Source organism: Haliotis asinina, chromosome 14 (assembly GCF_037392515.1).
Source record: "Haliotis asinina isolate JCU_RB_2024 chromosome 14, JCU_Hal_asi_v2, whole genome shotgun sequence".
NCBI lineage: Eukaryota > Metazoa > Mollusca > Gastropoda > Lepetellida > Haliotidae > Haliotis > Haliotis asinina.
The window spans coordinates 41,837,006-41,957,019 of record NC_090293.1 but is presented as its reverse complement, the minus strand read 5'-3'; the positions used below and the strand labels follow the sequence as shown (position 1 = coordinate 41,957,019).

The window sequence follows — 120,014 nt, the reverse complement described above, 5'->3', positions numbered from 1 at the left end:
TTTACAATCAACAATAAAATTATAATCAACACTATGAAAAAAATCCTTCAATGTTTATCCCTTATGATGGAAAAAGCAACACAGTCAAGCAGACAGCATACAGCCACGAACAATCCCAGGTACTAATGTAAACTTTCAAACATAAAGAAAAAACATCTACATGTATATACAATCAAAAATAAAATTACAATCAACATTATGAAAAAGATCCTTCAATATTTATCCCTTATGATGGAAAAAGCATCACAGTCAAGCAGGTCATGCTTGACCACTGATGTTGTGAGCCTCTCACATAATGTCCATACTGAAGTCTATAAGCGTATGACTCTTGAAGATCAGAACTGGTCGTCAATAATCCTGTAAGGGGCAGCGGGATCAGATGGTCAGACTCGCTGTCTTGGTCCTATTCCTGCATCATCGTATCGGAGTTACGCAGACCTGTATCAGTGATATCAATCGCTGGATCATCGTATCGGAGTTACGTAGACCTATATCAGTGATATCAATCGCTGGATCATCGTATCGGAGTTACGTAGACCTATATCAGTGATATCAATCGCTGGATCATCGTATCGGAGTTACGTAGACCTGTATCAGTGATATCAATCGCTGTATCATCGTATCGGAGTTACGTAGACCTGTATCAGTGATATCAATCGCTGGATCATCGTATCGGAGTTACGTAGACCTGTATCAGTGATATCAATCGCTGGATCATCGTATCGGAGTTACGTAGACCTGTATCAGTGATATCAATCGCTGTATCATCGTATCGGAGTTACGTAGACCTGTATCAGTGATATCAATCGCTGGAATGTCTTGTCCAGTCCTGACTGTTTACACCAACACATAGCTGGGACATCTCGAGCGACACACTTGGGCCTTCATACGACTATTCAGCAAACTGTACTCTTCAAATAATGTCATATTCCTTTCAATAGCTTACGGAATCACCCATCCCAAACCCGGTCGTCACAGCTGAAAATGAAAATCAGGACGTGTGTACCAAACCTACCACTTCAACGACATTTCGTCACTCAACTAGAGCTACTCAACTAATCACTCAACGAATCGCTGAACCAACTACCCAGCCAATCACTCAAACGGTCGACAAAAATCATCCACAAGACTACTCGAACACACTTTCAATCACTCAAATACTGTTTCAGCTCACTCATACGAACACACATTCATCCCATATTAAAAAATCAAACGCTCACCCAGCCATTCAACCAGTAAAACAATCGTTCACTCTAACTCTCATTCAGCCATTCAGCGAATTCATTCAACCGTTCAACAAAAGATCAAACATTCAAACATTCATCCAGTCATACTGACGTGACAATTCAGTCACCGTGATGCCTCTTAAAACAAAGACTGTCATTGCATGAGCATTTCGACTCTATTTACCAAGCACTATTGCCTTGATACCGTCCGTTACACGGAGAAATTCGCCTGGCACGTTACAGATGTCTAAAAATACAACAGTAATGAGACCTGCACGTTTCGGTCAGACAGCATGGTCAACGAAACGTCCTGTGGTGTTCACCAGTTCCGGGGAACCAGGGAACATCTGAGAACTCTTGATATGAGCATGACGATTAATTGAGCAAAATTGAATCCACGGTGTTTTTTATACACTTTTGGTCCAAACAAGCAATCTGTCCTATATATGTGTATACACATGCACAATATGTGCTTCAGTTTTCTCAACTGATTTAAAAGTCGACAGTGCTAAAAATAAACCTTTTATGACACGGCAAACTAAAGACTTTCATTACTTACACGATACCAAGTTACTGGCATGGATGACAAAATGATATACTGTTGCAACACCCATGTTGTAACAACAACCAGCTGCTTCTTGGTCGAATTGTGAGCACGTGCCCACCTGTAACATAAAGGTTCCTCCAAGACCTACAAGGAAGACCAAACGACAGGGATGACTGAATCTTAACTCGTCTGGCAAGAGGCAATCCCATGACTGACTGTCCTTGCAGTGGAGAGTGGATGTCATCAACCACAAGTCAAAACCACAGGCGCCCACCGCGGGTCCGAAAAATCGATAAACTAAGTCCCAGCCCCATACTATGTAGCCTGTAAAGTTGCATCACCAAATCATGGTCGAAAACAGGACAATTACGCACTCGTCATTGAATATATCGTGTTTTAAAAGTCTCACGAGTATCAGAATATTCTGTGCTTACTTCCGGTGTGTGGGGGTGGCATGTACACAGGCCTTTCGATGGGATGCACTTGTTGTTTTTTATTAAATCGCCAGAGACCGAGTTGCTGTGGCGGAAGTATACAAAACTAGATCGTCAGCGACAGGCTTTACGACCTCCGGGATTCTGATTGGTTAATAATGCAAACTACAGTTTCACGTGGGTGAAAAAACTGGAGCGTGTTTTGTTCACAAAAGTGTTAGCCAATCAGATTCCCGGACCTAGTTTTGACGACCTAGTTTTGTGTTATATATACACGAAATGACTCCAATGTTTATATTAGTTGTGTGGGTGATGTCGAAAAGTGTTACGACTGTGTGCGTATGACGTGGAACGTGGGGACGAAAAAAAAATAAAAACATGGCCGTTGGACCAGCGCTTCGTTTTTGTTTGTGAAAACACGGGTGTGGGGCAGGGCCCGATGTCTCTGAAGGTTGCTAACGTTTGTAGCGCGAAAATCCTACATGGTGGAGATGCAAAGGTAAATCTTACAGTCAGAAAAGTCGTTCCAAATGTGAAACACCACGTCATTGTATCGTGACCTTGACTGTCCTTGTCGTTTCGGCGTGTCACTAAATCAACAGCCACGTGGATTCGTGATAAAACTGACCAGTTTCAAGAGCTTAACTAATACTTGGGTCCTAGATTGGTTACATTCCTCCGCGGCAAAATGCACCTGTGAATTTAATTTCCTTGGAATTTCTGTAACAGCGATGTAACATCCCATGGTCTCCACAACCCACAGCTCACCCTGTACCGCATGCGTCCTATACAACAATTCTGAGAAACAACTATTCATCATAGTCTTATGAAGATGTCCGACACAATGGCAGTTGAGTATAAACATTATCAGTTGAGGAAGTTCACTGGTCTATCTTCTGAGGATGGCGAAAAGTATCTAAATGACTTTGAAGCTTACGCTACTTTAGCACAACTGCAGGGCCCAGCGAATGATGCTCGGAAAGTTGCAGCATTTCAGCTCCATTTAGACGGTCCTGCTGCCACATGGTTTATGTCCCTATCGCACACACGCAGGGGCAACTGGTACAGTGTTTGCTCTGCTTTTCACACAAGTATATTGACTTTGACATGAATGACAACCCAGCCATCATTGCTAAGGCCGAACGTTTTGCAAACATGAAACTGAAAGAAGGACAGCCTATTGAAGTTTTCCATTCAGAAATTCTGGAAAAGGGAAGGAAATTAAACAAATCTAACAGGGACATCTTGGCCAAGTTTGTGGAGGGCCTACCAGAAAGATTAGCTTTTATGTACGAGCTGGACACCCTATCAGTCACCAGGCAGCTCTCAATTCAGCCAAAATGGGAGAGGTTTACGGTTGTCGTTCTGATTCAACCATCTTTCCTAGCCTGAATAAACATCTGACCAATGCAGGTGATAGCTATCATGCTATGCTTTTCAGCCAACCATACCATATGTTGCTTCAGTTGGAAGATCAGAAATGGATACACTAAGGGGAGAGATACAGAAGCTGTCAGAGACTGTGCATGAACTCCAAGTTAGTACACAATGGCAACCAAACACAGCTCATCACTATCGGCTAAGTCATAGATATCAAGGATCAAGAAGTGGATCAACAAATCAACCACCCAGTGCTGATACTTGTTTCAAGAGTCAAGGAACCGGTCGCACTAAATCACAGTGTAATTCACCAGACAATCTCAGGGGACGCCTGGATCTCTATTGCCAGGTTTGTCATCAAAATGGTCACTCGACAAGGAAGTGCGGACTTGTGACTTTCAAAGACATGGGACAGGGAAACTAGACAGTCCCAAACAAGCAACTCAGGCGCACAGCGTTGGTATTTGCGAAAGCGCCAGTTTTTATCATATTCAATCAGACTCTAATTTGTTTACAAGTGGCAACAATCAGAATTCAGATAATTGTATTGTCCAAGGATCAGCCAACAGCTCAGAAAAAGACAATTGCTATTCTCAGTTAGAGCCATATGAGAATGATGCAGAAGATAATGAATCTCTCCAAAAGACTTTCATGTTTATGCCTGTTCATTTTTCCTCCTTCGAAGTCTCAGCTTTGCTTGACTCCGGAAGTGATATTAACATTGTGTCAAAGGAGTTTTATGATCTCATCCCTGAGTGTGACAAGAAACCAATAATCCCAGTTGGGTTTGAATCAGTAGTTCTTGCCAGCAACCAGATGGTTCAAGTTTTGGGGAAATCTAGACTGAAGATTTCAGCTCCTCATGGCAAACATTTTGTAACAGTTCATGTGTTATTACAGACTTCTCATCCAGTTATATTGGGAACAGGCTATCTCATATCAAAGAGCATTGTACTTGACTTCAGCCAATGCAAAGTGAGGAAATCAAGTGCCAAGATCAGATGTAGGAAGTCATTTCATTTACAGTTCCAGCAAACAAAGAAATTGTGACCTATGGTAGGAAAGGACCTTCTAGTTGCAAAGGCAGTTGTTTTTGTCCACAGAACCGCAAGGTACCTGTGAAGTTGATTAATGTCACAGATAGTGCTATTTCTGTTAGCAAAGGACAGATTCTAGCAATATTTACAGCTTTTGACAGTACATTTGAAATCCAATGCACTGAAGAGGAAAACCCTTCTTGTGCCCATGCTACTTAAAGCAGTCCACCAGAGCAGACACAAACTGAAATGAACGAACGAATACAGTCAAAGGGAAGTTCCTTATCTGAGTTTGATGACTTTATCTCAAATTTTGAGCTGCCAAAGGACCTTTCTGATAAACAGACAAAACAGCTTGCAGAATGCTTACATGATTTCAAGGACATCTTTGTGACACCTAGCAATCCTGCTTTGGGATTGACTCACCTAGTTGAACATAAAATTCACTTAAAACCTGATTATATTTCAAAGCATCAGCGGCCTTACCGCTTACCGCCAGACAAGAGATCTTCCTTTTACCAATCCAATAGTATTAGTAACCATGAGGAACAATTCTAAGAAAGGACTTTTACCAGGTACAAAGGAAGCAAGTTTAGCTATTTTATGGATTTTGCTGTGACTTCCGCTACTTGAATTCTGAGACACGAGATTTCAGGTATTCAATTCCAGATCTTCAAGTACTGACTGAATCATTTATGGAACGAAAACCAGATTTCATAGCTACCCTGGATATGTCATCTGGATTCTTTCAGATGAAGATTTCTCCTGACTCTGAGAAATACACCGCTTTCCATACTTGTTTTGGTAAATATCAGTTCCAAAGGATACCAATGGGACTTTCTACCGCTCCAAACACTTTCCAGTTACTTATGGACAAAGTTTTGAAAGGCTTAACCTTTAAGTCTGTTCTGTGTTATCTTGATGATACTGTTATCTACTCTGATACTTTTGATAGTCATATATCTGATCTGAAAGAAGTCTTCAGCCGTTTGTGATCAGCAGGACTTAAACTTGGACCCAAAAAGTGTGCCCTTGCTTAGTACAAATGTATATACCTAGGTCATGAGATATCCAATGCTGGAATCCGTTCACCCTAGAAAGACTGAAGGCTGTAGAAAACTATCCTGTTTCCAGAAATGCTAGTGAAGTGAGGCGTGCTCTTGGCCTTTTTAATTGGTTCAGGAAATTCATTCCTAAATACAGTATATTGGCTGCTCCACTTACCAAACTCATGAAGAAGAATATTAAGTTTGAATGGACTGCTCTGCATCAAAGAGCCTTTGATGACATGAAGCAATCACTCTTGAAATCACCGGACATTGCCTTTCCAAGGTTTGACTTACCATTTCAACTTGCTGTCGATACCTCTAGCAAGGGTATAGGCTATGTGTTGTATCAAATTCATCCAGCTAATGAATTTCCAAGTGACGCTTCAGCAAAAGAACGAGTTAAAGCAGTGCGTTTTGGCTCTAAAGCTTTGTCCCCATGGCAGAGTGCATATGGGTCCACCAACCTAGAACCTCTTGGACTTGTCACCAACATTCTCGATTGTGCCTTATATCTCAGAGGTAGAAGATATAAGGGTGAATATGATCCTTGTCACTAGAGACAAGGAAAACCCACTAAAACTTTCACCAGGTGATTATGTGTACTTATCCGAAGACCCAGTGGGCTCTGGTAGGAAACTTCAAGATTGGTTTTCTGGACCATATGTGGTTGATAGTATACCAAGTCTACATTTAGTGAACATTCGTGATCCACAGCCAAAGCACAAGCAATCCCTGCTTGTTCACATCAACAGACTTAAGATGGCCTATGTTCGAGCACCTAATCCATCGCCATACTTTCTTGATGGACTAGTCACTAAGGTTTCAACATATATTGACCCAAATCAACTCCAGACCACGGATACGGACACTCAAGTGTGTAGCAGGGACCTTGTTCAGCAGCAGAGGGAAAACAGCCTTGAGCCTGTTCGTCCCATTCGTGTCAGGCGAAACCCGTCAAAATACAGAGACTCGGATCATGTTGACCCTCTAGAAATCAGTGGCTTTAGTACTGTGGACAGTGACAGTAAAGGCTACCATGAAATCAAAAGAGTATTGGGTCAGAGATTAGTAAACAATCAGAAGCAGTATTTAGTGCATTTAGTTGGAGAGCCAGCCAGCCAGTCCATTTGGGTTTCTGGAGCAAGCCTAAGTGCTAAAGCATTAAAGTCCATCACAGAGAAACCACCCCCTATGATATGATGTAACACAACCAGGAAATGAAGCCAGATATTGCTGATATATTCAGTTATATATATTAGCCTAATGTAATATTCTGTACCATGTGTTAACCTGTTTCATTTCTACCGACAGTTAAACAAAATAAGTCCTGTAGTTGTTGCTGTACTGGAAGTTCAATGTCATACTTCAGGTTAACTTTATAACTGTTACTCATGTTTCACTCTCTCTGTTAGTGTCACATCACCATGTTGATGGTTTGCTTACTTATACTGACAGTCCTTAACTTACTTGATCTAAGTAACTCTGAAGGTGTCCTTTGTACATGATAGAAATGTAACCTAGTTCTATGATGAAGTAGCACAGTGATATATTGTTATATAATGATAAGACTGACATAATGTACATATACCTCACTTATCAATTTGAGTTATTGGAACTGTCAAGTTTGCTCTATTTTTTAAGAACCATGCAGTGTCTTTACTGCACATATATGACAAGCTGTGTGTTGTATTACCATCAGCAAATAATATACCCGGTCAGCTCTTATTACTTTCAGCAAGTAATGTTACATTGTAACTATCTGCTGTTACACTCAGTGTGTGTTCCAGGCAGACATTCAGGCATTGGCCTGCTTTTGGATTTTGATTGTCCATTTTTAATGTTTCTCTTGACAGAAAGCACTGTATTTATCATTATCTGATCAACAGATGTCATACTGGTTAGAGTTATTTCATGATTTGTTCGACCCGTGAAGGTCCCGGGGTAGAATAGGCCTTCAGCAACCCATGCTTGCCATAAAAGGCGACTATGCTTGTTGTAAGAGGCGACTAACGGGATCGGGTGGTCAGACTCGCTGACTTGGTTGACGTATGTTATCGGTTCCCAATTGCGCAGATCGATGCTCATGTTGTTGATCACTGGATTGTCTGGTCCAGACTCGATTATTTACAGACCGCCGCCATATAGCTGGAATATTGCTGAGTGAGGCGTAAAACTAAACTCACTTACTCACTCATGATTTGTTCAGCAAAATCAGTGATTCCAATACAAGGATGTCGCTGAGTAGTCTCAAAGACATGGATCGTAATGAGTAGTCTCCCTTGTGTCAGACTGCGTTGTCAATTTGTCTCAGTGGAGTAGTTTCCTTTGTATCAGTGCTTGACCAGCCTGAATGTGTGTGTTGGTCTCTCAACCAATTTACTAGTTTCATATTTGAATAATGAATTTGTGTTGAATTATGAGTCAGTTTACCAGTTTCAGATTTCCTGTTTGTTGCTTTCTAGATTCAACGTTTCGTCACATTACTACATTGTCCCAGCCATGAACAGTGTTAAGGAAACAGCATATCATCAATTTGTAACAAACTTTGGAGTCAAAATTAAATTGTTGCCAATTTTCTTTCAGCGGCCCCCATGTTATATATACACGAAATGACTCCAATGGTTACATTAGTTGTGTGTATGACGTCAAAAAAGTGTGACGTCACAATTTTGTGTGCATGACGTGGAACGTGGAAACGAAAAAAAATTAAAAGATGGCAAGTGGACCAGCGCTTCGTTTTTGCTTGTGAAAACACCGGTGTGCGGCAGGGTCCGATGTCTTTGAAAGTTGCTAACGTTTGTAAGCTGTTTTTTTGTTTTTTTGTATACTTCCGGCACAGCAACTCGGTGGTCAAAACATTGATTTCAAAACAGGCTTGTTTCCTCTTTACTGGGTTCAGTCCTATTGCGCAGCTTAGTGCGATGACCAGTCCAGAATATTTAGACGAATTCATATAGCTGGATGCCTAAATATTTATCAGTATAATTTGATACGTCTAAGCACTTGTAAACTGCAATCCTACGCTCCTTCTAATCCTTGCAAACACGTTGTACAGCGTGCTATGTCGTGCAGTGAGCTCTGTCGTACAGTGAGCTCTAACAAACGGAAACCTGTAAATCGCGGAAATCTCAAAACGAGGCTCTGCCGCTGGAAAACTTTGGCGGTCTGGTACGGAACTGATATTATATCAGTCTCATTGTGCTTTACTGAGCTACACTGAATAAGCGATAAAACACATAACAGGTGTAACCAGTGAACCAGATGCATTGTGAATCATTTTACGACGTCATCAAACAGGGACAGACTGTGATTTCTTAGTTAAGGTCTGCTGCGTAAACTTCGACATGAAATATGCAATTACGGTATTATTAAGTTTAAACTTAAAATCCATTTGTAAATACCATTTTTTTCTGAAACAAGGAATTGGAATTCAGTGTAACCAGAGTTGTTTGTGATGTCTATTTTCACTTTCACACGCGAAAATTCGGATCGGCGGAATGGTAAGTCATTGTCGGAATAGCTTAATGAGACTCATGTTTTGATATGTACCATGGATCAGAAGGTTGACAGCTGCTGGTATCATCCCTTCCTCACACGCAAGCAAATACATGAACGTCTGGCGTGATGCGGGATCCGAGAAAACCGCAGCTTGAGGACATAGCGTTGGATTTACTGGTCTGAAAGCCTCTATCTTCTACACGTGAACTACGACATTGTGTACAAAACATGTTAGGGCTGCAGTCGCAACACGGCATCTGACCAGGAACCATGAAGCTGAACCTTCTGGTGATGGCTCAGTGATAGTGTGGGGATGCAAGTTGGATCTCATGACAGTACTGACCTGGGACCCTCAATGAACAACGTCATTAACAGGAAGTACTGGATATCTCCGTCGTACCACATTTTGATAACCATTGCCAGTCCTCCGATGTTCAGAAACAACGCTAGACCTTGAATTTCCTTGCCTAGATCGCCAATTTGCAGAAATAAATATCTAAATTATGACATAATATTTGAGAACTGAGTGACAGACTGATGGACGGATAGACAGACAGACATTTATTCATTATCGTGAGACTACATGTCCATACTACATACAATATAACTACTGACAACAATTTCTTACATGCTTTGTACACAAGCAATCTCCACAAGGAGGGTCATTTTTATAGCAGTGGTGTTATTATTACTTTAATGGACACACACATGACAGTTACCGTTTGGATAGCGGAATGTTCTTAGCATATACATCAACAATTTGCGAAAGTATGAAGTACTTATTAAAGTGTAAAGCACAGTATAACTGATGAAATTAGAAGTATAGTATAACTGATTAAAACATAAAGTATAACTGGTGAAAGTGTAAAGTATAGTACACCTGATTAAAGTATAACGTATAGCATAACTAATTAAAGTATAAAGTACGGTGCATGTATAACTGATTAAAGTACAAAGTATAGTATAAGTGATTAAAGTATAAAGTATAATATAACTGATTAAAGTGTAAAGTATAGTATAACTGATCAAAGTGTAAAGTATAGTACACCTGATTAAACTATATAGTGTAGTATAACTGATTAAAGCATAAAGCATTGTATAACTGATTAAAGTGTAAGGTATAGTATAGCTGGTTAAAGTATAAAGTATGGTATAACTGATTTCCTGGCTACAATGGTGTTTACCTTAACATGCTGCACATCACATTCGTCTATTGTTGTACATGCCAGTTTCTATCATGAAATATTTACTGGTTTCATTTATGGACATTCGCTCTACGTAAACATGTGCAAACATTACACATGTGTATATGCCCTATTTTAACGTAATTCTCTTTATTGTAAAAACAGCTCTGTGGCCTCATGTACATACTATCACTAAACGTTGTAAAAGGAACTGTCTCTTCCTGTAAATTCTATGTATACCTTTGTAACTATTTACTCAATCTGTTATTTGAGTGATGAAGGGGCAAGTGTTACTCCAGAAACGTCATGTGTAAATAATAAAGTTGCATATCCTTATCATGTGTATTTTATTAATATGTGAAGTCCACAGACATCTTGTTAGTACGTATCCGTGAAGATCCGGGTTATAATTCATCTTCAGTAACCCAGGCTAATCGTAAGAGGGATCGGCTGACTTGGTTCACACATGCCGTCGGTTCCCATATACGTAAACCGATGCTCATGCTTTTGTTCACTGGATTGTCTGGTCCAGACACGATTATTACAGACCGCCATCATATAACTAGAATATTGCTGAGAGCGGAGGACAACTAAACTCACGCACGCCTTTTGTTCAGCCATAGTTTAAAGAGGCGTACGTAAAATGCAACCAAACACACTGAAACAGATTGGCACTGAGGGTTGAGTGGGTGATTGAAATCGGTTTTACGTCTCTTTAGCAATGTACCAGCAATGTCACGACGGGGGGACACCAGAAACAGCTTCTCATTGTACGCATGTTGGGAATCGAACCCGGGTCTTTGGTGTGACGAGCAAACGCTTTAACCACAAGCTATTCACCACCTTCGCTCCGAGGGTTGTCCTAAGTGCATTGTGCTGTGTAGTGGAAATACTGGCTTGAAAGAGTTGGGCTGGTCGAAAATGTCATGTATCAGTTGTGCATTGTTCGTGTGGTGAACTGGGAGGCCAGGGGTGTGTTCTGTGTGGGCTAGAGTGTAAGTACTGTCATTAGAAGTAGATCTGTAGTAATGAGGCACCAACGACCAGAATGGTAAAATGCCTACTACAAATATCGTGACAATATTTGAACTGCAGTCAAATCTCGTGTTTTGTACGAGAATTACCTTTGTTGTAAGAAAGGAGTTTTTTATCGTTCAGAATTTTCTGTTTGGGTGAGTCAGTCGCTAGAAACCTGAATTCGAGCACCTTCCGTCCTGGCTTGTGTCAAATATGCTTGCCCATTTGTTTTGGAGTAGCCAAATAATTGCTAGCTTCCAAAACTATTCTCTTGTTTAAAGACATTCCATGGTGACAAAATACTGGACAATTTCTAATGCATATAAATATACTGAACAACAAAAGAAACGCAGCTATGGCTTTTTGTCACGTCTTTAAACATAAATATGAACGCTTATTTGTATGAGATTTCAATTTCTCGCACGTTTCTTTTGCAGTTCAGTATATTAATTGTTGCTCCCCACACTTGACACTTCGTGTTACGACTTCTCATTGCAGACATTGTGTTTCCATGCTTAGTGTAGTGAAATGTCACTGAGCCTTTATTGTCACTTACTCATTTCAGGATTTAACACTGTGCAAACCGATTTCACCCCAACCTATCCTCGGTGCCTCAGTTTTGGAAGTGACAACATAACAGGACTGCAGGGTGCATGATCACGCAGGCACACAGTTTGCTTTAGAATGGAAAGGAAGCCAGGCCGATGAACAGCATTGTCCTTTATGTTCCGAGGGTACGCAGGTGTGGTTTTATATCACTTTCAGAAATATTCAGCATTTATCTACTACAGTAAGCCTTTAGCTGTTCAGAGACCTTTCAGAGATTTTTTTTTTCAAGTCGGCGATAGTGTTTTATGTCTAGACAATACCAAATTTGTCCTTCACAGACGTTTTCAATTGGTCAAAGGGGCGGTTGGGTAGCCAAGCGGTTAAAGCCTTCGCTCGTCACGCCGAAGGTCCAGGTTCCATTCCTCAGAGGGATACAAAGTGTGAAGCCCATTTCTGGTGTCCCCCGCAGTGATGTTGCTGGAATATTGCTAAAACATGATATATTCATGGTAAAACATCACATGATCTCCCATCCCAAACTTGCCACTACGAGGGTATCAAATTCAGCCGGTAACAATTCTTTACGCTTATTCATTATACGAAAAGCTCGTATCGGCTTCAATTCATGCACGTGACACGGTATTGGTGAGGACTTGGGAGTCTTTATTCCATTACTAATGCTGCAAACAGAGTGAAGTGGCGAAACACTATATCTGTGACGCCATTACATGCAACAGTGCAGTTATTTCTCTAATTTGTTATATTATATAATCCTATAAACATGAAAAACACGAATTAATGGTGTCCAAACATCACACATGCAAACTCGTGCGAAATTACATTATGTCGATCGTTTAAAATCATACGTGAAGTGCAACATTTTGCTTGTTCATGAAATAATGGAGGTCAGATAAACATCCTCGTAACGTTCAGGCTATGATAGTACCATGGGCGAACTGGTCCCGTCAGTCTTCCCGTGAGGTGGGCTCACAGTTTACTTTTACAGCCAATATAGGAGCGTCGTCACGTACACGAGAACCGACACAGCGATCTTGGGCGATCCGTTTTCTAGGAAAAATAAAAATGTGTTAAGGAATTTTAAAATATGCATGTACATGTGAAGGGAGTTGTCCACATGCATGACCGTGAATACAACTAAACATGACACCCTGGACGTTAAGGTGAGTGAGTTGGGTTGAGAGGGTGAGTTGGGTTGAGAGGGTGAGTTGGGTTCAGCTCTGCTTGGAACAGCGTCTCAGTTTTATCATGTCATGGGATCTCACCTTAACATTTACAGGAACGGGTGAAATGCTTAGAGTAAGTTAAAGTCGGTCGTGATCTAGTGAGTTAGCTACTTAGAACAAATCATCACTTTTATCATGTCGTTACAGCTTCCAGTGACAGCATTGCGGTGTAGCTTGTAGATAGACAGACAGCATTTGAAGAGTTTCTGGTCGTCACAGGATGCTTTAGTGGTGAAGGGACTAGCAGTTTTGACAGAATTAGGTGAAAACGTGGGACACGATCATTTTCAATAGCCTTTGCTCAAAGTGGAATCCATTATGTGATTTTGACAACAGCAAATGTCACTATGTTCCAGGTTTTCGTGGAAAGATGAACGAAGCCTGCTCTACCTGTAGAGCTTACATTAAACAAACACACCAAGCACGTCAGTTCTTCACAAATGGAGAAAACATTTCTGACAGGTCACAAGAAAAAACTGCCCAGGACATGATTTCTGTAGAGGGATTAACCCTAGACAGATTGTCTACTTACCTACCATCATCCTCGATATCTCCGTGGTATACGTTCCGATGAGTCTCCACTATATTCATCGGAACATATACCCTAGAGAAATCGAGGATGATCTACAATATAACATTTAGTAAACCTGACTGAGGCCTGGAATACTGTAACACTGATCAAATATTTTGGACAAGATTCGTAGGGCGGTCTTTGAAATCCACGAGCATACTCTGTTACACAATCAGAAAGGTTATGATGACATTCAGTTATCTATATTGGAGCTGCTTGACTAGAGCCCCTAAGTAGGTCACGGCACTAGGCTAGACGTTAGTACTTCCGGTGACAAACAACGTTTCACACCTTTCTTGGTGGTCAGTTGACAGTAAGTGACCGATAATCCTTCCAAGACTAACACAGTTCCGATCTGACCATCCCCAAATAAGCCGTTACACCTGTCAACCTCTTGATAACCAAGCATGGTAGTACACTAAGTCCGGTCTAGTAACGCCACATACTCGCATATCGCAAGCTGGAGCGCGCAGAGGGAGCTAGTCTGTCGTACACACCCTGAAGTATACATATCCGAGAAAGCCCATGCAAGTGTAGAAAATGTGGCAAGTCTAGATTTCCATAGCTTCTGAAAATGAAGAAAGTCTCAGGGCTCCATTTCATTATATTATATTTTTTCACTATGAACGTTTTTTCAGTAAAATATGTTCATTTCAGAGACTAGCTGTTAGTCTAAGAGGGAACCTGCTTAATATGGGGAGTAGCGCATCGCCTCCGTATAATGACTGACTGTACGTCCTACCCGTACCAAACTGTCTTTGGGGAACTGTATTTCTCACTGTAAGATACGGATGTGCTAGGCGGGCTGAAGGCTTCTGAATATTTATGCATAGATATTTATTAATGTGACACAGATGAGACAGTTTCACTCGACTATTTCGTATCTCGATAGGGAGGCTCAGTCAGTGGAAAGGACTTGTCTACCGGGTATCGCTATATTGAAGCCAAACGTTTTAGCCTGTGTTTGCATTTGCCTAATCAAGATTCATTCGAGTTATGGTTGTATTGCATGAAGAAACAGATAAGCGAGAAGGGAACACTAAATCTGGATTGGACATGGATGTGGCCAATCTTTCACCTTATGGACAAGGCCCAGCTTTCATGGAACGAATACTCATATGAGTCATTTTTTTTTCAAATCAAACAAACGTGTCATACATAGTTGTTTCCCTACTAGTAGAATCTAGATAATCTATCCTTCTTTTATCAGAAAAGGGATATAAGAAAAGTATGATTTCTCATTACCAAAATGTTTAATATTCATTATTGTTTATACCTGGTTGAACATTAGGAATTGAAAGATTCACCTAGGTACAGGTTGCCATCACTTCTTGTACTGCTAACTGTGCTGTACGCCAGTGTAGTGTTCTCGCTGACCCACGTAGTTTCATCAGTACCCGATGTAGTTGTGTCTCTCTCCGATGTAGTTGTGTCTCTCTCCGATGTAGTTGTGTCTCTCTCTGATGTAGTTGCGTCTCTCTCTGATGTAGTTGTGTCTGTCTCTGATGTAGTTGTGGCTCTCTCTGATGTAGTTGTGTCTCTCTCTGATGTAGTTGTGTCTCTCTCCGATGTAGTTGTGTCTGTCTCTGATGTAGTTGTGTCTCTCTCCGATGTAGTTGTGTCTCTCTCTGATGTAGTTGTGTCTCTCTCCGATGTAGTTGTGTCTGTCTTCGGTGTAGTTCTGTCTCTCTCTGATGTAGTTGTATCTCTCTCCGATGTAGTTGTGGCTCTCTCTGATGTAGTTCTGTCTCTCTCTGATGTAGTTGTATCTCTCTCTGATGTAGTTGTGGCTCTCTCTGATGTAGTTGTGGCTCTCTCTGATGTAGTTGTATCTCTCTCTGATGTAGTTCTATCTCTCTCTGATGTAGTTGTATCTCTCTCTGATGTAGTTGTGTCTCTCTCTGATGTAGTTGTATCTCTCTCTGATGTAGTTGTGTCTCTCTCCGATACAGTTGTGTCTCTCTCCGATGCAGTTGTGTCTCCCTCCAGTCTAGTCGTGTCGGTCCCAAGTGTGGTTGCCTCGGTTCCCGATGTAGTCGTGTCGATGTCAGTTGTACTTGAAGCCCCCGCTGTTGTAATGGTGGCTGCAAGTGTGAACACTGTCACCGCTGTTAGCCAAAAGAAAGAGTTCCTATGTATGACACAAATTGAGGGAACAGCAAATATGAGGATAATACATGTAATGATGTATACCAACACAGTATTCATTGTTCAGTTCATACGTGTAATGTAGTCCAAGGTTAACTTCATTCGTACTTTTCTTATATATACACAGGGGCAATTATCTGAACATCTTACATCTTTTTGTTACTGCCACATTTTCAAAAATAATGTTCACATTTTTAATACATGTATGCCTTATTGTATTCAATAAAGGGAATGCTAGAAATTTAATATATACCGGGTTGATTTAAAACTGATTCGAAAACAAGTCGTGAAACAGTGAAAAGGTGGCCAATCCAGGGGGCAGTCAGTGATCATTGTTCAGTCTGTATTCTGGTATGGAAACAGGTGTGTTGTAAGATATGGGTTAGCAGCTGGCAGAAAATAATCGGAGAGAGGGGACATCCAGTAGGGGGGACATTGTTCTGACATTCAGCATAATGTCCCGTCTCACTCCAACATATGGTCTCCAGTAAAGCGTCGTCTATGTAGATTTCAAGTGAACCGCGTGCCCGTCTAAAACGTTTATCACCTATATATCTTCAGTGTAAATGTTACATGCAAGATAGAATCAGTTGGTCACTGTACATCAGAAACACACAGATGTTGATACAGCGTCGTCAAATCAATGTATACAAACGAAACATAATTTGGAATATACGTATCGTTTTATAACAGATTGCAAATAATTCTAGAAAAGATTGTATACATTTGATGTGATAATAAATCAAATACTATACAGCTGTCAGGGTAATTACTCAGACCCAGACAATACATACACCTACCTAACACACCACACATGAGTATCGGTTCTTTCATGCTTGACACTGAGAGTGGACGGATTTGGTCTTCTTGGCCTTGCATTTAACTTATGCAAACAGCCGTTTGTAGTTTGCATTTTAAACACTAGCCTCGTTTTAAACAACTAAAAGGCGACTGGCGAGATATATATAAGGTGATACGATGCCATACATAAGCCAAGTCAGTGAGTCTGACCCAACCATGTGTTACAACATGCTGTTCTTGAAATCATTATAACCCGGATCTTCGCGAATGGTCACGTGATAATGCATGTGCTTTGATTGAAGTGCAAGTCTGACACGTGGGCACGTGATGTGAAACAGTGAGTGTGTAACACTTCTTTAGTTAGGAATTCAGATGTGTCGGGACAGTGTCAGGAAAACTGGAGTCCGGGGTAAGCCCTGAGTTAGTTGTTCAAAGGGGTGAGGTTGTAGACAGACCTGGTCGTGGAAGGCCATAAAACTCTAAGAAAAGATCGCTTTATTTCATTTAAGAACATTACTTTCACAAATTCGGAACGGCTTCTTCAAATGAGAAGTTCGCACAATCACAGGAATTTCAAATTTCAAAAACACCGACGCTGTTTAGCAGTCTGAAAGAGAGGTGTGTGGCAGCTCACTATGTAATAACAACGCCATAAGTAAGTCCAAAACAGTTTCCCACTTTCAAGATTTTATTACATAACGAGTTAATAAAAACTGGGTTACTCTAGTTGCAACACACTATGCAAAAACGAAGCGCTATGTCATAAATAGTTGCCGCAGAGGTAACCAGCGAAGGACGTCACTTGGTGTGCTCATCACAGACGACATAGTTGAAGAAAGACAATGTGGACTGTGGGATTCACCGTGTTTACAGGTTTTGCAAGCTTCCATTTACAGAAGGCCGAAAACGTTAGTAAACTAGCAGCGATCGGTATCCCAAGGCCTCAGTTCTTGTAAGGGTTGTGGTATTTGCAGGTTGAGGGGCGATATAGCAGATTTTTCAGATGGACTAGAGATATGTTGACGAATTCATTCTAGTTGGCATTCCAGTCGCTAGAATTATGTGCAGATATGTTACACGAGAACCTCTCGAAACCGTAAAAATGGTGCACTTCAGATAAAGTCAATTATTTTATGAGCTCGTTCTGAATAATGTGTTCTGTGTTATGCATGTCAACCGATAGTCTAAATATGGATTTACCACACCACCACAGATACTGACCGGTAGCCATCTACCCTCCTGTTGTACCAGCAATGTCCAAGAGGTGTCATTATTTAGGTCCATTCCTGTTATGGACGAACAATGGCATCATAGCATAATACATGACAACAAATAGCAACACGTACTGGGATCTATCACATGAATCCAACTGTGCTGGTATTATGTCACGGTTCTAATGTTGAAAAGCAAACTAGGGAAGGTAGACAGCTCATTCGATACTTGATATATCAATTTCATGCATGTGAGAAGGAATACTGCGAAGCGGGCATGGCTTGTCGGAACATGACATTTATCTGTTGTGGTAACGACAGAATGTATAGTTACCTCATGGAAAAAATAAAATAAATAGCGACGATGGGTGAAACAGATATTCTAATCTGTTGTGATACAATGGTATTACACATGGTTCTGTTGCATACATTCGGCCATATGGTCCGTGTGTAATCACTAACGAACATATCATGTATGCAGGTAAATCACTTGATACAACATGTCGAAATGTTTGTCAGCTTCAAGCAAATGAGGTTGATTAATTTGAAACATGCCCTGCTTTTTTCTATGTGGTATGACGTAAATACGCAAGTAGTTCGACAGTGGTTTTTGAAAAATCTTCACACCATCACCTTTCCAGTTGACCGTATTTACGTGAGGTATTTGCAAAAAGAACACAAAGTCGTTTGTACATTCATAAATTTATTTCATTTCAGTGGTATGTACAATTTGAGCACTAAGTGGCATCAAGTCACGCGAGGAATAGCACAGGGAGATCTTCTGGATACTATCGCATCTTGGATATCTGTAAAACAACAATACAACGGGTTAGACTGTACAAAATATAGGGAAGACTTGTTTACTAAGATGTCCATTATTCATGTCTCATATCTTCTGACAGCTGCTATTCTATTTACTCACCATCTGAAGGAACAGCTTCACTTGTGGCCGTTTCCTGTACATAGCACCAGAATTGAGAAGTTCGGGAATTATGGCGGCTTCCATACATGCGTCCACGAACTGCCAGCAGGCCTTGCGCAAATCGTCCAGATGGAACTCAGTAGCAGCACATATCAAACCTGGAAGGAAAAATTGTTTATACCATCGATGCGATATTCCAATAAAATTGGGTGCATACATCAACGCCTCCAGCAAGTATACACACGTGTTGACCTATATACCAGGCACGCGACATTCAGTTTAGTTCGTTTTTCAAAAAGAAACAGGAGAAAACTTTCTCAAGAACAAAAACATTGGCATTTAACGGGGATGTCGGTTAAAAAAAATTAAATTTTCTATAAACGTTGTATAAGCTACGGGTACGACGGTCCGATGCTATCTATTGGATGCAATAACGTCTTCAGCATCACTCTCGTGTGTCGCAAATTATGAGCATCAGATTATTTTATTCATGGGAATGGGGAGCGCGTCTTGTAGTTATCTCCATACGTATTGAAAAATAGTCTGGAAATTTCTCATACTGAGGTGACCATATCGGACCGTCACACGGCACTTCTGTACTTACCTATCACTGTGTCCGTCGTCACTGTCACGTGACCTAGGTGAACGAATGAGACAACCCTCCTGAGTACCTCGTGATCGTAGTCGGGGATGGCGATGGTGATGTGGTTGTCTCCCATGCTGCAGGCTTGATTTGCAGGCACGGATTCCGTTTTCTTTGTCTTTTTCTTAAAGAAAGAGAAAAAGCCTTTCTTTTCCTCGCTAGATTTTCCCTTGAGCGTTTTCCTCTTTGATAGGAACATCTGATAGAAGTATCTGCAATGAAATACGGTTAGATAAGAAAAGTGACAATATTGATATCATACCCTTCAATTTCAATATTACCTATGTAATGATGACCATGTACTCTCAAATTAACCCATTAACTGTAAATGATATCTTGGCAAGTTGAGATTCACCTTGATCTTGAACCCATGACTGCCTGAAGTCCATAAACGGGTTCCTTCTTTTTGCCTGCAAGGAATGTGACGTCACACATTTCCTGCACACAGAGGATGTACTCGAGTGTGTGGATTAGTGGTTTAGTGCTCTCAAACACCACACCGTCTTCACCGTCGTCGACGTCGCTCAGATCAAGCGGACTGCTAGCTCGGGAACTATAACCAGATGTAGCTGATGACCCTGAAACATAATTATAAAGGACATGTCAAGAACGTATTCACTTAAAGCACATGAAGCAAAGGGGCAAATTTGATCCATTGTTGGGTGGTGGTGTAGTCCAGTGGTTTAAGCGTTCGCTTGTCACACCGAAGACCCGGGTTCGATTCTGTACATGGGTACAATGTGTAAAGCCCATTTCTTGTGTCCCTCGCCGTGGTATTCTGTAATATTACCAAAATGCGACGTAAAAATCTACTCGCTCATTCAGTCACTCATTCTTAAGTACAGATGAATCACGTTGCCAAAATTAAAACATTATATATTGATTCAAGGTATCAGTGATCAGCTTACCGTCAGACTCTGATTCATCGGTGGAGGAGTAAGCGTCGTTCACTCTGTAGGTAATGCAGCGGCGGTTCCGGGAATCTGAGACAGGAAACAAGATATTAGATATAAGACATAATCGAGTCTTAACGTACCACCACACGAGTTCGAATCTGTTTGGACAATAATTTTGAATTTAAGTATCTAGACTTTTTATTTTAGCATATACTTTAAATCCGAACGAGAAATATTTCAGAATACTCTACCGCTATATTCACGACAAGTGTATTTCATGTAAGGAGTGTAGCTATATTAAGTCTTGGTTTGTATTTTCAAAACCTATTGTCAAAACAGTGATTGTACTCTATGTCAACTGTTTTCTGTAGAAATTTTATGAACTGTATATAATAACAAGTATACGATCATGTTGAGACACATTCTTCTCAGAACCATACCGTGCACCACATTTTACGTTAATGGTATTGCATTAAATATTTTTCGTTACTGACTTCAAAACTGTGTTTTTCAAATTCAGCTCGAATCTCATTCAAATAAAGATAAATAAATAACTTACCTCGTGATTCCAAACTATCCAAGGAAAGCACACTCTCGTACTGGGCGTTGTTCGAATTCATACTGAAGGCTTCGACTTTCAGAGTCAACGAAGAGATCAGTCAGAAACGTCTACTAGTGTGATGTCAGTGGAGATATGGCCTCCCAGTCTGAATACAGCATATTTATTACCTCGACCAGCTTCAGCCAACGCGCGTGAGTTCGTTCACTAATCATGAGGCACGCGACATATGACACGCCGTGACATTTGCAATGACGTCACACGCTCGTGAATTCAGTTCACACCTGAGTGCCTCTCAGCGAAGATAAGAGATGATAACAGTCTCTGGCGTTTGTGTATCTATCAGTTTGTCTTTCTGATTTCATCTCATCAGCATGTGTTATGACAGGTAAGTTGTAACGGCGTCTGACGTTGTCCAAGTGACGAGAATTCCGAGGAGCACGTGCCGTGACGTGATGGCAGATAACTGGTAGGATTATTCACACTTGATCAGTGTCCACCTTGATGGCCGCATTAGCAGATTCCGTAGCACCTGTCAATTAACTTTGACCAAACAATTATATGCCCAAGGTCTTTCCCTTTCCGACTTTGCAGTTCAATGATTTCACAACAACGAAGTGAAGCGTTAGGACAGCGACAACTTAAACTTACTCGTTATAACTTACTTTCCGTAAAATGTGTCATGCATGGGACCTTGGGTACACAACACCTTGATAACACAGTGGATCCAACATATTTCCATTATTCAAACTATCATTTTTTATCACATATCTGGCATTATGAATAAAATTACATGTAACTGTATTGTTAATAGTAAGCTGTATCTTGCATAGTTCAAACAAATATGCAAACTACAGGAAACAGATATGCATCTTGGTTTATGTCTAAGTATTAAACATCATCATCTTCAAGTATTAATCACACAGACAATCAGAAATAGTACTGCTTCATGTGAGTATTAACTCTTGCAGATTCCAAATAAATACATGCAAACACAGGAAATGGGTTATCTGAAATAATCAGTTGTATAATAATGTCCAGTTTCAAAAGAAACTGAAATAGTAACAGAGGCATAATCTTTATGAATTTACTCTCTATCAGGTCATAATGTTGGGATATAAGCAGTCTATACTTTCATTTTGGGAAGTAAACTAAGAGGCAAGGAAAGGAAACCGGATTAGTTTATCATGTGTTTGAGTCATCCTTTTGTATAATTGCCACAGCGTTTGTTCTCTTTACGCCTTGCGGGACTTCTTTTTTCAGGATAATCAAGATTCCAGATTTGGCATTCTCCTGCATCGGCGTCCTACATTGATGGCAAGATATCTGGTAAGCCATGACGCGGTGATGTAACGGATGGTATTGAGGTATCTATGGCAGCGTGAATTTGTGAGAGAATAATGTTTTCGCAGTCATGTGAGCGTTTGATGTTTCTGCAAAACACCGTAGATATGGTCAGATATAAGCGTGTTGGATTTCCTCACGTCCGTATATTTTAGACTGAACTTCTCATTTAATTTCAGTTCATACCATAGCCAGTGCCATGCTTTGTCTCTTTGTTATAAAATATTATATCTATTAAGAAGCATACACACCGAAACATTGTGTTCCTCGTGAAGTTGACATCAATAATACTTTCTTTTTCATGTTAATTGAATCTTTGTTTCTGAATTAAAGACCTTTAAACCAGTAACACATATAGATATAAGTGTATGTGACACTCAAAAATGTCTGTGGTCAGTTTATGGACAATAGTTGACGACGTTAATGCATTTCCAGTCGTTACTTAACTCAGTGGTTGAGGTAAACCCAAATGAGACAAAAACAGTCAAATTGTCAAGCATACTAGAGAGCGAATGGTGTACCGTCCATTGAGACAATCAACTCAGGCAACATACTTGTTATATTCCAGTGGATAGTGCATTTAGTGTCGGGTAGCAATCTACTTGTTATATTCCAGTGGAAAGTGCATTTAGTGTCGGGTAGCAATCTACTTGTTATATTCCAGTGGAAAGTGCATTTAGTGCCGGGTAGCAATCTACTTGTTATATTCCAGTGGATAGTGCATTTAGTGTTGGGTAGCAATCTACTTGTTATATTCCAGTGGATAGTGCATTTAGTGTTGGGTAGCAATCTGCTTGTTATATTCCAGTGGATAGTGCATTTAGTGTTGGGTAGCAATCTACTTGTTATATTCCAGTGGATAGTGCATTTAGTGTTGGGTAGCAATCTGCTTGTTATATTCCAGTGGATAGTGCATTTAGTGTCGGGTAGCAATCTGCTTGTTATATTCCAGTGGATAGTGCATTTAGTGTCGGGTAGCAATCTGCTTGTTATATTCCAGTGGATAGTGCATTTAGTGTTGGGTAGCAATCTACTTGTTATATTCCAGTGGATAGTGCATTTAGTGTTGGGTAGCAATCTGCTTGTTATATTCCAGTGGATAGTGCATTTAGTGTTGGGTAGCAATCTGCTTGTTATATTCCAGTGGATAGTGCATTTAGTGTCGGGTAGCAATCTATTTGTTATATTCCAGTGGATAGTGCATTTAGTGTTGGGTAGCAATCTACTTGTATCCACTGTCCCTTCAAGCTCGGCTGTTGTGACCTAAACGCGGACAGATATAAGCGGCACATATCAGAAACATCCAAGTGTTCATGCGGTCATGATAACGAAGACTTTCTCCACTTAATTTTCAGAACTATACGAATATAAGGTCAACTATGTATTTTTACACTCAAGGATATGATGGTAAAACAAATTTATACGGCAATGGCAAAGAACGTATTAAATAATGATATTCTCAACTCATTACACCACTTCATTTAGAAAAGTAACCGTTTTCAGTGGTTATGATCTGAATGTATGAGACGCTAGATTTAACACGATCTTCTGCAGCAACTTCCGTGGTTACTAAGCACAACCAAAACCTAGCAACAGGTATATTTTATTTGGTCCTACTATTGATCTTTGTCGTCGAACTACCTCAACTATATGTCCACCTATTGGAACACGTTAATGTACCGGAGCGGCGTTAATATAAGCTTCTTGGTTTGTTCGCCTATCCAGATTTCAGCATTTTGAAATACAAATACGTTTAAACCACTTGTATGCGACAATTCCCTTGAAGCGCATGTACAATATCCTAAGCATATTTCGAAAATTTGGGCCTAACTCTGGAACCAGTGTACCAGCCAGGGATTGCGGCTTCTTGAGAAGGCAGGGGTCGCTACACTTATACCAAAAGCCAGGTCTTACCCATGAACGTGTCTAAAATGATTGCACTACTGTCTAAATGCAAATCTTTGCAACAAGCGGGCTTATACGAGAAAAATGACTTGATAAGTGCTTGGAAGGAACACCAGAAGGTTGCCGTGTACATGCTGACGATGTTTCTGTTGTCCTTGGACAAATCCACCAAGGTGCATGTCCTCTTTGGTATACCCCTAAAACGACCGGTCAGCAATAGAAATCTCAAAAGGTACCATACACATCACATCTGTGACGTTACATGACGTATGCTATGGATGTATATGATTCATCAGATATAGTAGAGATGTAGGGCCAGTTACACAGCAATACACTGTGATTATGACATGAAACGCGTGTTTGGGCCTGGTTTTACGGTTTTAACGAATTTAAAAGGGTATTGATTTGAATTAATTACACGCCTTTCGACTAAAATAAACAGCAAGTGACAAGGAACATACATGCATGCATACATACATACATGCATACATACATACATACATACATACATACATACATACATACATACATACATACATACATACATACATACATACATACATACATACATACATACATACATACATACATACATACATACATACATACATACATACATACATACATACATACATACATACACGCGCGAGCACGCGTGCGCCCCCAACCCCGCATAGTCCATCGCCCGTCAGAGCTAATAAAGGTAAACACTGCGCCAACACAAGCTTGTACACAACCGTATTAACACAACATACTGACGATAAATTATGGCAAGTACATGTAGATATTATTTCTGCAAGTGGCCACCCCTTACATCTGGTTATTAATGAATCAGCTCGGCGAAATTTTCTCCCTTTAATATATGTGTACTAAACACGGGTGTTCAACCCCTGAAACATTAAAGTAAATAAACATTTGACTAAATATTGGCGTCGGTTTCTATACAGCCACAGTAAGGTCATAATCTCTCGTATAGAGGTGTGAGGAACGTGTTATACCTACCTGTCTAAACAGAGAACTTAACATTACACCATCATAGTTTACATGTGGGTATTATCGCCACCTTGTAACCCGTTAATTGACTTTCTCGGATCCTAGACGTAGTGTTGGACGACTCAAGCTGAGATTATTACATGTATTGGCTAATTCCATTGTCTGCGATGTGGCTTATATCCAGTATCGACGTTCACAGTTCAGTGGACTAAAGACTAAGCAAAAGAAATGGCAGGAAAGCCAAGAGATCGATAAGGAACTGATCAATGCATATTTCAAAGATCGTTCGACTAATTAGGATTTGAAACGTAACAATATAGTTCAAATGTCTGAAAGCATGAGCCCAGCAAATGTGTTGTGTTGTACCTGCGGCGTCATTTACTCGACCTCCCAGTGTCCGGACAGGCCAACACACCTTCCACTTCACTCAAAAACAGTAAAGATTATAAACAAACATTGTTGATACCAATATCCACACAACTGAACCATTTCTTGGAGCAGACTATACGCTTCTAATCAGTCATGACGTAGTTCGATGAGTCATGTATCGTGTTTTCACACTACAAAACCCTTCCTTCACATTACGTTGCAGTGGTGGAGGTAGAACACATGTTTCCAGAAGGTTTGCAATCACAGTCTCCTGTCTGACCATGAAACGTATCAAACATGTCTTGTTCAGTATTTTAAAGTACAGTCGTCCTTGATATCATTTAATGTGGATAGATGTTAAATAACAATCTCTTTCTAAGCGTCCTAAACAATGCTACTGCCTAGAGATACACAAACAGAACATAAAGCTGTCATCAGTTACCTACATTTACAATAATACGCCCTGGTGCAATTTCATAAAGACATGACACAGACATTAAAGGATACTACTCTGATCCAAGGATTGTCTGGTCCAGGTTCGATTATTTACAGACCGTTGCCACACAGCTGGGATATTGCTAAGTGCGGCGTAAAACTAAACTCACTCACTCACTGATAGAATACTGTCAAGCAGTGGGACGGGAGAGCACTGAAGGCGGACCTTGTGAGTCATCAGAGAGGAAAACGTCAATGCTCTCCTTACCATCATGCAAGACAGGTGCGCGACTATTATACGTGTACACCACATCAGCAGACATCAATGGTATTCACCAACATAATAATTCATTATTCAGAAAATATTCCTTCACATTGCACATGTGAACAGACAGGTATTTTACTTGTGTCTTACCGTTGTACATCTTAAAAAGAATGCGTGTACTTAGTACAAAGTTAGTACAGTAAGAATTTAGTACAGTGCTACACACATTAAGTTATAAGAGGCGGTAAAACATGCACAGCAGGTATCGATCGTTAATTCATATAAAATATAATTTCTTCTTTGAAATATTAAAAAGCAGGTTTGGACAGTAAGATAGACATCTTGTCTTCTTAAAAAGAAGACATAACCCGTGTTTAAAAAGGACACATTTCATGGTTTGACAAAGTTAAAAACGTTGGACACTTCAGTTGTAACATGTAATCACACCTTTCTAAAATCTCCATATTTAAGAGACAATGTAAAAAACATGCTCTTTATCTTCAATAAATCCGTTACCGTTGAAGTCAACATTTAAATTTGTACATCGGTCCGTTTCTATTCTTAAAGATACAATTCGCATTTAAATTTTGCAAAGGCGGACGGTAGTTCCGAGACCTAAAAGTGCTGACATAACTCTCACGACAATAAAACTGTTTAACACATCTGTACGTATGAATCTACTTCTACTGTTCATATCATTATCTTTTCATTATGGGAGAGTACTGTCTCACTTGGGTCGTCATAACTTTAGGGAACTTCTGGCAAAGTCCACAATCCTTTAACGACACCACGGTGGCCTCGATATTATCAGTCGGAGATATATAAAAAAATATATCTTCATTTACCTGTACATGTGTACACTTGACATATACCCCTATCTTGCGTGTTCTTACTTCGGGAGGGAAAATTGTGGCACACCTGATAACTTTTCCGTTTTGTATATCTAACCTGCGGCAAGTCCCAAGTAGAAGATTCCTTGATGGTGTCCGCATCTGACTACATATAGCTATCATGCCAGTAAAGGGCGGTGGGTAGCCCAGTGGTTAAGCGTTCTCTCGTCAAGTCGAACACCCAGGTTCCATCCCTCACATGGCTACAATGTGAGAAGCCCAATTCTAGTAATAATGTTGGAAAATTGCGGAAAACGACGTAAGGCCATTCTGTACTCACTCATGTTGATAAAATAGATTGAAACATCCATGACCTTTAATCATTGGCAGTGACTGTTTGTGAGTGACAGTATATGGTTGTACAATGCCAATTTACAAGTTTGTTCGTTGGAAGTTGTTCTCCCACTGGCCTGTAAATTATTCGTGAGGTTAAACAATGCCGACTAAATGTGCTAATTGGGAAAAAACACCTTACCAATGATTGAAATGCAATGTAGCTACATTCCTTGGGTCACACATCAAGTATTCATGGCCATTAGTGTCTTTGTTGTCGCGTACTACGTGCAGCGGACCGAGGAGACCACTAATTGCCGTTACTCGCACATAACACCGACAGCGCTGAGAGCCTGGAGCCAGTCGTAGGCTTACTGCTGTGGTTTACCATAACTGACAAGGTATGTGTTTCCCAAACAAATTTACCTCTCTCTCTACATATTGGTGTGTTTATACCACCGTTCTTCCTATACCTGTACATATCGGTATGTGTTTATACCACCGTTCGTCCTATACTTGTACATATCGGTATGTGTTTGTACCACCGCTCTTCCTATATTTGTATTACAGTGCTTATATTTCCTCATATATTTTTATATTTTTCCAAAATTATTCTTAACTAAGGAAATCCGTATAGGAGCAAGTTGCTATGCACAGTGTATCTTGCTTATGACACAACTTGTTCCTATATGGATTTCCTTAGTTAAGAATAATTTTGGAAAAATATAAAAATATACGAGGAAATATATGCACTGTAATATTTGTACATATCGGTATGTGTATATACCACCGCTCTTCCTCAACCTGTATATATCGGTATGTGTTTATACCACCGTTCTTCCTATACTTGTACATATCGGTATGTGTATATACCACCCTCTTCCTCAACCTGTACATATCGGTATGTGTTTATACCACCGTTCTTCCTATACTTGTACATATCGGTATGTGTATATACCACCCTCTTCCTCAACCTGTATATATCGGTATGTGTTTATACCACCGTTCTTCCTATACTTGTACATATCGGTATGTGTATATACCACCCTCTTCCTCAAACCTGTATATATCGGTATGTGTTTATACCACCGTTCTTCCTATACTTGTACATACCGGTATGTGTATATACCACCCTCTTCCTCAACCTGTATATATCGGTATGTGTTTATACCACCGTTCTTCCTATACTTGTACATATCGGTATGTGTATATACCACCCTCTTCCTCAAACCTGTATATATCGATATGTGTTTATACCACCGTTCTTCCTATACCTGTACATACCGGTATGTGTATATACCACCCTCTTCCTCAACCTGTATATATCGGTATGTGTTTATACCACCGTTCTTCCTATACTTGTACATATCGGTATGTGTATATACCACCCTCTTCCTCAACCTGTATATATCGGTATGTGTTTATACCACCGTTCTTCCTATACTTGTACATACCGGTATGTGTATATACCACCCTCTTCCTCAACCTGTATATATCGGTATGTGTTTATACCACCGTTCTTCCTATACTTGTACATACCGGTATGTGTATATACCACCCTCTTCCTCAACCTGTATATATCGGTATGTGTATATACCACCCTCTTCCTCAAACCTGTATATATCGGTATGTGTTTATACCACCGTTCTTCCTATACTTGTACATATCGGTATGTGTATATACCACCCTCTTCCTCAACCTGTATATATCGGTATGTGTTTATACCACCGTTCTTCCTATATTTGTACATACCGGTATGTGTATATACCACCCTCTTCCTCAACCTGTATATATCGGTATGTGTATATACCACGCTCTTCCTCAAACCTGTATATATCGGTATGTGTTTATACCACCGTTCTTCCTATACTTGTACATATCGGTATGTGTATATACCACCCTCTTCCTCAACCTGTATATATCGGTATGTGTTTATACCACCGTTCTTCCTATACTTGTACATACCGGTATGTGTATATACCACCCTCTTCCTCAACCTGTATATATCGGTATGTGTTTATACCACCGTTCTTCCTATACTTGTACATACCGGTATGTGTATATACCACCCTCTTCCTCAACCTGTACATATCGGTATGTGTTTATACCACCGTTCTTCCTATACTTGTACATATCGGTATGTGTATATACCACCCTCTTCCTCAACCTGTACATATCGGTATGTGTTTATACCACCGTTCTTCCTATACTTGTACATATCGGTATGTGTATATACCACCCTCTTCCTCAACCTGTACATATCGGTATGTGTTTATACCACCGTTCTTCCTATACTTGTACATATCGGTATGTGTATATACCACCCTCTTCCTCAACCTGTATATATCGGTATGTGTTTATACCACCGTTCTTCCTATACTTGTACATATCGGTATGTGTATATACCACCCTCTTCCTCAACCTGTACATATCGGTATGTGTTTATACCACCGTTCTTCCTATACTTGTACATATCGGTATGTGTATATACCACCCTCTTCCTCAACCTGTATATATCGGTATGTGTTTATACCACCGTTCTTCCTATACTTGTACATATCGGTATGTGTATATACCACCCTCTTCCTCAACCTGTACATATCGGTATGTGTTTATACCACCGTTCTTCCTATACTTGTACATATCGGTATGTGTATATACCACCCTCTTCCTCAAACCTGTATATATCGGTATGTGTTTATACCACCGTTCTTCCTATACTTGTACATACCGGTATGTGTATATACCACCCTCTTCCTCAACCTGTATATATCGGTATGTGTTTATACCACCGTTCTTCCTATACTTGTACATATCGGTATGTGTATATACCACCCTCTTCCTCAAACCTGTATATATCGGTATGTGTTTATACCACCGTTCTTCCTATACCTGTACATACCGGTATGTGTATATACCACCCTCTTCCTCAACCTGTATATATCGGTATGTGTTTATACCACCGTTCTTCCTATACTTGTACATACCGGTATGTGTATATACCACCCTCTTCTTCAAACTGTACATATCGGTATGTGTTTATACCACCGCTCTTGCTCTGCCTGAACAGCTGTGTTGCATAAGTGTGTATAATATCTGTACATATCTACAGGTGAAAAACTCCGTACATATGTTTACCTCTTCTTATCTACAGGTGAGAGACCCCGTATCTGCATTAACCTGTACATACCTACAAGTGATAGACCCCGTATCTTCATTTACCTGTCCATATCTACAAGAAATATACCCCGTATCTTCATTTACTTTTACATATCTACACATGCCACATGCTGCACCCAGCATCTTCATTTGCCTGTCTATATCTACATGAGATAAACCCTTATCTTCATCTTCACAGATATGCATGTATTTGTTTTATCACAACGTTATCTTGAGTTGTTCAGACAACGGATTAGCCAACGTTGCACTTCCATAACGGCATAACATAAATATTTGAATATTTATGACTTGCAGTGATATTGAGAAGACCGGGTTAAGATATCGTCCTGCTGACGCTCAGAAGTGAAATTTTATCCACCTGTACCACGACAAAATATCGCATGTACTGTAATATCTCCCTCGGTTTAAAGTATTGGTTGTTATGTTACTCGAACGACAAATATGTCCTGGACTAGACGTCACATCGATGTGGGTGGGTGCAGATAGTGGAATGAGATATCAGAAAATTAACCTTCCGCGTTCTCTTTCCTCGTTACGTTAACGTCATTCTACAATACAGGTAATACCCCAGACACAAGGAAGAAATAGACACTGCGGTACTTTAATGATTAGTTAATCTATCACATACACCCTCAAACACTGGATATCTAAGAGAGCCCATACAAGTCTATAATATGTGACTGAAGTCTACCGGCTCCTTTTCACGTGCTTTAATCAGATTAATGTATTAACTGTTTTTCTGTGAGATATAATCATAGTCTAATGTTCAAGTTGAACTCTGTATAATCTAGATATATCCCCTCGTCATGTAGACCAAGCTGGGTGCTGGCTTATTAATGCGTTCTACATGAGTTTAGTATAAAAGGCGCGAGACGAAACTGTTATTACCTCTTCCGTTTGCACTATTCACAAGGTGTGTTGTACAGACGCGAGATTAAAGTGACCAGCAAACCATCATAAGCGTCAAAAGTGGCATCTGTTGCAGCGATTGCATCTCTGGCTGATTAGGAATACTGCCTTGAATGTTAATCATCCAATATTGGAATTTAAGGTTCGCGCCAGCTGCAAGAATCCATAGAACACCACGTGACTGCTGCAACCAATCGCCGCATAGCATGTCGGCCAGCGTCTGACAGAAGACGAGCTACTCATACAGTGAAGCTGTTATTCACATCAAGGATTTTTACTGAACTTTATTTTGTGTAGAGTTTTGGGATATATTTAACTTAGGTGAGTACATTAACTCTTTTTATGATAGTTTTAGTTTTCCAATGTGCAAAATGTTTACACCCAGCCTTGATCTGAGATTTTATTCCCTGTGAAAACGCTGACTGTCATTTCTGAATATTGTTTCTCAGCCCACACCAGTGTCGAATTGTGTTAGCTAAATCCGTTACCGATGGCTGTTTATCAGCAAACAGAATGGAAAAATCACAAGAGGAAACTGTTTATACAACGAAATATTTATCGAAATGCTGTTTCTTGGCATTTTATGCGATCATCTTTAAGGGATTATATTGAAACATGGCTGCCGACAATGGGGTCCCAGGGCGTTTCCTACACACATATTCACGTGACATTTATTTACCTATACCTATCACTATTTAGAGAGCTACAAAGAAACCTTTGGCATGCGTTCTCGGGTTTAAAACGCGACTCTGGTTCGACGTGAAGGTGATGGGGCAAACGGCAAGCTAACCCGTTCTTAAAGCGGTATCAACGTGTAATAACAAATTATGTGTCAAAATTTGATGAAATTCCAAATGTATTACCTCGCTTAATCATATTTGCAAACCCCGGGAGAGATTGGTTTGTCATGTGTTACATTCACAAAGCGTTATAGAATTTCATCCATGAGTAATGGTTGGAGCGATGATTGTGTTTCCTCTATATAAGAGCAAAGGAAGGAAATGAGATGTGATCTCTCCGTTCTAACATTAGATTCAAAGACGAGAGCTGACAGCTGGGTGCTTTCTATCAGATAAAATAAAGAAATCCGATAATTTCATCTGTAAGCAATCCCTACTTGAAGCATCCTCCAACCTGTGCTATCTTGTCACTGAAGCCGCCGCCATGATGACTTGCCCACTCATTTGGCAGCGCTCAATCTGTGTGAATGTGTGCGTTGAGGAAACGGAACGTAAGTTTCATATGGATGTCTTTCGAAGACTACCACCTTGAAATTATCACAGTTAGTGTTATTCATATAACGACAATAGAGTATTGATTATTTTCCTGAACATTTATTAGAAAACATTTATAATTATTCACACAACAGCTGCAATGCATGGATGCATGCACCGTATATTACGTTCCTATACAGAGATGTTTGTACAATTAACTCCGTGCCTGTATTTTAACATAATACCTTGTTATCATGTGTTCCTGTGTTGTACAAGGATACAGGCGTCATGTACTAAGTGTCTATCCATAGATGCGTGCCTGTATTTAGCATAATGCCTTGTAATATATAGTGTACCTGTGCTTTCCGACTGTATCTCGTCATCGTCAGAATTAACCCGAATAAATCTCCGAATTCGGGCTTTTCTCTTGAAAATTGTCTGAGTGCCTGCAGTAAATCGTGTTTAAGAAAGCAGAGACAGCGTTAGCCGTTGACAGAGACCTGAGGTGTGTCGTACGTCGCGCGTTATCCCTGTCAGGATTATTTATCATAACGCTGGACTTCATCCCGCCCCCTGAGTAAATCGCCACACTGGTTTTAGATCCTGCATAAACTCCTACACTACACGCATCGACCTACTTCCATTGTTTCATCTGCTGATATGACATACCAGGAAACAGGCCTTGATAACGATCATTATTTTCCGGGTTGTTTCACTAATCACTTATTTGTTGGGCTTTACACTTCCCTAATGCTAATGACCATGTACTTTAAATGCACATACTCTTAAAGTAACTGGTACCGTGTGCGTGGTGTCTTCATTATTTCAAAGTCAACTGTATCTTAGAATGGAATTAATATTCAGTCTTAGCGGTGTTAGCATTTATTTCATATCGGTGTCACATTTTCAGCAACCAGTAACACACACACACACACACACACACACACACACACACACACACACACACACACACACACACACACACACACCACCCCTCAAGACGTTTGTCCCCTAACACTAGTTCTCCCACAGTTGACGAGTTATCACTTCACGCTGGGCTGCATAGATAATGCTTCCATTATGATAGATTAACCTCTATGAATTTGTCGCATCGGTTCACGGTCGAGTTGTAAAATCTAATACTGCGATGAAAAGATTATGGATGAAATCCCGCTTTAACGTGAGAGTGACATGGTCCCACAAGCATGCTTCCACGCGTGAACCGGTCCTGCCTTATAAACCCGTGGATGACTAATAACGAAAAATTGATAGAGACACTGACAGAACCGTGTCACTCGGCGTCCCGGCATCTCTGTCCAGTGTTATTAGCACTGTGCTGACGTTCATTAACGCTTACTGGTGATGCAGTTTTAATTTTACGCCGCTGTTAGCAATATTTCAGAAATATTACCGCGGGGGATACCGGAAATGGGCTTCACACATTGTACCCTTGTGTGGAATCGTACCTGGGTCTTCCCAACGAACGCCTTAACCACTACCCCACCTGTAGATGGTCAGTGGGGTATATATGGAACTCTCTTCCACACTTATGGCTAGTTGTAGAGCGGCCTCAACACACTTAAAACTCAATAAACAAGTTTCGATTTTAAGAAAGGTGTAAAGATTAATGTGACGCGAAAGAAGATTGTCATCTTTCAGTTTAAAGTACACCATGACATTGGTAATGTTGATGCTGCAGTACTGTCTAATATATGTGTATCATGTGAAACCGATTTACCCCTGAGGCAAGCATATTTATATAGTATTAAAGTACATCGACTGTACCTAACATCTCATATCTTGTCCAATTATCGCTGAAGTTGGTAAGTTCCCACGTTCTGTAGAGTCTACATACAGGTCCACCAACCCTCGATGTCCGTCCCAGTAACAGACAATGCACAGAACCGCCCTTACGGACAATCCTTAAAGTCCCGGTTGAGGTGTACAGTTATACTGCTTCATTGCATTGTTATCACCTGTACCGACACCTGTGGCTGACAGTAGGCACAATTAGATTTATAGACGTGGTTTATAGACATGCTCGCCCCAGTCGAGTTTGTATGGCTATAATATGAAACAGGTACAATGGTACTACCCCTGTGTCAGTGTGTGTTGACTGTGTGTCATATATGACGCTGTCAAACTGGGCCTGTAGACATCGATACAGCTACACAAGTGTTTCAGTGACTCAGTGACAGACACAACGATTGATGGCTCAGGTATATTCGTATCATCATCCCGTACAAAGGTGACATGACTACGTGAAGCAACGTCTAACTTACATTTCTGTGTAGGTTTATAATATGCAGGATATGCTCATGCTCTTCACAGGGGTGGTGTAGCCTAGAGGTTAAAGCGTCTGCTCGTCACGCCGAAACTCCCCACATGGTTTCACTGTGTGAAACCCATTTTTGGTGCCGTGACATTGCTAAAGGCGGCGTAAAACCCGACTCACTCACTCACTCACTCATGCCCTTCACGTGTACAACTCCTGAGTGACACTGATATATACTGAACAGCAAAAGAAAGGCAGCCGTTTGCCGTTTTGTTTTGGTTTGCTTTTTTTGTCAAGTTTTTAAATAGAAGATAGAACAGGAACAGTTACTGTTATGAGATTTCATTTTTTCGAAACTTGCGTTTCTTTTGCTGCTCAGTATATATCGAGAATTGGGTATATGTATAAGCTTACATGAGGAAAGGTTGGACTTTTGGTACATTTTTATCAGTGTTCAATCACATGATCAGAATACCTGATACAAATTACAGAAAGACAGTGAGCAAAGTGCAGGATCAACACAGCAAGCAGAACACACTTATGGACAGAGGAATCTGAAAAACGCTGAATGGACACAGTAATTACATCTGAACATTCCAGTACCTCCTTACGTACTATTTGTCGCTGTAGTACTACAGTATAGTGTTAGAAATCAACAGCAAATTGTCATAGAAAACCTTGTGCAACTGAACACATATTTGTTTCGTTAATGAATCACCTACTCTAGACGTTGCGACACCACCTTGCCAGTACATAAATCTCTATGACTGATAACCCTAGAACGTGTAATTGATTTCGCAAGTCGGTTTAGAGCGTAATTAATAACCTTTCTTAGTTGTATATACATGTTATGACATAAACGTCCACATCCTGATGAAATGACGTGTCAGAAGTATGTGGAATCCCCTGAGGGATACGTTACTACAATTCATATCATTCCGCTCGTGTTCAAGTCGTACTAAGAAGTCTGCCAGGACGGTCTCCGCGAAACTACGCCTAAAATCAAGATGATATACACACACAGGGTATGGCAAGGGGTAATTATAACACTCGATAAAGTAGTAATTGCAGCAGTGATAGGAACAGCAGTAGTAGTTGTGGCAGCAGCTGAAGCGGTGGTTCTAGTAAAGGAATAATGGACCTGGTGTCTATAGCAGGAGCAGCAGCAGCAGCAGCAGTAGTAGTAGTAGTAGTTGTTGTTGTTGAATTCGTCTTTGTTCGATCCATGCTAAATACACTAAAACAATCCCGGAAATAACAACTGTCATTAACAAGCCGCATCCCAGATCAATGTGGTGTTGAAATTAAAAATGTGATTTATGTATCTCTACAGCGGCAGCTCGTTTCAGGCGATTCTATTTCGAATTTCGTCTCGTCAAACGCATTTCGTCTCATTAATAAATTAGGTGACCAATATTCCGAATCATGTGCGTGGAAGGCACGAGGCCTTAAAATAAGCAATCAATTGGAGACGTTTGTAATTAGTTCGCCACTGACAGAACTTCATAGAATAATGAGAAACCGATGCACGCATGCCGGGACGATATGGACCAATGTCTCGTCAAGATCAGCCGAGTCCATGCACTCGGTCACCGACGTTCTGTCGCGTGGCACGCGATGTCGGCCGGACAGATTGGGCTAAATTGATTTGATATGCATTACATAATTTAAGCACATTGGCACATGTTGGAGCGGTATGCATTAATATCCTCTATCATCATAAAGCAGCCTAGGACACACTTGTATGTCTGTTTACTCTGCACCAAGGGCCATTGTTCAAGATTCATCTAAAAACCCACGTACCACCGTTGGACGGGTTTGTGAAATAGGCCTATAATCAATTGTTTGATGGTTTTTCAGAAGTTGGTTGAATTACTTTAAAAAATGAGGCATTTGTTTGAAAGATTTTTATAGTCAAGCAAACGGTATGCCCAAAAACCTCCACAATACATAATGTCTGGTAATGCAGTTATCATCAACATGCATGTCGTATAAATTCTATATGAGCATGTCCAGTAATCCATCTATTGAAAATGAGGGTTGCTCGCACATCCATTGTTATACATACTAAAACCATGAATTATATATGGCCTCCGTTGCTGATCATATATTTGTAACAAACATTACAAGGGTACAATAAACAATTTGTTCCAGTAATATATGTACCCGTCTTGTGCATTAGACGTTCATTGCAGATATCTGATCCGGGTCAGATTGGAAGAACAATTTTGTGCTTATATAACTTTCTTTCACTATGATGCAAATTCCTTATTTCACAAGAATGTACATTAATATGTTAATGGTCGTAAACAATAAAAGATGTAGTGTTCACAGTTTTATCAATATTCACGTTTCTCAGTTCACTTCAAGGGTGATTTACAAAGTTGTTGATATCAAGTCATTCTAGAGGTGGCTGCGGTAACACTTATCGCTATGATAACTGGATATACAGACCAGTTCAATAAGAGCCTCACTTATACTTTGGGAAATAACAATATTTCGTCCAGCACTTTGCCTGTCACACTCGTTTGAGTCTTGCAAGTTCATATTTTTATAGAATGTACAAATGCATCCATTCTCTTCCTACAGAGGTTACTTGTCATATCTTCCTACGAACCTCTGTTCTAATACGGCAATATTTCGCAGGTCTCACAAAATCCCCTAGCGGCAAAAAATGGCAGCAGATTTATCTCCCTTTTTTCTGTCCAATCAGAACACGTATTACATCGCTCTAGATTCAACTTGTCAAATGCAAGCAATGTGGAGAAACAAATACGACATGACTGAGTTCTGTCCAGAAGAAACATTTGAGTATCGCGCTCGGGAAGAGGTTCTAGTGTTTACGATGCATCCGGAAATTACCGAGATCTTGCGAACGATCACTTTTGAAACAAGGTCGCTGATTGCACAACTAAATCTGATTGCCTCCAATCACGAGTCTTGAACACTCGCACCATGCAAGGATCGTATTAGAACAGAGGTTATGTAGGAAGATATGACAAGTAACTTCTGTGGGAAGAGAATGATATGTATCATGGCAGTGTCTCCTAACTTGCCGAGTTTTGACACGGGTTTTGCCATATTTTCTTCTGCAGTAGAGGAAAGTTTGATTTCTACACATGCAGACCTTGATCACCATTCAGACCTTGATCTGAAAAGAATGTATCTACTACCCAAAGACTATGAAGTAGTTAATCGTTCATGGCTCTAAGCCAGAAGTGAGCTTCTCGAGTTGTCGGCAGCTCATCTCAATAAAAGCCTTACTTTCGTTATTTAGTTGATGTCAGACTGGTGACACAGGGGAATAACTGTTGCCTGCCTTATCAATGCCGGGATGTAATAACTTTCCCTGTCCTACCAACACTGGCCCTACTGCGGAGATCTACAAAATCATGGCCTGCATGTTAGTCCTAGGATGTGGAACTCTGTCAGTTAGAATGAGTATGTTTGTGACTTTTTTTGCGGGTATGTGTACGTCCGCTGTGTATATGTTATAGTCAGATTGAAAAACCAGTAATTTCGTGAAATGACTGTATGAGGATCAGCCATTCTGCGTCATATTGTGTAACAAAAATCTGTGTACTTCTGTCATTGCAGGAAATTTTATTTAGTTACTTAATTTACAAAAGTGGATCACAATTTCAACATCACCTGTTGTCACCAAGTGTTACAACTATTATAGCAGCGACTGTTGGACTTCAGCTTGTTTTGAAGCATTTACACCTGTTTGTTTGACACTTGCTGTGTCCAGAGTAGCCACACCTCACACACAACTATCTCCCACATATAGATGAAATGAACTTTCATGATATGACTGAAGTTATTGCTGTTACACATAAAGACTCGAAATGTCTGACCCTCTTAGCCAAAATGACTGAATTTGTAGTCATTTCACGAAATGACTGATTTCACAATCTGACTGTAACATATATACGGGTACATGGTGTGACCCTGGTAAATGAGGGTGTGTGTTACCACGTGTCTTCCTGTAGTTCCAGGATGCCGTCCGACATGGTCGATATAGAGGAGAAGGTGAAGATCTGGGGCTGGGAGACCTTCATGAAGACCCGGTCTAAGGACCACGCTAAGTTGAAATATGAGGACGTGCAGCTAGAGGTCAACTGGAACAGGGTGAGGTTCGTGTCGTCTACGCCGGAGTTCACCGACAAGGTGTCGTTGGAGAAACCTAACAGTCAGATCGTCTTTAGGTAAGTTAACACAAAGTCGTACTGTCACAGTCGGGGCCCAGTTCCACAAAGCAACCGTAGCGCAAAAACCTGATCGTAAATCACAAGACTGTAACTGCAGCTGTATAATGGTTGTCTTCTTTCATATGACTACGTACTTCAGGTTTCAACCTAAGTTACGATCAAAACGTATTTACTCAAGCATTTAGTCATAATAGCGTATCTCTAATCAGTTTCAATATCAGTTCCTCACTGAAGTTGCTACAATATACAGACAAACATTCAAAAATATGCCAAAAAAACCCATCTATATTTGTAAATAATCTGTCTTGGATATTTGTCTTTTCTTGTCAGATATATTAAATATCATTAAGTGACCTATGTATTAATTTTGGGTGTGGTTTATATGTTGTCATAGCAACTTCAGTTGATGAAGTGACACTGAACATGATTATTTACGTAGGCTACAGCTCTTATTCATGGACAAAATGGATATCACCACGAATGAATTGATGCAGTGTTATCATTTCATTAGCAGTCAAGGAATCTCAACCATTTGGCATAGAATTTGTATGGTAACGTCTTTAGTTTTAAACGTCATTTGGGAGCGTTTTCTTTACTCTTAATCGAATTAACAAGAATTGGTCCCAAAACTGAAACAATACAGAAATTGCCACCCATGGATTCTATTGCATCGTGGATTCGAAGATTTAGATTTCAGTACAGATTTCGTTAATGTACATAGCGAGCAACTTCGGCATCATAATGTCCGTCCATCGTACCCAGTACACATGAATCCATAATCTTTCAGATCCAAGTACGAAAACTGGACGTCGCAAGAACAGGAACATTCCTTCAACACCGAGCGCACCACCGTGTCCTGCTGCACCACGGAAGTCTCCAAGGGATTCACCAAAGGATTCAGCCTCGAGGTCAAACTGGGTTTGCCGGAAGAGGTCGCTTCTGCCACGGCAGGATTTGGTCGCGAGGTGAACATGCAGACGACCGAGGAGAGCGTGCAGGAGGAGGCCATGACCTGGTCCATCAACAGCAGTATCAAAGTCCCACCCAGACACAGGACCATTGCCGAGCTGGTGATCAAGGAACAGGAGTTCAACGCGTCCTTCAAGATGCACGTCAAGATCAAAGGTCGTGTTTTGGTCGTTGTGACAAATCTGAGAGAAAACAACTGTTTTGTCCAATCAATTGAAGGAGACTTTGCGGACATTATGAAACGAGAAAACGAAAGGAAGGGGTTCGTGATAGAGAAAAGATTGGTAACCTTTGACCTCTCTGGTACCTGTAAGTTTCGGTTTGGGGTTGAACAGCACGTGCAGCTTCACGAAGAAGAGCTGCAGGAAGAAGAAAGCTGATTTTTTTTTATATTTGTGTGATAAAGAATGGTGTATTTGTGCGAGGAAGTACGGCCATCGGAAAAAGAAACATTATTCAGAGAAGAAAAGGAATAGTTAGAGATCTGGACACCTGTGTGTTGATCAACATCAAAGTGTTTAGTCGTGGATTACGTTTCCAGGACTGCAACAATCATGTGAAGGTCAGAGAAAGGTTTTGATTAATGTATTTTTTTATTATTTTTTTTTTCTTGTGCTAACTGTGGTGTGGTCGAACTCTGGGTCATGCAGAGGTCACTTTACAAACTCTGAGTCTTGATTGAAACATCATCATGAGTACACGCATTGGTGATATTGAATTCGGCACCAACTCAACTAGCTTCCGTAGCCTTATAGTCTTACAAATAGCCTTGGGTGATTGGTGCTAGAATAATTACTGTCATGAAATGTCACAAAAGCCTACCTGTGATTATTTTAATCTTATATGTCAACTACGTTTACTCGACAATACCTCAATTCTATCATGATATGTATACCACGACACAGTCACTAAAACACCGCCATTTTCAGCCACACCTGAATGATTCCACCTGATCCCAAATATTATACGTATGTGTCGGGTCGGGTATTGCCCAAATTGTCGTATTGCAATATATTGTGAAATAATATCGGCGTAATGCAGTATGTGTAGCGATATATTGTGAAATTGTAACAGGTGGTTTAAGGTAATGAAATTATTGTTCTTTTGAAACAACGCCACTGGCCACTGGCAACTGGCCACTGGCCACTGTCATAACTCAGATGTGTTTGTACAAGAGATCAAATGAAAATGTTTCTAAATCGAAGACTTCGCGCTAAACTCTTGAACTGGAAAAAAGCGTCTGCAGAGGGATCTGCCATTTATCTACCAGCGATGTTATTAGTATATTTTACTACATCGCGAACATTACCGATCATGATCACGGAAATTGCCGATCGTATTTGGTGAACCGGTTCGCGGAAAGTGTACCGCTGTATATCATATCAGTTCGAATTGCAATATTACAGTTAACCGGTATCATCGCCCTCCCTTATTTGCTGCAATGGCCATGAGACAATGCGTGTGTAGGGTAGTGTATCATAACAGAATTGAGACAACATACAACATATATTTACAGCTGTCTTAAATGTATATGTCAAACTTCAAATCGTATGCTCTTAGTCGACTGATGTGCAACTGCTGAATGACAGTGACTCATTGAACAATATCCTCAGAATATGGTCTCTTAATACCTACACTTAGTTCCAGTAGTTATTTCCGTGGGCATTCAACATTTAACAATAGTTCACTTGGATGGCTACATTTTATAGTTGCTATGGTTTTATATATAACGCATCTGCAATCTTATTAAAGTAATATTTGCATTCCAACCTGGCATTTATTATATTTGATCGTTATGTCCCTTCGGATGTTCGTTGTTTTTCGTGTGGAGCCCGTTTCTGCTATTCCAGCATTGCTGGAATATTGCTAATGGCAGCGTAAAACCACTCACTCACTCACGCACTCACTCGCACTTTTTCAGTTTTGCATCTTACTCCCACCCTGAATTTTAATTCTCACTTGAAACAAATGAAAAAACATCTAATCTCAATCAACATAGTTGTATACTCCTACCCTTGCACATCCATTAAAACAGATCGACGTTGTGTTTCTTCATCCACATTTAACAAAAAATGTTTCCGAAGCAAAGTTTCATATCTACATCATAAACGTCCATGTTCACGATCGATTTTGTGATACTTCAAACGGCGACTGATCTTATAGTATGTTATACTATTCTGAATTTAATTCAAGACGCCACGTACGCTCAGTGTTTACGAGGAGAAAAAGACGTCTTCTTTTCCATCTCTGGCTTCTACCATAGTCCTCAACCTGTCCTCGACCATAACTGACAGACCTTGGCCAAACGTTAGTTTTAGCCATCCTTCCCAGAGAACCTACCTTACCCACACCACTATCAGACCATTGGTCTTACTATAACACCTGACAATCACCCCGAACTAATTTTTTAAGGGTAGCCTAGTCAAGGTTCTACTTTCGTCTCTATCAACCACTGTCTGGTACCAATCCCAGTCCCTTACTTATCTTCTTACCTTAACAAAACAATTATCCCAACTTTAGCCTCTCTTCAGATTCTGGAGCAGAACACAATATGTCACAATATGTGGTACTGCTGGATTTGTCCACAGAACCTGGGATTGTTGCAGAGGCTTTCTAAAACAAGAGTCATCGGAAGAGTCATCCCCACCCCTCCTCCCCTCCACACACACACCCACCCACACACACCCACCCACACCCCCATCCCAGCCCCCACGTTTGAAAGGACTAATCATCCTGACAGTTACTTGATATTTTCTTAGATTAAGTCTGAATCGTTTACATGGAAGTCATGAAAAATAAAAATGCCATATATCTGTCAACAGCAAAAGGCACCACTTCAACATCTGTCTCATATATCTGCCAAGATCTGTTGAAAGATATCAAATGGTTTTCCAGTTGTGCTCTGGAAACGAAGCCTATCCCTCCATTTTGAGACTAAGTCAGAATTGTTTCCATGGAAACCAGGAAATATAAAAATTCCAAAACATTGTAAATAGCCAAAGGCACCACTTTGGCGTACAATATTGAACGGTTTTTGAGTTCTGCTCCAGAAACGAAGCCCACCCCACTATTAGACTAACATCGAAATGTTCCATGGAAAAACAAAAAAAATAAAAATTTCCAAACTCAGTAAATAGCAAAAGGCACAACTATAGGTTGAGATTATTATATCTAAAAATATTGAACAGTTTCTGATTTATGCTCCAGAAACAAAATTACGGACGGACGGACGGACACACAGACGAGGTGTCGAATATATCCCCACGCAATACATGCCAGGGGGGATAAGAATTGATAGAGTTTTGGTTTGAATAACAACAGGGGAGGCAATTGGGCTGTAAACTGTAGACCGTAAACACACCTTACCTTGTTCCATTCCACATTCTGAATCCATGCAAGCCAGCCTATTGAAGTCCACACTCTTTACAATGTCAGCCTAGAATCTAGCCAGCCCAAACCTGAGAAATTGGTCATGTCCCTATTCTAGATCAAACCTCTCTCACTTAGGCCTTACTGCTGCAAGTCATAGTTTAAACCCCAAACTAAGAACTTAACATAGCTCAAATTATGGACCCAACCTGAGATATGACCAAAGTCACAGTTAACCCCAATCTAAGAACTTAACATAGCTCACATCCCAGATCAAGCCTGAGATCTTAACCTTAGTGACATAACCCCAATCTAAGAACTTATCCAGCTCAAATCCTGGACCCAACTTGAGATCTTAACCTTAGTCATAGTTCAAACACAATCGAAGAATTTAACATAGCTCACATCCTGGATCCAACCTGAGATCTTAACCTTAGCCACAGTGAAAACCCAGCCTGAGAACTTAGAAATGTTAACCTGGGCTCTACTACAGCCCCATCCAGAATTAAATATTGCTCACACACATAACCCATCACTAGTACCAGCTTCCACCCATTCCCTATGGTTGCCATTTTCCATGAGGCTGCCATGTCTCTCACCACTGCCATATTGTTTAAGTGGCTGGATAATACTCCTTTCCAAAAACTATTTTAATAAACAGTTATACAAAAAAAATGAACAAACTCTACCAAGAAAATCAGTTTTACTCACTGTTCTTAACATACATGAAATACTAATGACAAAAGTCAAACTGCATATACTGTAGGACAAAATATGGCCACATTTCAATTTGTTCCACCCAGTTTATTCTCACACAAGTAACCTTAAACTGAATGAATACAACCAAGGAATGAAAACTTGTCATCTTCAACATCTGCAAATGAAAGCCAACAATACAAAGACCCTTAACAGTCTGCAGTCAGTGTCCAAAATTACAAAAAGTTTGACAATCTGAGACTACCAAAGTTGAAGAAAGACTAGTGTCAATTTCATGGGATTTATGACTTGGTTCATGACACCAAACATTCATTCATTTTAAAAAACAGTCTTAAGCTCTACCCTCTCTTATAAAAATGCCATTTATTCACTGTTTAACATTCATTACTGTCGATGAAGAAATGTCCTCTGGCTTAGCATTTGTACTGCTATTTAACAACCCGATGTATTGAAGACTACAATCAAACTTCATTATTCAATATCTAATCACAACCGATCTTTTATTATAAACAATGTATACCTTATAGCAAATTACTTTGTTTATAAGCTGTTAAATCATGACAGAGTAGAAAACTGCCTAAAAAAATGTTTACAAAATAAAAAAATGAGATTCAATGAAGTGATAACAATTGAGCTCCAATTACAATTTTATAAAACATTTTTTTATCAAAGAAAACTAGCCTCTACTTACACATTATCAAAAGTTCAATTTTCAACTATCATTTGTCATGGCTCCACTGACTTTTTACTAATGGAATAGTTTTCATACATACCTTTGGACACATGCAAGACAACAAACAAAATACACATGAATCAATGACACAAGTACAAGAGTTAAACACTAACTGAAACTTGTAAGATGATTTTTAACAAATGGTAAAATATATCCTGCTAAAAAGGATTAGTAGTGTTTACAGTAAAAGGATGATAACAAAAATAGCAATACCACGAAAGTAAATACATCTGAGGACAAAATATAATCTTTGCCATAACGACTTAGAAAATATATGTGACTTATCTAGATTAAATCATTTCCTTTCAAAACATTGTCATGAGTTTCAAAGACTTAACATTTCAGTTTTGTTAACCTAATCTGGTGACAATCTACTGATTAAATATGGTAACAGTTAAAACAGTACTGTCATTGAGCAAATAATAGAAAATGGCAGTGCCCTGCACATCAACAAGTGAAAATCAATAATCATCTACATAACAGACATGCAAGACTCAGCTAAAACTCTGGTCAGCTACACAGATATTTGTTAACATGACTTAAAACCAGTTATTTTATCATCAAAGTGCCACTAAAATGACAAAAGAATTTGTGGCAAATATAAAACTCTGATCTCCATGCACTGTTCAGGTATACAGGTTGCCAACAAGATGAACAAACAATATTTGCAATATGTCAGGAGGTGAAAACATTTTAGGGGTTACAGGTGTCACTTCATAGACTCTATATATAAAGTATGAACAGTTTTTGGTATACGAAGATGTGGAAGAGTATGATGAGTATGATATCTCTTTAAACTAATCATCATTATAAAAAGATGCATGAAAATTTGTTGGTGCAGCATAGCTTTGGATTGCACTGGTCCTGTTAACAATCTCAAAGGTTTTACTGTGTCATGGTGACTCACAGTATTCATTTTTTGGACTCATTTTCAATATTTGGGAGTCATGAAGATGAAAACTTATGTGTAATGTTTATTTGTGTTTATAAAAAACCAGGAGTTTTGCAAGGGTTTTGTTGTTCTGCATTGCATTGCCATTTATATGTTAATTAATATACAGTGTATGTTTCAATGTTCAATTCAGTAATAACAAACTGCAGTATCCTAACAAATAATCGCCCTTGTGATTCATTCACACTAATGTACAGTTATTGACATGAATTGAAAGAAATATCTAACTAAATAAAGACCTTGTCAAAACAATGATTGTTTGCTTATGAAATATCGATTTCACTGAACTGAATTCTGAGGGTCACTTATAAATCTTGCAAGAGTCTTTAACAAAATTGTTGCGCCAAACATGCAGGAATCACACGTCAAAAAATCCTGAATCTGAGTAAATAACATAGAGACATCTGACTTAACACAACTGTTCCGTACGAGGATTTGAAATGAAAACTCGGTCTTCCTCATCGCCATAATTTCTTGTTAGTGTGCAGTAATAGTTACATCATAAGTCTGTACTTCACAAGAAAAGCAGATGGTTGTTAAAGGGACACTGATTGTATGATGCCCGCCATTCTAAGTAATTTAATTAACCAATAATGAGCAATCAATCAATCAACGCAATGGTGGTTAACTCTTTGTAGGAAGGATGTTGTTTTAACAGTTGCACTTTATGACAGGGTGTAGTCACTATAGATTAGTAAATCTACACACATAAACACTGCCTTTTGACAAATCCGCTGTGGAAGTAATTAATCAATCAGTGTGTTATCGGTTAATCCTTTGATCGATGTCTGTTTTTGTAACTCAGCTGATAAACCCTCTTGCATCACTCACATGCACATATTACATAACATACAATACATTTGCCACTACAGACCTTAATTTATAACGTTGAGTATTTACTCCAGAGAGGAGAAATACCAAATGGGAACCTTTGTTGAGTAACCTGAGTGGTGTTACCACTAATTATACCTGTTATAAATTCACTAACTGACCATCAAGAGAATGATGACAAATAACACGTGTAGGTTTACACCATCAAACATGAGTTACAGCAAGGAAGATGTAATATCTGTGTCGCATGCAGCCTGAAAACATTTATGGGCCGAAACTGTCTTGAGTATACCTATGGAACTTCGTTGTTACATAAGAAATACATACAGGCATTTGCTGTGTAGTTGGGTAAATAGGTGTAATCAGTTTTTTTCAGAAATTTTCAGATTTTTCTACCAATTCAAATAAATTAATTATGTGTTTTTATTATCATAGATAATAAAGCAGGGGCACAGCTACAAAAATTTACATATGATTTTTGCCATATCAGCTGGGCCAGCCCTCAAAACTATCTAAATATGAAGTTTTGCAATCTATCGGACTTATATGAAACAAATGGCTTGCTAGCTACGTGCCTGTAGACTTCATATTTTTAGATGACATGATCGAGGTCAAAAACACAGAAATGGGATCAAATTGAATCAGTCACTATACCATCCAGGCATCAGAAAAAACTATACTGCTGGGATATTTATTACAAACAGACAAGGAATACCAGGGATAGTTTCAAATAACGGCATGTGATGGTTATGTGATGGTCACTGTTTAGGGTGAAGAAATTCTGCTAATGCGGACAGGAGCCCAGTCCCCGTGTCCATCACGGTCAAGGGAGCGGGTGCTGACCAATTTGCAGTTTGGTTTCGTAAATAGACCGTTGGCGAGAAACATTATTCGCTCAGCATCAGTGTCCCGTTAACATGTGTGGTTGCCTATAACGAGTACCAAGTATACTCGTATCAATTCTCACCGAATTTGCCACTACGATTTATCTCATAGCTACATCAGTGGTACTTTAAAGCAAGGTTCACATGTTGCAAAATAGGCACAAAAAATCAAACGTCTCCTGGCATTCTTACTAATCTTAGTTACCGGCAGGAGACAATGGCTTTTTGTGCCTGTTTGCCAACATGTGAAACTTGGTCTAAATACCACTGATATAGCAGTGAGACAACTGAAATTTAGGAGTCAAAGTGTTAATAAAAATGGAACATCAAATAAAAATGGACATGACATATGATATAAAAACCAGTCATTACTAACACCTGCGTAGGTATTTAACATACAATAAGAGCACAGATTTCATTCTTAAAATAATGTGCTATGACAGTTAACAATGATTTACAATTCTCCTGCTTATTTTACATATCTGCAAACTGAAGACCAAACAATATTGGAGTTGTTCCATTTAATTGTTGTTCAAATGCTGCATATATAGTCTTTGGCTACTGAAAATTCTCCTCATAAAGTTGAATTCTACATCAGTAAATATACTACCAAATAGAGCACACAAATTACCCTTAATCTTTAAATACAATAAAAGCGCTGAACCACTTGTTCCCTTTAAACTGATCATCCAAATCAATATTAAGCCATACAATACAATGCACATAAACATATCTTGATTTACATTTTCATTTTAAATGTATTATCTTCATGAACAGGTCAGCAATACAACCAGAATATGAAGAATATGTCTTCTTTGCATCAATGTGCTTGATTCTGAGTTACTGATTTCTTTTCGCTTCTTAAGTTGTGAATTATACCCAAATATATCCGATCAGGAGGCAAGTACATATACTTCTATAATTTATCTATAATTTATAGATTTATAATATAATATAGATTTATAATAATCAATAATAATAATAATTTATAATTTATATAATCACAATAACACCTTTTCAAGCTATGGTTCCTATCAATGAAACAAACACTATCTACAGGAATGAATAACATCTTTAAGTCTCCACACCAACCCTAATTAATTGTTAATTTGTTGTTCTTACCCAAACTGATGAAACAAAGCCATCAACTGTCCCACATGACAAGTTAACATTCGTTGTCTTTTCATGAAAACAAATATGTTTTACATGAACATCAAACGCATGTTCAAGTTTTCCATGTTCTTCAAAACCAAATACAGGAACGACTGGTAAACCTCAAACAGAAAGAATCTAATCAAGATTGATTCGTGTAAACAATATTACCATTCTTCCAGTACAAGACATGCTTGCTAACCTGTAACATGCCAGACAAAAATCAAATGAGCCAAATCAGCCATAAAGTTCTTATCCAGTGTCTCAAAAACATTGGGTAATCATTATTCTGTAACTGACATGCAAAATGTCACATTCAAACTAGTTGGCTAATAATTGGTGAAACAGATGGGGAACAAGACTGACCGCAAAGGCGACAAGACAGACTGACCAGATAAAATACATCCGGCAGTGAGACACAGACATAATACAGTTTAGTCACTTTCATCAGAGGAGGCTTGTTCCAGCCCTGATGTAGACAGCTGTACTGCCCAGGAACACTCCTCCTTCTTCTTGAGGTCAAGGATGATTTGGTCCTTCTTGAACTGAAAACAGTGAAGTTCGTATCAACATCACCAAACTTGTGACAGACAGTGGACAAGTTGGACACACACAACAGATATTCCATACCATCTAGGAGAGCTATAGAAAGCTCTAATCTACATCATTTAGTATCAAGGACACTAATGTACCATTCTATTTGAATATTTACTGTGAAACATGCGGCTAGCATAGCATCATTTGGACCCAACTTTGAATGTCAAGTCAAATCACTCTCGAGTGATTAACGTACTTGTCCTGCTAAGTCAAAGAAGGGAGAGATGGTCAAGAAACTACAACATACAGTCATAGTGGTGAATGGAACATGGGAATTCATCCACTAGACAGGATATATAACACACTGGATCAACCAGGATTAACCATAGTTTCCATTTGTTGACAACGTATTATTTATCACAATCTTGGCCAACAAGTACATGCTCAAAAAAACATTTTGAATTCATCATGTGTGTATTTTCACAAGAGTAAGCAATATTCCAGCAGCATCACAGTGGGGACACCAGAAATGGGCTTCACATATTGTACCCGTGGGGGTTTGAACCCAGGTCTCCAGCGTGACGAGCCAATGCTTTAACCATGAAGCTACCCCACCACATATTTCCACAAGAAATTTTGACTTCTTTTGAAAACAGAATACATATTTGTATTCACTATGACTGAAATACCTGATAAACAAATAAAGAATTAAAAACAACTTGGTACATTACCTTGTAGGTACATTTTTCACAATCGATTTCTCCAGGGAGCTTCTTAATGATCTGCTTGTATTTCACAACACCCTTCTTTCTCCGTACCTCAGCTTGCACACAAAATGATCTGGCAAAAAATAAATGTACTTAAGTATTTATCTTGACATTCTTAGGCTGACACAAGGGTAAGGGTCTGTCAGGAAAATCCATGTGAAACAGGAGGAATCAAGTTATCCCCAGTGAATTATTTTAGTTTTCCAGTGATGACTTACACACTGAAAACAGGATGAGCTTTCATGCTTACCTTATTTATTGCACTAAATACACCCAAAAAGTCTAAAGGAGAATTACCAATTCTATACAGAAAGGTGGCAATGGATTATCAACTTCTTCATTTCACGATATACAATCTCCATGATCTCTGTAATCTATCTAACTGTGGTATCAATCTCACGTTTCCTTAAAGTCAACGATGACATCAGCATTCTTCTTGCCACCAAGGGGTCCAACCTCCAGGCCCTCGACAACCAGCACGACTCGCACAGTTTTCAAGTCCAGCTCCTCCGAGGTCACTGACAGAACACAATTTTCACATACTGTTACTCACAGGTGTTACAAGTCCATATCAGAACTATCAGAAATGTTTAGTGTTGTATGTAAACCATGACCTCCTCAAACAATGGATGTCATCACAAAGACGAACATAATTTCAGTACTTTAACAATTATATATAACAGTCATAGCATGAAAATTTACTTGACAAACAAAGCCATAATCAACACAACTAAACTATTCTAATAACATGAATGCTCCATGATCTTGACACTCATGAAGGTCCAGGTTAGAATATATTGGCCTTCAGCAACTCATGCTTGTTCTAAGAATGATTGGGTGGTCAAGTTCACTGATTTGGTTGACACATGTCACCTGTTCCCAAATGTGCAGGCTGATGTTCATGCTGTTGATCACTGGATTTTCTGGTCCTGACTTGACTATTTACAGAACGCCGCCATATAGTTGCAATATTGCTGAGTAAGACATAAAACTAAATTCACTCACTCATAATCTTGAATCCACTGAAACAAATATGTCTCTGCAATCACTATCCTAGTATTACACTGTTCCTTGAATGCACTTAATTATATAAAACATTTTCACAATAACCAAAATGTTCCTTGAATGCACTTAATTATATAAAACATTTTCACAATAACCAAAATGTTGGGAGAAAAAATCACATGGTACAAAAACAATAACAACTGTGATCTTCTGGGAAATACTACATCACTTTATTGACAATAAGTCAATACAAATCCTGTAGGCTACGATCAATATCACCACAGAAACTAGGGGTATTAACTAGTGACCATGGTGTGTGCATTAGCAACAGATTGTTCATCAACAGTCCTACCTATGTTTTGGGCCATATTGTCTACGCAGCACTATATCTGAATCTGCATTCGCAGAAATTTATAACCACAGCAGGATCCTGCGACTGATAAACATACAATGAGTTGTACCTATATTTAGTACAGCATCTCAAAGCACTGTGGGATGCTACACAAGGGAGCTAACTCCCTTCTTACTGGATGCTGACTGGGTAACGTTATGCACGTAACCTGTTTAAGAGTGATTCACTACAAGTAATACCAGAACCCACACTATATATCCGATGAAAGTTGGCCAAGAACATGTGGTGCCACTCACACCGCTCTAAGATCTCACCTAACTTCCTTGTTTCGATTCTACTTAACAAAAGTTCGTGCTTCATCGCTAAGATTTCCGTGGCTATCATGCTGGATATAATATTAGAAGCAACAAGAGTTTATATGATTAGTTAATTGCAACGTTATATGTACTGCTGTTGTTATGACAATGTGTAAAATCAGTTGACGATCATGTCGCTGATTAGAAACGCATTTCACCTGCATTCGGTAAACGTGCTTCCGCCATTTTCTCGGTGACTTAGAGTTACCCGCCCTTGCACATGCACATTCGGAACCTTCCTATGTATTGGAAAATCGCTTGTATCTTCAAACGACTTCCGAACATTCAAATTCGTTAGATCGTACAGCAATATTCACCCGAATACGCATATGTTACAGGAAATATGTATAATCAGGAAATATGTATAACTGTCTCTGAACTACACTCAACCTTTGATCCTGTCTTTTATATATCTTATTCTAGGTGTCGCTCATTCACTCCCATGTTCAAATAAAAATTCACGAACACAATTAAATATAAATTCATGAAAATCAACGTGCTGTACCTTATTCGTAAATGTGCACACATGTGAATGAAAACCAGACTGACTGATAATATCACTATATCAGTAATTAAAATGATTAAAATAAGTATAATTTTGTTTATTAGATTTCAGGAATTATGTAGAATTGCTGAAACATTCAGCAGATATATATTATTCCTGAGGTGTATAAACTCCTTTTCCTTCACTTTACCTACACAAGATCTTTAGCCGTTGTACACCTGAAGAGCCGTTGAACGACGAAATATCTTACATAAAACTTTTGACGAGAAGACATATATCACCTTATCCCCCAAATAGCTTCATTTCCACTTTAAGGGTGTCAACGCACTTAATTGTAGCTACAATAATTGATAATAGTACTATTCTTTATTCTTTTACAAGTAGCAGAGGTTATGACGGATTGTTATTTAAACTGTTTACAAGTCTTCTGTAGAGACTAAAGGTAATAGTTTTCAGTTGTATTTTCTCCTGTTGTGTTGCATCGCTGTTAGGTTCCCAGAGGACGCGTCAAGACCGGTGTCGTCTCAGGGAATCAGGGTTCGTCTTCAGTGATTGAACAAAACACACCTGAACTCCATCGAATTATTCAACAGATATGTTGTCTCATTGACGACCAGATAACTAATTAAGAAATGTGGTATTTTTTGTGTGTGGTGTTACTAAAACCTATGCACGTCAACATAAACGGCATCACATCGTTTCTGTTCTGGGACCAGACAGTTACACCCACGCACACACGCACAGAGTTGTCTATTCTCTTAATCGGAATAGAATGGAAAATGCATGTGTTGTATATTCGACGGTGACTTGAAATCGGTAAATCGATCCCCATCACATCGGATAGGAGGATTGCATGTCCCTCTATTCTCAAGTCGGTATCAGTTTTCAGAAATCCTATGGCCACGTTGAACCCCCGGTCAGTGTTTATAACAGGATGTTCAAGCGGTATCGGGTTGGAACTAGTCAGACAGATGGTGAATCTGCCCCATCGCCCACAACATCTTCCAGCTTCATGCAGAGACCCCAGCAGCGACGAGGCGCGTCAGCTGCAGGACATAGCGGCTGCCCATCCTGAGGTTGTCGTGGTCAAGTTGGACATCACGAGTGACCAGGACATCAAGGAGGCGGTTGGCACAGCCGAGCAGGTACTTGGAGAGGATGGGCTGAATCTACTCATCAACAACGCCGCCATGTTGTCCAAGATAGCTGGCGTAAGGGACATGATGAGGGATGATCTTGTGGGTCACTTCGACTGCAACACGGCTGGTATGCTTCCAGAAGTCTTTCAAATCTTCACTCCTCTGCCAATACAAATTAATACGACCAGCATAATTATCTAACAAACCGTTGATCTTGGCTTGTATGACTTCTATTTCCCATGAAATTGCAGAAAGCGTTGTGCAGATTACATTGGTATCTCTTCAGGCCCCCCTAAGTACTTGAAGGAATTACAGCAAATCTGAAGGAATTGCATCTCAAATGTAAACAAACGCAGCCCACTCGCGAAACAATTGCAGCGATATCGGTAATTTAGCGGTAATAACAGAAATACATCGGCCCTATCGGAAGCAATGTCGGTAATACTGGAAACACAATCGGCCATCTTCGGAGATTTTTCGGTCGCGAGCGGAAACTCACGCAGCAAAACATGGCGTCGTTGGAAGAAGCACCCGTCTCGGTGAGATTTGTTTTTAGTTTCTACTATTGCATTTTCATACTTATCCATCTTTGACCACCCGCGTTGAATGCGTTTAGGTATGAGGTGTTGTCGGGGCAATAGCTTATGTTTTTAGGAAAAGATTGTCACTGCAGAAGAGTGTCACAAGTCATGCCCCTGGAGATTGTTTACATCTGAACATCGAAGTCGTGCCGATGATTACGAACATCATGAACGTGCGCCATGAAGAAGTTTATGAGCCATAATTTTTCTTGCTACGAAGTGCAATTGACAAATATAAACACATTTTACAAAAAAATGATGTTATATCTGGCGCACGTTCGTAATCATCGGCACGACTTCGATGTTCAGATGTAAACAATCTCCAGGGGCATGACTTGTGACACTCTCCTAGAGTGACTATCTTTTCCTAAAAACATAAGCTTTTGCCCCGACAACACCTCATACCTAAACGCATTCAACACGGGTGGTCAAAGATGGATAAGTATAAAAATGTAATAGTAGAAACTAAAAACAAATCTCACCGAGACGGGCGCTTCTTCCAACGACGCCATGTTTTGCTGCGTGAGTTTCCGCTCGCGACCGAAAAATCTCCGAAGATGGCCGATCGTGTTTCCAGTATTACCGACATTGCTTCCGATAGGGCCGATGTATTTCTGTTATTACCGCTAAATTACCGATATCGCTGCAATTGTTTCGCGAGTGGGCTGCGTTTGTTTACATTTGAGATGCAATTCCTTCAAATTTGCTGTAATTCCTTCAATTACTTAGGGGGGCCTGCTCTTAAGAAGTTAAATTTAATGCCATGTTAGTGAGTCGCTGTTCTAAAACGGCTCTTTCATGGTGCGAGTGTTCAAGATTCGTGATTGGTTGCCATCTGATTTAGTTGTGCAATCAGCGACGTCCTTTCAAAAGTAATCATTCGTAACGCCTCGGTAATTTCCTTATGCATCGGGAAAACTAGAACCTCCTCCCCAACACGAGGCGCAAATGTTTCCTCCAAACAGAGCAGATCCATGAAATGGCGATTCAATGGCGTCTCCATCGCCCTCGTTAGCAGGCTAGCTATTAAGCTTGTGTGTCACATCAACACAAGTCGTCAACTTGCTTAGGTTAGTCAAGCTGGATGTATCACACATTCTGACTAGATAGAAAGAAGGGAGATACGTCGAGTTGCGATTATTTGCCTCTAGGGGACTTTATGAGAACCAGCAAATATGGCCGTATTAGAACAGAGGTTCGTAGGAAGATATGACAAGTAACCTCCGTGGGAAGAGAATGCATAGCATCCTGGCACGTCTAAGATTACGCACAATGTATTGTCGCGTTTCGGAAACAGTGAGAGATTAGGAATGTACATTCGGCCTATTTCAGAACATGTATCTGAGGTCTGGGATAATTCCCTAGCTTTATTTGTGATGAACTCGAAATGGTACAACTTGAAGCAGCAAGATGTGCAACCGGATTACCTAAATTGCCTGGTCGGTTACCATTGAAAGTTATACGAAAACACAGAAAACTCTGAATATTCTACAAAATTGTTAATATCCACGCTCCTGATAACCTTTTACTGAAACTATTTGTAGAAACAACTTGCGTACAAATTATATTTGGCTATCACCAAATTTCGCACCTCAATTCTCCAAAAAGTCATTTATTTATGATGCTGCAAGTTTATGGAACGGTCTCTCCTGTACAACAGAATGTACTTCATTATCATCGTTGAAATCAAAGTTACCTGAAAAAAGGACAAAGTTCCAAAATATTTTCTATTTGGTAAAAGAAAGACAAAGATACTACACACAAAGTTAAGATGTTTGTGTAGTTCATAACAAGCAGATCATTTTTCGTGTTAATTATCACAGTAAATCTCCTTTTACAATGTCAAGAATTTGTCAGCGGCCTGTTTGATCTGAAGGAGGACTTTGAACTATCAAATGTTCTCATATATATTGATATCATTCTATTAGGCAAACCCTGCTCTGTCAAACAGTATTAATGAAAATATCTTTAGTCTTGTGCATAAATACATTGTACAAAGTAAGCGCTTCGATTAATGAATAATATGTCGTAATATTGTTATGTCCATTCATTACGTAAATTCATTATTGTTCATGTTTCTGATGGGAGAGGGTGGTAATAAGTTACTTAACTTGTGCCCTGTTGAATAAACTATGTTCAAACAAACAAACAAACAGAACCTTACAATTGTCTTATAAATACTTCAAAACGGAATGAATTATAACGAATCAATAGGAAGCTCAATACTTCTTTTCTTTTATTTTACTTATTTTGACCTACCCACCTGAATATTTGGTCTCCAGAGTTGTAAATCACTTTTTGCCTTAAGCCTCTCTGGTATTTAGTGCAGGACTTGAAAGTTAGTTTATATGTTGGTCTTAGCAAAACGGTATGCGACAATACTAATAATACCTTGAAGTTTTCTCATTAAAAGTATCTCCCTATGACTACTATGTTTTCTTGCAGGACCCATGATGGTGTCCAAGAGTCTCCTTCCGCTTCTTCTGAAGGCTGCCAACAAAAGGTTGTCGCACCTCAGTTGTAACCGGGCGGCCATCATCAACGTGTCTACGGGACTTAGTTCCGTGTCGTTCTGTGTCGTTCTGTGTCAAGAATATGAAACATCCATGGTACGGCTATATCTGCTCCATGGTAATGCAGGGAAATGTCTGATGTGATGCAGGGAAAGTCTGAAATGTTACTCTAATCTGAAATAATGCAGGGAAAGTCTAAAATGCTGCTCAAGTCTTAAATAATGCAGGGAAAGTCTGATGTGATGCTGCTCAAGTTTGAAATAATGCAGGAGAAATCTGAAGTGATGCAGGGAAAGTCTGATGTGATGCAGGGAAAGTCTGATGTGATGCAGGGAAAGTCTGATGTGATGCAGGAAAGTCTGATGTGATGCAGGGAAAGTCTGATGTGATGCAGGGAAAGTCTGATGTGATGCAGGGAAAGTCTGATGTGATGCAGGGAAAGTCTGATGTGATGCAGGGAAAGTCTGATGTGATGCAGGGAAGTCTGAAGTGATGTGATGCTTCTTACGGTTAAAAACTTCTGTGACAAAAGATGTAAGGAATCCCCTGTGAACCAGTAATACAGAACAAAGACAAGTCTTTAACATTGAAGTATTGTATTATTAGGCAATGAGAGCAAGTTATATAACATCACAAGTCAATTTCACATTACCAATTTCAAATACAATACAAATGAGACAAAATCTAAGGCAATGGGTCACAAAACATATCGCAAACTCACCAATGTCTTGATATGATAGTGAGAAACAGTTACGCAGAATGGAACACAGCGAGCGGTCAGGCAGCAGTTACTTTGATGGATATTGATGATGTTAATCGGGATGTTTGTCAACACGGCAACTAACTTATATATGTACAGTCGGTCATTTCCTGAAAGTTCAAGCACATACAGCCATCACAACTAACATGGACAGCTCTAGAACAATCTCCTGGAAGTTAACAAAAGCCAAGGGCAGATAACACCAAAGTACTGCCTTAGAGGTGTGCCGCTTAAATAATTCTCTGTAGGAAATGTGATCCATAATAACTAACACCAAAACCTAAATATTGTGACCTAATTACAACTACCACAATAATAATTAATAAAAACTCAAATCAAGGAAAATACACTCTCGTAACAATGCTGCTAAAGTCTGAAGTGATGCAGGGAAAGTCTGAAGTGATGTGATGCTGCTAAAGTCTGAAACGATGCAGGGAAAGTCTGAAGTGATGCAGGGAAAGTCTGAAATGATGTGATGCTGCTCAAGTCTGAAACGATGCAGGGAAAAACTTAAGTGATGTTGTGCACATTAAGTCTGTTTAGTCAACTACAAAGACATAAAAAGAGGCACCAAGGCCCTGAACCCAGATGTCTTCATCCTGACAAAGACAAATACAACCGACATGTTTATACATTATATTCCTGCATGTATGGAACAGGGAGAATCACAGCCTGCTGTCACCAAATATCACTGATAACATTAAACAAGAATACACTGTAAACAGAGCATTTGGAATGATACAAGTTTAACAAAGGAAAACCAAGTTCCATGGATGGTCAACTTCTTTATAGCATGGGGTGCGACATTTCAGTGCTGGTACTAACACCTTTATCGACCACTTGCACCAAAAAGTCGCATCCAATGCAACAAAGTAGTTGATTATCCATAGAACTTGGTTTTCCTTCATCTACACAACTTCTAATATGCCCTTCAAAGCGGCAGCTTAACAGAACATGACATAATGTCAACAATAGACACAAATACACCCAAGCACAACTCCATAAAGATGCCATCCAACCAGTGCAGAGAACCCAGGTCATGTTATTCAGGGAGAGATAAATGTTACAATATTAAAGTTTGACTGAAACCAACAGTGTCACTAACTGTAGCCCACCTGGGTATTCAGTCAACAGTATTAGACGTCAGCAAAGATAGCCACTAAACAAAATATGCTGTCAGCACTGTCATTCAAATATTATCTACCAAAATATTGAGAACAAAAACTACCACAGCATCTAAAGATTGCAACAAAATATGACGTTGTCAAAAAGACACACATACATGCCAACGGTGCAGTTTCCCGTCTTGCAGTTTCAGAGAGGACCTTTACACTATCAAAATATAAATTCTGAGAGAAAAGGAAAGCATGGAATTTAGAAGTCAAATTGTACAATATCCCCCCCAAAACAGTAGTAGACAGTAGTGCATCCAAGAAAATTATAGCCATATTACAAAATCCCAAATTTTCCAACAAATCACTGAAGGAAACAATTTTGTAAACATTTTTCAGTTTCAATGCTAAGGAGAAGATTTGAAAGATGCATGGCTGACAACAAACAAACAAGCCATGCCACAAGCTCATCTAGCGTTTTAGTCATGTGACAAACAGACCTTTTGTGGTTAATGACAAAGAGTGAAGTCTTCCAATTCGAAACTGATAAAGTTCTTATCCAGTGTCTCAAAAACATTCCTCTGTAACTGACATGCAAAATGTAACATTCAAACTAGTTGGCTAATAATTGGTGAAACAGATGGGGAACAAGACTGACCGCAAAGGCGACAAGACAGACTGACCAGATAAAATACATCCGGCAGTGAGACACAGACATAATCCAGTTTAGTCACTTTCATCAGAGGAGGCTTGTTCCAGCCCTGATGTAGACAGCTGTACTGCCCAGGAACACTCCTCCTTCTTTTTGAGGTCAAGGATGATTTGGTCCTTCTTGAACTGAAAACAGTGAAGTTTGTATCAACATCACCAAACTTGTGACAGACAGTGGACAAGTTGGACACACACAACAGATATTCCATACCATCTAGGAGAGCTATAGAAAGCTCTAATCTACATCATTAAGTATCAAGGACACTAATGTACCATTCTATTTGAATATTTACTGTGAAACATGCGGCTAGCATAGCATCATTTTGGCCCAACTTTGAATGTCAAGTCAAATCACTCTCGAGTGATTACTGTACTTGTCCTGCTAAGTCAAAGATGGGAGAGATGGTCAAGAAACTACAACATACAGTCATAGTGGTGAATAGAACATGGGAATTCATCAACTAGACAGGATATATAACACACTGGATCAACCAGGATTAACCATAGTTTCCATTTGTTGACAACATATTATTTATCACAATCTTGGCCAACAAGAACATGCTCAAAAAAACATTTTGAATTCATCATGTGTGTATTTTCACAAGAGTAAGCAATATTCCAGCAACATCACAGTGGGGACACCAGAAATGGGCTTCACATATTGTACCCGTGGGGGTTTGAACCCAGGTCTCCAGCGTGACGAGCCAATGCTTTAACCATGAAGCTACCCCACCACATATTTTCACAAGAAATTTTGACTTAATTTCAAAACAGAATACATGTTTGTATTCACTATGACTGAAATACCTGATAAACAAATAAAGAATTAAAAACAACTTGGTACGTTACCTTGTAGGTACATTTTTCACGATCTATTTCTCCAGGGAGCTTCTTAATGACCTGCTTGTATTTCACAACACCCTTCTTTCTGTGTACCTCAGCTTGCACACAAAATGATCTGGCAAAAAATACATGTACTAAAGTATTTATCCTGACATTCTTAGGCTGACACAAGGGTCAGGGTCTGTCAGGAAAGTCAGTACAAAACAGGAGGAATCAACTTATCCCCAGTGAAATGTTTTCCTTTTCCAATGATGACTTACACACTGAAAACAAGATGAGCTTTCATGCTTACCTTATTTATTGCACTAAATACACCCAAAAAATCTAAAGGAGAATTACCAATTCTATACAGAAAGGTGGCAATGGATTATCAACTTCTTTATTCCACAATATACAATCTCCATGATCTCTGTAATTTATCTAACTGTGGTATCAATCTCACGTTTCCTTAAAGTCAACATTGACATCAGCATTCTTAATGTCACCAGGGGGTTCAACCTCCAGGCCCTCGACAACCAGCACGACTCGCACAGTTTTCAAGTCCAGTTCCTCTGAGGTCACTGACAGAACACAATTTTCACATACTGTTACTCACAGGTGTTACAAGTCCATATCAGAACTATCAGAAATGTTTAGTGTTGTATGTAAACCATGACCTCCTCAAACAATGGATGTCATTACAAAGACGAACATAATTTCAGTACTTTAACAATTATATATAACAGTCATAGCATGAAAATTTACTTGACAAACAAAGCCATAATCAACACAACTAAACTATTCTAATAACATGAATGCTCCATGATCTTGACACTCATGAAGGTCCAGGTTAGAATATATTGGCCTTCAGCAACTCATGCTTGTTCTAAGAATGATTGGGTGGTCAAGTTCGCTGATTTGGTTGACACGTGTCACCTGTTCCCAAAAGTGCAGGCTGATGTTCATGCTGTTGATCACTAGATTGTCTGGTCCTGACTTGACTATTTACAGAACGCCGCCATATAGTTGCAATATTGCTGAGTAAGACATAAAACTAAATTCACTCACTCACTCATGATCTTGAATCCACTGAAACAAATATGGTCTCTGCAATCACTATCCTAGTATTACACACTGTTCCTTGAATGCACTTAATTATACAAACATTTTTACAATAACCAAAATGTTGAGAGAAAAAATCACATGGTACAAAAACAATCACAACTGTGATCTTCTGGGAAATACTACATCACTTTATTGACAATAAGTGACAATACAAATCCTGTAGGCTACAATCAATATCACCACAGAAACTAGGGGTATTAACTAGTGACCATGGTGTGTGCATTAGCAACAGATTGTTCATCAACAGTCCTACCTATGTTTTGGGCCATATTGTCTACGCAACACTATATCTGAATCTGCCTTCACACAAAGTTATGACCACAACAGAATTCTGCTACTGATAACATACAAGGAGTTGTGCCTATATTTAGTACAACATCTCAAAGCACTGTGGGATGCTACACAAGGGAGCTAACTCCCTTCTTACCTGCTGCTGACGAGTTGGGGTAATGTTATGCACTTAACCTGTTTCAGAATGATTCACTACAAATAATACCAGAACCCACACTATATCTCCGATGAAATGAACATGTGATGCCACTCACACCGCTCTAAGATCTCACCTAACTTCCTTGTTTCGTTTCTACATGGCACAAACTTTGTGCTTCATCGCTTAGCTTTTCGTGGCTATCATGCTGGATGTAGTATTAGAAGCAACAAGAATTTGTGTGATTGGTTAATTACAACGTTATATGTATTGCTGTTGTTATGTTATGTGAAAAAACAGTTGACGATCAAGTCGCGGATTATAAACGCATTTCACCTGCATTCGGTAAACGTGCTTCCGCCATTTTGTAGGTAACTTAGAGTTACCTACCTTGCACATGCACATTCGGAACCTTCCTATGTGTTGGAAAATCGCTTGTATCTTCAAAGAACTTCCGAACATTCAAATTCGTTAGATCGTACAGCGATATTCGCCCGAATACGCATATGTTACAGGAAATATGTATAATCAGGAAATATGTATAACTGTCTCTGAACTACACTCAACCTCTGATCCTGTCTATTATATACATCTTATTCTAGGTGTCACTTATAGTTTTTCAGTGTTTTTTCTCTCCTGTTGTGCTACGTCGTTGCTAGGTTCCCAGGGGACACATCAAGACTGGTGTCTTCTCAGGGAATCAGTGTTCGTCTTCAATGATTGAACGAATCACACCTGAACTCCATCGAATTATTCAACAGATATGTTGTCTCATTGACGACCGTATAACTAAGAAATGTGGTATTTTTGTGTGTGGTGTTACTAAAACCTATGCACGTCAACATAAACGGCATCACATCGTTTCTGTTCTGTTTATAACAATGGGACCAAACAGCTACACCCACGCACACACGCACGCACAGAGTTGTCTATTCTCTTAATCGGAATAGAATGGAAAATGTGTGTGCTGTATATTCAAAGGTGACTTGAAGTCGGTAAATCGATCCCTATCACATCGGATGGGAGGATTGCATGTCCCTCTATTCTCAAGTCGGTATCAGTTTTCAGAAATCCTATGGCCACGTTGAACCCCCGGTCAGTGTTAATAACAGGATGTTCAAGCGGTATCGGGTTGGAACTAGTCAGACAGATGGTGAATCTGCCCCACCGCCCACAACATCTTCTAGCTTCGTGCAGAGACCCCAGCAGCGACGAGGCGCGTCAGCTGCAGGACATAGCGGCTGCCCATCCTGAGGTTGTCGTGGTCAAGTTGGACATCACGAGTGACCAGGACATCAAGGAGGCGGTTGGCACAGCCGAGCAGGTACTTGGAGAGGATGGGCTGAATCTACTCATCAACAACGCCGCCATACTGTCCAAGATAGCTGGCGTAAGGGACATGACGAGAGATGATCTTGTGGGTCACTTCGACTGCAACACGGCTGGTATGCTCCCAGAAGTCTTTCAAATCTTCACTCCTCTGCCAATACAAATTAATACGACCAGCATAATTATCTAACAAACCGTTGATCTTGGCTTGTATGACTTCTATTTACCTATGAAATTGCAGAAAGCGTTGTGCCGATTACACAGAAATTAAATGTTAGTGAGTCGCCACAACGATAGGAACGACAGAAGTTTTGTAGATACATGACGCGTACGCATTTGGCTATTCCGCGGGAAATGTTATGTTTCTTGTACACTGACGATCATCGTCAGGGGAGACTGGGAATACAACCACTCACCATAGCATCAAGGCACGTCTAAAACTACGCACAATGTATTGTCGCGTTTCAGAAAGAGACAGAGATAAGGAATGTACATTCGGTCTATTTCAGAACATGTATCTGAGGTCTGGGATAAATCCCTACCTTTGTTTGTGATGAACTTGAAATGGTACCACTTGAAGCAGCAAAATGTGCAACCGGATTACCTAAATTCGCTTCAAGATACCCATGTAGTCTATACAATGATCCTGGTCGGTTACCATTGAAAGTTAGACGAGCACACAGAAAACTCTGAATATTCTACAAAATTGCTAATATCCCAGCTCCTGATAAACTTTTACTCAAACTATTTGTAGATACAACTTGCGTAACAAATTATATTTGGCTATCACTAAATTTCGCACCTCAATTCTCCAAAAAGTCATTTATTTATGATGCTGCAAGTTTATGGAACGGTCTCTCCTGTACAACAGAATGTACTTCATTATCATCGTTTCAATCAAAGTTACCTGAAAAAAGGACAAAGTTCTAAAATATTTTCTATTTGGTAAAAGATACTACACTCAAAGTTAATAAATTTGTGTAGTTCATTACATGCAGATCATTTTTCGTGTTAATTGATCAGAGTAAAGCTCTTTTTAAAATGTCGAATATTTGTCAGCTGCCGGTTTGATCTGAAGGAAGACTTTGAACTGTTCTCACATATATTGATACCATTCTTTTAGGCAACCCTGCTCTGCCAAACAGTATTGATGAAAATATCTTTAGTCATGTGCATAAAAACATTGTACAAAGTAAGCGCTTCGATTAATGAATAATATGTCGTAATATTGTTATGTCCATTCATTACGTAAATTCACTATTGTTCATGTTTCTGATGGGAGAAGGTGGTAATATGTTACTTAACTTGTGCCCTGTTGAATAAACTATGTTCAAACAAACAAACAGAGATTAGGACAACTTACGATGTTCTATAGATAGCAAACCTACTTCAAACTTCAGACTAAAACGGGGCGGTGGGTGAACCTAAAGGTTACAGCGTTCGCTTCTCACGCTGAAGACCCGGGTTCGATTTCCCACATGGATACAATCTGTGAAGCCCATTTCTAGTGTCCCCTGCCGGGACATAGCTGACTTTGGCTAAAAGCGGCGTTAAACCATTCTCACCCCAGCCAAAGTAATTTTATACGTTTCTGCGCTCTTCCAAATGCTGAAACGTGAAAACAATATCTTTTTCCACCGACCAGAAATGTCAAATGTTCATAAACATATTTATTGTTCATAAACTTATTTATTGTTGGCATCAACGGAAATAAATATTGTGAGATACATAATTAAAACCTTAGAACAATTATCTTATAAATACTTCAAAACGGAATGAATTATAACGAATCATAAGGAAACACAATACTTGAGGTTTTAATTGTTACTTGTTTTATCCTACCAACCTGAATATTTGGTCTCCAAAGTTGTAAATCACTTTTTGCCTTAAGCCTCTCTGGTATTTAGTGCAGGACTTGAAAGTTAGTTTATATGTTGGTCTTAGCAAAACGGTATGCGACAATACTAATAATACCTTGAAGTTTTCTCATTAAAAGTATCTCCCTATGACTACTATGTTTTCTTGCAGGACCCATGATGGTGTCCAAGAGTCTCCCGCTTCTTCTGAAGGCTGCCAACAAAAGGTTGTCGCACCTCAGTTGTAACCGGGCGGCCATCATCAACGTGTCTACGGGACTTAGTTCCGTGTCGTTCTGTGTCAAGAATATGAAACATCCTTGGTACGGCTATATCTGCTCCAAGGCTGCCCTCACTATGGCAACGAACATCATGGGAAGAGAACTCTGTAATCATGGTATTTTAGTGGCCGCTGTGAACCCTGGACATGTTAAGACAAATATGGGTGGTTCGGATGCTCCAATCTGTGTTGAGGATTGTGTGTCAAACCTTTTGAGAACATTTGCATCATTTAATGAAAGGTCAGTTGGTCTACTTCATTCAAATAATGGTGGTGTAATACCATGGTGAAAAATGAAAGAACAGTTTTCATTTATCACAAGCTGTCTTGCCCAACTAATGAAAATAAAAGAATCCAATCAAATGTGCCATTTTAAGAACAGATTCTTTTCAGGTGTATTTGGTGAACTGGGTGTTCACAATATGAAGATCATCTGTGACTGGCTTCTGTAAAATCACCACAATAAGCCTGCCTTGTAACCACAAAGCCTCACCTGCACCCTCCACAGATGAGGAGGCTGTGTTGAAGTGTGAAGCATGGAAAGTCAGATAGGGGGGGGGGGGGGGGGTGTGTGTGTGGGGTGTGTGGCAAAGTGTAAAATGCTGCTTAAATAATGCAGGGAAAGTCTGGTGTGATGCTGCTCAAGTGTGAAATAATGCAGCAGAAATCTGAAGTGATGTGATGTCTGATGTGATGCAGGGGAAAACTTAAGAGATGTGCACAATGACAAAAAGTCTGTTTAGTCAACTCCAAAGACATAACAAGTGGCGCCAAGGCCCTGAACCCAGATGTGTTCATCCTGACAAACAAAGACAAATACAACTGACATGTTTATAAATTATATTCCTGCATGTATGGAACAGGGAGAATCACAGCCTGCTGTCATCAAACATCACTGATAACATTAAACAAGAATACACTGTAAACAGAGCACTTGGAATGATACAAGCTTAACAAAGGAAAACTAAGTTCTATGGGTAGTCAACTTCCTTATTGCATTGGGTGCGACATTTCAGTGCTGGTACTAACACCTTTATCGACCACTTCACCGAAACGTCGCACCCAACACAATAAAGGAGTTAATTATCCATAGAACTTGGTCTTCCTTCATCTATACAACATCTAATATGCCCTTCAAAGCGGCAGCTTAACTGAACATGACATAATGTCCAACAATAGACACAAATACACCCAAGCACAACTCCATAAAGTTGCCATACAACCAGTACAGAGAACCCAGGTCATGTTATTCAGGGAGAGATAAATGTTACAATACTGAAGTTTGACTGAGACCAACAGTGTCACTAACTGTAGCCCACCTGGGTATTCAGTCAGCAGTATTAGACGTCAGCAAAGATAGCCACTAAACAAAATATGCTGTCATTCAAATATATCTACCAAAATATTGAGAACAAAAACTACCACAGCATCTAAAGATTGCAACAAAATATGATATTGTCAAAAAGACACACATACATGCCAACGGTGCAGTTTCCCCTGTCTTGCAGTTTCAGAGAGGACCTTTACACTGTCAAAATATAAATTCTAAGAGAAAAACGAAAGCATGGAATTTAGAAGTCAAATTGTACAATATGCTTCCCAAAACAGTACAACAACAAACAAACAAGACTTGCAACAAGCTCATCTAGCATTTTAGTCATGTGATAAACAGACCTTTTGTGGTTAATGACAAAGAGTGAAGTCTTCAAATTCCAAACTGGTAACTGAATGTAACAGTGTGTCTTATCCTTTTTGGTTAAAAGCAATCCTACTATAAACAAGAACATAAGAATATTATCACAGCATGGGTGAAAATAACCACTTTAACAGTACTTGCATGAATTAAGGTACAATATACCAGATGCAAATTATCCAAAAAAGCCAACTAGCCACAAAATGTGTAGTCATTTGAAAACAGTGACCTCCGTAGTTTATGATTTTATATGACAAAATATTTGTATAGCTATATTTGTTGTATAACATGCTTGATGTGGCTATAATTTCTGTATATACTGTCAAGCTATATTTCAGCAATACATACGTAGACTGTAAATATTCTGGGCCATTCAAACTAGTGATTGATATTATCTACAATTTCCAATGTTACCCGAGTTTGATGAATGGCACCATGTTACTGAACCTGACCAATCCAGTGCGTCACCTCTCCCCAGAAGACTACCTCAGGCCTACTGTAACCTTTCAAGATGGAACCTTTCAATCACAACTAATGTATTACTATAAAAACTAGAATAGGGTAAAGGTTCCTCTTTCCTGTATATAGGAATGTTAATGACATTATGGTAATCAGGTATGTTTAAAATATAGTAGATGTATGTCTTATTTACAGTAACTCCCATATCTGTACACATGTAAAGAAGTCTTGTTGTCTAAAGAAACCCAGCTTTATAATTTTAACAATAACTTGAGATTTCAGTCATTACATGAACAGTCCAAGTGCTGCTTGAAAACGAACAAATACAACAACACTTATATTTAAATAGAGTGTCTTTAACATAAATGTAAGACATGCTTAAGAGGTACTGATTCATTAGTTTCCCAGCATCAACGTACCATAACAATGACCCCACAGATTTACAAAATCATAACCCCTGTATATGTTTATGGAAAGAATGTATCAAGAATACAGTGCTCTCATTTCACAACTGACCACATATACACTGCAGTTATGTTCTGAAACCAAACTGTAATACATCACAGTAATTACGGACAGGACCCAGTAAATAATATATTAATATTGCAAAAAACATGTCTATGTAATCATTAACAAGGAGTTACGCAGTCAGGCAACCCAGCCTAGTTGATGTATAGATGTCCTTAGATGATATCTCTGACAAACCATGGGAAACATCAGGAGGGACTAGACCCTGATGACTACGGCGTTTACTTAGGTCAAGTTCTGTGGCAGACAGGTTTACGAGAAAATGAAACGGAGATAGCTTTTAGGATAGTATATCTTAACATAGCTTCTTAATTGTGTCAATATGGGCCAATCTATGTCAATCAATGGGCTGGGTTGCCAGCACATGTACCCCATCTGTACCCTCAAATGGTTGACATACCTTACAAACAACTCTCATCAAATTTCTACTGTTTATATAACACTAATATTGAAATATTAATCAGTAACCATCAGAAAATAGCTGGTAGTATTTTTATACTTACATCAAGAGCACATACAATGCGTACAATTAGCAACTGTCACCCTCTTTATCATTTTCTCATCAGTCAGCATATTCACTGCAACTACATGTCGCATGATATCATGTAAAGCAGCCCTGCAGACTGTCAGAATAACTGCTAGCAGGAACTCTTAGTCTTATGTATAATTACATGTGACAATGAAGTGTAGCTGTTACAAGGCAAACATTTTCCTGGGACTGCCCCCACTGCTTCTTTGTCTGATCTGACCCTGGACAACAACCAAATGGCAGCCAGTCCGACCACCAACCACCAGAGATGGGCTACAATTTATGACGGACGTTCTAAATGTACAACTTGCCATTCCGACAGTCTGGTAAAATATTTAGATGTTCCATACATCTGAGTAAATCCTCAATATCTTGGTGTCTGGAAGTTTTGAAGTTACCAGCCCTTACATCTGGCTGGGTTTTTTAATCATTCCATACCCTGCTTAATGATTTCCAACACTGAAGACTTTACAAATCTTTGGAAGGAAGATGATGCCTTCATGTCTTTCTAAACTGGCAGTGGTTTCGTCCCTGGAGAAGACAAGTTACCTGATTGTCCATTACCTGATCTCAGTGTTTAACTGGATGGACTATATTCATGAAAATAAGGGGCATGTAATGTGAGATCCCAAGAATCACATAAATAATCCAGGTGTTGATATAAGGGTACCGAAATGTGAATGCTGGAGAGAGACAGGGCACCACTGGGGACCACATATAAGAACAAGAAGAGCATTTGTACCTACATTACATCTGGCATCAATCTCAGACATTTCACTGAGTCATATCAATGTTATGTGTGGACATTTGCACATGATAAACTTTGAGAACAACTTTAAAAGATAAAAAAATGCCATTGCTGAACTTAATTCTTTTGGATATACTTCTGTTTTTCAGAAACAGCACTCATTCCTCTTTACTTCCTGATATATAAGCATACTTCTGTAAAAGAACGGTTTGCCATTCAGATTAATCACTTTTCCAACTTATCACCATAGTCTCCTTATCTACAGCACTGCTTCATGACCAGTTGAAAGCAAGTTAAAGCCAGTCAGCATTATTCTAGCATTATCATCGCAGATTGTCATCATGATAATTGGCACCATCACAAGAATGGGGTGTTGGGGACTCTCCTCATCCAGAATCCACAAATCTTCCATACTTCACACACACAAACAGGAAACGCCTGTGATAAATCATTCTGGAAGATTATTGTCCTGAGCTGCTGAGTAGGCAGAAGGAGATTGGACTCCTGGACATTTGATAAACTCTGATCCTATAACCTCAACCCAATAACGTAAGTACAAACATGAGTGTCTTCTCAAACATATTGCACAAATGGTCAGGCTGATACATGACCTCAACTAGATTCACATGACAGTATTGATGACTTGATGATGAGTGTCCTTGCTGTCTTGAAATGCATTTGCTACACACATTTCCATATTGCTGCATCTTAAATCGCTTTACACAGCAATATCACATTAAGTACTTGGCTTGTCAAAATTCACTTCAAGGGACATGTCTTGAGCAAGAGATTAGAACGATGTTTGAATATGCCATATTCACTTGCCTGACTGTGACACAATCTCTCAAACACAACTTGTATGTTTGTCTGTTCATGAGAATAAACCACTGTAACATGGTAACTATTGAAATAAACAATTCAGCCAAAAATATCAGCTAAGTCATTCCCACTGGGTTTCACTTGACTGGAAGACTGGGGCGTCAGTATATTGGAATTTGACATGGGCATGGATCCAGTGTTGCCCATGGCCCCAAAGTTCATTTGGTTACTCATCTGTCCAAAACTTCCATTCATATTCTGCTGGTATCCCATCATTCCAGGGCTACCCATCATCCCCTGGTTCCCCATCATGCCCATGTTACCCACCATGCCCATCCTCTGCCCACCCATCATGGCTTGCTGACCAGGCATCCCAGCAGTTCTAGTTTGTGCCATTTCATTCATGGACTTTTTTGGATGATTTGAGCTGGGCAACAAGGAATCAAAAGCAGACATGTCCATTTTCGGTTTGTTCCCGCCTCCAGTGTTCATTGAACCAGTTCCCCCAAATCCAGGAGAATTATTCACTGCTCCAAAACCGGAACTACTGTTTGATCCAAAAGACGAACTATTGTTCATTCCTGCGAAACTGCCCCCAGTGTTCATTCCACCATATCCTCCACTTCCCACCGATGAAGGGCTGGACATACCATACGAGCTGGACATGCCTCCCCTTCCAATCACAGGACCGGAATGTCCCCCGATAGAGGACATGGGCTGAGATTTGGGCGTTGAAGTGGACATGTTCCTGAGGTTTGTGTCCATCAAGGTAGAAGTCAGGTCTTTAACCTTGTCGTTGGTCTTTGGTTTATTCTGTGTGTTTTGTGCAGAGAGAGGTCGCTGTCCTTTCAGTTTCTGTTCCTGTTCTTGTTGTCGAGCTAACCTCTGTTTCTCCTCCAAGGACAATGACACCTGCAACATTATGAGTGTTGTTAAATAACAACATTGCAGCTTTCACAGCAACCTGTATATATAAGCAAGCTGAGATTACACAAGCTGATTGTATAAGTATGTTTGGTGTAAAACTACTTTGAACAGGATTTCAGTTTGTTATATTCCAGCAATATCATGATGGGGAGGGGGGAACACCCATGTGGGGAATCGAAAGCATGAACATGATGAGGAGCTTTAACCATTTGGTTGCTCCACCGCCCCTTGACAATCAAAGGTACGTCATTGACAAACAGAAACACAATAAGGATGACCTGCAAAATGAGCCCTAAATCACAGGTGTCTGGCAAGACCAGCTCAAATAGTGATTGAGTGAGTTTAGTTTAGTTTTACGCCACATTCAGCAATATTCCAGCTATTTGGTGGTGGTTTGTAAGTAATCGAGTCTGGACCAGACAATCCAGTAATCAACAGCATGAGCATCAATTTGTGCAATTGGGAAACAATGACATGATCCCGTTAGTCGCCTCTTACAATAAGCTCAGTCACCTTTCAAAGCAAGCATGGGTTGCTGAAGGCCTATCCCACCCCAGACCTTCACGGATCACCAACTCAAGTAAGTCAATAGGCCACATATCTGGATATGACATACTATAAGCCTCACAGATACTACTCTCGCAAAGTACTCTGCAGTCCAATATATTCCAATTACTAATTACTAATTTGAGCAAAACAAACACCGGTTCATCATGACCAATGACAACTGTTGGGGCACAAACACATGCTACAGAACACTGGGAAAACTAGAAAAATATAACATTCATGATTGAACACAGCAACATGGGTTTAGATCAAAGGTAGGATTTAATATTAACAGACAAGCACTATCTCACAGCTGTATAAGTTTCCAAGTGGATGACTCATAACTCAGTTATTCAGCATGACAAATCCTGCATGTCTTGTCACCTGATGAACTATGACACTATAGTAATGAAAACTGTTACCTTAGCAGTGCCTGTTGGCTGGGCAGTAGGCCTGGGTGTAGAGGAGGCAGCCACTGGTGCAGGTGTCCCACTGGACTCTGTCTGTTGGGAACTGCCCATCAAACCAGCAATACCAAACCCTGATAGGAACTTATCCATCTGCAGAACAAGCACACAGCACAATCACTTGATGCTTTATACATGCTGAATATAGGACATACTAGAAAACATAAACATTATTTTTTAAAAAAACCGTTATACAGTTCATATCAAAACTAAATCTTCAAACTGGCCCAGCTATAGTCATTTCTAGCAACATGCAGCAGTAACCAAGTTCTGATTATCTGACTGTGTATTCCATGAAGGAGAAAACATTTCATGTCCTGAAAAGACCAGTCATTATTTTCTTAAAAACACGTTATACAGTGCATATCAAAACTAAATCTTCAAACTGGCCCAGCTATAGTCATTTCTAGCAACATGCAGCAGTAACCAAGTTCTGATTATCTGACTGAGTATTCCATGAAGGAGAAAACATTTCATGTCCTGAAAAGACCAGTCCCTATTAACACATGACTTTGTGTGACTGTAATCTGTCAGAAACACTCTATCAATTCTCTCACCATCGTCTGATTCTTCTCCTGTGCAACTTCAGGGATGAGGTTGTTGTCTGCCTGGCTTGAGACCTTCGAGATCTCTAGTGTCCTGCAGTGTACAAAATACAACATGTAGCACACAACAGAACCACCAGAAACATGGGAAGAGGGTTATCGGGGTAGACCAGTAGACCATTGGTGTGGTCCAAATCATTAGATCACTATAACATGCATACTTTCACTGCTTAAAGCATGATTCTTTTCTATCAGTACTTATAACAAGCAGATGAACCACAGTAACACAGTTACACACAATAACCTACCATGCTAATGAAGATTCGGGTTAGAACTGATCTTCAGTAACCCATGCCTGTCATATGAGGCAAATGAGCATCAGGTGGTCAGGATCACTGACATAGTTGACATGTTATCATATCCTAATTGCAGAGATTGATGCTCATGCTCTTGATCACAGGACTGACTGGTCCAGACTCTATTATTTACAGACCACTGCCACACAGATGGAATATTGCTGAGTGTGGCATAAACCTAAATTTACTCACTCACAAAGCCTAAACACCAGATCCATCATGTCAGCTCTTTTGACAAAGGGCCAGCTATAGTCCCAAACTGATGACTGACTACTGACTTGTGACTATGTGGTGAAATGTGGCAGCAGCATCAGGTCCACTTACTTCTGTTCCTGCTTCATCTGATCCAACTGTTCCAGCTTGGTGCGCTGCTCACTCTCCACCTTCACAAACATTTCCCGTACCGTAGCCACGAATGCATTGAACTGCAATCAGGTAGAAGATGACATTAAGAATGACCTTGAAATAATGACAGATGGCAGTACAACTTTACATAGCATAAATCTTTCATATCCTCTCCATATGATGAGTCACAGACATAACAGGTAGACGAGGCAGACTACTGTGTCTTGTAAATGAGAAGGTCTAGATCTGCTGTACTCAGTGGAGTGTTTGACAATGATTAAATCACAATCACAGTGACATTCCTACACAGGCAAGAGTGAGCAAAGCACCTCCTAAACTCCCCAGTCAGTTACTGTTAAGTGTAAATTCTGCGTAAGAAATGTATGATAATTTGATGGATGTTGTTCTGAAACCTGTGTTGTGGTGACGTCTATGCTGAAGCAGTGTTCAACTGACCTGACTGAGGTTGAGGTTGTTGTCAATACACAGTGGCATGAGGAAGGGGATCACTTTGTTGGCCAGGATGTCCTTGGTCACTCCCAGTTTGGCATGGCTCATGGTCACCTTGTATATACCTGGACACACAAAGAAGGTCACTAGTATTGAATACCTTGAATTGTGTTAAGACACACATTTCTGATTCGTCATTGACAGAATGGGTGATTATCTCTGAAGTACTCCACTGACTTAAAAGATACAAGTCTGACATATCCATGACAATACAATGATATACACCACCATGAAATTGAAACCTATCAACAGAGTTTAGTCAATGCATGTCCAATGCACTGTTCGGGAGAAAATTGTTAATGTCTTCTGCTAGCATTCAATAAGTCTTTGAAAATGTTTGCTTGCCATACTGATGAACACATTTCAGATAAACATCTCAAAATGAGGCTGGCAGACACATTTCTGGTAAGCCAATAGCCATATATGTTACATTACAGATTCACACCACATACACCCCAGTCAACAGCTAATATTGTTACCTTGTCATGTAACCACAGCCTTTCCCAATGTGATGTTAACCAAGGTTCCAGTTATGTTAATGATTATTTTTCGGGATGTTTGGTTGAAAGACTTTTTAAGTTCAATGTATAAAAACATCGTGTTCAACGGACACAAGAACGCACCTTATTGACCAATGGAACTCTCATGCAGTGGGAAGTAACAGTTGAAGGATTTCAATCATTATCAAGGTAATTATGACAAATATGGCAAAATGACAGGAGTACCACTACTGTACACATGAATCCAATATGGCAGGACCCTTCTCACCTAGTATACTCATGAGGACAGCAGGTTCTCTGGAGGGTATCTGTGGGAGGAAGGGGAGGATCTCGTCCAGGACATACCACCGGTCCATGTACTCCAGCAGCTTGCCCAGACACAGCAGGCAGTTCACACGGATCTGTACACAGCAACTGTACAGTCTCACAGCTTGCACTAAACAACTACCTCCAAACAACATATTGACTGAATATCACATATGCCACCATTTCATGTCATTTAAGTAAATTGTAAGTGATTAGTATCATTCCCTAAAGTAAAAAAAATTGAATTAAATGATTCAAAATGGTTTCATATCCAACCAACATGTTTTGATGAATGCTGCTTTGAAATACTGCATGTGAGCTTTCAATGAGCAGAATTCCAAGTTTCCCTAATCAGTGGTACTCAGCTGACAATCCTAGAATCAGGGTGAAACTGACAGACAGACAGTACCCTTTTTCATCTATCCATGCTCTTTGTTTTACATGACATTAGTCTTCAGATATTACAGCAGCAGGTAATAAAAAACTGTACAAACTGCCTATCTATTGAGAGAAATTATATTATTGGCATGTGGTGACATGCAATCAATAAGGTGGCTGTCTGTATATCTCATCCATTACTGTCTAAAATTAGGACTAGTATAAGCTGCTGCAGATATTCCCCAGATTCAACCAAACCAACACCACCACACACTCCTCACTGCTCAATCTGTTCCTATATCAGATTCTGTTCCTCTATCAGATTCTGTTCCACTATCAGATTCTGTTACTCTGTCACATTCTGCTACTCGAGCTGATTCTCTGTCAGATTCTTTTCCTCTATCAGATTCTGTTCCACTATCACATTATGTTATTCTGTCACATGCTGTTACTCTATCAGATTCTGTTACTCACTGTCAGAGTGCTGGTGGACTGACACAGCTTCTTTATCCTTGGGACTATTGCGTTCTTCAGGGAGGAATACTCAATCAACTCAGCAAATGTAGGTACGATGTTCAGGCACAGCTCCTACAAAGTAACCACACAAACATCCACATGAAAACATTTTAAATACGTTTCATCTGTTATACACTGGTGAATGCAGTACTACCTGCTCTTCCATACTTTCTATCGGTTTAGTCTATGTTTGGGTTGGGTCTGATGGTCATCTGTTTCTAAAGGACATGTCAGCTGATCATTTTGTATTTGTAAAACTATTAATGGACTTTAGGAGTCTGTGTGATGGTCACCTGTATCTGTGGATTGTCCACCTCCAGCGCTCTGTGTATCATGGGCAGGATGTGAGTCTTGATGTCTTGCTGGGGTGTCTTGCTAAGCAGCAGGTTCATGTTTTGAAGAAATATCAGCGAGATCTACAAAAGAAGAAAAAATCCCATGATGGAAGCCCACTTTGAACACACATATCCAATGACATCAAGAAAATTGCCAGCTCTAAGAATTGAAATGAAACACAAGCTGCAAAAGCATATCATTCAAATTGGATATTCAATGAAGAAAACTTTTTTGACACATAATTAATAAAAATGTATTAATAAAATGATGGCACACACAACTGTACATGTATAAAGGATTTACCATGTACAATTATTTCCCACTCGTACATGACCAGTCCAGTACAACACATGAAGCATGAGATCAGCTACTTTGTTATAGAAAATGAAAAGCGATAGTATCATGAGAACGAATCTAATCAGGGACTTCTTGTTGACTAAATTCTGTTTCATTTAATAAATCGTAGTGATATGCAAGCAGTGTTCATAGTGGCATTAGAATGGCAGATGTACAGTCATGGAAAACACAAAACTAGCTACAGGAGAAAAATTAATCTATTTAAAAGGATAGTACAGACAAATGTGATCAGTGTTGAGAGCAGAAATTGTGAAAATACTAAACACTGCAGTGTATTTGTGTATATATGTTATTGTGACTTGAAGAAGAAAAATTGAAATTTAACCTTGCCAAGAACTTGTAATGTGCAGTAAACCTTTCAGCAGTAATGTACAGTCAATCTGACTGAAAAGTGGACCAATTTAATTTGCACTCTAACTCGTAAAATAATAAAGATACAATACCCAGTGACACACTGATTGTAATCAAAGCATCAGACCAACTCTGTGAGATTGTTGCAAAATTTAAGTCCTAACATAAACAAGTAAAAATTGTGTCCTGGGACAATGCCTCCGCTATTGTAGGAAGAGTTCCATCACTGAGTGTGCTCTTGATTAATTTCTACTGAACAACTTCGATAAACATCTATGCAAAGATGCACACCTTTCAAGTCCCCATGAAACACACGTATAAGTTTAATCAATTCTGTAGAGCACTTTTTGTGGACAAGTGGACAGACTTCATCCCCTATATTCAGACAGAAATTCAACAAAATTTATGCAAGTTCAAACAGCATTAAAATTGGAAATATAAATGAAATACACAATCAAACTTTGAGATGCACACCTTTAGAGTCCCTATAAAGCACATGTGTAATCCACATGAATTCCATACTGCAGTTTTTAAGAAGAAGTGGATAACGTACACATACAGTTGGATAGAATGTACAGGCTGAATAGAACAAAATTCAACTAAGGTCAAACATCTGTAAAAATGCCAAAGTTAAGAAACTGCACAAAAAATTAAGAGATGCACACCTTTAGAGTCCCTACAAAAGACACATAAAAGTACATTCAATTCTGTTGAGCAGTTTTTGTGGAGACGTGGATAGACTTTATCCCCTATTATACTATCATCATAAAGAAATTCAACAAAATGCACCTAAGTTCAAATGTCTCTATCCTTACAAAAATAAAACACATAAACAATATATAATATGTATAAGCCCATGTATAAGTTCATTGAATTCCATAAAGAAGTTTTTGAGAAGTGGATAACGCACACTCCACAGCAAAATGTATCTAAGTTCAAATGTCTCTAAACTAAAAACACCCAAATGTAATGTTTTTACAAAAAACACAATAACTTCCACAAATATCCAGATCTCATTACTTCACAAAATAATTAAATGTGCTCCAGAAGTTACAGTGATAAACCAAGGCATTGTTAGTGCAACAAAATACAAGGTTTGTTATCAGCATGAACAGTGCTTCATGAACAGAAGTGTGTGAGAGTGTTAACACTATAGTCATGACCATCCCAGCATGATCCTGGTGTTGTCGCTATGTGACACTGGAGCACAACTACATTAGTGTCCCTCTAGACATAGCCACTCCTGCATATCCTGGCTAGACACCGGTGACAAGGGACGTAATCCCGACACACCCTGGTGCTGTCGCCATGTGACACTAGAGCACAACTACATTAGTTTCCATGAGGACAGTTGAAGCAGGGAATTAAGCTTAAGTTCTATTACAGTGGTTAATATACTGACACGTACTAATTCATTGAGCATTAAGGACAGTGACAAACTTTTCTGACATGATCAGATTAAGCACACATGTTATCTGAGCAGGACAGGACTACTCTACATGTCTAGCTGCACACACAGTTAGTGGAAAGTGTGAAGATGTGAAAGCAAGTTCACCGTGTATGTTGTCTGTGGTCTCTATAAAACAAAAGAACATCTAATTATCCAAACTCATTTCAGAACATGCTCAGGGTATACAAAACACATGAAACATTACACGACAATGACTAGCCACAAGACAATACTGAGCCTTAAAGAGACACTAATGACATGGATGCGGTTTGGGGCGTCGTTTATTGTAATTTCAAAATTCTTTGATTACACACTGCCATTTAGAGTGTGATCAAACGTAACATATGTTATGCTTGGGATTACACAAATCAAATTCTAGCACTTTTTGAGCACACCCTCAGATTCAGGCACCTAATCACCAGCACACAAAGTCAGCCTCCTGACCCACTCAGTCACCACAATTTCAACAAAAATGGAAGTCAGACATCTCAGCCACTACTGACTTTGTATGCTGGCAACTAAGAGACATTTCAAAGTATACAACAGTCTTTGCTTGCTTAACTCTTAAATTAAACTTAATTCAAAACCTAGAAGGACTACAGCATTAATGTTCACTATGTTTCTAAAGCATAACTGGTTCCATCTCTACCACCATAGATAATACTCCAAATATCATACCTTTCAGTTCTATCTATGACATGCAATGATAAGAACAACTGAAGTTCCAAATCAATAAAGTTCTGCTAATGCAACAGAAAAGTGTTGACACTGTGACACAACTGCATGCTACTCATCATCACAATGACATCATATGATGCCCGTATAATGAAGTCAGACTCTACCTGAACTGGGTCGTGTATTTTGAAGAGAGGAATAAGTTCGGGAAGAATGTTGTTTAGGTATTCCCGGTCAGTGGACTGTTCAGCAACAAGGAGGACTGTAGGGAGGACGAAGGGGACCATGTCTGGGTTCACACATTCCTTGTACAATGCTGGCAGGATACGTTGTTGGTTCACGCGCTGAAACACATGGTCCAAGGTCAGAAGTTAACTCTGTTTCAAGCCAATCAGGTAGAGACTTCTAAATTTGTAGTATTTCTGACTAAAGTATTCACAGCCTACCTGATTTCAATATCTCTAAAACAGACATAACTAAATAGTTTCAAGTTGAAGTCATGTAATTAATTTAGACATTATGCAACTGTTTTTCTGGGGTTTTTTTTGTTTTTGGGGGGTTTGTTTGGCTAAAGTCCAGATTTCTGAATCGTTAAAGAAGTGAAGCTGTGTCCTGTCAGAAAACTGATATCTGATTGGTTAAAAACACATTTTCATGAAGTTCAGAAAACTGATATCTGACTGGTTAAAAATACATTTTCATGAAGTAGCAGGTTACTCATGGTTTACTGGACATGACTGTCAATAGCGGGTATTGAATCTCATTACAACATATGCTCAAATGAATGAGTGAGTAAGTGAGTATAGTTTTTATGTTGCTTTTAGCAATATCCTGAGTAGGGGACACCAGAAAACAGGGGAATCGAAAACAGGTCTTTCGAGAGACGAGAAAATGCTTTAACCACTTTAACCACACACATCCAACCTTTGGCAGTTTGGCAGCTATTTTTGGTAGGCCCTTGAAGAACTGGGACTTTTGTAGGTTGTCTCTCTGGAACAAAGTGTCCATGTACTGGAGGGTCATTGTCCCTACATCCTCGAAGAAGGACACCTAAAGGGATAAAGACAGATTTAATCTGCAGGAGCAAATTTTAGCACACATGAAGCAACACCTAACACAGTTTGACGAAATACAAACATATGAAAGAAGCTTACGTTTTTTTATTTTATTTCAATCACAAAAGGATTACCTTTATTTGCTGCTGTTGACTCGAAGAGCATGGCAATCACTACACTGGCTTTCGTAATTTGTTTTTTTGTTGCTTGTGTGTTTGTGTTTGTTTCAGATTCAAGCCAAATGTTGGTATCCTGTAAATGTGAATCCAGACCAGACAATCCAGTGATTGATATTGTAAGCTACTATCTTGGCTAGTGGGTATGATGACATGCAATTAGCCACGTGACAAAGACGGATCTAATGAGTCACATCCCATGACAAGGTGCTGGGGACGTCTCAAACCAAGAACCCACAAGAGTTCAGGTTCTCTGGGTAGAAATTTAATGAAACTACAAACTAAGTGTAGATAATGATAATGACTGTGATTTAGTTTCACATAATGTCATATATCGACAGATATATACGATACTATGCTATACTAATGGTATTCGAGCCAAACCTAATTGTCTGACATTAACCATCTTCTACACAAAATACTAATGTTATATTTAATGATGCTCTAACTTTTGACAGCTGTGCAGGGTCAGGTCTGACAGTGGGCTCGATGTTCAACAACAGCTTGACGTAATCTCTCAGTTCATCAGGAATACTGCCCAGTAGGGTGGAGCGGAAGTGTCGCAGCTGTAAGATAACATCACAGACTTCAGCAACAATATCACAGACATCAGCAACAACATCACAGACATCAGTGACAACAATGGACGAGGGACCAATTCACCGGTAAACTTTCTTGCTGTCAAATGCTGATCATGTACTAATTTGACTAGCATTCTAGATGCTTATCAATCAACAATGAAGACTACAAGCAACTGATAACTGTGTAAGAGTCCACAATGAGACAGTGCTGTTGGCAATGAAAACGTGGCTGTTATACATTGAGTTGTAATCCTTGTTACTGATCCTGTATGTAATAACGTAAAACTGACTTCATCCAACAGCAGGTAAACTATGAGTGAGTGAGTGAGTGAGTGAGGGAGCGAGCAAGGAGATCTGCCAGGGATAACTTATCAGGTCATGACACACTTTTCACAAGTACTGATCACCTGACTTTAGTCATAAAATATGTACCCCAATACTGCATCAAATGGTGTAACGTTTCCCACCTACGTCATGACCCAGCTGATATACTCTATCTTGAGTCTATATAAAAACATAGTGCTTGTTAATGATTACTACAATAACCTGACTTGGCTACTGACTAAGATGTAATCAATATATGAGTAGGTGATTGTTATACTGCCAAGCATCTAATTAGAACCTGAAACCATAAAAAACACCATGTTTAAAAGTTTGTTGCCTATTGTTGTGTTACATCATCATACAATCATTCACTGTCGGAAAGCAGCATAGGGTTTCTATGTTAAAGCATCCTGCACACATGCATACTTCACAGAATATGTACCTACCTCTTCTGCATTTTTCTTGAATGTGGATAGCTGCGTCCTGCACTCAAACAGGGGTTTACCATTGTTGAAGAGGGCATATATGAGCACCCCTATTGAGTACATGTCACTGGCGAGACTGCACATCATAGTGAGGGCATACTCTGGAGCAAGGTAGTCAAGGTGGGGCTGGCAGCAGGGAGGGATGTCTGGGTCCCACTCCTTGAATGCAAACATCGGCTACAACACAAACATGTCCAGTCAGTCGAGGCTGAGTCTGATCTCGGACTGTGAAGTGGCTCTGATCAGTATGCCAGGTATATCAATGCTTGCATGTCACCTTCATGGTGTAGGGGGAAGACAGGAGAGACTGAACTGATGCAAGGCCTACACATTTACCACTGTGACATACACAGTATTGGAATAGTACTGATAAACTAATAACAGAGAACTATCTTTGACTTCAATAACACAACCCCTTGATCTTGATACACCTTACTGGTGACACTCTACAAAGTGAATTTGCAAAATTTAGAAGATGATGTCACTCATTTCCTCAGAGCAACTTACCAAATAGACTAAGCTATTAAAACATGATAGTTCCATTGTCCTTATATTCTGTGTTGTGTGTTTATCGCTTACTTCTGAGCTATACAATATTCTCAAAGTGGCAAAGTTTGATTATCTCATCCAGTCAGTCGCAGTCCAGTCCTTCTGTGACAAGCATGAGTTTGAAAGAGTTTGGGTTTTAAACGGACTTCGGAAATGAAACAAAATATCAGTGTCTCTTGCCGGAAAGCATAAGCGTGGTGCAACAATGGACCAGTCATGTAATTTCACCACAGACAGCATGCAGCCTGGGATTAACCAGGTCTGAGAGACAACTAGTGGTTGATACCATCAGCATGTTGTTGGGATCTGATGACACACGATAAGTAAGGCCAAACATTGATCAACATTAGCAACTGATGCTACAGTCTAGTAATCGATATTCTGACTTGTCTATTCATTTCGTGTATACAACCAATGTATATGAACACAAGGACACATTTGGGCCAGTAGATCCTAGGTTTTACAACAGACTGTCCATATTGTCCTCCTAATCCTCATGTCATTGTTACAAGCATGAGGTTCTGTGCTCCACTATCAAATCTAAACAGAGAGCATGCATTATATCCATTACCTGCCTTCACAGCTAAATAGAAGTAAATGTTTTTCATCACCCACATTATGAAGCAATAAAAAGATAAAAGACATCAAAGTATATGCAGTTCTCAGTCACTTTCAGTTACCATGGCTATACTACATATCATCATTGAAAGCCAAGCTACTGCTTATGAATATGCAACGCATAGGAATTACATGGCATTCAATCTAAAGACCCTAATTTCAAACCAGTGCCAAGGTAAAATGGGAACCGTAACAAAATTATGGTCACACTCAATGAAAGTTGTTTAGGTCACAAGGATGGGCTCTTACAAGGATATTCATGCACACAAACTCTGACCTTACCCACCATATTTGAAAACAATGATTAAATTCTGAGAAGTAAGTACTAGAATCTGTTCTTTACTAAGAAAGTGATATCCCCAAAATAACACATGTTACATCTGACCACGCTTCTAATATCATTGTGTATTACCTTCAATGATTATGTTAACTAAACAATCTACAACAATGTGTGTAACTTCCTCTCATTTCCCAAAGAATGTGGAAGTTACCTCTCAGTGTTTCAGTGTTTGTGACAGTTTTCCCCTAACAACAGTTTTTAGAAACTTATAGAAAATGTAGACACCTTGACCAAAAACAGAATTCAAGAATATGAATAATCATGCATTCAGTGAAGTGAGACAGATCAACTTCCTCAGAACCGCTGACACTCCTTACCACAAAAGAACCAGCCTTAACCAGCTGAAAGAAGGAATCGGTTAGTGTAACAACATGACATGGCAAACAGTTTCTGACTCCCATTCTAATTCAATCTACAGTATTACCATCTATGATGTTAGCAATAATGTGAGCGTATGTTTTATTTCCCTTATGGACACAGTTGGGTAGGCAAGTGGTTAAAGCATACACTTGTCACGGCCTAAGACCCAGGTTCAATTCCCCACATGGGAAGTGTGAAGCCCATTTCTGATGTCACCCACCACACATAAAGCAGCATCAATGTTAAAATCATACTCACTCACTCACTAAATATTTCCCGGATATTTCACCTGTTATTTGCCAAACTTAAAAACAAAATTGGGGGAATACGATTGTTTTTTAAAATGGCTGATTGTTTTTGATAATACAAAAAATCTCACAAATAATCAGCAACTACCAAAAAAAACTAAACAACAGACACTCCACATCTTGGGCCTTGTTCAGTCTTCCACTCCCTCATGACCTACAGCACATTGTACTTTCATTCATTACTGAAGTAACAGATTATCCAATATTACGCACATAGAAACTTAACTAATTCTTACTTTTTTCACATTTGTATAACTTGGGTAGGCAGATGCATTAACCAAGAATGCTTGAATATTAAACACATACAACTAAGGTCAACCACAAACTTGTTCAAAGTACTGTGCCAAATAGGTGGAGTTGAATAAATGTGCATACCGACTGATCTGTTGTGTTGGAGTTGAGAACACAGAAGTCAAAGCCAGCCAGCTTCCATGTCCCATTCTTGTTGAGGATGATGGACTCCGGGCAGATGTTGTGGTGAAGGATCTTGGCATCGTTGTGCAGGAACGTCAAGCCTTCAATCATCTGGAACCAGAATTAAAACAATCTCTAGAAAGGAAGTCTATCTCATTCTGTGAGAAACACCTTTAGTTTTACAAAATATCAGACCATCAGTCAACAATCACTATCAAGGATGTCTACCTTTCTGTCACCACCAGCATCAGATAACATTAGTGAGGGAGCGAGTACGGTTCTACGCCTTTTCAAGAAATATTCCTGAAATACCATGACAGGGGATCATCAGAAATGGGCTTCGCACATTGCATCAACGTGACGGGATCAAACTTGGGATCAAATCTAAGCACTAGGCTACACCAGCACTAGGCTACACCAGCACAGCACTATGACATGAACAGCCACGTAGATCCATGCTGCGTGTGTTCTGCTAGCATGTAGCTGTGTAACAGTGTAACATGCTACATGTCACCATGACTTTTTCAATATGACAATATCATCAGGAATGTTTCATAATAGAATTAATCAAAACAAACAAGAGACATATCAGTTTCATTGCAATACTATTTGAAAAGAGGTAAGTTGATACTGTTGTGAGTGAGTGAGTGAGTGAGTGAGTGAGTGAGTGAGTGAGTGAGTGAGTGAGTGAGTGAGTGAGTGAGTGAGTGAGTGAGTGAGTGAGTGAGTGAGTGAGTGAGTGAGTGAGTGAGTGACAGAACTGATACTGCATTTAGCAACATTCCAGCAATATCATAGCAGGAGACACTACAAATGGGCATTAAATATTGTACCCATGGGGTGAATAAAACCATTGTCTTCAATGTGATGAGCAAACACGCCACCCTCTAGGCTACTTTACCATCCCATCTGTTATTATGACTACACATGGTAATATTAAAACTGAAATAATCACACAACCAGAACAACATAATTTCCATGAAACAAATTCTTCAATCAATTGATGAATGTCTGTTGTTCCAAATATCAGAAATCCCATCAATGTTTCACTAATCTGTTTAACAGTAGACTAGACATGCTAAATGAAGAGAACTGGCACATGTACTTCTTAGATGCCCTCACCTGCAGCAAACCATGTCTGACTTCAACATCATACAGCTCATACTCCTGAAGCTCCTTAGGAACCGTGGTCATGTTGTCATGGTTACCCAACACATTAGCCAAACTGCAGAACACTGGCTCCGTGGCAAAGGCAAGTGTTTCCCTGCATAAAAGAGACCATGTTGGAACTCATAAATCTGTATAAATTTGGCAACAACAAACAAATGTTAAATCAGCTCTAGCCAAAACACATGATGCACCGGTATTAACAACAGTCAATATTGTAGCAACATAAACTATGTTAATAACGAACTCAGAGGGACCTCTGTCTGTGTTTTATTAAAACCATAGTTTGTTTGTCAGCAATTTTTCCTTAATTATACAGATAGTGGCCTAGACCAAAAACTACAGTCGGAATACATCCATCAGTTCATTTTAGCACGTTCATCATAAATGTGAGAGTTTAGTTTTATGCCACTTTTAGCAATATTTATACAAACCTGTAGAGGCTATGGATTCTTTGAAGAAAGTCCTCATTGGGGCACATATAAGCATTTTAATGTCCATTAAAATCCCAAGACAGTTGTAAGTATGTTTAGTAATCAAATATTTACAAAACAAAAACTTTGGTTTGTCTAATGAGACCACCCTGAATAGACCCTGCCATGGCCCCCTACTGCCAAGAGAAGGTAACTCTGACGTCAACCTTGTACCTCACTTTTCATGCTGAACAAATCACACAGTATGTGGGGAGGCGGGTGGCCATATCCCAAGGAGGATGGTCTCACAAGACAAAACAAAGTTTCGTAAATATTTGATTGCAAAGTATGGTTACAACTTTGGATTTTTAATGGCCATAAAAATGCTCATATGTACCCCAAAGAGGACTTCTGCGAAAGAATCAAGCAATATCACAGTGGGGACACCCGAAATGGGCTTGACATATTGAGCCCATGAGAAAAATCAAACCCTGGTCTTCAGAGTGGCGAGTGAATGCTTTAGCCACCAGACTACATCACTGCCTCTCATTATGAATGTATTTTACTAATTATTTTGTGACTGTTAATAATCAGCTCTTTGCAAGGACGGACAAAGGCTGCACGATGACACCTGTCCCTTAAAGTTAAACTATTAAGAGCCCTGCCTGTTACATTCTACTGATGTTTCCGTACCTGGATTCCTCAAGTGGCTCCATCACAGACAAGACCTTGGGGTGACGGAGTTTAGTGAGCTGCTGCACTCCCTTCCTAAGTGACTCCAGTATCATTTCTCGGTCACGCCGGGAATACCGCTCCAGAGAACGCTTCTCAAACACAAAGATTGAGGATTCCTGGCACAAAAGTGAGTGAGTGAGTTTTGTTTTATGCCACTTTTAGCAATATTCCAGCAATATCATGGCAGGGAACACCCCCAATGGGCTTTACACATTCTGCCCATGTCGTCCAGGTCATCAGCATGAAAAGCAAACGCCTTATCCATTAGACTATCCCACTGCCCCCACAGGACAAGACAGAACAAGGTCAAATAATTCCTGAATAACAGAACAGAATCATATCAGTATGACTGTTTCCTTCTCAAAAGTTCACTTTCCAATTCACAAAGATAGCCTGCAAATGATACTCAACCTTATAATGTAAAATATCAACGAAGACATGAATCTACTGTGGATAACAAATTTGAAACAGTGTCCAGTGATATGTCTGCGCTTCACGTTCCCCCTCATCAGGGAGTTCACCATTCTCTAGTATCTCTAAGAACGAGTTCTGCTAGTTAAGGAAATGCCAGATTTTCACTTTTTTCCATTAATGTATTTCAGTGTGTGAATGATGCTGTGAAAGACATCATAATCTCCTGTGATTTAACATGAAACCATTCCTTCTTGACTATGGGAATCACCAAACACCACATGTTTACTCCTGTATTGAAAAAATTAGGAGTATGTACTCCTGATGTTGAGAAATTATCTGCAGCCCTGATCCTGTACCAGTGTGTATCGGTATATAATGGTTTCCCTAACAATGTTTCCAACATTTCAAACATTCACAATAGTTGACTTGAGTTTGCTAACCTAATAAAATCATAAACAAGTTTGAAAATGTAGTACATTTGCATTTTAACATGCATACATGATGTGTAGTAGAGATATCTATAAAAACAACAGATAACCCATCACATCTGCATGCAAAGTTCCACTATCCAACGGAGATCACTTACATAAAAAAAAACTACAATTCATTTTGGAGCCTGAACAATGACAGTAATACAAATTATTACCCTAATTACTGCTAACAGAAAAAATACAATAATTTTTGTGACAGCTTTTTTCCAGTGGTCAGGGTCAGCTAATAGTACCTGTTTGGTAGTTCTCTTCATTCCTCCATGTATTTTCCACAACATGCCTGGGCCTCCACTGGCTATTTGGTTGTACAAGTCAAAATCTCGAGACAGTGGATTGCCAGGCAAAGCACTGGTCACGGCACTCTTCAATCGATTAAACATATCCATCTTGTCTTTTTTCTTCTTAATCTGTTAGTAGCCTGAAAAAAAGTAAAAATGTCTTTCTCAACAAAAATATATAATCAAAATCATGACAATTCTACTTCTCAGCGGAATAAAGAGGGAAGTGTCTCCTCATGGTAGATAAAATATGAACTGGGGCATCATGCAGCTAATGCCTAATATCAGAATTAGATTAGTTACCATCTTCACCCTTTCTCCTGTCTGTCATTGCATCAAATAGCTCCAGTATTACTGATACAACATCGATAAATAACCATTCACCTACTTATGGTCATCCTTACAATTTTTTAGCATTTGGAAGAAAGAAAAACATCCTTTCATAAAACTGTAGAATTCCCTAAACCCAACTATTTCGGGTCTAGGACAAATGCCACCCGGACAATTCCCACCCCAAAATAGAAGTAGCATGAAGAACATAGTTCAGTTTCAACATTTATTTATTTTAACATATGTACCATATAACAATATTCCATATAAAACAAACATGAACTATTGCCTTTTTCTTGACATACTGATGTTATGTTTGCCATGTTTGCCGTGATATTGCATGTAGCGTGACCTCAAGTTCTCTACATTCTAATATTGTGGGCAACACTTCGTAAAAAGTCTAGACACCATCTGTTGGGGTAGTCCCTGGCGATTGACTGCAGGTGCTGCTGGCAGTCGCAATACTGTTTCAAATAAACTGATTTTATAAACACTTGATCTCCCATGCACATGCTCACAATACACATTTCTCAATGTTATTTTAATAAATAGGTCTTCTTTTGGCACCATCTCAGAATATGTATATTGTACTAAAGTAGCACCCAAGCTCAAATAAACTGGTTTTATAAACATTTGATCTTAAAATTTCATCAAGTTTATATTTTATCAAAGTGAGTATTGCACAAAGTAAACACTTCATGTGGTATGGTGGGGATTATAGTGAAAATAACAGGGTGGGAATTGTCCTAGGTGGGAATTGCCCTAGGTGGGAATTGTCCAGGTGGCATTTGTCCTGGTGGGAATTGTAAGGGTGGGAATTGTCCTGCTCCCAACTATTTCTATACAGGTTGCAATCAATGAAATTACTATGAAACTGGAGAAGATTTTTAACTACCGGTATGTATCAAGTATCCCAGAGTGAAACAGTACACATATCCTCATATTGAGTTTTCAGACACTATGAATTATTTGTTGTTAATGTCATCTTTCTAATCACATTACCAACTACAAAACACTGTATCAGATAAAACATCACTAGCTCATAAAAGATAACTTTCTCCTGAAGTTCAAAACACAAGCCATAATTAAAGAACTTACAATGTCTGTGGGGCATAACCTACAGTAATATCCTCCACAGTAAACATTGCCATACCGAAATGTATGTGTCCTAAAACCTATGGAAACCTATGAAAAATTACCAGTTTGCTTGACTTTTTATTAAAATGACACATTGTTTTCCTTGATTTCTATGAAAAAGAATTCATCGCCTGGGTTCCCATACAAGGTTGTGATCCCACGTTATAACGAATAACCCCAAAACATGATACGTTACTTCTCCCGCTCGTGCTGGAAGACAGACACAAAATATTTGCTGTACTGGAAACTAGCACACGACAGAACATTCTGACAATAAATTTATGAAAGGTGAGGTGACAATAATTACAGAATTACAGTTTTGATAATTTACTGATACATAATAATTTACATGATCACCTTTTGCACTTTTACCCAAAAAACATGTTACACCATGGTAATATCAGAGACCATATAATAGATTATATGGTCTCTGGTAATACATAACCGTATCACTACTATCAGAAACTGAATTGTCTCACTGAGTGGTGATGAAATAGGATTCATGTGCATAGTCAGTGATAATATCTGGTCATGGTTAGTCTTAGTTTCGTTCATCTGACTCCGAGATAATATTATCACTATCAGTGACAGTGGGAAAACATAACCAGACAACTGATACCTGCGGATCTATAAAATCATTGTATCAACAACTCAGTAATAAATTATACTGCTGCCGATATATATGCTGTTTCAGGATATCAAGTCAGGTTCTTCCAAAAACATGGCACTAAATAACATCTGTCACCGTAGTTAAAATACGCAAATTGCATCTTTTACTTCGAGAACTAAAACCAGTCTACATCATGATTCATGTTTCTGGATAATCGAGTTTACTCCCGTGTAAATAGACACTGATATAAAATGTCTGAAGAACATTGAAACATGGTATTTCTGTCACCACAGAAAACAATAGATAACGGTTTACCACAAATCAGGGAAACAAGATCGGTAATCAACTGTCAAAACACCCTGCCGATTTCGTTTAAGGTACCGGCAGCCATATCTGTGATGTCACAAAATGTATGATGATGCACCGATCGTCTTCTTTTAAAAACTCATAGCAACATGGACCCATCTAGAATAGTACGCCTATAAAATATTATTTATCTAGTCTCGCCCGATCTACTATCCTATCTTATGCTTTATTGAATGCTAACAACCCAAAACGCTACATAACTTATTCGCGTTGAACATCACGTTCAGGGAAGGTAACTCTAACACGCACATTTGGGTTCAATTTTCCCAGCCCATCTTTGGGGAATAGTTTCGCAGATCGATCCCCAGCTGTTCCTTCACCAAGCTTTGGCGAAAGTTCAGGCATTGGAAATTTCATTTCATATCTACACCTTGGATCGAGTTACAAAACTTCCCACTTACGATACCTACATAACAACTAAATTCTACCTGGAAAAAATCAGAAACAGAAACGTGTGTGACTTTATGCTACTTTTAGAGTACCATATTCTTGTTGTTCTAACAATATCACAACCAAAACAGTAAACACGGCTTTCACAAAATATACTCATGGCTGAGTTCAACCCGGTCATCGGCATAACGCGCGAATACATTCCCACACAAGGCCGCAAATGAACTGAAGTTCATGTTCTGCATAATTATGTAAAACACTGACTCTGGGCAATGGGAAACTTTCATGAACAGCATTCGTTGCTCAGCATTCCAACTTTCACTGAAAATTACAATTTAATTTATACTCGCATATCTTATTTAAGTTTACAAACATTGGATATTTTTAGGAGATACCTCAACTCGAGGATTATTGTGAAGGTTCTAACGTGCTATGAGGTCATATAGCAACACCGTGTACTACATATATAAAAGGAACTAAAGACAAACCACTAATTTGGATTCCGCTACATCCGTTTTTCATAACAGTTCACAGACCTTACTCCTCTGAAACGTATAGTAAATAAAAAATGAATGATATTAACCTTCTGTGTTGGGATAAGTGCAAGAATGAGTGAGTTTATTTGTATGCCGCTATTAGCAATATTCCATCAATATTAAGGTACACCGGAAATGGGCTTCACACATTGTACCCATGTGGGAAATCGAACCCGGGTCTCCGGCGTGACAAACGAACACTTTGACCACTATTCCACCGCACTGCCTCCATAAAGGAAAGAGATAAGTCTTCACCTGGCACAGTGGGTAGTACGACCTAAGCAGAATACACATGTACTAATATTAGTGGAACATGAGGCGAGTCTTACTTGAGGTACTGTAACCACAATCTACCCAGAAACTGAGAGATGGAGATCATAACTTAAACCGAAAAGCAAGCTTTTGTAATCAACCTGACGTAAGTAAAGAAATCCATTTGTATATATTTGTCGATCTCTAGAAACGAAGAAAAATTAGATTTTACATCAAAAGACCCAGTATGTATAAGACCTTTCAATATTCCAAGATTAGTAAAATTAAGAAAATTGTCCAAATTTTGCAAAATCTCATGTCATTGAAATTATCAAGCAACCCTCTTCTTGCTGAGTTACATTGTTACCCGAATGAATCTGTACAGGTATGCATGCTTTCCTAGGATGTTTCATATCCATTCTATATTTATATGTACAGCATTAAAAATGGTATGTTCCACTTTGCGAACAAACCACTAGCCAGCTGTGTATGAGAAAATGTAATATATATCCATACACATGAAACAAAGGAATTCCAAAGGAATAGAATAAATTGTCACATTTTCCCTTAATTTCTCTTCACCGTCTGTTTCCTCCTTGGCTTCATAATTTTCACTTTATAAATCTTGTAAATCCAGGATTCCCCATGTTTTTTTAATGGTATGTATGAATATGAATCCTGTTGTTGAAATGTGTTTTCACGTCTGGGGCCGCTGAGAGCGACCTTCGTGTAAATATATATTCAGTTCAGATATGAGTAATTTCTGTAAACTAGATCTGATGAACTGATGTGTTATTGTTGACATATTTCATAGGATTCAAGTTATTGTCGGCGGACAATGCTTGTGTTGACAAATATATATATTGTTTTGTAATGGAAGTACGCTCGATGCATAAACGGTCTAAAACTGAAACCTGGCCATGAGCTGATGTAACGTGCTTTTATTGTCAACCATGGTAAAGGAGTGGGCACCGTCTGGGTCAGAATCAGCACGGCTGATTTACCAAGTGTGATTTACCATATGCTTTGTACATATATATTCATTTTCATTTCATTTTTGTATTGATTCCTTATCAATCACTTTGGATGAAAACGGCAAAAGCTTTTGTACATCCCGTGACAAGGTCAGTCTGTAACAGTTTCGATTGTATCATGAGCATGCGTTTACGAATCACTATCAATAGACATATACCAGCTGTCCATGAAAAGATTAACCTTCCTTCTACCGGTGACACCTGCGATAAACAGCAAAGGCTCATGCGTTGTTCACCTTTAAAAACAGTACAAGCTGATATAAGGAATTGTCGCGGACCTCATTTTGTCACTGGCGAATCAAATTTAGAAGTGTCCTTAACTGTACATTCTCTCTTAGCCAGTTTCTGGCAAAGCAGGTCTCTCAGACAGCCACACTAGGCTCCTATTTTCAAGTAAGGAGATAAATTTCGAGGTTTTTCTCGATTACATTTTTGTTTTTAAAGTTTATATAACTATAGGGTAGGGTAGGGTAGGGTAGGGTAGGGTAGGGTAGGTATATATAGCTCAAATTTCTATATTTTTTCACGTGATTTCAATTATTTACTTGTCATTTCAGGTTCAGTTTGAAAATAGAAATTTCCATTACAAATTCTCAATTTTGAAAAGCATTTCAACATAAATTTCACATACCGTTATAGGGTCTCTGATTGTCAAATCGGAATGTGAAGGACCTTAATCCAATGACGTTCTCTCATCGGAGGAGAGCCTCTAGCTGCGTTGTTATTTGTGTCAACTGTGTTGCTATAGTAAATACACTGTTTCCATTAATTGTTTCGTATTGAGCACCACAGAACAAACAACATAACACGGCTTCATTAACGTCATAATTGTCGTGTATTGTGCATCAATGCAGCTTTAATGGCATTACTATTGACATATCATTTCCAGGTCTGGTATTTTTAAAGTATCTCTTTCCTCATTTTCGACGTGCATTTCCTTTTCCAACATGGAAGGTAGAAGTAATGTATTATTTCTTCACAGAAACGTGTCTCAATATCCATCCAATTATACATGGAACATGCTTATAAAATATCAGGTGATATCATAAAATATCAGGATATGCAGGCGAACACAACAGCAACGTATCAGGAACCAGTCTGGGGCGTTTTAGGATTTCTGGTTCTTATTTTGCACAGCTTGTAGAAAGGTTGATTGATGCACTTGCAGAAGTGTTCCAAGGCAGCTCCCCGAAGATGGAGCACTATGGGAATTCGTACTGCAAACCAAACTGTCGGAGAATCTCGTCCGAAATGGACGCGATTGTTCTGCTGTCTTCGTGCGTCATCACCGGGTTCTCTGTCAGCCCTGAAACTCAAACATACATGTCGTTTCATCTCAAACATGTCAACATGCTCATCCCAACATACATATAGTCTGGTTCATAATTATTGAGAATTTTTCTTCTTACTTTGAGCTATCCTAACACCTCAACTGATTCACTGATACTTAAAACTAAGTAATGGTATAAGGGAGGTAACTCATCTTCGCCTACTGAGTATAGTACAATTAGAGTTACCTCCCCTGAATTTGTAGCAGACGTCATTTTCCTCAGCACTGTCAACAATGTCTGCTGAAGATAAAAGAAGGTTGATTTTTGAGTTGTGTAATCAAGGAATTGATGATGTAAATACATTGGCACAGAGAACAGGAACTCCTCTTTCTACTGTGTATAGGATTAGGAAGAATTTTAAAGAGGGAAAGGATTTTGGGCACCAGAAAGGAGCAGGGAGACCCAGAAAATTGGACTTCTCAGATCGCGTCCGGCTGGGAATTTTAGCGTCTAAAAAGCAAAGGGCAAGCATCTCCAACATCAGGTATGAAATGATAGAAAGGGGATCAACAGTTGTATCAAAATCTACAGTTAGAAGAAATTTGATTGATATTGGATGGGAGAAAAAGACTGGAATTCCTTCTCCTCTCATGAAACAAGAACATAAAGACAGGCGTGTTGAGTGGTGTTTGGCACATGAAAACTTTGACTGGGAAAATGTGATTTTTACTGATAAAAGCTCAATATGGGTATATCCCAATAATGTGAAAATATGGACAAAGTCTGCGTCAGCACCGTTGTATCGACGACCTAAATACAGCCCAAAGTTTCATGTATGGGGAGGGATATCCTTATTAGGAACGACCCCGCTGTGTGTGTTTGAGGGAAATCTGACAAGTCAACGCTACACTAACATATTAGATAATTTTCTCCTTCCAAGTGCACATGTGTTTTATGGAAATGATTGGATTTTTCAGCAAGATAATGATCCTAAACACACCGCAAAACATGCCAAGCAGTGGTTTCAGGAGAAAAATGTGACTGCATTACCATTTCCTGCATATAGTCCTGACTTAAATCCCATTGAGAACATTTGGGGGATGATGAAGGAATGTGTGCATCAAAAGGGGTTGACAAAAATTGAAGACATGAAGAGAGAAGTGGTCCGATACTGGGACAGCATAACTCACGAGACACTAACCTCTCTGATAGGAAGTATGCCTACCCGTCTTAGACTGTGCCGTGAAGCTCAAGGAGACTTGATAAAATATTAAATTGTTACCTACACAACATGAAAAGGTCAGTTCACTTTCGCAATACATTCAATTTCATCTGATTTGTTCTCGTTTAATAATATGAAACGCTTTAGCTATTCTCAATAATTTTGAACCATACTGTACATGCTTATCTCAAGCATACAGAAATGCGCATCTCAAACATACATATATGCTTCATTCAAACATAGATATATGTTTAACTGAAGCATACAGAAATGCTCGTCTGAAACATACAGATATGCCTATTTCAAATATACAGGTTGTTTCATCTCAAACATATAGATATGCCCATCTCAAACATACATGCAGGTTGGTTTATCTCAAACATAGAAATATACACCTGTAATATCTGTATATAATGTATATATAGTCCACGTTTCCGTATTGACTCTTCCTTGACTCTGGATGCTCATGTTAACCGTTTGAGCAGGATCTGCTACTTTCACCTGAGATCCATTGGTAACATTCGTCAATACCTAACAACTGCTGCAACTGAAGCCCTTGTTCGAGCTGTTGTTACACCCAGGCTTGATTACTGCAACAGCATCCTTTCAAGCCTCACTCCCACCCTCCTTGAAAAACATCAAAAGATCCAAAACACTCCTGCCCGCATCATCAGCAAGACTTCTAAACGTTCCCATATAACACCTGCAAGTGTCTCCATGGACTGGCTCCCTCCTACCTGTCTGAACTCCTACACCCGTATGTCCCCGCACGCAACTTGCGCTCAAACACTCAAGATCTACTGGTCATCCAATCCTACAAACTGAACTCCTTCGGCTACCGGTCATTCTCGTACTCTGCACCTGTGCTTCGGAACTCTATCCCCTTTGCCATTAAACGTTCTGACACAACCGACATTTTTAAGTCCAGAGTTAAAACTCACTTTTTCACAGCATACTAGTAATTATTTCAGCAGTAAATACTCCATCGTAAATATTCTGTAGCGCATTGAGCATGCCTTAGGGTGTGGAACAGGCACATAATAAGTACGCATTAATTATATCAATGGCTATATACACATGGAAATAAATTAAGGAACACCCAGTTCGGGAGCCCAAGATTCTATGAATTAAGAACACAGAGCATTTTTGTGTACGGAATGATTTTTTGCGTTATAAGTAGGGCAAGGGAAACGCATCCCACTTTTGTCCTGAAAATGTATTAATTGTCCACTGAAACTATATCTTAAAAACGGGTGAAATTTAAATGTGCGCCCCTCTCCCTTTCTCAAAGTGTGCCGCCTAACCGACACACACTTTCCATAAAAGCTGCACCCGTCCCTGCACCGAAAGTATACGTCACCGCTCCCAGTGGCAATTATGGACGCTCATAATTAGAAACAGTCGGGGTTTTTTCTATTCCACAGTCATTCATTTCCAGGCATATACCCGAGAGAGTTGACTGTGGCAAGTTTCACACCATCTGATCACTTACCTTTCTTCAAACACTCTCTGACGCAATTCTGTTCATACACAAACCCGGAGGAGTACTCATAGTTGTAGTTGTAGTCACACTGTGGAAGAGGGAAGTCATAGTCCCCGGTCGGCGTGTGAACCTTAGTCGGAATCCAGAACGGCTTCTCCACCTGAAGACGTCGACTTGGGTTAAAATGGCAACAGTAATGTAGGTGTGATGTGTGTTTCACCATCACAGTTTCAGCTTCGTGTGGGAGGATGATACTATGTGTGCCACTTGACGTCATATCCTGTGAGGAATCCTGGTATGAATTAGTTCACAAATCACTCCAATAAAAATGGTAACTTCATCTAAAGGTGAAGCAGATCTTTTCATTATCAATCACACGACTGTTACGTTCAGATTCGATAAACTGACATACATTTGCAGCCATATAACGCGAATGCACCAGAATATTGAGATAAACTATAGACAGATTCCTGAAAATATAAGTGGAGTCATCGCACCAATACCCACGTGTATACTACCATTTGTGCCAAGTATGTGGAGGCTATTGTCGCCCCCTGTCACCTGGGTGTGGTACGTCAGCACCGCCATCTTACCCCCGGGATAGCACAGGATGACACTCCCACCGGCATCCACACCTGCACACCATCGAATGGTCAGTACACGGTAGTACCCGCGATGTATTAAACCATCCATACCATCCTCGTGTGTAAACTGAATCGTATCTTCATTTACACTAAATGCATTGGTCCCGCTACCCATCATCGCTACATTACGGAAGTTATGCCATGGTCTAGATCTCCTTTATCAATATTCGTTTAAGTCTTTTCACAAAGCTGAAGGACAATTATATTTCCAGAGTACTGACTTATTTTACCTCAGCACGTTCAAGAAATAAATGAATAACGATGCCACACACACAAATAATAGCTAATTACTGATGTGACAACGTATGGTATGGATTTACAATTTCTTTAATATTTACAACAGGACGCTTCTGGGCTGCTTCATGCCCCTTCATCAGGTGAATTACTGATGTACAGAAACAGAGAACAAAAATGTAAGTTTTCTTTAAGCAACTCACCAGTGACCGACATGTCTGCTTTGGCAATGATTTTAGTCGGCATTCCCTTGAAAGCAAGAAGTGCTGACTGGATAGCGTAGGTACCGACGTCTTTGAGACCTCCTCCACCCAGCGATTTCTGCTGGATTCTATCGCAGTGGTAGACGGTGATACAGATGCAAGCATGAATCAGCTTCACGTCCCCAAGGCAACCAGAATCCAGTTCCTTCCTAACTTGGTCGTACACGGGAAAGCAGCGGGACCATATTCCCTAGTTGTTGAATAGAGGCATTTCGTAACTCTGCAACGTTTTGTGTGTAAAAAGAATCAGTCGTCCTGCTTCGGACGTGATGTCAACAGCATCTATTCCAAACAGGAAAGGCTTCTTTCAAAATGTTATTGTTTGGAGGACAGGACAATTCATGACAATACCAAACAATTTTACGTTTATCCAACATGTCGGTGAGACAGGCTTACAATACAATATTAGACTTTAAAATTTCAGCCTAATGGTTTGGACAAAGTTTACAAACACGTTTGTAACGATGGCAAAAAGGTACGCTGCAAATCAAGGGTGAAAGGACTATCTTCATAACGGCTGGCCTTGATGTCCTGTGAGACACGTGTCATATCTTTAGCAGTTCCATAAAATGATGGATTTGTGTAAGCTGTTGGAGAACTTTCAGGACCCCGAAAATATTTAAACATAGCAACTTGCACGCTATGCGTAACAGGGCGAACGAAACATCCCCCTCCATCTTTTTTCAAGGGTGCATATTTTGTTGGAATACTGCCAAATGTAGTGCTCAAATAACACAACAAGTATAACGTGGTTGTAATTGGGCGTTTGTATCTGTTCCAGAAGACTGGTATCATTACACAAGACATTGAAGATTCAAATATAAATAAACATACTCACTCCTGAACAAGGAGTGTATCATTTCAACTTCCCAGTAGTAGACAGAAAGATCACCAAGTATTTCAGAACTGATTCGTGGTTTTAAGTTTACCTCCATAAAGAACAGGTTCTTCTCCTTAGCGACCTTCAGGATCTCCTCGCAACCAGCCATGGTGAGGGTCATTGGCTTCTCACAGAGCACGTGTTTGTTTGCATTGAGGAACAGCAGACACAGTCTGTGATGGTCAGGGTTGATGACAGCTATATACACTATATCTAAAATGACAGAGGTCTTCGACAGTCTTAACAGCATTTCTAAGATATCAGAGTATCTTTGATCAATAAATATGTGGGGACTTTTGAAAACCTTGGATCATATTATACAACTTGAAGAGTATCTAAATCTAAAAATCCACTTCTCTCTGAATAAATTCAAAATTTAATATACATCGTAGGGACTTCGTTAGAACTAAGCACCACAAGTTCCTGTATATATGTACTTCTGAATTTTAGCTTTGTTTAGGGTTCAGTTATACATCCACGTCTACAACCTCATCTCCATCTACATGCAGGTCCGCATCCAGCACACATATATCAATAGCCCCACGTCTACAACCTCATCTCCATCTACATGCAGGTCCGCATCCAGCACACATATATCAATAGCCCCACGTCTACAACCTCATCTCCATCTACATGCAGGTCCGCATCCAGCACACATATATCAATAGCCCCACGTCTACAACCTCATCTCCATCTACATGCAGGTCCGCATCCAGCACACATATATCAATAGCCCCACGTCTACACCCTCATCTCCATCTACATGCAGGTCCGCATCCAGCACACATATATCAATAGCCCCACGTCCACGACCACATTCATATCAACTCACCAATCTCGGGGTCGTCCGCCATATCCTCGTAAGACTCGTAAACCTTCTGAATGTTGAATTTCTTGGCATACTGTTCCGCTTTGTCGGGAAACATATCTGCTATAGCCATCAGCTGCCAACGCAAGGAACATCAAAAGGGCGGGTTATGCTGTCCACGCACTTGAGTATTACAATCAACATAAGGAACGTCACATACACGGGTCATACTGTCTACCTGAGTATAACTACCAACACAAGGAACATCATATAAACGGGTTATACTGTCTACCAGAGTATTACTATGAACACAAGGAACGTCATATACACGAGTGATACTGTCTACCTGAGACTTACTACCAACGCAAGGAACGTCATATAAACGGGTTATACTGTCTACCAGAGTATTACTATCAACACAGGGAACGTCATGTACACGGGTTACACTATCTACCTGATCATTACTGTCAACACAAGGAACGTCATGTACACGGGTTATACTATCTACCAGAGTATTGCTATCAATACAGGGAACATCATATACGAGGGGATGTCAATAAGTTTTGAGCCTTGAGCATTTTTCATACCCAGGTGTCACAGCTTATGGTACGACATTGAATCTTGGGTTGTAGCTGATGTGATATAAACGTTTTGGTATCTTACTCTCAGAAGTTATTGAACAGTTCACATTGACAGAAAGAGACACCCCACCACCCCCACCCACCACCTCACGGCAGTGAAAATGAATGGAACTGAGTATAGAGCAGTAATTAAGTTTTTAGTTCTTGAAGGAAACTCGGTGAAGAACATTGAAGAAAGGCTTTCAGCAGTTTATGGGGAGTCTTCCCCTTCATCTGCTACCATCAAACAATGGGTCAATGAATTTAAGCATGGTAGAGAGAGTCTTGAAGATGACCCCGTCCAGGTCGCCCAACAACAAGCACTAGTCAGGAAAACATTGACAGAGTGCATAGACTTGTGCTGGAAAATCGTCGAATCACCCTCTACGAGTTAGAGGAGACCACAGGCATTTCACACGGATCCATTGAGACAATTCTTCATGAAAATCTCGTCATGTCTAAGGTGTGCGCAAGATGGATGCCAAGAATGCTTACAGATGAAATGAAGCAAACAAGGGTCACCATAAGCAACTCCATGCTATCCAGATACAACAAGAATCTAGAAGATTTTCACTTTAGGCTAGTAACCTGTGATGAAACCTGGATCCACCACTATTATCCTGAGAGCAAACAAGAATCCATGGAATGGAAACATGTCACTTCTCCCAGGACCAAAAAGTTCAAAGCCTCCAGATCAGTGCAGAAGGTAATGGCGACAGTCCTCTGGGATAGCAAAGGCATCATCCACATAGATTACTTACTAAAAGGAAGAACAATGAATGGGGATTATTACGCTAACTTGTTGAGGTAAGTGCCACAGTCTATCAAGGAGAAGCGCCGGGGCAAGATCAGACGTGGTATTCTTCTACATCAAGACCATGCTCCCGTACACACCTCTCGCGTTGCAGCCGCTGCTGTCCAGGAATGAGGGTATGAAATCTTGCCGCATCCCCCCTACTCTCCACACCTGGCACCAAGTGATTACCATCTGTTCCCAAATCTCAAGAAACGCTTGCGTGGAAGTAAATTTCAGGATGATAATGAGCTTATTGCTAATACTGAGGCTTGGTTTGAGGACCAAAATGGCGCCTTCTACAGAGATGGCATCATCGCCTGGCAGAAAAGATGGAACAAGTGTCTTGACTCACAAGGGGACTATGTTGAAAAATAAATGTGGTTCATACCAATATTTTGTGTTTTTCTATGCAAGGCTCAAAACTTATTGACATCCCCTAGTACACGGGCTATAATGTCTACCTGGGCCTAGATTTTCGAAGCTCACTTAGCGCTAAGATAAGTGCTATACAATAACATTAACCTACGACTACCTTAGTGCTAAGAAAGCTTCGAAAATCTAGGCCCTAAGCATGAGTACCAACACGAGGAACGGCATTTCGTGGAAATATGAATTGACGTACCTTGTGTTCCTCACGGGGCTGTGTTAGCATAGTAGCACAGAAGTCTTCACATATTTTACCTGCGCCACAGAATCCCCATCTTGTCGCCATGTTTTGTGGCAGTACAAGTACAAGTATGATCAGGGCAACTTATGGGGTTTGTGTGAAAATTTCTGTTTCCATCACACTCGGCAAAGATTACTTCCACGTTTCCCACGAACGAATGACCAGGGAAACAACGCCTACCATTTGGATTCAAGCATAAGCATCCTGCTGCATCAGGAGCATTAATTATTACTATGGAAACCGCACTATCACACCAAATTTAATAACCTGTCATATTAATATTCAAGTCATTCGTTGGGCAAGACCGGGGCCGTTTTGCATACAGTGGAGCTATGCGTGTCAGGAATTTGTTTCATAGACATTAACAACTTTTAACATTATCGTTAGGGGAAATTCACGATTGATAAATTAACATGTTCAACCATATAGTAAATGCACACCCCGTCTTGTTTCACATAATAGGATTTCTTTAAACTTCCTCATGGGGACATTTCTACACAAAATACATTTTTGACACAGAACAGTACACAATTTGGTGAAGTAGATATCCATAAAATGAACGTAACAAACATTTAATTACGTTTCTAACACTGTCATGCAGTGGAGGGACCCTACTGATTGATTCATGCCTGTTTGCATACCAAATTAGAACTGTACTCAAAATTTATAATTACAATTTTATATAGACATTCATGTCTGATCCATGGATAAGTCTTTGGAGGTGTTGCAGTAACTGGACGAATCATCGTTCCTGGGCATCGAAAGATTAGCTGAAGTACCGTAATTCCTCTATTAACGACCGTGCCTCTAATAAGCGGATATAGACTTTTGCATTTTTTGGCAAGTGTATTCTCTCTTGGTCTAAAAACAATATAGTACGGTCCCTTAAATCATAACTTTGTGATATCCCGATGGCACGAACCACCTGGCACTGGTTAAACACCTGGCACTGGTTCAACTTTAATGAGCGCCGGGCCTCTAATAAGCGCCGGTCTGGAGATCCGTTGAAAAAAGTGCTGACGGCGCTTTTTGGAAGAAATACGGTACTTCAAATCACCCTACCCTCCACATCCACAAGCTGTGCAGCCTTCCAGGGGATTACAACCCGTGAAGAATTGGTCTTCAGTAATACATGTGAGAGGCAAGGGGCGGTGGGGTAATCTAGCGGTTTGGGCGTTCTCTCGTGACGCCAAAAGCCGGGTCAGACTTCAGGAAAAGCTTCATGATGATCATGCTGGCTGGATATAGACATAGGTTTATGAGATGAATTAATATCTAACTATTATCTATCGCTTATGTTGGTAACGAACAAAAATCATCATCGAAAAGATACTTTGTATTCGCGAAAAAATATTAGTTGGAAATGTATAAATCTCATCATGTGTACCAATAAATGAGAGGCGGTGAGTAGGTTATATCGTTCGATCGTTACCCAAAAGATCTTGGTTCAATTCTCCACATAGACACAATGTGTGAACTCCATTTGTGATGTCCACCGTGATGATAATGCTGGAATATATAGCTATAACGGGAAAAACTTAACTCATTTTCACTCGTAAGAGGCGGCGGCTAACGGGACCGAGTAGTCAGGGTCGCTTGACTTGGCTGACACACGTCATCGTATCCCAGCTGCTCATGATGTTAATCACGTGATTGTCTTGGGCGTACGGGCTTACATAGAGACTGTCGCCATTTAACTTTGGAATGAGGTGAACATTTACAGGGCCGTAGGCAGACCAAGGGGACAAGTGGGCAAGGGCGCAACTGCGCCCGCCCCAAAGAATTGTTTTACAAGTTACTTGCATTAAAGTATTAACAAAAGATTCTTTTGACGCTGATAGTGCTCCCAAAAGTTAACTACGGCCCTGAACAAATTGACAGGACTGTCATGTCCGAACCGTGCGAGATTGGTCTGCCAGACTGGGGCAATGAGAATAAGGTACGTGAGTAGATTCCACAAGGCAACCACTGTGGACGGACACTGTCATGAAGCTAGGCATGTGTATCAATCGTGGTAGTGGGCACGTTGCTGACACAGGACTCAGTGTATTCTCTTTAGACTATATATGCTTGTGTTGACAAAAGATGATGTTTAGTGACTGGGGTATACAAGGTATGGTGCTCGTGTTGACAAAATATGATGTTTAGTGACTGGGGTATACAAGGTTTGGTGCTCGTGTTGACAAAATATGATGTTTAGTGACTGGGGTATACAAGGTATGGTGCTCGTGTTGACAAAATATGATGTTTAGTGACTGGGGTACACAAGGTATGGTGCTCGTGTTGACACAATATGATGTTTAGTGACTGGGGTATACAAGGTATGGTGCTCGTGTTGACAAAATATGATGTTTAGTGACTGGGGTACACAAGGTATGGTGCTCGTGTTGACAAAATATGATGTTTAGTGACTGGGGTACACAAGGTATGGTGCTCGAGTTGACAAAATATGATGTTTAGTGACTGGGGTATACAAGGTATGGTGCTCGTGTTGACAAAATATGATGTTTAGTGACTGGGGTACACAAGGTATGGTGCTCGTGTTGACAAAATATGATGTTTAGTGACTGGGGTATACAAGGTATGGTGCTCGTGCTGAGCGTAGTTATATTATTTCCGAACACAAATGTTACATATTTTGCATATTTTAGGATTCTACGAAGGGAGATAATATGCCTGTTCGCGAAAAGATGAGCCACGTGTTCAATGGCTATTCAATCCTTCACCTGAAAAATCGGTAACGTGTGGTACCGTCAATACCGTGAATTGTATCAGAAATCAGTTTTGTCACTGGAGCGTCAAGTTGGAATTGTCCTCCACATGTCTACGATGAAATCTTTTGATCAAACAAGTGAAACGGGTGTATACAAGGTATACCCGAGTGTTATTCGAGTCGTGCAATGTTCGATTGTACCTCCATTGTTGAAAAATGTAAACACCAAAGGATGGAAATGTTGGAACACCGTTCGATGTGAAAGGAAAATTGAGATGATTCTATACTCTACATGTACATTTGTCATACAGTGTTGTAAGGAGTTCATGTCACTCTGAACCTTTTGCATTAGTCTAAACAGATTGTGTAGTCTTGCTTGTCTCTTTGTATCTTATTCGTGGGTAAATCAGCCCATCCGATGTTTGTTGAACGATATCAGATCGTCGATATACCCGAAGCACAAGTTCAAACCTCTCGGACAAATTACCTTGTATTGGGTTTGCTAACATGGCTCACTTTCACAAAGCTGCTTGCAACTTCTATACATTAACATAGACTTACGTCAGTCGTAGAGCTACGATCGATTTGTGAAACAGGTCCCTTCCGCAAGAAGAGGTGCACAACTGGTGGCAATACCAATGTCTGCTTCTTGCTGAAATGTCTTCCCATTTTATCAGTGATTTCACTTAACTTTAAAGCATATTTATTTTCATTTTTTACCAATTACCCGGAACCTCTGAGGTTCGACATGTACGTACATCTATTAATTGTTGACAATTTCCCTGTGCATCACGAATGAGGTTGACTTTAAGCTTGTTTTGTGGAAAAGTGCTGTCAATAGTTGAAAAATCAAACGTCTTGACATAACCGATTTCAGCCTATTCTCTGAGATTGTAAACATTCAAGCAAACTTTTTGCGGTTTTTTCAGAACCCATGACGACTTTGTCACAAAACCTTGCAATGATAAAGGAGAAGAATCACTCCTTGGTTGTGGAAAGGATTACGGTTAGTCTTTGGGACAGGGATTTGGATCCACCAATAATTCCGTCTTTGTACGGATGGTTTCAGGTAACCAGGAATGGACATGACTTCAAGTCTTAACTTGAAGAATAAAATACGTTTTCATACGTTGGATTTGCCATTTCTGCACTTCCCAACCCTAAATTTCCACTCAAAGAACAAATAAATGGTGATGTTAACACTTAATGGTGATTTGAGGCCTTGTCAGTGGGAACAGTCCGTGATGATCTACTAAAAATTGATCTTCAGCAACCCACGCTTGTCGTATGAGGTGACAAATAAGATCGGGTGGTCCGATCTGCTGACTAAGTTGCCAGACCCAGATTCGATATTTACAGATCGCGGCATATCGCTGGAGCATTAGTGAATGCGGCGTAAAACTAAACTCACTCATTCCTCCCTTGGCCGTGTTACAGTGGCAGCACAGAAGCGTTCGCATATTCTCCAGGCGCTGCACACACCTCATCTTGTAGACGCAGATCGATGCTCATGTTGTTGATCACTGGGTTGACTGGTCCAGACTCGATTATTTACAAACCGCCGCCATATAGCTGGAATAGTGCTGAGTGCGGCGTAAAACTAAACTCACTCACTCACTCTACACCAAGAACGTTGTCCGACGAACCTGCATGTACACTGGAGGTGTGTGAGGTCCAAATGCAGAGGAAGACTGTCAACGTCTGGTGATTTTGTTGTTTTGTCGGATGCATAATGTTAAAAGCAGTCCTAAAGGACTTCAAGGAACTATATATGGTGACTGATTTGGGCCATCGCTTTCTCGTCTTAAATTTTGGAGGCGAGAAAGCGATGGCCCTAATCAGCCACCATAACTATACACATGTTGATTCAATTGTCGCAATTCAAGAAATAAGCAACGGAAAATTCAACAGAAATTATGTGATTGTAGGGAAGATGATTTCCCCACAAATGTGCAAAATTTGACTTGGATCTTACGAAATCAGTTTTCATGAAAATTATTTATGCTACTCTAAATAAACCTTTAAGTCTTTGGAAATTACGCACAGGAACCCGATATCGCACTGTTGGTTAAACATAGACCATAGATGTACACGCACGTCATATATATTACTCTATTAATATATATGACGTTCGTGTAGGTCTATGGGTTATAGTGTGATATCGAGTTCCTTTGAAATTACGTTACTTTTTGCGAGGGTCTGTAGATGCTGCTTAATTGATTCGATGTCACCGCAAATATTTCATATCCCACGAACCACGAAGGGTAGCAAGGTCTAGGAATAGATCGGGGGGTTTCCACGATAACGGTCACGTGACATAGCGTACTAAACTCAAAATGGCGACATCTACGATAAGCGAAAACGATGGAGGTAAAACGGAAAGACTGGAAAGAGAGTGTCGTACTGAGCAAACGGTGTACATATCTGAGGAAATGGAGCGATGGAAGCGTTTAAGAAATAGCCTGGGTTTGAAAGAAAAGGACAACCCAGTTGTTGCGAAGTACTTGCTGGATTTGTACAGGTGATATCCAATGTCCCACCTGTCCTATGTTTACTACCTTAGATTAGCAGATCTAGATGCACGTCCTCTCTAATACCATTTTCCATTAGACTAACCTTGCATGTTTCTCAGTGTTGTCTGTTAGGATCATAGTGTTGACATCGTTTACTTTTTTTCAGCAACGTGGGAAGTAAAGCTGTGCAGCTGAACAACCCTTCCAGCTGGTCTCCCCCAGGCTCACCAGGCCGAGTCACTGACTCGATTGTAGAGGAAACGCGGAAGAAAAGAATTGAGGATGTTGCATCAAAAATTAAAAAAAGAAAGGTCTGTTTGTTAGCCTCTGATTGCCTGTCACAGATTTGTTCATTATCAGACCAGGTTCATACAACTGATTGTAATTGTTTAGTGCTCATCTTTCATTTCCTTTCTCACCTACTTTGATTGGTTTGAATGACCTTTTAATTGCTTATTTATAGGGGTTGTTTTCATCTCTTAAGCCTTCAGTTTTCTCCAACAGCTGAATGACTGTCAAGATTCTCCATCCACTGTGTCAGACCCACCTCCTGTCTCCACCATGGGCAGTGCTGTGTCAAGCCACATTGTGTTCAAGGAGTTGGACACACATTCAATTCTTGTGATGTCCAGACACCCTGTGGTCGACCTGGTCAACGACCAACAGATCCTGCACCTGGATGCTGCCATGACACTGTCTCAAGGTTGGCATCAGTGCAGCAGAAATAACTGACTGCAAGTAGGAGCACTCCATATACAGTGTTGCATCTCAAAGTGGCAAAACAACATTCAAACCTCTATTCATATGGATGAAATAAAAATCCTAAAACTGACATGTTATCAGAAAACAGCAGGGCACTATACACAGCTATATTTCCCTAATGATATCCTGCTGTCTTTGCAGTTGTTATGTGATGGTTTTGATGCCTTGTGTTTTATTTGTCAAGTCATCCTATCTGTGCTCTGTGATGTTGCTGTTTGTGAATCATAGTTTCGAATACAGCTCCTAACCTTATGCTGCTATTTTTTACTTTGTGGGAAAGTATATCAGTTTAACTTAAAATTACTATGGCACTAGCATCTGCTGAAGCCCTTGGTCTGTTCAGCTGTAGTCTTCCTTGGGAAGATAATCACAAACCTCAGGCAAAGAGTAATATCTTTAGAAGAGACATTTCAACTTTAATGATTAGCTCTATTAATGATTAGCTTGATTAAGATTATGATTGTTTTAAGATTTTCCATTCAGTTTATACCTATATACACACATCAGATGAGTTTCCAAACTCGCACAAATAAAATACCCTTAGATATGTGGTTTTATGTTTTCATTCCTGTTCCAGAAAACAGTCGTAAATGGAGACAGTTTTGTGCTGCCAACCGTGATGGGAAGACCAGCGTCCTGCCTGGACTGTACCAGCTGTGGCAAGAGAACAAGTACCTGGATGCTGTCCTGGTGGTCAACAGACACAGAGTCGCTGTGAGTCACATAAAGCAGTGCACAGTTTAAGTGGTCCTTGAGTCACTACAGGTTCTCTACCATAGTATTGGAATCTGATGTCCACAGGATTCCAATTTGCGTATATGACCAATTGTACCCAAGTGAGCTTTCATTATATTTAATTTCATCAGATGACTGTTTCATGCTTGTATGAGGCGACTAGTGGCAATTACTCAGATGCTCAGATGACTGTTTAATGCTTGTATGAGGTGACTAGTGGCAATTACTCAGATGACTGTTATAAAAGAATGTGGTCGCTAGAACAGAGGTTTCAATGAGTAGATAAATAAGTTATATATGAAATAGTGCTTAAAAGTGAAATGGAGTATAGATGTTACTACCTGTTTCAATAATGAAATAAAAGAGTTGTTTGATTTGATGTCTGTTTTAGCTTTGTGTCCTTCAGATTGGTCTCAATAAATCCTTCATGGTGTAGAGTCTAGGGTGTTTATAATAACAGTGGAGTATTCTCAATAATGGAGACTGTCTTTTCTTTCCTTCAGCTTCACAAGATCCTGCTCATTGGGGCCTCACCAGTACTAAGTGGCGAGTTTGGACATGAGCCGATCCATGATATGAATGAGTACAGACTAGAAATAGACAACATTGAAATGAACAACACTGTTTTGGTGTCACTTGTACGCTATCTATACACTGGACTGCTAGTGTGTAGTCCACGCCAACAAATGGCATTGCATAGGCTGGCTAGACTACTAAAGATTGAAAGGTTGTGTGCCATGTGCAACAAAGTGAAGCATGCTGGGAGTTCAGACAGGAAGTCAGTGGGGCAGGCATTACACAAGGGTCACAATGAACAAGACAAGGGAGGAAGCATGTCGGTTGACATCCCTGTCAGTAGTGGACACAGTGGATTTCTGTTGGGGAATGGACAAGCACTAAGCAGTAACAGATCGCTCAGGAGAGAAATGCCATCCCACACTGGTGACAATGTTAGTAATGGCTGTTCAGGATGAGATGGACATTTGCTGTGCTATGTGTTCAGTCAAAGTGATGTTAAGTTACATCTATAGGTTCTCTCCAGGAATGGTCAGTTCAGATGAAGCAAGCTATGACTGTCCAGTCTGTAAGATTGAGGAGCGAGTTCTTTAGCCATCAGACAGCATCTTTCCAAAAATATTCAGCTCCATTTCTTCACCACTGTGAATCAGGACATAATTTTATCAAAAGGAAAGCCACACATAGTCATCAGTCTGCTTCCCCTGGAGTAAAGGTCATTGCACTCAGTAACTACAGGGAGAATGCTATGTCCACAATGTTATAGCGACATCTCCTTTATTATTTACCGGAGGAGTTGCCAGTTCAAATTGGTTTCTTCAAGTTCCGATTCAGATGTCTGAATCTTTCCTTAAACTGATTAGAAAGTTCCCAATCTTCAAGTGGAGAGATATCCTATCAGAGTAAAATATGTGACGTAATTTGACATAAGGAACGAAAGCATAAAGTGCAAATCCTCAGTCATCCAGCATGAGTAGTGATCATTAATACACACCAAGTTTCGGTGCTGAAAGAACCATCAAATCCAGAAGTGTTCATGTGCAAGACACATTCTCGAAGAAACAAATGTTGAGATTTTGATTTACCAAAGGAAGTTTGTTGTGAATGGTCAAGGTGATAGTTCGTTATACTTGATCACATCCATGGAGTAAAATATATCTTAATGTGATGTCAGGCATGAACAAACAGTTCTCCATATGGTTCTGATCTGTACTTGTATTGCTAGTGGTTGGATGACATGACAGTTCTCTGGGACATCTGATTGTTCAGCCATAAGATTGGCTTACTGTCAGTGACACCTTGGACAGAAACACCTGAGGCATGTCCCGAACCACAAGTGACCGCACTATTGCCTCCCTTGAGCACTCACATTGGCCCTGAATGGATGCACGCACTTGCTAACATTAAGCATGGTCACCATCTTGTTTCATGAGGAAGCTTTGAGGATGGTTTGTGTGTATGCGCAAACACCACAACGGGCACAGGGGTTACGAATCAAGCGCTTGCTAGACTTTGCAGGCACTCACGGTTCTGAACACTCCTCAGGATGTGGATGTAATTGCTAGGCTTACACACAGATATACAGATGAACCTATACTTGTTACATTTAGGACTGGAAGATCTGTGAAAAAAGAAATAAAAATACACTTGAACATAAACAGCCTCAGTTGTTTCTTCATTCTCCCAATCAGGGCTGGGACCCCCCAAACCATGACTGTCATCACAATGATACATGGTATATAATCATACACAAACCAGATTACCCCTGGCCAATTAATACCCATTGCAGCATTTTTGTGTAAAAGTACTTCACACATGGGCTCTGCTTAGACCATCCAGGGCCATCCTTGATGAAGTGTAGCACCATAATCTGTCAGCTACCTTGGTATGTAGAATCGTAGGCTGCATGTTTATAACTAATGATCACACTTGTTTTAGAGGCAAGCTTTTATTAGAAATGAGACATTCTAAATAATCATATATCATATGAAACATGTGTAACAAACTGTTTTGTGAGATAATCAGAATATTAAACGGTAAATACTACTTGTTTTAAATCAAACAACTGGTGAGATTACATAGGTATGACAATGACAATGACAGCTCATGGTCTAAAACATATTGACAGGTTTCATGAGTTGACTAAGTACAAGGTAAATTCTGCTTGGACATGTACTATTGCCAAGATAACATCCTTGATATACAAAGGAACAATTCTGCCTACAAGTGACAATTTTCTATACATACACTTACATCATTGGAAGCTTTGTGAAACATTTTCATTCACTCTTCATTTCCTCACAAGGCAGATATATGACTAAAAACATCCTTAATGATGTTTGTTGTGAACTATTTCAATCAAATGTTCGCCTTGTCAAACTCAAACCCAAATGTTTGATAATACATGCAATACCTCTTGTCTACATTACATGACACATTATTATATAACCCAAACCACTTGGATATATATATGTCACATGTTTGTGTTCATTCATCATGGCAAATGAGGTAGAAGCTGAAATATTAGTTGATTTTATGAATACATCTCACAACAGTGTTTCTATTGTAAGTACATCATAAAACTAAACAATTTGTTCATATCATGTTACAAGTTCCCTGCACAGTTTGTCCATTCAAATCTTCAAATATACAACTTCCATTATTGAAAGAAATGTGACCCAAAATTGTTGATTGTCAACATGATTGCCATAGTACATGACAGTCTGGAACCTGGAACAGTATTGAGACTACCACAGAAATTACCAAAAACAAATTCCATCAGGAAAACAACAATTACTTCAAACAACCCTTTCAACCTACAATGATCCCATTCAACAACTGAAATGAAGTTCCTCAGGCTGATAAACAACTGCCAATACGTTATTAGAAAAATAATCAAATTATTTTTTATTTCTGGAAAAATTGTTCCAGAAAGACAAAGACTGCCTTGTACAGAATTACCCCATCATGCCACATATACAAGGCTTGTTTTGGTCCAGCTCACATCAAGCATTGGTGTGGTGAAAGCCATCAGTCTCGTTGATGTTGAGGTACTTGAAGATGACAGAAGACCCTGGTTTAGTGTCTGGCTCACACGCAAACAAGCCAATCTTGACGTCTGCTTTGTTGGGGTTGTTGAGATGAGCTATACGGATGAACTCCCAATTGTCAGAAGTTGGGTCTTTCCTCTCCACCTGAACAAGAACACATGAAAAACATTCATAACTGATAACTTAAATATTACTATTTACTGAATAAAACATTTAATTAGGAAGGTGTGTGTGTGTGCGTGCATCTGTGTGTGCATGCATGTAAGTGAATGAGAGAGAGGGAGAGTGAGGGAGAGATAAAGACAGAGAATATGTATGTCTCACCTACCAGAACACAATGACAGCGTGAGTTTGCAACCTACCACAACACTGTCCTCAAGTCTGTAGAGACGAAGGGTGAGCTTGCTGCTACCCCACTTCGTGGTAGACCAATCACTGTTGTAGTTGGTCACAACACAACTCAGTTGCCACGCCCCTTCAGAATACTCCAGACCCTGCAAGCAACAGTCACAGGTATCACTTAATGATCTGCAGGTACACAAGGGAATGATCTCAATACCACAGTAAACAACAGTTCCATCCTAGCACAGCAGCCTGAATACAAGCAAGGCTGCTTTGGAGCCAGGCCTGTGATTGCTTATGTATTCCAGTGAATATGTAAAACCTGGATTTATGTTTAATTCCTGAACATCTCACTGATTACATATAAATTCACTGAGTGATCCAGACAGTATACATAATCACTGAAAATTTCAGGGATTATACATAATCATTGGTTTTACATATTCACTGTAACAGAAACACCATCAAGGCATGATGACTACACTAAGCATGTATACACACCATCCCATCAAATACTGAACCCATCTCATGCCCATTCTTGTCACCTTGGAGGATATGTTCAAGTAGACTATGTTTTACATTTTTTGTCAGTTTAGTATCAGTGACCTTGACCTCAGGCAACCAAGTGTCTTAAACAGAGGGGTGGTATATCACTTTTACATTATTGTGTCAGTTTTGTATCAGTGACCTTGACCTCAGGCAACCAAGTGTCTTATACAGAGAGGTGGCATATCACTTTTACATTATCAGCACTGTTGCAACTGATGCATATGTGATGCAGAAATCAATTGTTACACCATCATTCTTTCCTTGTCACAGCAAACACAAACATTCTTTGGTTAACTTGATGAGTGAGGTGGGTTGAACTGCTGCTAACTGTGTTTCAGTCATGGCTGCTACGTGCGAGACAAAATCATGAAGGTACACGTGTTTCAAGGTTTAGGGACTGTGAACCCCACAACCATGAATGTGCTGCTGGAAATCTTGAGTCCAGTGAATGAAAAAGCATCCGCCTGGCAGCCCGCTGTTTGCTAGTTACATGGCGGGTTTTCAACTTTATTTCATAAATACATTTTCTAAGGGTATATATCTGACCATGTCATTGTTTGAAATGTTTAAAAAATAATCTACAATAATGGTGATGTCTGTATAGTTCATAATCGATCAAACTGTAACTTCCACAGATCAATCTACCCATTTATCTAACACTAAATGTGACTGGTCTAGAGAATGCTTTCAGCCAATGAAGTAACTTCCACAGATCAATCTACCCATTTATCTAACACTAAATGTGACTGGTCTAGAGAATGCTTTCAGCCAATGAATGATGCTCTTTTCTGATGGCAGTGACACTAAATGAATTAACTGTAACCAGCAAGTCATGGTTTTATTAAATTTGCTTTTGCACATGTTTAAGTTTATCTCACTACCAGTAATTCATTAATTGCTTCCTGTTAACACCATATCTCAATTTCCTACATTTATTACAGTTCTGGTTACATGTTAACAGGGCCGGCAACATTTTTAGTTATCAGAACCGTGGGCTTCCTGTCTTTTTGAAGGAGTTTCATACACTGTAAAGTATCTGCGACAGAAACCCACAATCACTGATTTCTGGCACCAGCATTGAGCAATGTACTGCTAGACACATATTAGATGATCCTGCACACTAAACGCATTTGTGACAAGAGAGGCGGTTCAACGAATTGGGCGAGTACACTTGCCTGCTACAGGTAGCTTGACGATTATGCACGTGAAACACATGCTAACAGTGACATGAAATCAACACTGCATATTCCTTCGAATGATAAGACTGCAATTTCAGGCATAAGATACTGATATTCCACGCTAACCTTTAGTTAAGACGAAGACAAATAGATGATTGGGGCATTGACAAGCATTTAAGATATTCAACAATTTTGCTAAAAAAAACCCAGGAAAATGTCATTTGCTTTGTGAAATGGATCGGTGGTCCTAAACATATTTGCTCAGTATACTGTGTTGATTCAATTCGTTGGGATTGTACCTGTTCCCAAATCGAGTGTGCTATAACAATTCATGCATGAAACACACGGGGGAAAATGAACTTCTCGATATTTATCAGACAACCTGTTTCCCTCTTGTTTCAAGTGGATCGTTCTGTGGGGTGTTCCCAAGTATGCAAATTGGGGTCATTTGTCAGGTCGTGGATCATCTTATATGTGTTTACCAGTAGGTTATATTGCTGGTATCAATGGTATTTGATAATGACACATAATCATGTGCTTATAACATGGATAGCACTTACAATGAACTCTGATTCTAGCAGCTCTAGATTTCTTAAGATTACAGAAACAATAACACAACATTACACTGACTAATCCTAAATTATATAGAGTATTATATCTCTGTTCTAGAATGATAAATATCCTGGAGTGAGGTAACACCATTTCAGAAGTAATCTCGCTCAGAACACTGAATTTCTCTCATTCATTATATTAATGTGATTGGATGACTATTTTAATTAAAGCTGTTGTGCTATTATTGTCAGTTTCATGCCATGTTGATAATCGGGCCCAGGATAATATCATCATAAATCACAGTGTACACCTGAGTGAGAGGGGACTCACAGTTTTCACCCAGTGATCTCCGTCCAGCCTCAACATCAGCCCCGCCTGTGGCAACAGATAGAGTCATCTTAACATAGTCACTTGGTAACAGATAGAGTCATCTTAACACAGTCACTTGGCAACAGATAGAGTCATCTTAACACAGTCACTTGGCAACAGATAGTCAGTATACATCATGACCAAGGATGTGATAAGCAAATTTAAACATCAGAACAAAACAGTAGGAGTATTGCATGATTGTACATCTGTTAGTCTACAATGTGTAATAACACACACAGCTTGTTCAACTTGACCTGAGCTAATCTACAGACGCATGACCCGTGAGGTTTCATGTTTTTATTGAATTGTTACTCAGATATATGCCATCTATTTTAGTTTATTAACTTTATAACGTAGAGATGTCACTCGTCAGTTACTTTCACAATCAGATTCACTCTCGCTATCCCTCTCTACAACCAATTAAATTATCACTGGAGAAACCAGTTGCTGCTGCTGCTGCTGCTGCTCACTGTCAAAGAGCCTGAATCAGAAACATTAATGATTAAACCATCTGTAGATTCTTTTTTAATGAAAGAAAGGACATTTCTGATGAATTCTCAACAATGAGATGCAAAACAGCAGCCTTGTTTCACATGTTGAGAATCAACTGACAAAGGGGCAACCCTTCACTACGATACACCAAATCAGCTGTGACAAGGTCACGCAATGCATTAGGAGTCATTTTGAACAAGCTGAACAAGTTGTACACATTGTTATAGTATTCAGTAATTAATATTTTCCCCAAGTAAATTGTTCACAATCAATACAAGATTTATCTGAGTAAAGGAGATTTATTTATGTATGGATATTCATAAATGCATACATATGGATAATAAATCATACATGTAGCTTATCTAGAGGTCTGAATTACCTGATCAAACTTGTTGGTACTGAGCACCTCAAACTCAGTCTCCGCATAAACTTTATCATCCTTTATCACCGTGTACAGGAAGTGACCATCGTCCTTTCGCAGCTCAGGAACATAGTATGTTCTGAATAAGAATATAAAAGAATTAAAAAGAAACTGTGAAAAATCTTTTAAATATTAAGGAATAGTAAAGAATTTAAAAATAGACTAAACAGTCAAGTTTGTTTGAAGTGCATCTGAAATGACCAGTGGAGGTGGTGACAGATCATTATGCAGAAACTTATACTAGTAGTTTGCATGTGGACCTGTTTTTTTAGCAAATAACTCTTCATCCAATGATCCAATCGATCTCAAACTTTGCAGGTATACGTTTTGTCAGACAGCCTAATCACATTGTAAATCACCGATTTTATGCATTTTGTATGAAAGAATCTGTCTATGTAAGTGTCAACAAAATAAAGAACAGAACGCAGACTGCCTGCAGAGGGGGAAGCTAATGTAACAGCATCAGTGTTGGGTCAGAAAGGTCAACGTTTGTCAATGTAGGCCAGTTCTGCATGTGACAGAGGTGTCACAGGTCTGAGAATACTGATGTTAATACAGGGCCTACTTCAACATTTCAGAATTTCTCGTGTACCCCTGCCTTGATATTGCTGGAATATTGCTAAACTATAAAAGAAGTGTAAAAAAAAATCAACATTTCAGAAAGTGATTTTTTTGTTCAATCCCAAATTTGGAGACAATAATATATCTGTCAACAACACCTTGTTTTGATTTTTAGATACAAGCATATATTTGCCACACACTCAGGCTCTTGTCAACTTACCTCTGCCAGAAGTCGGTTTGGGGATCCTGTAAGAAAAGGAGAGTATACTGGTACATCATAGCCATGTCAAATTACATATGTTATGTGTACATGTCCTTCATATTTTCGACATGGGAAGATGCAGAATGGATTTGGTCTTCAGCAACCCATGCTCACCATAAAAGGCGACTATGATTGTTGTAAGAGGCGACTAATGGGATCGGGTGGTCAGACTTGCTGACTTGGTTGACACATGTCATCGGTTCCCAATTGCACAGATTGATGCTCATGTTGTTGATCACTGGAGTGTCTCGTCCAGACTCAATTATGTACAGACCACTGCCATATAGCTGGAATATTGCTGAATGCAGCATAAAACTAAACTCACTCACTCATTGTCTTTGAGGCGACTAACGGGCAGCTGGGCAGGCTCACTGACTTGGCTGACATATCCTCGTTGCATATATTGATGCTCATGATGCTGATCACTGAATTGTCGGGTCCAGAATGCGTTATTTACACACTGCCTCCACATTGCTGGAATATTGCTGAGTGCAGCGTCAAACAAGAAAATTTCATATTTTCGTCATGAAGGACATGATACAAGCAGAACATCAGAACACCAACACCTGTCTGGACGTTCATCAAGCTGTTTGTGCCTGTTCATCCCCAGCATCCTCTGCTAGATACTTTCAATTCAATTCTGTTTATTCAGTATTTAGGGCCTTGAGGCCTACAGTACAAATACAGGTACATTTTATGCAGGTCACGTGTTGTGATTTACAGTTCTTGCTTTGAATACATGTTTTAAGTACAATGCGGTTGCTTTAATAACATCAGCATTGATAAGATTGGACAGTGTGTGCTTATCTGCTAGATACTTGGAACACATGGAGACATATACTCAACCAAAAAAGTTTAGCAAGCTCATATACAAAATGACATAAATCACATTATACCAAAAAATAATTTGTATTTGCAAATCATACTATTGTCTCATTTCATTTATCGGCTAGAAAATCACCAAAAGCTGTTTTCAGTGTTCCCAACAATGTCTCCACACTCCCAGACTCAAGAAGGGTGTCTGAGACCGCAAATGTGAGTATCGTGTGTGATCTCCATTGGCCTGAATCACAGATGTGCATCTACGTCTTATGCTGTTAACAACTGCTCTGAGCTCACCAACGTTAATGTTACCCCATTCCCGTACGAGTGCAAGTTCAAGGTCATGGAGGTTATCAGTATGGGGGTGAGTGAGTGAGTGAGTGAGTGAATGAGTGAGTGAGTGAGTTTAGTTTTACGTCGCACTTAGCAATGTTCCAGCTATATGGCAACAGTCTGGAAATAATCGAGTCTGGACCAGACAATCCAGTGATCAACAACATGAGCATCGATCTGCACAATTGGGAACTGATGACATGTGTCAACCAAGTCAGCGAGCCTGACCAGCCGATCCCATTAGTTGCCTCTTACGACAAGCATAGTCGCCTTTTATGGCAAGCATGGGTTGCTGAGGGCCTATTCTACCCCGGGACCTTCACGGGTCATATGGGGGGGAAATTCTCGGACCCTCCTGCTAAGAATATCCCAAACATGCTATATGGGAGAGAGGTCTGGGGATCTTGCTGGCCACTACAGAGGTTAGACATTGTGCTGTTGAAGAAGGTTCCTGGTTAGCATGGTAGCGTGTGGCCTAGCGTTATCCCGCTGAAACGTGAAGCCATGATTTTGTTGCAAAAATGGGATAACAACTGGTCTGATGATTTCACCACAATATCGTTGTGCATTGAGGTTTCCCCGGACAAGAATCACATCCGTTTTACTCCCAGCATGGATCCCAGCCCAAACCATAATGCTCCCTCTGCCATATCGGTCATGTTCAATGACGTTATTCACATCATAACGTTCACCTGCTCGACGCCATACCCGATGTCTCCCGTCAGCAAAACTGGCGCAGAATCATGATTCATCCGTGAATAATGTCTTGTTCCACTGTGTACGACGCCATCGTCGATGAATGCATGGCCATTGTAAACGTGCCTGTCTGTGACATGGAGTCAAGGGTACCCCAACCACTGGGCATCGGGCATGCTGTCTGGCAGCATGTAGGCGATTCATGACAGTTTGAGGGTGAACAATAGTGCCTGTAGCATGTTGCAATTCGCGGGCCAACCGTGGTGCACTGGTCAACCTGTGACTTCAAGAAGACGTCACTAAATATCGATCTTCCCTGGGCATTGTTTGGGGCCTACAAGAGCATGGACGATCTCTGACTTAGCCAGTTTCTTGTACACGTGTCCAGAGATGTGAAATCAGTGTCCTGTGCACATTGAAATGACGCCTACTTCCTGAAAGGTTTGACCAGCCTGCAGTCTCCCAATGGCTACATGCCGCTGATTTTCAGGCATGCCTCTTCTGCCGCTCATGCTGAATGCTTGAAAAATTTAAACGTTTTTGACGTTCAGGTGAATGTCTTAATGTGTGTGCATTAAAGCTTTGACCACTGGATAGTTTTGTTCTGTGTGACACAGGAAAAATGCATTTGCCATGATTACCATCAACATCTGACAGAAATGCATGTGCATTTCGATTTTTTGTCATGCATCAATGCCAAAAGATTTGACATTGTAAACTTTTGAATTTCAGACATGTTGGAGCAGGATTATCATTTTAAAGACTCATTTACACCAGGGTGCTAAACTTTTTTGGTTCAGTATATAATTAACTGGTGGTGACAGAATTATGCCAAGCTTCATTCTTCATTCATTCTATCAAGCGTCAGTTGAGCTGAAGGGGTCATTGTCAGCACAGGTGCTACAAAAATGTATCCCAGGTTCCTTTCTGAATACAGAAATGTAGCCAAGCCAATGTAAATGTACAGGAACGTACCGGGTACCCTAAACAGCACACCAGTCCATATTTCTCAAGCCAAAACCGAAACCGGTTTGTGGTGTTGTTCCAGACTTCGAGCGCTTTCTGGGAATCAAAAATCGTTTTATTAGCCTTGTATTCTAACGCAATCGAATACGGAGCTGATATTTTACAAGCCGAAGAAAGGTATTTTGTTTTTCCTGACGAACACGCACTGCCATGCTGCACTTTTTCTGCGGTTTGACAGGCAGGAATAAAAGTATGCGTTCGAGAAACCGGTTCAGCGCTGATTCCGATGCAGAGGACGTCCTAAGGAACGATTCTGTACATTCACTTTGGCTAGGGTACACTTCTGCATACAGATTTATAAGTACCTGTGATACATTTCTGTAGTACCTGTGCCGACAACGACCCCTTCACTTCAGTTCAAGTGACCGCGAGCTTGACAATAACGAAGTATCCTACCATATTTAGCTTGAGCCCTGTGCCATTGTCGGTTTTGGATTGGTATGAGTTCGGAGGTGAAAACCACTGTAATTCAGGAGGAAAGTCATCCGTGTCAAATTTTGTTGAGACGATTTTCTTCAGGACTGTTGGGCTCGCCATCTTTTGATCATGTGATCATCAACATTGGTACAGATCACGTGACATGATTTTGTTATCATGTGATTTGGTACTCTCCACTCAGATTTGACATACCTGTGTAGAATATTTACTTTGCTAATCCAATTCTTCTTAAGTTACATTTAGTTGTGATTGGCATGCTGCGTTCATTACTTGAACCTGTGTGTGCAAATTTTCAATCCTGGGTTTATCGAGGTGACTTAACTCTGTTGTAGATTATCCCTGGTTTTATCAGATGAATATACAAATATTAAGGCTGCACATTACTGTTAGATGTTTATCAACATTGGTTCTAGATATAGCCATTAGAAGCTACACAAGCATAGAGTTTGAACGAGGGAAAACTGCGCCTGAATACATTTATTGCTTCCGCGAACGCGAGGTGTCATATTATTCTCTCCTTGGAACAGGGATACTCTATAACTCTCTATATAGGCTCCCTGCTTGGAATGAGCAATGCAAGACAAACTTTGAGTGTAGTCTTCTGGATTATTTGAACGGTATTTTAGTGTCATTCTTCTTCTTCACTTGGAAGGGATCTTAAGAATTCTTAATCATAAAATGAAAATGACAGATGTATATTTTAAAATTCAACGCTAATTATTCCCAGATGACCTGTCCTATATATGTCCTCTAAAGGTTGTAACTTGAGCCGCGGGGACAGTTGTATATGCAGTAAGCAGGACTGACCAAGGTCCACAACCAGTACACACGCCACACAATGTGACTGAGAATCACGACAGAAATAAGGAGGGATATTTATCGTGCTTACTCTGAACATGCATCATTTGACATCTGGAGATCGGGATTGACGAAGTCATCACTGGAGCATTAATTGGAAACAAACATTCATTTGCGTATTCACGATCTTTAAAACCCTTTTCAACACAAGAGTAGTTCGGCAAGCAGCAATTATGCAGCTTGCATTAAGTTGACTTTGTAAAATGCACACTTATCAGTGGTGTACACAAAGTACGCAGTCTAGACTACTAGTTGTACGACATCCAAATTT

General features: G+C 39.7%; 10 protein-coding genes and 1 pseudogene across 14 annotated transcripts; 4 read left to right on the top strand and 7 right to left on the bottom strand.

The window, feature by feature from the left end:
* Nucleotides 1–15,023: 15,023 nt before the first annotated feature.
* LOC137260797 (mucin-21-like) lies at nucleotides 15,024–16,718 on the bottom strand. Its single transcript, XM_067798362.1, has 2 exons — nucleotides 16,685–16,718; nucleotides 15,024–15,844 (listed from the first exon to the last, which is right to left on the bottom strand). The coding sequence occupies exons 1-2, from the start codon at nucleotides 16,716–16,718 to the stop codon at nucleotides 15,024–15,026; spliced, it is 855 nt and encodes a 284-aa protein (XP_067654463.1).
* Nucleotides 16,719–18,806: 2,088 nt separating this feature from the next.
* Nucleotides 18,807–20,977, bottom strand: LOC137262272 (serine-enriched protein-like). The gene is made up of 5 exons (XM_067800085.1): nucleotides 20,917–20,977; nucleotides 20,370–20,444; nucleotides 19,817–20,039; nucleotides 19,423–19,673; nucleotides 18,807–18,976 (listed from the first exon to the last, which is right to left on the bottom strand). The coding sequence occupies exons 1-5, from the start codon at nucleotides 20,975–20,977 to the stop codon at nucleotides 18,807–18,809; spliced, it is 780 nt and encodes a 259-aa protein (XP_067656186.1).
* A 189-nt stretch (nucleotides 20,978–21,166) lies between these two features.
* On the top strand, nucleotides 21,167–41,949 carry LOC137261210 (uncharacterized). Of its 2 annotated transcripts, XM_067798919.1 has the most exons (4): nucleotides 21,167–21,304; nucleotides 22,180–22,245; nucleotides 38,961–39,176; nucleotides 39,967–41,917. In XM_067798919.1, exons 3-4 carry the CDS (start codon nucleotides 38,968–38,970, stop codon nucleotides 40,526–40,528), a joined length of 771 nt encoding a protein of 256 aa, XP_067655020.1. In that variant the 5' UTR covers nucleotides 21,167–21,304; nucleotides 22,180–22,245; nucleotides 38,961–38,967; the 3' UTR covers nucleotides 40,529–41,917. The 2 variants fall into 2 exon arrangements, with proteins under 2 accessions (XP_067655020.1, XP_067655019.1); XM_067798918.1 differs by lacking the exons at nucleotides 21,167–21,304; nucleotides 22,180–22,245 and adding an exon at nucleotides 31,672–31,800 and having other exon boundaries at nucleotides 39,967–41,949.
* A 2,254-nt stretch (nucleotides 41,950–44,203) lies between these two features.
* Nucleotides 44,204–52,001, bottom strand: LOC137261879 (uncharacterized). The gene is made up of 4 exons (XM_067799686.1): nucleotides 51,962–52,001; nucleotides 50,491–50,608; nucleotides 50,055–50,163; nucleotides 44,204–49,331 (listed from the first exon to the last, which is right to left on the bottom strand). The coding sequence occupies exons 1-4, from the start codon at nucleotides 51,987–51,989 to the stop codon at nucleotides 49,221–49,223; spliced, it is 366 nt and encodes a 121-aa protein (XP_067655787.1). The 5' UTR covers nucleotides 51,990–52,001; the 3' UTR covers nucleotides 44,204–49,220.
* A 1,192-nt stretch (nucleotides 52,002–53,193) lies between these two features.
* On the top strand, nucleotides 53,194–57,034 carry LOC137260796 (retinol dehydrogenase 5-like; annotated as a pseudogene).
* An 86-nt stretch (nucleotides 57,035–57,120) lies between these two features.
* Nucleotides 57,121–61,886, bottom strand: LOC137261042 (uncharacterized). 2 transcript variants are annotated; one of them, XM_067798701.1, is made up of 5 exons: nucleotides 61,835–61,886; nucleotides 60,410–60,527; nucleotides 59,974–60,082; nucleotides 59,097–59,250; nucleotides 57,121–57,789 (listed from the first exon to the last, which is right to left on the bottom strand). In XM_067798701.1, exons 1-4 carry the CDS (start codon nucleotides 61,860–61,862, stop codon nucleotides 59,140–59,142), a joined length of 366 nt encoding a protein of 121 aa, XP_067654802.1. In that variant the 5' UTR covers nucleotides 61,863–61,886; the 3' UTR covers nucleotides 57,121–57,789; nucleotides 59,097–59,139. The 2 variants fall into 2 exon arrangements, with proteins under 2 accessions (XP_067654802.1, XP_067654803.1); XM_067798702.1 differs by lacking the exon at nucleotides 61,835–61,886 and adding an exon at nucleotides 61,325–61,423.
* LOC137261033 (C-signal-like) lies at nucleotides 61,459–65,326 on the top strand. 2 transcript variants are annotated; one of them, XM_067798692.1, is made up of 3 exons: nucleotides 61,459–61,517; nucleotides 62,560–62,943; nucleotides 64,856–65,326. In XM_067798692.1, the coding sequence occupies exons 2-3, from the start codon at nucleotides 62,574–62,576 to the stop codon at nucleotides 65,251–65,253; spliced, it is 768 nt and encodes a 255-aa protein (XP_067654793.1). In that variant the 5' UTR covers nucleotides 61,459–61,517; nucleotides 62,560–62,573; the 3' UTR covers nucleotides 65,254–65,326. The 2 variants fall into 2 exon arrangements, with proteins under 2 accessions (XP_067654793.1, XP_067654792.1); XM_067798691.1 differs by lacking the exon at nucleotides 61,459–61,517 and having other exon boundaries at nucleotides 61,867–62,943.
* Nucleotides 65,327–67,455: 2,129 nt separating this feature from the next.
* Nucleotides 67,456–89,499, bottom strand: LOC137260996 (SCY1-like protein 2). 2 transcript variants are annotated; one of them, XM_067798603.1, is made up of 18 exons: nucleotides 89,405–89,499; nucleotides 86,968–87,152; nucleotides 85,788–85,945; nucleotides 84,637–84,778; nucleotides 83,476–83,625; nucleotides 80,887–81,102; nucleotides 79,985–80,101; nucleotides 79,229–79,354; nucleotides 78,472–78,648; nucleotides 77,735–77,755; nucleotides 75,429–75,551; nucleotides 75,094–75,207; nucleotides 74,204–74,336; nucleotides 73,382–73,500; nucleotides 72,905–73,005; nucleotides 72,237–72,318; nucleotides 71,635–71,772; nucleotides 67,456–70,651 (listed from the first exon to the last, which is right to left on the bottom strand). In XM_067798603.1, exons 2-18 carry the CDS (start codon nucleotides 87,118–87,120, stop codon nucleotides 69,839–69,841), a joined length of 2,883 nt encoding a protein of 960 aa, XP_067654704.1. In that variant the 5' UTR covers nucleotides 87,121–87,152; nucleotides 89,405–89,499; the 3' UTR covers nucleotides 67,456–69,838. The 2 variants fall into 2 exon arrangements, with proteins under 2 accessions (XP_067654704.1, XP_067654705.1); XM_067798604.1 differs by lacking the exon at nucleotides 77,735–77,755.
* Nucleotides 89,500–92,486: 2,987 nt separating this feature from the next.
* On the bottom strand, nucleotides 92,487–98,602 carry LOC137261030 (trans-1,2-dihydrobenzene-1,2-diol dehydrogenase-like). Its single transcript, XM_067798688.1, has 6 exons — nucleotides 98,497–98,602; nucleotides 97,714–97,877; nucleotides 96,725–96,974; nucleotides 96,151–96,278; nucleotides 95,653–95,803; nucleotides 92,487–92,973 (listed from the first exon to the last, which is right to left on the bottom strand). The coding sequence occupies exons 1-6, from the start codon at nucleotides 98,588–98,590 to the stop codon at nucleotides 92,870–92,872; spliced, it is 891 nt and encodes a 296-aa protein (XP_067654789.1). The 5' UTR covers nucleotides 98,591–98,602; the 3' UTR covers nucleotides 92,487–92,869.
* Nucleotides 98,603–105,568: 6,966 nt separating this feature from the next.
* LOC137261024 (uncharacterized) lies at nucleotides 105,569–109,740 on the top strand. The gene is made up of 5 exons (XM_067798683.1): nucleotides 105,569–105,789; nucleotides 105,948–106,092; nucleotides 106,286–106,484; nucleotides 107,121–107,257; nucleotides 107,782–109,740. Exons 1-5 carry the CDS (start codon nucleotides 105,605–105,607, stop codon nucleotides 108,250–108,252), a joined length of 1,137 nt encoding a protein of 378 aa, XP_067654784.1. The 5' UTR covers nucleotides 105,569–105,604; the 3' UTR covers nucleotides 108,253–109,740.
* Nucleotides 109,727–119,029, bottom strand: LOC137261035 (uncharacterized). Its single transcript, XM_067798693.1, has 6 exons — nucleotides 118,844–119,029; nucleotides 115,529–115,554; nucleotides 114,706–114,826; nucleotides 113,796–113,840; nucleotides 111,207–111,338; nucleotides 109,727–110,988 (listed from the first exon to the last, which is right to left on the bottom strand). The coding sequence occupies exons 1-6, from the start codon at nucleotides 118,982–118,984 to the stop codon at nucleotides 110,800–110,802; spliced, it is 654 nt and encodes a 217-aa protein (XP_067654794.1). The 5' UTR covers nucleotides 118,985–119,029; the 3' UTR covers nucleotides 109,727–110,799.
* Nucleotides 119,030–120,014: the final 985 nt, after the last annotated feature.

Excerpts from the sequence above, each read along its gene's own strand:
- LOC137261030 (XM_067798688.1), bottom strand. The coding sequence starts at position 98,590 with ATGTTTCCCGACAAAGCGGAACAGTATGCCAAGAAATTCAACATTCAG. Across the intron at positions 96,279-96,724 it reads AGCAGACATGTCGGTCACTG|GTGTGGATGCCGGTGGGAGT; the intron begins GTGAGTTGCTTA and ends GATGGTGTGCAG. Across the intron at positions 92,974-95,652 it reads CAGAGAGTGTTTGAAGAAAG|GGCTGACAGAGAACCCGGTG; the intron begins GTAAGTGATCAG and ends TTTGAGTTTCAG.
- LOC137261210 (XM_067798918.1), top strand. The coding sequence starts at position 38,968 with ATGCCGTCCGACATGGTCGATATAGAGGAGAAGGTGAAGATCTGGGGC. Across the intron at positions 39,177-39,966 it reads AACAGTCAGATCGTCTTTAG|ATCCAAGTACGAAAACTGGA; the intron begins GTAAGTTAACAC and ends ATAATCTTTCAG.
- LOC137260797 (XM_067798362.1), bottom strand. The coding sequence starts at position 16,718 with ATGAAAGAACCGATACTCATGTGTGGTGTGTTAG. Across the intron at positions 15,845-16,684 it reads ACTCATGTGTGGTGTGTTAG|CGGTGACAGTGTTCACACTT; the intron begins GTAGGTGTATGT and ends TTTGGCTAACAG.
- LOC137261033 (XM_067798692.1), top strand. The coding sequence starts at position 62,574 with ATGGCCACGTTGAACCCCCGGTCAGTGTTAATAACAGGATGTTCAAGC. Across the intron at positions 62,944-64,855 it reads CTTCGACTGCAACACGGCTG|GACCCATGATGGTGTCCAAG; the intron begins GTATGCTCCCAG and ends GTTTTCTTGCAG.
- LOC137261042 (XM_067798701.1), bottom strand. The coding sequence starts at position 61,862 with ATGGCGGAAGCACGTTTACCGAATGCAG. Across the intron at positions 60,083-60,409 it reads AATGTTGACTTTAAGGAAAC|ATCATTTTGTGTGCAAGCTG; the intron begins GTGAGATTGATA and ends ATTTTTTGCCAG. Across the intron at positions 59,251-59,973 it reads GTGAAAAATGTACCTACAAG|TTCAAGAAGGACCAAATCAT; the intron begins GTAACGTACCAA and ends CACTGTTTTCAG.
- LOC137261035 (XM_067798693.1), bottom strand. The coding sequence starts at position 118,984 with ATGGCGAGCCCAACAGTCCTGAAGAAAATCGTCTCAACAAAATTTGAC. Across the intron at positions 111,339-113,795 it reads GAGATCACTGGGTGAAAACT|GGTCTGGAGTATTCTGAAGG; the intron begins GTGAGTCCCCTC and ends TGTTGCTTGCAG. Across the intron at positions 110,989-111,206 it reads GACTTGAGGACAGTGTTGTG|GTGGAGAGGAAAGACCCAAC; the intron begins GTAGGTTGCAAA and ends GTTCTTGTTCAG.
- LOC137261879 (XM_067799686.1), bottom strand. The coding sequence starts at position 51,989 with ATGGCGGAAGCACGTTTACCGAATGCAG. Across the intron at positions 50,609-51,961 it reads AGCACGTTTACCGAATGCAG|TGACCTCGGAGGAGCTGGAC; the intron begins GTGAAATGCGTT and ends GTGTTCTGTCAG. Across the intron at positions 50,164-50,490 it reads ATCGTTGACTTTAAGGAAAC|ATCATTTTGTGTGCAAGCTG; the intron begins GTGAGATTGATA and ends ATTTTTTGCCAG.
- LOC137260996 (XM_067798603.1), bottom strand. The coding sequence starts at position 87,120 with ATGGATATGTTTAATCGATTGAAGAGTGCCGTGACCAGTGCTTTGCCT. Across the intron at positions 77,756-78,471 it reads AAATACACGACCCAGTTCAG|AGACCACAGACAACATACAC; the intron begins GTAGAGTCTGAC and ends TTTGTTTTATAG. Across the intron at positions 73,006-73,381 it reads ACAACCTCAACCTCAGTCAG|TTCAATGCATTCGTGGCTAC; the intron begins GTCAGTTGAACA and ends ACCTGATTGCAG.
- LOC137262272 (XM_067800085.1), bottom strand. The coding sequence starts at position 20,977 with ATGAATTCGAACAACGCCCAGTACGAGAGTGTGCTTTCCTTGGATAGT. Across the intron at positions 20,445-20,916 it reads GGATAGTTTGGAATCACGAG|ATTCCCGGAACCGCCGCTGC; the intron begins GTAAGTTATTTA and ends TTCCTGTCTCAG. Across the intron at positions 20,040-20,369 it reads CGATGAATCAGAGTCTGACG|GGTCATCAGCTACATCTGGT; the intron begins GTAAGCTGATCA and ends ATTATGTTTCAG.
- LOC137261024 (XM_067798683.1), top strand. The coding sequence starts at position 105,605 with ATGGCGACATCTACGATAAGCGAAAACGATGGAGGTAAAACGGAAAGA. Across the intron at positions 106,093-106,285 it reads CAAAAATTAAAAAAAGAAAG|CTGAATGACTGTCAAGATTC; the intron begins GTCTGTTTGTTA and ends TTTCTCCAACAG. Across the intron at positions 107,258-107,781 it reads TCAACAGACACAGAGTCGCT|CTTCACAAGATCCTGCTCAT; the intron begins GTGAGTCACATA and ends TCTTTCCTTCAG.